Source organism: Odocoileus virginianus, chromosome 6 (genome assembly GCF_023699985.2).
Source record: "Odocoileus virginianus isolate 20LAN1187 ecotype Illinois chromosome 6, Ovbor_1.2, whole genome shotgun sequence".
Taxonomy (NCBI): Eukaryota; Metazoa; Chordata; class Mammalia; order Artiodactyla; family Cervidae; genus Odocoileus; species Odocoileus virginianus.
The window spans coordinates 53,677,210-53,821,388 of NC_069679.1; the positions used below are offsets into that span (position 1 = coordinate 53,677,210).

Sequence of the window (144,179 nt, forward strand, 5' to 3'; positions counted from 1 at the left end):
CAGGCCAGCAATTTAATACGATAGAAAGCCTCTTCTCAGTCTTGTTTGGGGTATGTGCCTAACTCTGGGATAGTCAGTGTGGCTTATGAGTTGGGAAGTACGGTCTGACCCGAGAGATACACCCATCACCTGGCATGGTTATGGTGAGTGCTTTGATCAAGCTGTTTTAATAATAGGGATTCAGGCGAAACAGAAAATAATTTTACCAAGGATGGGAAAGGTTGCAACACTTTACTAGGATTAGCCACTTAGAACCACACAGAGTGGGCCGGCCTAGGGCAGTAATTCATAGAAAGATGGGGAAGGGAGGATCTTGTCGACTTAAAAAAATGTATAATGTGAGAGTTGCAAGTTGTTTTATTTGAGGTAAAATGAGGACTGCAGCCCAGGAGATAGCTCTAAGAAACTGCTTCAAAGAGGGAGGGGGGAAGGCCAGTATACATGTGATTTTGGTGAAGGGAGAATATATGCACTCAAACACATATTTTTCCAGGTTTCTGCTAGTTTTGTGAAGCATTTGCTAGTCACGAGGAATAGTTACCACCGTGAAGGATTTTAGTGCTTTTCTACATCTAAGAAGATATGAGAATTGGGCTCATAAAATCAGCTCCTGAAAATATCTATCTTAAGATCTGTCCTGCCAGTTTTTCCTGGAGCACAAAATGCTTCGTTTCTGCTCTCCACCTTGAGCTCTTTCAGGGGGTGCTGAAAACCAGCAGCTGTAGCAGCACGTGATTTAATCCTTGTAGAGATAGATGGCAAGTGCCCACCCCGAAGGAGGAGAAATAGGATGTTGGGTAGATCAGAACACCAAGTAACCACTACAGTAACTAAAACACATGCTTCTTAGGTAAACGCTAGTCTGCTGTGACAGAAATGCTGCTGAAGATAGAGCTCAGGAAGGAGTTGCAGCTTGGGCTAGGTCACAGGGAGCCTCCGAAGATAAATGGAGCAAGCAAAGGGCTTCAGTTCGAGAAATGTTGTCATCAGATCCATGCCACCATATCATCCACCTTCCTCAGAAAATGAAGTGTCTAGGCTGTCAAGACTATTTTGACCGGGCATCAAGTAGCTTTCTTTCCCACATTTGCTTTTTCTTCAGTTGAACACTGTCCCATCTCAGTTCTATTAATGTATGTAGTCCATTCATCTTGGCCCTTTTATTTCCCAATCTAAAGTTAATACCACTCGAGGGAGTTACTTCTGTCTAGCATGGAAATTCCTGGATTCTTATACCTCAAACCCTATTTTTCAATCAGTCTGGCATGAAATAAAGTGTGAGGAAATGGGAAGTTGACTGGAAATGTTGTAGTGGTTGATCCCAATCTGCATGGCTTCATGGCATTAATCTTCTATCAGTTATCACATATTCAAGTTAGCCCTAAAGCTTGAGAACAATGGTCATCTTTTGATCCTGGATTGAGAAGCTGTGAACAGATTTTACAGGATCAAAACAAACCAACTTTTCCCTCTCATGTTTGAGAGCTGGTGTGCCACAGTGGCTATTAACCTTCCTAGTAGGAGGTGGGGTGGTGGCCATTGTTCACCAACAGATATATACATATTTTTTCCACTAGATATTCCCTGACATTGTTTGTCATAAATCATTTCATGAGTAGGTAGATTTTAACATTTGCACTCTTCATGAACTTTCTGGATTACCATAAACAAAGATGAGGAGGACCATGTTCCTAAAAATGCTTAGAACAGCCTACTCTTTGAGATTGTCTAATAGAGGTCACAATGACTTGTGCTTGGTGAATGAGATAATGAACGCATCAATTCACCTAGAGAAAAAGTGTAATCCAGGAGAGAGTTCTACTACTTACCTCTCACTTCCTTGAACTTATCAAAGGTGAATGCACAAGTTCCAAATGAGAAAAATCAAAACTGGAAAAATTCTAAAATGAAAGTTATGTATTTTTTGCCATCTGAACTGGCCACTGCTCAGATCAAACAAGAAAAATGCTTCAGCAAAACTGAATACAGAAAACCAACCTGCCTTGACTACTGAAAATGAGAGGCAATGAAGAAAAGAAAATGAAAAGGCCCACCTTCTGTGAGTTGTTACTGCAGTCACTGGCAGCACTTAGGGAGGGTGAACACAAGAAGTCACAGAAGCTGAAAGGCAACAACCTCAGAGTTCCAAGAGTCATAAAGTGTTACCTCCCTCTGAGAAATGTGAGAGTTGCTCAGTCGCGTGCAACTCTTTGTAACCCCATGGACCATACAGTCCACTGAATTCTCCAGGCCAGGATACTGGAGTGGGTAGCCATTCCCTTCTCCAGGGGATCTTCCCAACCCAGGGATCAAACCCAGGTCTCCCACATTGCAGGCAGATTCTTTACCAGCTGAGCCACCAGGGAATGCCTAGTGGCAAAAGTAAAAAACAAAACCAAAAAAACCCAGATTCTTGTTGGCAGAGTTTGGATTTATTATGACAGCCTTAGACCCCCAAAATGGTTATACTTTTATCACAAAGCTCACAGGGAATCAAGTATTTTCAGAGATCAAGCAGAGACAGTATTGAGTGTGGGTGTTGTTAAGGGAAGATATGAATGATGCACAAAGGTAATTGATGTCTTCTAGGAGAAAGGATTAAAGGTCAGGTATTAACACATACTTGTTTTCTATCTTACTCCAGCAGAAGACCAGATGTAATCTCCCTAAAGAATAGCTTCCCAACATAGCCTGACAACGGTAGGATGGGAAGGAAGCAAGTTGCTCCCTGTGACACATAAATGAAAAACCATAAGGCAATGGACAATACTAAGTGCACTTCCACTTGTAATCCAACACAAAGGCCAAGGAAAAGTACATGCTAACTACCTGCCAAAAAGACTATTTTGGGGGAAAAGACACACAGACCAGAAACTCATCTCCTATAGTCTCCCAAAAATATAACACTTGAATTTTAAAATTTCTATTAGTTAACCTATGATGGGACAGTTTTAGAAGGGCCCTATGTGACATGAATTGATAAAAGGTCAATATATGCACAGTTTGAAAAGGACACAAAAACAATATTATTTAACAGTCTGCAACTTGTTTTCCTGTTTGCATTTATCACCAGAATGAAAAACTATGTTTCCTGGGCATTTTGTTTTTTTCCTTAATTTTTTCATTCTTTTGCTTTTTTTTTTTTTTTCCTGGGTATTTTGAATCTGACACATGAAAGGACAGGTAAGACACTCTTTCACAAGAGCCCGGGAACAAAGGAGACCAACTGGGGAACCTCCGTGGAGAGCTTGCAGCTCCTAGAGCATCAGCATCAGGTTACAGCTGGAACTGGGGGAGGGGATGAGGAAGAGGCACCCCTCCTACCAGGAGGGTGGGAGGATTCTGCCCTTTAGGAGCTCCCAATGTATTATGGGAAGGAAAAAGGCACTGACTCTTATCACTGGCTGGCCATCTGATCTTAAGAGTGTCATTTGTCAAACAAAAGGATACATCTCTTTAGGACTTAAGTGTGACAGCATTTTCCTAAGTATGTTCATATAAATGCTGTGCTGAATATTAAGTCGCTTCAGTCATGTCTGACTCTGTGACCCTATGGACTGTAGCCCGCCAGGCTCCTCTGTCCATGGGATTCTCCAGGCAAGAATACTGGAATGGGTTGCCATTAACAATGGTTAAGTAAGTTTGGAAAAACTTCCCTTCTCCACCTTTCAGCACCAGATTCACATTGCATTTAATACACTGAGGGCTCCTGAAGTCCTGCTGTAAAAGTCTTCTAAATCTGGCATTTCCCAAACTTATTTTCTGAACCAACATCTATTAAAGTCTGTATAACATGTTTTGGAAAATGATGGTCAATTCCACTATGGTCTACAGAAAATTGTCTGTAGAGAGACCATAACCTCCCTCCTCTACTGCCAAGTACTCAGTCTTTCAATGTCTTTGGGCTCAACCTAATACGCTGTCCCTTCATTTTTCAAGACCTTTATGCTATTTAAATGCTTACATCAAACTAAAACACGGTTGGATGAGATGACCTCTAAAATCAGAAATTTTAAGATCCTCTGAAAATTACTGCAAATATCCAATGAAGACTGAAACAGGATGCATATAATCCATGCTGTTATCATGACAGCACTAACATTTACTAAATGAGAGCTTCGAGATGAAATTTTATATCCTGCCATTCTGTACACTGTTTCAAGCTCAATACTACAAGTATTTCCTTGGCAACTTCCTTTCCCCTTGACTAAAGCAAATGGAGACAGTGTGGGTTGCAAGGTTCTTAGACCCATCCTAGAATTAAGAGAGTTAAGAGTTCAGTAGGGGTGCTTCATGCCAAATCTGCTATAGATACAGCAAAAGCTTTTCTATGTAGGTAAGTTATTATAAAATGCCAGGAAACAGTATGTATTGCCCATACCTAGCCATAAAAATACTTAACGCACTTTTTTTTTGGTGGCAATCTTAATCAAACCCACACCCCTGCATTGGAAGCATGGAGCCTTAACCACTGGACCGCCACGGAGGTCCCTGCATGTGTTTCAAATTCAGTCAGAGGACCAGCAGATTGCTGGCAGAGGCCTGAGGCAGAAGTATTCAAGCAGAAGGATGACAAGCAGAATTCGGATAAGAGAAACCTGAGAATAACCACAGAAGTCAACTATCCAACACTCAGACTTGTCTGGTCAAGTTCTAGTTTTCTCCAGCGAAGGACTGCTACATCATCTTTTTAGCTCTGCCGTGATCCTTCTTTAATATCACATATCTTTTTAAGCCTCATTTCCAAGCTAACAAAATATTATTCAAACAGTTCTAAGACACGCACTCAAATTAAGTTTTCCCAGTTGTCTAAATGCCCTACTCATTGTGGCTGAGAAGACAGAAATATTAACCACCTAATTAATCAGAAAGCAACTCAATTATTTTTCCTCTACTGTAGGCCTTAGTGTGAACTCTCAAGGTTTGGTCTAGTTCTACCTTAAGGGGCTTAAAGTGTCATCACTGGAAGGAGTTGTGGAATGGGTTGTGACACTCCACTGATGGTGTTTTCCCCTGTTTACTCTTTAGGGGTAGGCAAAGCCAGAATAAGACCAGAATACTTCAGCTCCAATGAGGAAACAGAGAAAATGAGATGAATGTTTCCATGTCACCATCTGAGACCTTCTAAAGAACTTGTTCAGTGTGAGAATTCCTGAAGGCTGACAGATGCTATCTAACAGAAGTAAAATAAAAGGTTCTTAAGGCTTACTTCAATATAAATTAGTTACCAGGAAACCAAGAACATTTTTTAATAAGTGCTAATATACTGTAACACTGGATTATAACACAAGTATAATTACTGTCAAAAATAAAGTTATGATCTAACAAAACATTCTCCTTATTCTAAGTATAAATAATTCTTGGGGGCCTAACTGGATTAAAATTGTTTGAATGGTCTGACCAGTACTCAGAAGAATCATCATAGCAGGTACACAAAGTAGAGAATAGAATTTTAATGGTATCAAAAACAGAACTTTTTGGCCAATTTAGTACTTGCAGGAATAAAGTTGCAAAATGTTACTCAGTAACTGACTTAGCTTCTAAATCAAGCTAGAATTACACATACTCTGTATATTACTTGAGTATATACAAGTACATTCCATGATAACATGCAGAGACATGGAAACAAGAAGAGTACTGTGAAATAAAAATCACCATGTTTATGAAATTATGAGTTCAAAACAAAACACCTGTCCAATAATCCAGAATATCTCATTTTGAAAAGGTGGTTTTGAATATTGCTCTTTTCAAGAATTCAAATAACTTCCATGTGGCTAAATTGGATTTTTTCCCTAACATGAAAAAGTGGAAGCTGATGTACTCCTATAGCTATGGGAGTATAATTTTCCTTTTACTGAATATCAAATTAAAAGGTTTGATAGGTTTTCACTCCCCTCAGGTGAAAGGGGCTCTTAACATTCTAGTGGTTAAAAATGAATCCCTTTAAGCTCTGAGGCATTTGAATGTCTTAAGACCCAAAAACTCATGTACCTTTAATGAAACAGTCATATGAGATGGAAGTTTAATTCTCCTGAAAACTAAACAGAGCTATGAAATAAACAGGGTATGAGAATGACCTTTGTTCACAGGAATCTCTAAATTTGAAAGACATTGCTTCAGCTTTGCTAAGATAGCATCAAAAGCCTTTTATAGCAAGAGTTTCTTAGTGAGTCACATATTTGGGCATGGAGACTAGGATCTTTTTAAGCACTAAGAAGTGCTTTATGTTGTGCAAATTCAATGAAAGGCCAACCAAGTAAAGTCTACGAGTAAGCCAAAGATTCTATATCTCATAAAGAAGGTGAGATGTATAACTGACCAACTTTGCTTCTAGTTTGACAATGATTTCTGTGAAGCTAAGATAAGTAATGGCAGCACCTTAAGTAGAACCCCAGTGGAAGCCCCTCAGAAGTGAGGGTTGACTGTGGCAGAAATGGTTACTGATCCCTTGTAAGTAACTCCTCCTTTGCCTGTGAGAACCCAAGAATGTATATGACCAGTAGGGTGAAGGACCAGTTTCAGTCATTTCTCCAAGTTATGAATTGCAACTTCTGTTATTATTATTATTTGCAAAATAAGAGGTCATGTGTGTTAGCCAACAAACAGCACATAAAAGAACATGGCCTGTCTTCAGTCTGAGTTCTCCTGGTTTGCTTTGTCATCTAATTCAAGGCACTTTATAGATTTTGGTGCCTTAGTGTGTTAACATGTAACATGAGAATAACACTCATTCACTTACTTCAAGGAGCTACTACATAGATTATTAAATCGCAAAGCACTTTGAGCTCCTCAGATGAAAAGCACTGTGGAAAAAATGACTGCTGAGGAAACTCTTTCAATGCCTCAGAATCCTGAACTATTGTGTCTATGATGCAACTACAATTCCTCCAAACACTTAAAAAATTTGTTAGGGCACTCTATCCCCTTTGTATGTGTTATTTGTTTGGCACATGGATGCTTATATATTTAATTAAAATAGTTATACTCCCTACTCCAAAGAAGTTGACTAGTTTTTCAACAAAGTTTACTAAATGTACCTATTCTGGAGTATTCTGTGTCAAGTAGAAAACTTTAGTTTTCTATGAGGTGCATGTGACATAATAAAAAGTTCACTTTCTTTTTCAAAATAATTGAACTAGTGTTATTTGTGTGAAACTACAAGTTTTTAATGGAAAAAATACTGAAATTATGCCACAGTGTCTATATATTCATCTGAAGAGTACAAAGATGGAGTTCTGAGAAAAAAGGGTCTTAACACTATGGAAAATAAATGTGGTTCTTAAATTGTTCAAAGAAATTTTTAAAAAATGTAATGTTTCATACATTGACATAAAGCAATTAGTCAGAGGTAATAAACTATACAGTAGTTCAAATGTTTCTCTCAGCATTAGGTTTTCTAAACAAGTTAAATTCAAAACATTTTAAACTCATGTTTCAAAGAAATTGTGGAAATGGAAGTTTTCATAGAAATCTAAAACAATGATATCACCTTGCGATCTTTACATAGACTATCCTGGACCTTGATCATTTTAGATTTATAACATACTTTGGTTAATACATTAGGCTCAACCCATTAATAAGCCTTTATATTTGGGAGAAATTAGATTGTGATTTATAATCTTGCAGGTCACCCAAATCTTCCTCATTTCCAGGTCTTCCTTGATTCTCTGCAGGGGGTTCTGTCAGACTCATAATTAAAATGATGAAAATTATAAATAACTTCTTTCAAACTGAACATTTGTTCTGCTTTTTTAAATAAAATAAAGTGCTTTCAAATTCTAATATTTCTTGCCCTAAACAAAACTGAAACATACTTAAACATGAAACTTTCATATTTTGACACACATATTTAACAAGAAAAAAATCAGTTTTGGGCCATTAATGTCCTTCAAGGGTTCAGACTGGATCTAAACTGGGTTTCACATTATTATCGTGCTCGTGTTTGTACATGAAGGTTAACAGGAAGAGGGCAACATCCAAGGATGACCAATAGGCAGTATGCGACGTGACAGCTGACCAATAGCGGCTCTCCACAAGGCCTTCTCTGAGTTCAAAGTCAATTCTGTGATCCAGTTCCACTAAAAAGAAGTCAAACAAATGAGTAAGTATCACAGTAAGATTCTTTCTACACAGACTTACTATATTGGAGAATAAAAATTTACCAAACACAAGTGACTCTCCTAATTATTATTACTATCTTTTAAAAAGTGACTTTCCACTCTCACCTTATGGGAAGAAAATACTCAAGAGCCTCAGTAGCTCAGGATTCTGTCTGGTGAACCCTCTCCTTTGTATGTTCAGGTCAGTATGGAATAATAAAGTAAGAAAAAAATCTCACTTGCTACCATACAGTATATTTGGAATAAAGAAACTGGCTTTCCTATTTATAATTTGTGCCTAACCTGAAAGATACGGCAAATAGTCTTCTTGCAGAATGATAGGTCAGCCTTACATGCAGTAATGTCAGCAGGAGTGCAACAGGGCACTCAAAGGCTCCTTCACAGGGGAGCCTCTTTACATCAACTGGCTCAGGGGAACATGTTGGAAGACAACATCTACTATAGTCCTACAGTGTTTTCCTCCCCGTTATGCTGAATTCCTCAAAGGGCCAGAACATACTCTAGTCTCGATCCTGTCAGCAGGGCCAAACATGTACCTGGGACATACACGTGCTCAAGAATCCACTGGCTGGGAAAGTGAAATTGGGAGGAACAGTGGTAACCCTTGAGAGGAAGGACTTCATTTAAACAGGGCTGTCCTCAAACAGTTCAGTAAATTAAGTTTTTTTAAAAACACACACACAAAGTCCTTGTAACACATGAGAAAAATCACCTTACCAAATCCAAGGCTATAAGACTGCAATTGGTTCATCTAACAAATCCTTAAGAGATAAAACACTTAGAAAAACAATAATCTCATCTTCAGGAATTCTTCAAAAACTGTCAATAAGCCACACAGTATGAAGGGTCTGTCTTAAAAATAAAAGTACCCAAATCACTACCATTCAGAAATCTGCTCTTTTGTTCAGCGTACTAGCAGGTATAAAAAGTAAAAACTGGCAAAAATTAAGGAGGTTGGAGAAAAAGTTGGGTTTTGCTTTACTTGTGAAGTTTGGAAATCGCATAAAGCAAATCACATCATTTTAGAGCAAGATTTCATATAAACGTTTAGCTAATGTATATTTTAAACAATACCATTTGGTGATTTATAGTTATTTTTCTACTCAATTGTGCTTTTCTGACAAAGAATGTCCATGGGTCTTATCTAAAAATTTTTAGATAAGATTTATTTACACTTAAACAGTATAAATACCCAATCAGGTTATAAAGCACTATGAAATATATTGACATAGACCTTTTACAAAACTGCTATTTTTCTCATTTAAATTATAAGCTAGTCCATTAGAAGTCAGAAATAGTTGAAATCCACATGTTGAACTGTGGGGTAGGAATGTCTTAATCTTTTATCTTTCGTATTTCATGGGACATCTGTGTTAAAATTCGTAGGTACATTCTGGCACAACAGACAAGAAGATGAAAAGAAGAAATGAATTCTCAAACATGGTGAAGAGGAGTCCAGGTGAAGTCAGTTATGAAGAAAAAAAAGGAGAAATAAGAGGAAAAATGAAGAGATGGGAAATACACACTAAAATTGGTGAAGCCCATACCATGTTATTTCTAAGAATTCCTTTTAAAGGCCACTGTAGAATGCTTTCCTAGTCCAACAGTCTCAAACAACTGTCATTCTAAAGTTAAAGGGAGATTTCTCCTGTTATAACCAGTGTTACTTGGCTCCACTTTGATTTTATGCCCCCGAAATGTATTCTTAATGTGCTATCACTGTGCAACACTGCCTTTCATATACTACAAACTCAAATGACAAATTTAATGCCCCATTATGTGTCCCTGTCCTTATCAACTAGAGGATCTTTAATAACTGTCATTAACTAGATTGGCCTACCCTATTCCCTCCCTATTTATCTGTAGGTAGTCCCCATCAAAGTGGAAATTAGGTAACCAGCTTGTACTTGATGAACCTGTTTTACAGTCTCTCATCTTCCTTAAAAGGTTTACCCCAGGCAGTCTGGTTTGCAGCTGACACCATATTTGTGTTGGTTTTACAGGTGGGTGGATGGATGGATGTAGGTGGGCCAATGTCTCATCTTTTTTATGTAGATCACAGAATTCCCAATGGTGTGAGGTCACTACATGGTAGCACTATTCTACGTGTGCTGTGAGATGTGCTCTTGGCCGAAGTCGGCCCAAATCTACATGGAGTTGCCTTGGACCTGCCTTCTCATTATTATTGTATCAAGAAGGGGTGGCACTAGACAGGTTAGTAGTTTTTTCCTAGTTTCTTTCACTGAATTAGGTCAAGAAAGAGGAGAACATAGAATCACTTAATCCTTTTCTCTGGAGTGCCTACGAGTTAATATGCCTGTACCTACAAAAAGAGAATTTAAGATAACTCCAATACTTTGGCCACCTGATGCAAAGAGCTGACTCATCTGAAAAGACCCTGATGCTGGGAAAGATTGAGGGCAGGAAGAAAAGGGATGACAGAGGATAAGATGGTTGGATGGCATCACCGACTCAATGGACATGGGTTTGGGTAGACTCTGGGAGCTGGTGATGGACAGGGAGGCCTGGTGTGCTGCGGTTCATGCGGTCACAAAGAATCAGATACAATTGAGCAACTGAACTGAACTGAAAGTTGAGGAGAGGTAAAAATGAAAAAAAAAATTTTTTTTGCTGGCTTTAACAATCATCAATAATTTGCTTTCACTGTTTTAAAACATGGGTTGAAGGAAATGGCAACCCACTCCAGTATTCTTGCCTGGAAGATCCCATGGACAGAGGAACCTGGTAGGCTACAGTCCATGGGGTCACAAAGAGTTGGAGACGACTGAGCAACTTCGCTTTCACTTTTTCTTTTTGGGGGAGTCATGCATATGGGCACATTTCCCTCCTTATTCCCCAAGCAAATGTCTGCCATCTACCCAGGGTGAAGGCAGAGATTCCTCAGCACTCTGCTTTCAGTAGAGTGTTCTTTTGTGCACAGGGCTTGTCAACCTGGATATGGTGTTAAAAAGCAAAATACATGAATAGAAAGTAACCATTTTAGTATTATAATGTGTACCAATTGGACAGGTTTCTTCTATTTAAAGGGAGTGTCTTAACACGCTAGAGAGAAATTTTCAAAAACTTAATGAATCTTAAAAAATTACCTATTTATAAATAGCAATTATGATCATAATTGCATGATTCTAGGCTCTAGGTACATACTAAGAAAACCACTTAAAGTACTAGTAAAGGAAACTGGATTTCCAAATGACTGATGAAAGAGTCATTTGCAATATATGTTCAGAGTTCTTGATAAATTATATCTTATTTTTCCTCTGTCTCAGAGCAACCATATATTTTATGTAGTTAGATGTTTGATATCCAAGGAGTATTTACATTTTGTGACTTATCATAGCTCCAAATATATTTAAAAACATTCTTCAAACATCCTTTATTTAAAAAAAGTAGCAAAAACTCCATAATGAACTTTATAATTAGTTGCCATTTTCTGACCCCCAAACTTCCCAACACTACTCTGAAAGACATTCAGACACCTATAGCATTTGACAACAGATGGGCTATCTGGGGAAACACAGGCTCATAAGAATACAAAGGAACTCCTGGGGATGGCCAGATCTGCTGGATCCTCTACCATCTGGATGGAGAAACGCTCCTCAGCATATTCAGAACTCGTCCCTTCTACTCACCTTGGTTCTTCTCAGAACTAACTTCTAGATCTCTACATAACCTGTGCTTCCCATCTCTGTGTTTTTGCTTGTGCTGTGCTGTTTCTTCTCTCTGAAATGTCTCTTCATCTCTGCTTATTTAAGTTGTACTTCCACAAAACCTTTTTTTTATTTCTCCAGGTGAAAACAGTTTTCTCTCTCCTTAGAATCTGTCATAAGGTTCATCAAATTCTACCATATATTATATTATTTCTGTAGCTATCCACCTTCCCTACAAGAATATATGCCCTCTAAAATATACTTAAGTTTCCACATCAGCATTTAACTTCTTTATGGGCAGCATTGAAATGGGTTCATCTTGGTGTCTCTTCTAGTGACTATCTACTTGCCTCATGGGAGAAGAGAAAATAGAAGCCATATACATATTACCATCTGAATCAATGTGGTGCAGTTATGACGAGTGGTCTAACTGCTTAGGTAGTTGGGATGGCTTTAAGGCAGTGGATAAAAGGACTACTTGAATGTAGGACAAACAGATGAATGGATTAATTTTCCTTTCTCTAAATATTCAAAAAGCACACATCAGTTATTTCTTTATGGAAGTGACTATTATATGAGTAGGGACTAGAGACAGCACTTATAAAAATCATTTCTTGAGAGGAGTTCACTGAATTAGATCAACACAAACTGCTGTCACAGAGTCAAAAGCCCAAATCAGCTTGTTATGCTGACACACTGTTTTGGAATCTATATCTAGTGAAGATTTTTTTTTTTGAAAGAAAAAATGCATGAAAATTAGCAATTATAAACATAGAAATTGCAAAATTAGATACAGTTTGAAAATCCAAGGAGAAACCTGTAACTTACTTTTTTTGTTAAAGACAAATCCATTATTTTTAAAAAAAGGAAAGAGAAAGATATAGAAAAAAGGAATGAGAAGTTAATGATAAAAATAATTTTAAACTGCTAAGATTAATCTTTACTAATACATTTTGAATCTGCTGAAAATCAGGAAACTGAAAATATCTCTTGTAGCCAATAATAAGTTTTTTTCAAAGCAAGCCTATACCTCTAAAGACTATTAAATATTTGTGTTGAAACCAGGTATCATCTGTGGCATACTAACAGCCCTAGGGGTAGTGTTATTAATATCTGAAATAACTAGGAATGATTAAACTCTTTATACTTTGAAATCCTTTTATATTTAAATATATTACATGAAAAGAACAGTGAAGCTCTCTGAAGGCTGGAGGGCAATAGAGAAGAAAGAAAATGGCCTAATGCTTTTTTTCTATCTCTAAACAGTTCCTTCTTTGGAGAAGCATATAGGAGTATGATATATTTTAGCACACTAAGTAACTAATGAATAGTCAGGTTTCAGGACCACTACCATTTAAGATTAGGAAATACAGGAAGAGAATACATTTAAAATAGTCTGTTAATGGCAACATTAAAGCTGCTCTCATAGAAAAACTGATCAAGTTTTCAGTGAGCAGAAGAAATCTAAGTAGACAGTTTTCATAGCGTTCTGAATGCTATTCCTGACATATACCATACCGAGGGTATTATCTTTATTCTGTATTACATTTTCCGGAAAAAGAAGTTGTGGGAGGTTAAAGAACGATTCTTGAAGTCTGAAATCTGTGAAAAAAAAAAAAAACACAAAACACAAGATGCTGTAAAGTGTTGGCTGATGGTGACAAATGGCCTTCAGTGATGCAGTGGCCAAAAGTTAGAACAATACTCCCAAATAAGCTGATTAAACCTAGCAAACAAAAAGAAGTACACAATTAGGTTTCTGTGAAGAGCTCTATCATGGAAAATGTAAGCATAATTAACTTCAAAATACAATGTCATAATCTGTTAACACTCAAACATCCCCCAAATTTATAGTTCACTTAAGTTCTAACCTAGAGGCAAAACAGTGCTAAAAGGAACAAATTCTTTTCATGATATGATACAAACACAAGGCAGTACAGGAAAAGAAAGAGTAAAACCACCAGAAAAAAGAAATGAACAGCAGCTATATAAGTTGCTTCAACTTGATGTCAACGAAGTAGTTTCAATTGACAACACTAACTCTTCAGAGAGAGAAACACTGATTGATCACGAATTCAGTCTGTGTCCATCTTACCCTCAAAAAGCAGGAGAATCAAAGTCAGTAGCCTTAGAATGAAGGTTATCGAGAAGAACTGAGGCAATCAATGTGAGCAAGAAGGAAGGAAGCCAGAATCACCTAACCACAGTGATCAAATTTCAGAAAGAAGATTTAAGGAAGAAAGGTTTTATGATTTGCAAGATACAGCCAAAATAGCAATTATGATTTAAGAAATTTATCTAAATCAGGATTACAGAGAAGAGTATATTACTGGAGCAAGTCAAAGGTACATATAGAGGATTTGATTTAAAAGGCATAATTCTACTACAGCAGTTGTCCAATGTTAAAAGTTTTGGACTTTAAAAATCTATATCTAAAGATGAAAACACGAAACTAAGAAATCATGTTAGCTCAGTTAGCTGAGTCTATAGTTGGTAAGTAATTTGCCATTAGAACCAACAAAGAATTTATATGCAAGAATGACAGAAAACGTATTTTGTTAAAATATTATAATGCAATAAAACTAAGCATTTCTACCTTCACATGTCCTGGAAGAAGAAATGTTTCTTCTTTATTATCATTATCACTTTGAAATTTCTAAGTTAAATAGCAAAAACACTAAAAGACAGTTTTTTCCCTCAGATCCTATAGAATTCTGTAGGGGCTCAAATTCTACCCTGCTCTTCTTGTTCGTTTATTCACCCTAACGTTTACTAGCATCATTGCTGTGCATTAACATTACAAGGAATTGTGGCTTTTTACCGGCCATCTTACCAAATTTTTTGAAGTTATTTTTCTTCAGACGTTTATAGTTTTCTTTTGACATCTGCATGTTGCAACAAAATTTTACATTTTCACAATCTCATTTCTGTTATTAAGCAATAAATGTAGAGTAACTCATAAAAAATATGAATTTTGTACAAATATCAAAATCTAAAATGAATTTTCTAGGCAGTGTTCAAAAGGCTTGAAATTATAAAATTTCTAGTACTCAGTCAGGCATAGGATTAAGTTTAAAAAATGGAATTGGTCCAAATAGGAATGTCCAACTCAGCAATGGCTAGGATAATTCATCGTGGAGTGGGGCTGACTATGGAGAAAGACCCTGCCTCTAGGACTGTCACATCTCAACTTCCTTTTTAATTTTTTATGAACGGCAATGAATGCTGGTCATTTTAAAATTTAGAGCAGCAGACACAGTAAGAAAACAGAGCTAAGCATCTGAATAAACATTTTTAGAGAAAAAAAATAAAACTTTCTTCTGCTATAGTTACAGAAAGGAAATAACTAGTTTCAGAATCTATATTTCCTTAAGTAAGTCAATGGAAACTAGGACCTGACTTACTAGTTTTATTGCACTGGATATTTATAAATAAACTTTTAAGTTTAGACCCTCAGAAGTAAATATACACTAAGAGTTTTAGTGTTTCACAACTATTAAGATTTTAGACCTTATAAATTCACTGGAAAAAATTAATAAAGCATCATTCTATTGCCAAGTCCAGAATAATTATCCATTCTTTCACTCATTTCTTGAGTTTTACACAAGGCAGCAGGGACAGGATGGGAAGCCATAGAGTGGATCCAATACAATTAAAGTTCTGAAGGTTTTATAATTAGGTTGATGAAGGGAGCTATGGGATTAGCACCAGGATGGCTTTGGCAGAGCATTTTTAAAACGGTATCAAGAGTAGATACAGCATAGATCTGCAGTAACTAAATGAATTTTTAAGGCTGAGAAGACCATGTTTAAAAACAAAAACAAAAAAACTACTTTAAAAAAATCAGGGGTGCTTACCACAAAGAGATTTGTTTTATGCTTGATGTATAAGATCTCTGTGCGACAAGGCACTTATTAATGTTCTTAACTTACTTCACCCATGCAGAGAGTAAAACTGCATTTACCTGGGAATTATTCCTGAAAATGTAAGTAGAGGAAAAGCATTTTTTTTCTTTAAAAGCTAGGGCATACTTTAGATTACAGAGTGGACTGCTAGTGTTAATATCTTAATGTTCTTTGTCTTCCTCCAGTTTTAAAAAGGACACAGTATAAACCTGGAAAGAAGAGTATGAACTAACATGCAGAGTCAAGAAAGCCAGAACTGCTGTGTGGAAGGGTCTGCGTTGCCACGGTGGTCATGAGCGGTGAGGCAACTGGCTTCTTCTCGTCTTCTATGGAGTCCCTTGATGTCTCAGATGGCTGTGATGCAGATGAACGTCCAAATCTTGAGAACAACATTCCTCCAAGTCCCTTTCCAATGCTTGCAGCCCCTGCATTTCACAAAACAGGCCAGTCATTCTGCTGAATTACACCACATACTAGGCTAAAGAGCACCACCCGTAATTACAGTCAGTTGGCAGAAAGACTAAGCCCTAGTCATGTTTTTCCAGGGTGGAAACAAAAAAAAAAATTGCAATTTATATTGTAGGTTTCTAAATAAAAATGGTGTTGAACAGAATGAGAGTTGTACAAACTTCAGGAATACAGCCTACAAAGAAAAAAAGATTCTATTTTATTCAAGTGATTTTTATTTTTTAAAGTATTCTGTAAGATTAAAAATGTTAATAAAAAGAACCATGCCATTCACATGGGCATATATTTACTATTGATATGCCTACTCCTGAAGTAAAGTGGATCTGTTATAAAAAGCTGTGAATAAACAATCTCTATGATGAATCTCTATGATGAATATCAATGAATCCAGCAGATAGCGCCTGTTTACAGTGCCATCTTGTGGCATTTTATATTAAGGCAACTTGTAACCAAAAGCAAAGGACAAATTAAGAGGCGCACAATTGAGCCGCAGCGCCACACCAAACATTGTGGCTGGAACTAGAGACCACGCAAAGGGAAATTCAATATCCCTGCTGCTCTCAAGGACACGATTTGACTTTGTGGACACGGATCAGAGAATGGGTTGGCCAGGGCACCCTTAGTACTCAAGCACCCCCTCATTTCACAGATGAGGGAGATGAGCATTAAAAACTACATGACTTCTCCAGATTTCACAGCAAGTGATGGGGCCAAGGTTTTTAAAATGAGGGACTTGAGGCCTCCAGCTTTTTTTTGTGTGTGTGCATCCAGGTATCTTATATTCTCTAACTACAGGATCTGATCTAACTAGAGAATTTAGAGCTTTTGTCTTCAAATATAAGTGAGAGTAGTTAACTTAAACATTAACTCTCAGATGTTTTGTAATATATATTTTCAGGTACCTAAAATTTAATGACTATATAAAAGTGCTTAAGTTCATTGATGAAGAATACTGAAGAGAAATTACCTAATATGCTTGCTTTGCCTATATTTGTTATAGATTCCCCATAGTGTCGGCGAGACAAGACTGGCGAAGTCACAGGGCTTGGTATTGTTGAGATGCCTTCATTCTCTGAAACTGAGGTAGGATCTTTTGCTGGGTGAAGAAAGCTTGGCTTCATATACTCGTAAGGTAGAGGATTGGATGTATTATACCAGTGGATCTGCACAGGTGAGATGTTGCTGTAGTGTTTCAGTATTAACGGTTCTAATCTATAAGCCTTGATGTAAAAAAATTCAAAGAAACAAAACATTAAGGCACAATGCTTAGGTTTTAGTAAACTGTTCATTCTTATTCGACTGTGTGCTCAGAGGACCTTAGGAAATGATTCAAAACCTGACATTCCTAACATGTATTCCTATTTCTTCACTGTTAATAATATGCAGTTTGTCTAATTATATATCCTTAATGATGAGACTATAAAAAAATTAGTTAATCTAGGCTAATAATGCCCTTTAATTAGTTTTTCAGTAATGTCAGTTGCTCAGTTGTGTCCTACTCTTTGCGACCCCATGGGCTGTAGCCTGCAAGTCTCCTCTGTCCATGGGATTCTCCAGGCAAGAATATTGGGAGTGGGTTGCCATTCCCTTCTCCAGGGGATCTTCCCAACCCAGGGATCAAACCCTGGTCTCCTGCCTACGGGCAGGAGCTACAAGGGAAGACCTTGTAGCTACAGGGAAGTTTGAACTACAGGGAAGACCTTGTTTTTCAGAGGAATATTCATTTTTATTATGTTCTGATAACATCTAGCAATTAGATTAATATTAGTCTCATGAACAAAACTGAAGCAGTAAACAGTAACTTGGAACACAGTAAATAAGGTCAATTTTTAACATCTAAGCTCTCAGGTAACCCTATTTTCAAGCAGATTAATATAGTGCATGAGATGATGATATAAGACCGTTTGTCTAAGGTGAAATAGGGATGATATAGCAGAAAAGGCAATGGACTTGGCATACAATTCCCTGCATTCATATTCTGGCCTCTGTCACTTATTAACTATACGACACTCACCAAGTCACAAAGTTTCAGAGCCTCAGTTTCCTAAGCTGTAGAAAAGAAATAATACTTCCTAATTTCTACTACCTCAGAAGGATGTTGGGAAGAATAGATAAGTTTAGAAAAACTGCCTAGCACAGTTCTGATCTATTAAAAAAAAAATCACAGAAAAACTGTAAAATGAATAATAAAAAATAATTTGTAATGATGAGTTTGTAATCCTCCATAATACAGCTGACCCTTAAACAACACAGGAGTGAACTGCATGGGTCCACCTATATGTGTGTGTTTTTTTTCCAGAAATAGATATTAAAGCACTACATGGTCTGTAATTGGTTGGATCTGTGGATATGGAACTGTAGATATGGAGAGGTGACTATAAAATTACACCCCAATTCTTGACTGAGCACAAGGTTGGTACCCCAACCCCAGAGCTGTTCAAGGGTCAACTGTATAACAAAGTTTAAGATTATACAAAATATAGCTCACAGTTCACCTACAATCTTAAGCTCACTTTTAAGTTACAGGAAAATCAGTAAAATGAATGGATATAACAATATACTTAAGGTCTAACTAGCTGCTTTGCACATGTTTTACTTAATCCTGACAACTCTGAGGTAAAATATTATCATCTGCATCATATAGACAAAAAATAGATAGTCTTAGAAGTGACCTGGCCAAGACTGTATAGTCATGTATTTGAATTTAATACTAGATTCCATTTCAGTGAAATTTATTTGTTAAATATAGTAGTTTTGATTTTTTTTAAATACGGGAAATTTTCTAAAATTCTAGTGTTTAGTCAATGTTATATTTATTTGGTACTAGCCAAAGATCTTTTAAAAGACTTTACAGAGTCATATAAAGCTGTTTTTCAGAAAATAAATGCTATTTAAAATAGTTTGCCTTAAATTTAGTTATATTTAATACTTGTCCCCAATATGATTTAATGAAGAATTTATCTCATCCAAAAATCTTATTTCACATTAAACTGTTCACCTGGATGCAAAATCCTTATTTACATTAGAAAAGTTTATTTTTATTTACAAAAATTTTAATTTATTTACAGTATAAAAATTTATTTACAAACATAACAGAGAACGCAAAAATCCAAAATGTTGTAATTCTACCAGGCTAAAATAAATTCTTCCACTTTTCCATGTTTAATACACAGTATTTAAATATTCTCACTTTTAAGAGGATCTACCAAACACATTTCAATGTTGCAACATGCTTTAGAGAACAAAGTATTTAAAGTGGGATTTTTAAATTTTATGGCTACTACATTATTGGAATCACAACTGGTTAAGGTTTGAAAGTTCAGACGACTCCTGTCCTTTGGATAAACTGGATCCATTAATTGGATGGTATTTTTACATTATGCTTTCATTCTACAAATACAACATAAACAGAACATCTTTAAGGTATTTTACTTCCTAATCCCTAAACTAACCAAAGAAAAATATTTAAAAAATACGAACTTATCAAGTGTAATAGATAAAGCATACCTTGGAGATACTGCACACGTTTGCTTCCAGATCACTGCAATTAAGTGAATCACACAATTTTTTTGGTTTCCCAATGCATATAAAAGTTAAGTTTCCACTATACTTAAAAGTCTATGCTACAGCATTATGTCTAAATAGCAAAATATACACCTTAATTAAAAAATAATGCTGTTGGAAAAATGGCATCAGTAGACTTACTCAATGCAGGGTTGCCACAAAATTTGTTTGTAAAAAATAAAAAAACAAACTGCATTATCTGTGAAGTAAAATAAAATAAGACATGTCTGTAAATGAATACTTTCTCATCAATTCAGCAGTACCTTGCAAGATTACTTACAGATTCTCTTAGGAAAAATTTAATATTGAGACACAGATATCCATATTTACAACTCACCACTGGATCTGTTGGATGAAAAATGTTTAGTAATCGGTTACAAATCTCTCTGGGCAAAATATGGTCTTGACTTCCAGTGTTTCCTGGGCGGATGCCACGCAATGCCAAAAAAACTGCTAGTGGGGATCCCATACAGAAGAAATTTTCAACCTACAATGATAAAGTCACCCTAAATTTAAAAATGGTGAACTGTTTTTCAAAGAATTTGGACACAATGTAATATATGGTAAAATACAAATAGTAAAATTATCTCCAGATATATATCATTTTAAATGAGTTCTGTCTAGATTGTATTTGCATTGCTTGTTAAATATATAACAACCACTAATTATTTTAAACTATCCAGGAGCAGCTTCAGAATCTTTAAATCTAACAGAAAATGAAGAATGAGAATAAGGAGAAGGAAAACTTACTAAGCTACTGTTTTGTGTAAAGTAATATTAGGTATTCTGAAACATATATAGACCAATAAGGCTGAGCTTCTGCACCCAAGAGTTTACAATCCTGTGGAGGAGACTAAAATAGTGCACAATAGAGGGAAAGCGTGCTGCAGGTGAGTAGATTAAGGATGTACACTGGCCGTAAGAGATGAAGAGGATTTCCAAAGTTGGGGTTGGGATACACTGGGGGCTGGAAAGATATTCTATACTGATAGAACCACATGAACTAAAGCAGAGGCAGGAAAGAACCTGGCTTAATTTAGAGAAGGGCAACAATCTGATAAGGTTGAAGACTGGCTATGGGGAAAACATAACTGGAATGAGAAATGTACAGAATCTTGACTGTTTGACTAAGAAAACAGAGCATAATTTATTTTATAGTGAAAGAGAACAGGATTTGACCCACGTTTTAGGAGGTTAGTAAATCTGGTAGTAGCTTGTGAATGAACTGAAAAATTAAGAGGCGAGTAGACTTTGGAGACAAGTTAGGAAACTACTGAAAGAGGTTAGGCAGAAGATAATCTGTACCTAGGAGGACAAGTTGTTCCATTCAAAATGGAAATTTGAGAGATTAAGATAGAATCAACATGAATATTTGAATGGAGACAGGGATAAAGAAGGAGTCAGAGGAGATTTGTAAGATTTGGGTCTGATTGACCGGGAAGATATTAATTAACCTACGAACTGTAACAGGAAACTCTAAGTAAACCATGTTTTTGTTCATAATTAGTTTGAGGTATCTGTAACATACCTAACAGGTAACCGAGAATTTCGGATAGGAGATACAGAATTGAATATGTCATCATCCAAGTCTATGTGTCACCATCATAGAAGTGATGAACACTGAGAGAATGGATAAAACTGCTTAGGAATCACATAGAATAAAGTGGCTTTAGATAGAACTTAAGGAACATCCGTACCTCATGAGTAGGTGGAGATAAAACTACAGAAGAGAGGGTTAAAGGAGAAAGAGAACCAGGATAATGCAGCAGCATGGAAGTCAAGGGAGGACAGCGCTTCAAGAAAAACAGGGCCGTCATTAGTACTGGATTACATACAGAACATGATAGCTTTCCCTCCTAAACCCACTTTACCTCTTGCATATGTTCCATATCTTGATTCAAGATCTCACAAATTAATTCCTCCCTCTTATCTCCAACATTTAAGAAGTCACTCCAACAGATTCTAACATTTCACTTCATCTCTTCTCCTCTGGACTATACTGTAACAGTGTCCCTGCCTCCAATCTTACACACCTTTAATCTCTTCCCATGCCCCTGGAGATTTTTTTCCCAAGTGAAAAAATATATATGAATGAATACATAGTTTGAAATGGTAGCTTTAAGCTAAATAAACTTTAAGAAAGTTTTTGTTTTTAAATAATGGAGTAACTTAAAGATGTTTGAAGGCTGAAGAACTGTATTAAGAAAAATTAAAAATATAAGAAAAAGCATCTAGAATAATAGTGACAGGGATGAAAGCACCAATTCTGAAAAGATTCCTCTCATTTCTTCTTCTATAAAGTGAGAAAAGAATAAAAGATAAAGATACAAAAATAGTTAAGATAGAAGAGAAAGCTCTGTAAATCCTTTCTGCTTGATATACACATGCATGTGTGTACACACACGTACACCCCAGAAAAATGGTTTATACATTGGTCAGGCACTTCATAAATGTTTGTTAAATCATTAAACCCATGGATTAAACGACTTTTCTTCGTTTATGATTGATTTGCAGCTTGGTTGACAAACACAAAGGAATTACTTATCTCTCCAGTAAGAGTAATGATTGCTTTAGTGTTATCTACAGCTGTCAAAGAATTTTATGGGTGAAGAAATGCTTTAGATATTTAGTCTAAGTACTCTGGAATTCAGAGATGTTAAGTAATTTGGCTAATATTACATAACTAGTTAGTGGCAAAGCCTCATGATCACAATCAAAGTTTTCTACTCTTCAGACCAATGTTTGTTAATATTTTTTTGCTCTTTTTAAAGTTCAGTGGTCACATGTGACAAATCTAATACTTTATTCTGAAAGTAAAGTCATCTGCCAGGTAACAGGCATATAAGACTTCTGTTTCTTTTAGAACTCTGGAGTTCTAAATAAATTTGCCAATGCATTGTATATTCCTTTTTGTGTGTGTATGCTAAGTCATTTGTGTCTGACTCTTTGCAACCCCATGGACTATAGCCTGCCAGGCTGTCCTGTCCATGGGATTCTTCAGGCATGAATAATGGAGTGGATGACCACTTCGTTCTCCAGGGGATTTTCCTGACCCAGATATCAAACCAGCATCTCTTACATCTCCTGCATTGGCAGGTGGGTTCTTTACCACTTTTCCACCTAGGAATTTTAAATTTCAGTTATCTATATATTTTTCTCTGTAAGTAATTATATAATTAAAAATTCACATTATTAGACCACATGACCATGTATTAGAAAGATATACCAACTATAGGGTGCCAACTTGAAAAAACATGCAACAGTAAAGTTGTGAGTTAAGTTTTATTTGGGGCAATATGAGGACTGCATCCTGGGAGACAGCACCTCAGGCAGCTTTGAGAAACTGTTGCAAAGATGCAGGGGGGAAGGTCAGTATGTATGTGATTTTGGTGAAGAAGGAATACATGCAGTCAAGCACATATTTTTTCAGAAGGTTTCTGCTAGTCACGAGGAATAGTCATCACTATGAAGGATCTTAGTGCTTTTAAAGACATGAGGAGATACAAGAATTGTGCTCATAAAACTGGCTCTGGAAATTACCTAGCCATCTGAAGACCTGTCCTGCTAGTCTTTCCAACCAGCCGCCCCCCTGCCCCGAGGACAGAATGCCTCATTTCTGCTCTTCACCCTGAGCTCCTTTCAGGGGGCTGCTGAAGGTTAGCAGCTGCAGCAGCACATGACTTAATCCTTATGGAGGTAGATGGCAAGTGCCAATTTGTGGCTGACAAGGGCATAAATTCTAGTAAGGTGATACTTGAATTTTGAGATTCTAACATACTTAGTGGATCACAACCAACAAAACCCAGGACATGAAATAGAAGAGTTTATTTTTCCTATCAGAGCAATTCTACATATTTAACATTGATTATATATAATAATTGTGGTAGATATGGAACTCAAATTCCAGGTGGGGGTGACTCCAAAGACCATGCTCTTATGGGTTTTGAATGTATCTTATAACTTTATCATATGGCTTTTAAATGTTTAAGTTAAAAAAAAAAACTTTAGATGTCAGAGAAATAGATTCAATAAGTATGTCTGCATCATTCCATCATGTAACCCATATGTTAAGTTCCTATGATAAAAGAAACAGGTATCAGGAAGAGATAACACAGTACACTAGACATGGGCATATATTCAACTGGAAATGAGTATTAGGAGACTTATGTCATGCTCCATTTAACACTGCAAATAAGCAGCTGTTATTCAGCTATAAGCTGTGTTCTTTCCAATAGGCCAATGTCAATGTCTCTTTGCTACTTTTTATTCTTTAAACCACTGCTAAGACAGATCTATTCTGATGCTCAAAAACCCTGAAAAGCTTTCCACTGTCCCATCAAATCTAAGTTCTCTTCCTACTTTCCCACAGCCCCTATGCCCTGCATCTTGTATATTCTAGCTGAATTGGTTTGCTCACCTTGCTCCAAACTAACTGCATTACATGCACATCTTGTGCTTCTGTCATACACTTAAGCTGACATGCCAGCTTTCCATCTGTGGAATCATCACTGATATACTTCCAGCTATTTTTCTTACCATATAAAACTAGTTGGTCACAAACATTTAATTTTAAATATTAGCTATTTCCCAGATCTGTCTCTGTTTTTGGATGTACTATGAGTTATATCCCTCCATGCCTTTGTTTATGCTGTTTCTTTTAAGAACAGAGCATTTCTTCTTTCCTCTACTTGGCAATACCCAATTTACAGAGATTAAATACAAATGTCATTCATTTATAAACCTTTAGGCAAAATTAAACCTCCTTCTTGTGCCTACATATTATTCTATATAATAGCCCCAGTAACGCTGTGTTATGTATTTTGAGTCTTGTCCATTCTTTTCTTAGTAGAATCTAGAAAACCAGCAGGGTCCAACACACTGTAAGGGTTCAAAAAAAGACTCACTTCAAAGAATTAGGATTTCATTTGATCCCTGACGTCATGCTTTAAATGATGCTTGAAAAAAAAATTGAGATAAACAATGAAAATCTCATCTGTCTTTCCTTACCTTAAATTTTAAGGCAGGTGTTTGTGTCATAGATGATGCTTTCAAACCACGTAGCCGTTCTTCAATTTCTCGCAGCCTAGGGAGGAGTATGAGATTATGTACACATTCATATTCATAATTTCATTTAAGTATTAGATGCTCACTAGTTCACTAAGCATAAAGAAATCATCCAATCCCTCAAATTAATTCTTGACAGTATTTAATAAATGAACTTGCTGTAGTACAGAAAGTTTATAAAAGTTTATGACATAATTAGTAAAGTACCCTATTCTTCCAATACATGCTGTTAATAGGTTTTGGTGGGGGGAATCTTTAGTAAAATGTGAGGCACATACAAGCATATATACACTTTAAAAAAACCATACCAAATGTTCACACCACATACCCTTTTCTATGTCTTTCCTTTTTCTACAGTTAATAATGAATCTTAGCAATCTTTTCACTTCATTGCCTCCTAACCTACTTCACTCTTTATAACAACTGTTTAATTGCCCGTAATGTAGATAAACCCAGTTTAGCCTTTCTCTGTTGATGAACACTTGAGTTATTTCCACTTTTTTCCTAATACAATGTTCTGTATGTACTTACATTTAATAAACAATGGAACAAATTTAAAAAGGTTCAGTTCATTTTCTAAATCTGTTAAAAACATTTTAACTTGAATTTGTCTAAAATACAGTGTTACAAAAGCAAAACACAAAAAACACAGTGCTAAAGTTTGCAACATGACACTTTCTCTCAAAACTATTAGCTATTTTGATACTATAAAATTTATGCATTTTCCCTATGGTACTTATTAATAAAATTCTAATGAAATCCTTAGACAATTTCTGTAGGACTAAAATAAATTCAATGCTTCCTGAATAAAAGTTTAAGTTAACTAAATTGGCTGTTTTATATAATGCTATCAAAATGAGTGACATTTCACAGATTATATTAGAGTCAGTTGAATGACCATCAAGAGAACAAGAGCATGTAATTAGAGATGAAGATAGAAATGTAGCAAAGAATTAAAACACAGTATCAGGCATATTCTAGGATTAACAGAATCAGGGGCTTATTAACTTAATGGATACTTATAATCTCTGAAGTGCCTCTGATAAAATAGTATATATATTTACTATTTTTTAAAGAAAATATTCTAACACATTAACAGTTCTCACGTGAGACTATGTGTGATTTTTATACTCTTCTTTCTACTTGATTTTCGTTTTATATTTTGTTTAATTAACCTATCTACCAGTTGTATCAGAAGAAAAAAATAGATAATGAATCCAACTAAAAAAGATAGATCAGAAAGGTTGTGAATGATTAAGTAATTATAAAATCTGTCTAAAATATATCTGATAAGAAAAAAGGGCTTTAAAATTATTTTCAGAATAATAATAAAGATGGAGGCTCATCAGCTTCTATACAGTGACTCAGCATGGAATAAGTTTTAGATTTCATTTCTAATAAACTGTGAAGAAAAAGAAAAGCAAAAAGAGGAAGATGGTAATTGTATGCTATAGGAAAACACACGTAATTAGTATCAAAATTAATAGTCTTTTGCTTGATTAGGCATATTATTTAACAATCTTTGAATATCCTATTCTGTACCCTAAACAGTGTATTTTTTCTTTATTATGAAAAATCTGAAGTTTTCTACTAAGAAGTCCAGTGATTCCATGAAGACATTTTAATTTCTTTTAAGAGATTAGGCTATTTTACCGTCGTTTTGTTAAATAGAGTTCATCAAGAAGATGACGTTCTTCGTAGCTCATCCATCGTTCATCAGGCAACTCTTCTTCCTTCTGCAGCAACTGTTCATAGAGTCGAACTGGATTCCAGCCAGTCATTATGTCATAAGTGATCACACATCCCAAGGAATGTGACACTATTGAGACTTTACCCCCTTTTTCCTCAAAGTTTGGATTCCGGGAACAGAAAAGGGAATATAATCGATTGAGCTCTTGCTGAAGGCCTTTAACTAGCTGTTTCAAATAAGAAAACATTAAATTAGAATAACCACTTCTATAAATGTTATTTCTAAGCTCAAATATGCTAAGAAAGAAAAATATATCACTAGACAGATATATCTAGATTATTAAAATTAACTCAGCTGCTTCAGAACCCATACAGGAAATGATGTAAAGTAAAAGTGAAAGTTGCTCAGTCATGTCCAACTCTCTGCGACCCCATGGACTATACAGTCCATGGAATTCTCCAGGCCAGAATACTGGAGTGGGTAGCCTTACCCTTCTCCAGGGGATCTTCCCAATGTAAAGGTATACATAATATTATAATCCATAGCAACACTAAAGAATAAAGACAGATGCTACCCACACAGATCCTTTCATAGTCCTTAAACCAACTACTGCAGCCAACAGTTTCATGTGTTAAAAAAAAAGTTCCATGTGGATTCTAGTAAGATTTCCAAAAAGCCTCTGGATATTTTTTCTTCATTGTAATGGACTCACATACTATTCTAAAGTCTTGTATCCTGTACTTTTTAAGCCACAGTAAGCTTAGGAAAAGAATATCTGAATTTATGATAATAGGGTTACTAACATATTGTATATGCAATATATTATATGCATTATTACTTGCTGCATTTAGATAAGAGTAATGTAATGAAAGGTCACTGTATGACTAAGGAAAATGGTTATGTTGATGTACTTCATATTCCAAAATTCCCATTATGTTGGTAATATGAAGTATTTTTAAATACTTTCAAAAAGTAGGAATTTTTTAAGGTTTAGAAGTTAATAATGTGGAAAATATCTTAGCCATTTTTCTTTATAAAACTGCTTTCTTTGAAATTTAGCTTTAATAAATATTACTGAAGTATTCTATGAAGTGAGAAGAACAAGGTTCTTTTGTAACTCAAATTCATTCATATAGGGCCCTGACCTGATTTTTCAGGTAGTCCTCTCCTCTTCCTATCACTGCTTACTACTATTTGGTTATAAACTTCCTGATACTCAATTTCTCATTTCAGTTCTTTTTAATACATCAGCTGTTATTCAGACATACAAACATTATTAATTGCTTCCATATCTTGTTATTTTGTTTCTAGAGACAAGTCACCTCCGTTTGGTTCACTGAACATTCTTTAGCAGAATCAAACTGGAAATTATTTGAGCAGTCATGCTTGGCTGGGCTGGCAGTGAGTTGAATGAAGGTGCCATGTTCAGGCTGCTAACCTCACAGAGGTTACAGACCTCTACTGTACAATACTGAGGTCCTTGTTAAAGCTACTGAAACCAGGTACATGGTCTGGAGGGCTTGTTAAATACAGACTGCTAGGCTCCATCCTATAGTTTCAGATTCAGCAATTCTGGGGACCACACTTTAGTGGTAAATGCATATAAAAATATCCGAAGACATGGGTTGTAGGTAATTCTAGTCAATAGAATTTAAAAAGTAGGCAGTATGATGTGAAATTACATGCTTTGTTCAAAGGGAGCTATAATGTAATGCTTTGGACTTGGCTTTGATAAGAATATGAACCAACCCTTAAAACTTTGTAATTTTCCTAATTTATAATCTACATGAAAGGAGGTATTGAAAAAGCTAATTTTTCAATAAAATACATCTCTTTAAAAGCAACATTTGTTGATAGTGTTTACTTCTGAAGGACTTGATTTTAAAACTCCTACCATGAAGTCCAAAAACACTAACAGATGAATACCTAGGTACTTTGGCAAAAGATAACCCATTTTTTTTTTTTTTTAAATACCACCCCCATTAAAATTAGATAGTAAAAAATGGAAAAGATCTACCAGTGCCTCTACCAGTGATTAAGCTATTTCATATTTAAAAAATTTAAAGCATCACTCATTATACCAATAACTTCCTTAATCTAGCAATCATAAAAAGTAAACATCCAACAAAGAGAAAGTCTTATTCAACAATGAAGTATTTTACCATGGACTGAAGCAGAGAATGTATAGTTTCTGAAGAGCTGATGTTTTCATCTGTTTTAATAATCTTCTATGTGACTAGAGCTAGTCTTTGTGTTCCCTTATTAGAACATATCCATATATAATAGAACTTAAAACCTTTAACTAAAGGTCTTTATAAATCATCCACTCAGCAGCAAAAGAAGAAATTCACCTTAATGTTATATCCAAAAAGTCTACTCTAATTAGGGTTTGTTTTTCCCCTTTCCTTTCTGATCCATTTATATTCCTCCAGCTAGGATTCCCTTGTGACCAACTATATTCATTTGGGATATCTGATCCAAGATTAATGATATACCCTATTATCTTAATTTTATTAACTCTATAATATTATCTAATCAATTTAGCTAACCTCTCACACAGAGAAAGCATTAGATGGATCTTCAAAAGTTTAAAAGTTTTATCTGTGCCGCCCTTCTTGCTTCTACTTGAGCTTAGTCTCCGGCATTGCCGTGCAGACTAACTCATGTAGAAGCAAGAAAGGAAACCTTACACCACCAGACAATTTTTGGAGGTCTTGTGAGATTAAGCAAGACCAAAAAAAAAAAAAAAAAGTTTAAAAGTTTCTAATTTTCATAACCATTGCTCAAAAATTAAAATTTATCAAGAAAGTCAACCAAAATGGAAAAAAATCCAGCAGTTTCAAGAGAGATTCTAAACACCTAAAGTATGGCTGAAGAACATAAGTAGTCATTTGTCCTTCTCTCTCCTTCAGGAAATTTTAATGAGAAAAAGTAATTTATTGAGTTTTAGTCATATACATCAATTAAATAATTTTCAAATAGCAATGGCAAGATAGGACCATGACAATTCTCTTTTTAGTTCTTCATTTTTAAAAAGCCATTGAAAAGAGAGTTCCTGTTGCACAAAAGAGGTCACAGTTCCCTCTGGAGTTTCCATGTTACTTTATTTAGGGTTGAAGAAAAGGGCCAAAGGTTCTCTAATCATGTCTTGATAGACTGGAGTTAGTTCCTTTAAAAAAAAACAAAACCAAAACCTGGTCCTCAGAAAGTATGACCTGAGAAGTACTGTTCAGTATACAAAAATTTTCCCCGAAGCACAACTTTTCAGTGCACAATCACTAATTAGGGTCCTCCCATGAGCACTGAAGAAATCTGAGAGAAAAGTGGCCTCAGAGATGATTTAATTCAAACTCCTGTGAAGCTAAAGTCCCTTCAGTAACACCCGTGTAAAGGGAGAAAGAGCTCAGCATCCACCTCAGTGAGTAGTACCTTTATCCAGAAGTGGTTCCTTCTATTAAAAAAAAATTTCCCCTCAGTCTTATCAAGATATAATTGAGATATACATTGTGTAAGTTTCAAGTGTACAATGTAATGATTTGATATCAATATTATACTGTGGATTACACAGTAAGTTTAGTTAAAATCCATCAGCTTACATTATTTACAATTTTTTTTTCCTTGTAACACTTCTGTGTTTTTAAGGCAGCTTTAGTTATTACACAGTTCTTCATTGAGTAATCAAACATGTTCCTTTCTATATTTTCAATTCACAGATCCTTATTTTACTTTCTAGAATTAACAGAATAAATCTATTCCTTTTTTTAAATGGTAGTCCTTGAAATACATAAAGACAGATATACACTTAATTACAACTTGAAAACCTAAGCACAAAGAATTGTACTGGAAACTATACCATAATATCTTTGATCCTCATGACAATCTTTGTGTACTAAGTTGCTTCAGTTGTGTCCAATTCTTTGTGACCCCACGGACTGCAGCCCAGCAGGCTCCTCTGTCCACGGGATGCTCCAGGCAAGAATACTGGAGCGGGTTGCCGTTCCCTCCTCCGGGGGATCTTCCTGACCCGGGATCTAACTCGTGTCCCCTGCTGAGCCACCGGGAAGCCCCAGGACAACCTTTATCAGCTGTGTAGTTTATGTCCGTTTTAAGTGAGGAAGCTGAGAAACTGAGAAACTTTATTTAAGCTAGTTAAGTGGCAGATTTTAAAACTGCATCTATTTGACTACAAAGGCTGAGAAGAAGAGGAAAAAGGCTCTTATTTATGCCTATCAAATAAACCTAACAAGGTTCATTCACCAGACAGGCCTTAATCCTACAGAATTGCTGCTGGCTGTTATTTGTCATTACTTCCTTTAGGAAACATATACTACTGAAAAATAATTTAGTCTAGATATTGCCTGGCACCAAGGAGTGAAAGTCACTCAGTCGTGTCTGACTTTTTGTGACCCCATGGACCAAACAGTTCATGGAATTCTCCAAGCCAGAATATTGGAGTGTGTAGCCTTTCCCTTCTCCAGGGGATTTTCCCAAACCAGGGATTGAATCCAGGTCTCCTGCATTGGAGGTGGATTCTTTACCAACTGAGCTATCAGGGAAGCCCTGCCTAACATCAACCTTGTGCTAAATGAACTTCGATTTGCAGAATTAGCTTTCCTTTTTAAAGAATAAGAACAATTTTTGCCTACTTCTAAGTCTTTTTTATTTTCTTTCATTCTTCACAATGACTTAAGCAATGTTTGCCAAACTTTTCTGATGGTATCACCTGCTAACTGTCAACAACACAAATTCCCAGGCTCTATCTCAGACCCACTGAGTCAGGATCTCCAGAGAAGGAACCTGCGAGAGTAGTTTTTTAGCTTCTTTTTCATAACTTTTCATTTGGGAGTAATTTCAAATTTATAAAATGTTGCAAAATAAAAAACTGTACAAAGATCTTTCACAGGCTTTATCCAAGATTCACCTAATGTGAACATTTTTCTATTTGCCCTATCATTTGTTCTGTTTCTATTAACACACACAGAACTTTTTTGTGACCCATTAAGGACATGTTACATATTTCAGGGTCTTTTACCCCTAAATACTCCAGTGTATATTTCCTAAGACTTCCACAACCACAGTGCTGTTATTAACTTCATAATTCACATTCATATATTTCATCTAATCTAGTCCCATACAGATTTTGTCAGCTGATCTAATAATACCCTTTGTAGTGTTTCCTCTGATCTAGTATAGTATATAGTTTAGTATGAGAAGTTAAAATTAACTATGTCTCTCTAATCTTCTATATCTGAAACGTTTTCCACAGCCATTCTTTTCCTTATTATATCAACATTTTAAAATAATACAGTCTTAATTCCTACTTTTAAATGACAACATCCTCATTTTACACTCGTCTGACGCTTCCTCTTAATTGGAATGCTGCGTAAATTATGCTGTGTCCTCCTCTGGATGTGCCTTAGAAACAACTCATAAAGGTGTTGCTTGATTTTTCCACTGTATACCTTTATTTTTTAAAAAGCCATTCCATTTTTTTCTTTAATTATGGTTTTATTCTAATGAGAGTCAACAAAGATTTTAACCCAGGGAGTGACATGATTTAGTTAGTGTTGCTTAAAGATCTTTTTTTTTCCCCTTGGTTGTGCAGCATGTGAGATCTTAAGTTCCCTAACCAGGGATTAACCATGTCCCTTGCAGTGTAACATGGGAGTCTTAACCACAAAACTGCCAGGGAAGTCCTTCATTATTTTTAAACTAAAAGCAGTCTGAGAGGATACACTTTAAGACTATGCAAAGACTCTGTTCCGCATCAAACAACTCCCCTCATTCTAGCATTCACGAATGACTCTTGCCCAGTCCTCTCCTGCCTGATCCTACCATGACGACGGCTGCAAAATGAGCCCTTTCCTCCAGCTGTCCTTCCACACTCACCAGTAAGCCCTGGGCATTCTACTGTAAGCAAAGGACCTCTCTCTTCTTCCCAATTTGCTTATCTATTTATAAGCGATAAGGACTTACAAATTTTTCAATGATTTAAAATTCTTAACTACATTAACCTTATTATAATTCTATAAAATATACTAGTAATTCCTTACAATAAGTAATAGTTGTTTAGTTGCTAAGTCGTGTATGACTCTTTGTGACCCCATGGACTGTACAGACCAGGTTCCACTGTCCATGGGGTTCTCCAGGCAAGAAGACTGGAGGGGTTGCCACTTCCTTCTTCAGGGAATATTCCCGATCCAGGGATTGAACCCAAGTCTCCTGCATTGCGGGTGGATTCTTTACCACTGAACCATCTGGGACGCTTACAATAAATAATAATATTTACTTAATTATTTTGGTGCTCAAATTCTTCCAGATTTGGTCAGTGGGATCTGCTTCTTTAAGTCATTCTGTGTCCATGCATCTTGCCTCATCATTCTTTTGAGCAGTTTTCCACCTTCTGTCAAAACAAGTTCTTTCAGCTTTGACTTGAACCTCTCCTGCCCTAGTCCTGGAAGCCATCTTCCCAAGAAACTCTACTTTTTCTTAGTGGGGAGTAACCGTACTAGGCAAAGATCTGGGTGCTAGGTGTGTTCATTAAGTTGGGGTGTCTGCTTCTTAGTCCTTTCAGTGGACAGAGGTAGGAAATACATGCACATATATATATATATGCATAACATGCATAATACATGCATAAACATATATATGTTTAAACATGTATGCTTAAATATATAGATGTTATCCACATACATCCACTTATTTTCAAAGTCATAAATTCACATTAATATCCTCAACTCCAATGCCCCCCATGGGGGTATTTTTAATGGGCACCACAAGTGACTGTTCTAACTAGGCATGTTTTGGAAACACTGCTGAAGATTGCGGATGAATCTCAGAAACAAGTTCTCAGTTCTCTTCCATTAAATTCAACTGGATCAAAAAACCAACAAATTTAAAGACCTGGGTGTTCTCCTTCCATTTCACTTACATTAGCTATCAATTCCCTTCTCCTACCGAATATCTGTTTTACTCAATTCCATTCTGAGGAGAATATCTTTGAAGATACAAGAGCAAAATAAAAAGTGATCATTTTCTCAGTCATCATTCACCAATGGCCAGAGGTTTGAATGTGACAGTTTTCCCTTTCTAGTTTTTCTGGATATTAATGTCAACTTTTAAAAAAGCACATACTACTTTTGGAGGACATGACTCAGAGCATGTTAGTCTTGAAGACTCAGGATACCTTCTTAGGGATACTACCAACTCTGTGTGTGTGTGTGTGTGTGTGTGTGTGTGTGTGTGTGTGTGTGTGTGTGTGTAGAGTAATATGCTTTCAGCCTTTTTCTTTCTCTTTTCCTTTCCTCACTGGTTTACTTGCAATACTATAGTTCAATACTCACTGTACACTATAAAGGCCTATAAACGTGGAAGGTATTAGAATTCTACTTCACCGACTAGGCCTTCTTTTTGATCAGAATTAAGTCCAGAGGATGAGACGGTTGGATGGCATTGTCGACTCAAAGGACTTGAGTTTGAGCAAGGTCAGGGAGACAGTGAAGGACAGAGCAGCCTGGAGTGTTGCAGTCCGTGAGGTTGCCAAGAGGCAGACATGACTGAGTGACTGAACAACAAAGTCCAGAAGAGCTGTTCTGCTTGCAGCTCTTGTGTGTGTGTGCTCAGTAACGTTCAATTCTTTGCAATCCCATGGACTGTAGCCTGCCAGGCTCCTCTGACCATGGGATTTTCCAGGCAAGAATACTGGAGCGGGTTGCCATTTCCTATTCCAGGGGATTTTTCTGATCCAGGGATCAAATCTGCATCTCCTGCATTGGCAGGCGGATTCTTTATCACTGCACCACCTGAGAAGCCTGTAGCTGCTTTTACTGTTTTCAAATAGATCAAGGCAAACCTTGCCCAATACTGGTATACGGCAATGGGGAATATAGAAAGAGAAATAAAGAAAAATCCTAAGGGAATGGTAGTTGGAAGAGAAGGAAGCTCCTACGGCAACTAAGCAAACATGTTTCTATAGATATATAAAAGATGTCTTGGATAAAGTTAGGGAATGAATGTGAATGAACAAAATCCGCGAAGGACTGGCTTGGAGCAGCACAGTTGCCCTACTGGTAATTACTCCTTATACTAGTTTCTTCATCCTTCAGATGAAGATACTAGTCATACTGACTTCATAGGTAAGAATTAAACAAGTTAATACATGCTCGGTACTTAATACTGCTATTTCCATGAAACAGAATTCTTTTTTTCTTACCAGTGAAGTGACAAATTGCATTCACAAAAATTCTCTCATCCCTCTGATTAAACTTTCACTCCCTCACCCCCTTTGGGGTTACTTTTGTGATGTATGAGCACCATTACCATTTGAGAACTATACAAATCCACCACAGAAATGACACAATAGAAGTAGGCCTATTATATACAAAACTCTTACATGTCCAAAACTTTTGTGAGGACAATACTCAAAGATATTAATCAGATTTATGAAAACTGACATATTTTCACAGAGCTATTTTATAACCAAACTCTCACTTCCAAGATTATCATGTTAAAATATTGTTACCATGTTACAACATTAAGGGTCCCAATGGACAGTTTAAGACTATCAAAAGCACTATGAAATAGAGGCTATAATTCTCATTTGCTTGTAAAACAAAAGAGAACATAAAATGTTAAAATTCAGGACACACATGCTATCACTCTAAAAAATACCCAATAGCAACAAGATAATCATGATACTTACTTCATCTCTATACAGTGGGCTAGTATAATACATTATGTCCATTGCACTGCTGTTTAACATATCCCTTAAACCTCGCACTTTGTCTGGAGTAATGGAATCAACAGTGTCTACAAGTTAAAAAAAAAAAAAGAACTAAGAGAAGATAATTTTAGGGAAAAAACAGTGAAAAAAATACATTCCCTAAGTGTTTTTATATTAAAATTTAAATATTCAAGACTACCTTTGAATATGATGAAACTTACCTTCTTGAAATTTTACTATTTGTTAACTGAAAAATGATGAAGGGTATTTAACTACCACAAACATTAATGCACTTATTGGTGCTGAAAGATTGAAAACATTTCCTTTAAATCACGAACAACCTAAGGATCTTTCTTTTTAAATTAAAAAAATTTTATTGATGTTCAGTTGATGTACAATAAGCTTCAGATGAACACAGTAACTCAACATTTTTAAATGGTTATACTCCATTTAGAGTTATTGTAAAATATTGGCTAACGTCCTCATTTTATACAATATACCCTTGCAGCTTATTTATTTTATATGCAGTAGTTTGTACTTCTCAATCCCCTCCACCTTTCTTGTCTCTCTCTTCCTGGTAACCACCTATTTGTTCTGTTTCTTTTTGTTATATTCACAAGTTCGCTTTTTTTTAAAGATTCCATATATATCATACAGTTATTTGTCTTTGTCTTATTTAGCATAATATCCTACAAGTCCATTCATGTCACTGCAAATGGCAAAATTTCATTGTTTTTTATGATGTATATATACATCTTTATCCATTTATCTGTTGATGGACAGTGAGGTTATTTCTATACCTTTGCTATTATAAATAATGCTGCTATCAACACTGGGGTGCACATAACTTTTTGAATTAGTATTTTCATTTTTTTTTTCCAATATATACTCAGGAGTGGAACTGCTGGATCATATGGTAGCTCTATTTTTAGTACTTTGAGAAGCCTCCATTGTTGTGTTCTTATTGACGATAGTCACTCTGACAGGTATGGATTTCTCTAATGATTAACAATGTTAACATCTTTGCAAATGCCTTTTGGCCATTTGTATATATTCTTCAGGTCTTCTGCTCATTTTTTAACTGGGTTGTTTGTTTTTCTTGATGTCAAGTTATATAAACTGTGGGATATTAACCCTTTATTGGTCATATCATTTGCAAATATCTTCTCTTATTCCGTTTTGTCGTTGTTCAGTTGCTCAGTCATGTCCCACTATTTTCAACCCCTTGGACTGCAGCATGCCAGGCTTCCTTGTCCTTCACTATCTCCCAGAGTTTATGCAAACTCACGTCATGCCATCCAACCATCTCATCCTCAGTCATCCCCTTCTCCTTTGGCCCTCAATCTTTCCCAGCATCAGGGCCTTTTCCAATGAGTCGGCTCCTCGCATCAGGTGGGCAAAGTATTGGAGCTTCAGTTCAGCATCAGTCCTTTCAGTGAATATTCATGACTGATTTCCTTTAGGATTGGTTTGATCTCCTTGCTGTCCAAGGGACTCTCAAGAGTCTTCTCCAGCATCACAGTTCAAAAGTATCTACCTAAACATTTTATTTTAATGATTTTAATACTCAAAGGACAAAACTTATTGTAAAGAAAGATGCACATTTTATGTAATTTCTCTGTGTTAGAGTAAAATTCATCAGTCCAAGGAATGCAGGAACGACAATAAAACAGAAAACGTAAGATTTTATCTTCCAAATACAAAGGAGGAAAATTATCAGGAAGAAACTGTAAGCTCATATGAAATTGTAGAGAACAACAACAACAAAAAAGAAATTGGAGACAACAAATGCTTTAAAAGCATTGACAAGTCATTTTTCTGTCAAAAACGTTAGGGCATTCATGAAAACTGTACTATTAGAGAAATCTATATGGTGGTCCAAAATGATGTTAAGTCAATATAATTATTTATTTTTTTTAAAAAATGGATTTTATTTTCCTAAATAATCTGAACAAAGAGTGAGTATACCTCAAGACAAATAAATTACAAACACTTCATTCCCATTGACTAAATAATTTAATTTTTAAACAAAATGTACCTCCATCCAGAGTAAGTTTTGACCGCCACTCAACAGGCAGAAACTCAACATGTGTTGCATGGTTGGAAAAATGCCTTTCTTCTATTTTTCTTGCAGCCTCTCTCATCCTTAAAAAAATCAAAACAAAACTCTATCAGAGTAACTTCATATATGCATTTACATGGTATAAAATACCTTCAATCATAACACTTTCAACTTGCTTATAACTCTGTCCAATTACGTTTAAATTACTGCTACATTATGCAATAGTCTGTAACACCTTCATTTCAGAACTGTTTTCTTAAATCTGTCATCTCTGATTGCAAATATTTCAAGATTTGAAACTATATTCTAAATAATTATAAGTCTTTAGTGGAGACAATATATAATAAAATACCCTGTGTGTGTGTGTTAAGTCGCTTCAGTCATGTCTGATTCTGTGACCCTATGGACTGTAGCTGGCCAGGCTCCTCTGTCCACGGTATTCTCCTGGCAAGAATACTGGAGTGGACTGCTATGTCTTCCTAATAAAATACCCTACCTCTAAATAATTAGCACATTGTGGCCTGTCTTATATTTCATCTATTTCTATACTTGTTCTCCACACAATATAGGTTTTTAAATTCTACTCTGAAAATTAAGGTACAGCAAAATATTTTTTTTTAACTTTTGAACTGAGCTCCAAATACAGCCCATGCATTGCAACTGTTTGATGTTTCTTAAGTGTCTTTTAATCTATAGATCCCTCTCTCTCTCTTTTTTGGCTTTGTAATTCTTTTTATGTCCTGTAGTTTCTCAGTCTAATTTTTAATGATGGTATCCCCACAGAGTTCCTTAATGTGCTTCTTGTTCCCTATTTGGTGGTGTGATACAGGGGCCCGATCAGATTCAAGTTATACTGTTTTGGCTAGACTACTACTCCATAGATATATATATACCTGGTTTTCTCTTTTTCTGGTGATACTAGAAAATGCTGTGATCACTGCTTAGCTCCACTAATTTACTATGGTTGCAAAAAAGTGCTTTTTAAATCTCACCACTCCTTAAACTTCAGGAAAGAGAAATTTCCCCACATCAAACACTTGCTGCCTTGTGATACAATCAAATAGTTACTGTATGAACTAAGAAAACGCAGGATAAATGGTTAATTCTTTCTTTTATTAACAATTAAATACTGAGTTGTTAAGAAGCTTTGTATTTTTTGACATTATTACTAACTCATAGATTTAAAACATATTTGAACTGTTCTAACTCATTGTAGTTATTATCCTTACTGATGCTCACATATGCATTTACATGGTATAAATGTTTCCTTTCCGGCCGGTGAGTCTCTACAAATTTACTTCTGTGTCTTTTAGACATGACATTGGTAGCTTTTTCTTACTTATTTTTTTTAACAATTCAGTGGCTTCTAGTATTATTGAGTTGTACAACCAATACCACTATCTAAGTTCAGAACACTTTCATTATTCCCATAAGAAACACTCTGCCCAGGGTAGTCAGATCCCATAATTCTTCCCTCTAGGCCCTGACACCATAAATCTACTTTGTCTCCATGAACTTGCCTATTCTGGATTTTTCAGATAAATAATATCTATAATATATGGTCTTTTGTGTCTGGCTTCTTTCACTTAGCATAGTGTTTCAAGGTTCATCCATGTTGTATCATGAATCAGTTTTCTTTGCTTTTTAAGACTGAATGACATTCTACTGTATAAATATATCACTTCTGTTTATCCATTCACCAGATGATGGGCATTTAGTTTTTTTTTGGGGGGGGGCTATTATAAATAATGCTGCAGTGAATGTTAAGATGTGAGAGCTGGACTGTGAAGAAAGCTGAGCACCGAAAAATTGATGCTTTTGAACTGTGGTGTTGGAGAAGACTCTTGAGAGTCCCTTGGACTGCAAGGAGATCCAACCAGTCCATCCTAAAGGAGATCAGTCCTGGGTGTTCATTGGATGGACTGATGCTGAAGCTGAAACTCCAATACTTTGGCCACCTCATGCGAAGAGTTGCCTCACTGGAAAAGACCCTGATGCTAGGAGGGATTGGGGGCAGGAGGAGAAGGGGATGACAGAGGATGAGATGGCTGGATGGCATCACCGACTCGATGGACATGAGTTTGAGTAAACTCCGGGAGTTGGTGATGGACAGGGAGGCCTGGCGTGCTGCGATTCATGGGGTTGCAAAGAGTCGGACATGACTGAATGACTGAACTGAACTGAATATTAAGAAGTTTTTCTGCAGATATATGTTTTCAGTTCTCTTGGGTATACACCTAGAAGTAGAATTGCTAGCTCACATGTTAACTCCACATTTAACTTTTTTGAGTAAAGTGCCAAACTGTTTTCCAAAGCAGCTGTACTATTTTACAACCCTGCTGTACTATTTTACAATTCCATCAACAACACATGAGGGTTCTTGTTTTTTTTTACATCCTTGCTAATATTTGCTATTTTCTGTATTTTTGATGAGTCATTGTAGTCAACAGAAAGTGATATCTCCCTGTGGTTTTGAATTGCAATTCCTTAATGACTAATAATACTGAGCATCTTTTCATGTGTTTATGGGTCATCTGTATATTTTATTTGGACAAATGTTCATTCAAATTATTCACCCACTTAAAAAATTGGGGTATTTATTTTTTTAATGATTGAATTGTAGATATTCTTTATATATGCTAAATACTAGACCCTTATCAGATATGACTTGCAAATGTTTCTACCATTTTGTGGGTTGTCGTTAACTTCCCTGATAGTGCTATTTGAAAAACTAGAGTTTTAAATTTTGAAAAAGCCCAATTTATCTTTTTGTTCCTTAGTGGCTTTTAATTTTTTTTTACTTACTTATTAATATTCATTTGGCTGCATTGGGTCTTAGTTGCAGCATGTGGGATCTTTGTTGCGACATGTTGGGTCTTTTGTTGAAGGGCAAGATTCTCTACTCGAGACACATGGGCTTAGTTGCCTTGCAGCATGTGGCATCTTGGATCACCAACCAGGGACTGAACCCGTGTTCCCTGCATTGCAAGGTAGATTTTAACCACTGGACCACCAGGGAAGTCCCTTCAGTGGCCTTTACCTTTAACGTTGTATCTCAGACCCCACTGCCCAATCCAAGATCACAAAGATCTACTACTATAGAGTTTTAACCTCCATATTTAGGTATTTGCTTCCCTTTGAATTAATTTTTGTATGTGGTATAAGGCAGGGTTTTAACTTCATTCTTTTGCAGGCAGATATCCAGGTGTCCTAGCACCACTTGTTAAAAGGCTAGTCTTTACTCATTGAGTTATTTTGGCACTCTTGTTGAAAATCAATCAAACTCTTAATTCTATTCCATTGATCTAGGTCTATCTTCACACCAATGAGTACCACAGTGTCTTGACTACAGTAGCTTTGTAGCAAATCATTGCAAAGTCTTTCATCTTTATTCTTTTTCCAGACTGTTTTGGCTATCCTGGGTCACTTGCGTTTCCATGTAAATTTTAGAATCAGCCTGCCAACTTCTGCAAAAAATGACAGGTGAAATTTTAATAGGGATTGTGGTGAATCTTTAGATCTATTTAGGAAGTATTGCCATCTTAATAACATTAATCTTCTAATCCACAAATGTGGGTTGTCTTTTCCATTTATTAAAGTCTTCTTTAATTTCTTCCATTGGTGTATTATAGTTTTCAGTGTACAAATCTTACACTTCTTTGTTAAACTTATTCCTAAATATTTTATTCTTTTGAATATGGCTCTACCTCTTCCGATGGTTATCTAATTCTAATGTGTCAGTTCAGTCAGTCAGTTCAGTCCACTCAGTCGTGTCCGACTCTTTGTGACCCCATGAACTGCAGCATGCCAGGCCTCCCTGTCCATCACTAACTCCCAGAGTCCACCCAAACCCATGTCCATTGAGTTGATGATGCCATCCAACCATCTCATCCTCTGTCGTCCCCTTCTCCTCCTGCCCCCAACCTCTCCCAGCATCAGGGTCTTTTCAAATGAGTCACTTCTTCGCATGAGGTGGCCAAAGTATTGGAGTTTCAGCTTCAACATCAGTCATTCCAATATTCAGGACTCATTTCCTTTAGGATGGACTGGTTGGATCTCCTTGCAGTCTAAGGGACTCTCAAGAGTCTTCTCCAACACCACAGTTCAAAAGCACCAATTTTTCGTTACTCAGCTTTCTTTATAGTCCAACTCTCACATCCATACATGACCACTGGAAAAACCATAGCCTTGACTAGACGGACCTTTGTTGACAAAGTAATGTCTCTGCTTTTCAATATGCTGTTTAGGTTGGTCATAACTTTCCTTCCAAGGAGTAAGCGTCTTTTAATTTCATAGCTGCAGTCACCATCTGCAGTGATTTTGGAGCCCAGAAAAATAAAGTCAGCCACTATTTCTCCATCTATTTGCCATGAAGTGATGGGACCAGATGCCATGATCTCAGTTTTCTGAATGTTGAGCTTTAAGCCAACTTTTTCATTTTCCTCTTTCACTTTCATCAACAAGCTCTGTAGTTCTTCTTCCCTTTCTGCCATGAAGGTGGTGTCATGGAAAGCTGACAAGTCCGGCAGATCAGATCATGGCCGTGTAGATTCAGACAGTTGCAGGTGATACTACCAGTCATTAAAATGCATAGACTAGCAGGGACTTCTGGAAAAAAAGACTAATTTTTTTCTTCCTGAACTCGAATACAAGATGATATAAACCACATCTAGAACCACAGGAGATGTCTGAAAATAGCTAAAAAATGAAGGTGTGTAGAGTGGATAGAAACTGGATTCCGATGACTTGTTTGGCAAATCTTAGACTTCTCAGTTTTATGGACTACTGAATCCTCCTTCTGATTTAAGTTTTCCCTCACTTGCACCCAAAGAAATCAAGCTGGTACCTTTCCAAATATGAACAGCTCCAGAGAGAACATGTTATTAAACCTACTTCTCAGAGTCCTTAGGTAACCAAGGAGAAGATTAGCATCTTGCCACAAGAATGTAAACATTGTGGGAAGTACAAATCATCAGAAAAGAAAATCAGAATCAGAGGGAAGAGATCTCTTTAATACAAGCTACAGAGAATGACAAGGATCAGAATGACCTGGCAGTGTCTGACAAAGATTTTTTGTTTTTGTTTTTTTTTCAGATTGAACGTACTTTTATTTTAATCCATCAGCTGGCATTAAAAGGTGTTACAATAAAAAGTAAAATAGAACTCAACATTGTATTATTATAGAGATATTGCTGAGGACATAGTTCCTGTTATCATAGAGTATTTGCTTTATCAGGACTCAAGAAACACATTTACTTGAAATTTCAGAACCTGATAAACTGTGTTCTCAACAATTGATTTGTTCTCATCACATTATAAGTCTGATCAGATTTTTCTTTATATTGGCTGCAAGTTGAGAGCCAAGTTTGTGGAAGAGAGCCAAGTTGAGAGCCAAGTTATGGGTGGAAGCCATAACTCTAAAATTTCCTTTTCACACCGTCCTAAACATTTTTGAAATTCATATATGAACATTCCTTCTCCCAACATCTTAACAAGCTTTTAGAATAAAGCTGAATATAAATAACTGAGGTAAATAACCTAACATGTTGGCAAAACACCCACTATTTGTTCTCTGTAAAATTTAGGGTTCAGTTTCCTCTGGTTATAATTAATTGGACAAGTTAAGCTGCTAACTGGCAATTTACACAATTCTTAGCTTTTTCAGAATTATACAGTATTCTCAGTTTCTGCAATTCAGAGATTAACATAGAAACTTAAAGCCAAACTTGTTTCTTGCTTTCAACTTCACTTTAAACTAATAATACATTAAAGGCTTTCTTATCCCTTCACTTCTCCATGTTAAAAAGGAAAAAAAACAAATAAATATCATCATCATCACCTAGATATGATTATTCTCAAAATTTGGTCCAAAAGCTTCATCTACAACTAAAACAGAATAGCTGGCACCAGAGAAACATGTGGCATAACGATTAAACTATATTATACCCTGGACAAAAATTTGGACTCTGACTAGATGGAGACTGTAGTCATCAAAACACTCACATGGCTGTATTTTTGATAATTCTTCCTTGGTCCATTTTCTGCCCAATGCCATGCACAACAAATACGATATGGGTAGTCTGAGATGGCTTGTCTTCTAATGTCGCTTCTTCTACATAACCTCTATGAAGTCTGGTCCCACTACTTGATGCTGTGGGAAAATCATGGTTCTAAGCTTATTACTTATTACAGAGATAGCATTTTCACTATATTGAAAAAAATAGGGGGGATAAAATTTGTAAGATATAGAAGGATCAGCTCTAATAAAAAGTACTGAACTAGCCATGACAGTGAAGCCAGAAACAATAATGCAAAAAGGAAAAAAGATGAACTGGGCACATAAAAATTAAGAACATCTTTAAGAAAAATATTATGAAGAAAAGATAAAAGATGAATGACAAACAGGAAAATATCTTGCAAAACATGACACACAGTAGGTTAATTAAAGAACTTTTTAATCAAAAAGTGAAATGAATCATCCAAATAGCAAAATGGGCTAAAGGTGTGATAATCCACAAAACAAATACAACTAATGAAGAAATAAATGTGTAAGCACATCTATTATCAAAGAATTTTAAAAGACAGCAAAAAAATTATCAGACAGAAAAAATTTTTGAAAAAATATTTTTTGATAATGCACTCACATCTTTTCCAGATATCAGTCCCTCTTTTCTTCCTTTTAGTCAATTTTGCTTTGTTTAAAGGTTTGTCTATTCTCAATGCCTCCATTTCTTCAAGTTCTACTTAAACTTCAACTCATGCCCATCTGTCTCTGTCCCAGAAATTCATCTACGTCACCAATGATCTACATTTCAGTAGAAAAATTTCCAGTCTTTACTTTCCCTGACACTGTTTCAATTGCTTGTCAATTGTTGTTTCAACTGACACAATTTCAATTGCTATGTTTTATTTCACATCACTGCCTCAGGTCTGACTGCTTTTGTGCTTTGAGAAGTAAAAAAACATCCTTAATAATCTTGCCAGATCATTCCTAACATATAATTATTTATTAATGAATACATGTCAACTCAGTCACTTTAATAAAGGTTAGTTTAACAGGGTAGAAACTGTCATTAAACTTAATACATATTTAAAATATACTGAAAATAAAAATCTGAATTGTCTATTTTAAATATAAGAGAAAAAGTCAGATTCCCAACATTTGACAAACTCTAATAATATTTAGCAAATACCTTTAGAAAATCCCAGTTTTTGAGTAACTGTTCTTGCAATTTTAGATGTTGTTGCGTCACTATACAGATATACTTCATCCACACTGTGCCAGTCCACGTGGTTTCGACTCAATTTGAAACTATGAATAGCTGTTGCAAAAAGGAAAAATTTGAAGGTCTCCAAGACAAACTTCATTTAAATGAAAATTATAATACACAGATTTTTTTGAACGAATATCTTAACTCAGTTCAACAAAAAACTGTTTTATTGAAACACATATCGATGTGAAACAAGTCACGGACAGGGACTTAATTTTATAAATTAGTAAACATGCTATAGGAAAAGGCAACTTGTTAGAACAACATGGAATAAAGCTGGCTTAATGATCATAATTTTAACCTCTTTAGGAAATATGATTTGATTATTAAAGAACTGCTTTCTCAGGTTATGTGATCATTCCTTAGGTCTAAGGGATATACACCTTCATGAAAGTCCTCAGTACCTTTGACATAGAAACTTAGGTTCCATTTCTTCTGTTGACTTTACTTTTTGTTCTGTGGAAACTACTCAGCATAAGATAAAACAAGACTCAGGTTAAAAAAAAAATCTTTAAACTGGGAAGAGAATAACCTAATTTATTAGAATTTAAGGTATTTTGGGAATGGATATTAAAGCCAATTATCACTGGATACTGTTCACCATAACAGAACTCCAAAGCTGAAAGAGCTTTTAAAAAGAAATCAGTTTTTTTCCTACTATTATGTTCAAATTAGTATGGTTATTTCATTTCTGTAATGAGGTATGCTTGGTGAAAATGAGCTCTAAAGAAAAAAAAAAAAGTCAAACCTATATTCTCTGGGAATAACAAACAATGAGAGGCAGGGACTATACCTTAATCACTTTGTATCACTAACACCAAACACAGTTCTAGCATCCTGTTTGGCATGTATCACAAATTTAATAATGTTTGTGGAAGCAACAGATTAAGGTAGTTCTCAAAACACGTCCACCAATTCATCTTTTGATAATTCTTACAGTCTGAAGGACTTAAACTTTTCTCTTTATCTCTTATATAGAGGTAAGAAAAATTCACATACCTTTATAAAACCAGTCACCTTCAAATCATTATGCTTAATTTATTTCCTTAAAATACTCTTTAAGCAAAATACTATCTCCCATTATACATAAACACATAGAGGTATAAAGAAAGGGATTAAGCGACTTGCCACTTAATGCCACTCTGCCAGCTAGTGACAGAGTCTGACTCTTCTGTTCAAGGATAGAGTCCTGGTCAAGATCTAAGACCATAAGACACTTTTTGTGAAAAGGTATTTCCTACTAGAATACAATGAAAAGCAAATCCTTGCCAAGAAAATGTACTTTGGAGTTATGGTTAAAAATGCCATTTCAAAAATTTATGAAAAACCAATTTATATCTTCCTGACCTACCAGGACACATTACTGCTAACATTGAACACAAGACCAAGATGCAATTAACATAAGAAACCTGAATAATACCTTCTATTGCAAACAAAACAAAACACAAATCCAGTGTAAAAAGTTTTAACTAAAAGAACTTGCCATAAACTAAAAAATATTTTGCAAAGAGTTTAAGTTATTTACTTTCCTAAATCTATGTCTGATCCTTAAGTCAGTACTTTAAGCCTTTTAATCCAATGTTTCAAAACTGCATTTTTGTTAAAACAGTTCTGAGCAACATATTCTTAAAACATTAAAACTATAAGACCAAGATATTAACAGTGTTAAGCCAACAAAATTGTTTCTCTCTAAACCATTCACATTGTCTAAAAGCATGTTAATATTGGCAAATATCCCATTGCTAAACTATACACATGGCTGGCAAATGTTTATACCACTTTTAATTAATACTAACCAAAATAACACACTGGATACATTTCTATAAAACTAGTAATTTCTATGCTCTAAGTACAACTGAATGCTATAGACACAACTGAAAGCTACAAGCCAGGAATATATCTACAAGGAGAAATAAAACTACAATTACTGTACCTTGGGAACGCTTTCGTTTAAGACCTGCTGCATCTGTACTCTCCTTATATCCTCTCCATTTGAACAGAGAAGGGAGGGAGAAGGGAGGGAGGTGGTAGACAACTAAGAAAGCAAAAACACTGAGCTTCAAAGTAAATTTTAAATGAGGTTTACCATTTTGCCTTTTTGTTGTATTAACTTTAAAAAATTAGTTGTATTTGACAAACATTATTCTAAATGCTTTATATAAATTCCAATTAAAAATCAGTGCAGCAAAATATTAGTTTAATAATGTTTATCAAATATATGCTTCTACTTTTACTGAAAGTAAAAAGGCAAATGATATCTAAATATATCAGTTAAAGACACCTACATGATCACCATTTTTAACATCTTTGTATAGATAAAAAACAAAACACGGCATTTTTGTATGCATAAGAGATTAATAACACCCCATCTTTACAATACTAAAGTTATTTACTCTCACCAAATTTGTGATTATGACATAGCCAACATCTGATGTGCAAATTGGAAATGCAATAAACAATATTAAACATGTAATGCAGGTTTCCTGAGAAGATACCATAGTACACATTCTACTAGATGCTTTCCCTCACTGAAGCATAATAGAGCCCTCCTGTAGAAATATTCTTTTCACAACTCTATTCAACAAAGTTGTTAAAATATTTTCAAAAACGAAAAATGAAAACATGAAACTTTTCAAAAAATTAAATTGAAAGCTCTACTCTGAACTAATTTTTAGTGATAAAATAATGAAAGATTAGACAGAATGACAAGAAAAAGTTATTTAAAATGTATGCTGTGACATCTTGTAAGTATAAAACAGACAACAGAGTAAAGCCAGACACAGACTTGATATTTGGCAAATCAGTAGATAACGTTAAAGTCAACATTTTCTCTGTCAAATATTGCTAGTTATATATCAACAAATTTCTTCACATTTTTAAATAAGCAATTATTCTAAAAAAATCCACTAAGAATTAAGTCTTACAATCAGTTTCTCTATAGTCCATTTAATGAATCACAGAATCGTTATGATTTAGTTCAAATTTACATTCTAATACATTTGATTCCCTGGTAGCTCAGCTGGTAAAGAATCCACCTGTAACACAGGAAGATATGCTGGAGAAGGGACAGGCTACCCACTCCAATATTCTTGGGTTTCCCTGGTGGTTCAGCTGGTTAAGAATGCCTGCAATGCAGGAGACCTGGGTTCGATCCCTGGGTTGGGAAGATCCCCTGGAGAAGGGAACAGCTACTCACTCCAATATTCTGGCCTGGAGAATTCCATGGACTGTATAGTCCATGGGGTTGCAAACAGTCAGACACAACTGAGCGACTTATATACTTCACGCATTCGATTTCCATCCTCACTCTCTTCTACATTAATGTGATATTCAAAGATTAAATACTGCTCAAATACAAAAATACTTAACTCCAACTGTATAGTACTAGAAATTTTTAAAAATCTTATAAAGTAAATTTAAAGATATATGTGATAAAGGTTATTGAGAAATGCTTACAAGGCATTTCATAACTTTATATGTAATTAGGTGATTATAAAAAAAGTATAGACAAGAATTATATGCTGAGTTGTAACATCAAGATTATAAAAATATCTTGCTGTCACAGAGGGTTGGAAAATGACAACCAAAACAATTTTCTTCACTGAACGTATTTCTTCTTTCATGTGCTTTCTGGTCAGTTACTAAGGGGTAGATATATCACTTGCAGGAAAAGAAATCATTAGGAAAAAGCTAACATATCCAAGTAGATCAAATCTGACATACACTTGAGACTTCACTGCTCAAACAAAACCTAGACTTATAAGTCTACTAGCAAAACTAATGATGCCCCATTTACTAAGAAATAACTAGAGGGAAACATATGGACCACCTGATCACACTCTAAAATTATGTAAACACTTTCTAAAAGCTAGTCAATATATAAAAATGAAAGCTTTTACCTAAAGGAACATTAATGTAAGGATTAACAACAAGAGAAATATCCCAATATACTAAAATCAGAAAAACATATTCAAAACATTTAAAAAAAATTAAGGACATGCTTATTAACCTTCTTCTCAAACTTAATTCTTATTTTCACTTGAAAAGCATTTGCTTTGTTCCAACATCCTGAAGCATGGAGAGTTTAATTTTTTTCAACCCAAAGCAAAGAATTAAGTACCACAGCAAGTAGAGACAAAAAGGGTTTACTTTCATTCCAATAAGGATCACTAAAATAAAGTTTTAGTTACGAATTTTCACATTGTGTTAGCAAAAGTATGCACAAACTCAAAATACAACTGAAAATTCTAATTAAATGCTAACATTTAATAAAACTTTTCATTTATGTATTAAAGTCTTACACAGCAACAAAAAAGATATTAATTACTAAGATACAGTGTTTTCAATAAATTTCCTTACTATAATTCATGTATTACAGAAATGTCCTTCATTATATAATTCTGAAAGCAGAGTATCAAAAAGGAGGTTGCTGAAGATACACTACTCCCTAGAATAGAATAACTTTATAACTTTTCCCTTTGCAAAAGCTGGCAACCTGGATAATCTCAACTTGAGGGAAAGGAGGTTTGCACATCTCAAATCTGCCAACTAGAATGAGAAAACTCCCGTCAGTCTTCTTGGATCTCACAAAAACTAAATACATACATTTATAAAAATTGATTGATAATTAAAAGCTAGAAGATAGGAATCCTGTTAGCCACCAAAGAGGAAAAGAAAAGCTGGTGAGAAAGGGTTATTACTTCTTCCTTCCCTTTCCCCATTCTCCCCTCCCTTCCCCCCCTCCTGGCCTTAGACTTTTGAAGTGATATATTCAGTTTGGGATATCCTTATCCAGCAATAGGATAGGTATATAGACTACATGCCAAATTGTTAAATGCTATAAATCCTTGGAGATCCACCAACACTTGTGCTTTCATAGCATCCCAACTTAGCTTGAACAGTAAAAAGTCCATTTTTTTTTTTTTAACTTTTAGCCTATCTGTGATTTTATATTGAGTCCCTGATAGCTCAGTTGGTAAAGAATCTGCCTGCAATGCAGAAGACCCTGGTTCCATTTTCTATTCCTGAGTTGGGAAGATCTGCTGGAAAGAGAACAGGCTACCCACTCCAGTATTCTTGGGCTTCCCTTGTGGCTCAGCTGGTAAAGAATCTGCCTGCAAAGAGGACACCTGGGTTCAATCCCTGGGTTGGGAAGATCCCCTGGAAGAGGGAATGGCTACCCACTCCAGTATTCTGGCCTGGAGAATTCAATGGACTCTATAGTGCATGGGGTCCCAAAGAGTAGGACACAACTGAGCAACTTTCACTTTCACTTTCTTTCACTTCATGACTCTTGTAGACACAAATAGTTGGATTGTGCATTCCTAACAAATCTGTCAATCTGCCTTTTTTTAAAAGTTTCCCACCTGAGATTTATCTATTTTTTCCACTTATTTTTATTAGTTGGAGGCTAATTACTTTACAATATTGTAGTGGTTTTTACTATAGTTTTTTCTTTTCTTTTTTTTTTTTACTATAGTTTTTGATATGGGTGAATTTAGGTCTACCATTTCCCATTCATTTCCTTTGTTTTATCTCTATTTCTTATTTCTCCTTTTGTTGTTTCTTTTGGTTTTTTTTATATACCCATTTTACTATTTTAATTTCTCTACTGGCCTTAAGGAAAAAAAAAACAACATCTTTTTACTGTGGAATAATTTTCAACCTATAGAAAAGCTGCAAAAATAGTACAGAGAGTATCACTATCATATATATCCTTCATCCAGCTTCTCCTAATGTTAGCATAACTATATAGTACAATTATAAAAACTAAGTAATTAAGGTTGGTATAATACTATCAGCTAAAATACTAACTTTATTCAGAATTTTCCAGCTTTTTTACTTAAGTCCTTTTCTGTCTTTGGATCCAATCCAAGGTACCATGTTGCATTTTGATACTATGTTTCCTTAGTTTCCTCTAATTTGTGATAAATTCTTTAATCTTTCCTTGTCTTCCATGGCTTTGACACTTAAAAATTTTTTTTTCAGCTTTACTGAGGTACAACTGACAAAATTATAAGAAATTTAAAGTTTACATAAACACTAATAAAAGGATCCTGACTCCATCTGGTTAATTATGACCTTGGCATTTCCAAAGAATACTGGTGAGTTATTTTGTAAAATGTCCCTCAAATTGAGTTTGATGTTTTCTTGTAATTGGATTGAGATTATACAGTTTTTGACCAGAGCAGTTGTAGGACTAATTCATTTAGTTCAACCATTTTTTACTGATTACTGCTTGGATAGATAAATTATAAAATGAGTGAGATACTACTCTAGGACTTTTAAGTATTTACAAAGTAACTTATTTGAAGCCCTGCTTTTATTTTATGACTCAAGCGCTTCCCCAGTGGTTCAGATGGTAAAGAATCTGCCTGCAAAGTAGGAGACCAGGGTTGAATCCCTGGGTTGGGAAGATCCCCAGGAGAAGGAAATGGTAACCCACTCCAGTATTCTTGCCTGGAAAATTCCACAGACAGAGGAGCCTGGTGGGCTACAGTCCATGGGGTTGCAAAGAGTTGGATGTAACTGAGCGACTAACACTAACTCTACACTAACTTTAATCCCCAGTGAACGTCTAGCCTTCATTTGTTAGGCTGCCAGATAACTGTATCCTAGCCTAGGAGGTGGGTTTGGAAGACAGTCATTTTTTAACTCAGAAAAAGTGAAATTTAAATCACAAAATATACTTTGGGGGGTTTATCTTTCTTAAAAAGATAAGTTATGCTAAACTTCAATCAATTTAATTCAATGTTTACTCTGAGATTAGTAGGATAATTAATAAGAAAATAATAAATATATTTAGTGTATTTGTGTCAATAACTACACTAGCCAAGATACAGATAAGGTCAGAAGGAAAAGGAATTAGGATTTTATTTGAATGTCCTTCAAGGCAAGAGGGACTTCCCTTGTGGCTCAGCTGGTAAAGAATCTGCTTTATGCGGAGACACCTGGGTTTGATCCCTGGGTTGGAAAGATCCCCTGGAGAAGGGAAAAGCTACCCACTCCAGTATTCTGGCCTGGAGAATTCCATCGACTGTATAGTCCATGGGGTTGCAAAGAGCTGGACAAGACTGAGCAACTTTCACTTCAAGGCAAGAACTCTGTTAAGTTTCTTAGGAATTCCCCAGAGAACTTAAAAAGAGTTCCTGAATAAGTTTTTTTTTTTGAAAATTTTAAATTATTAAATATGACACTTTCTCAGAAAGCCTCATTTGAGTAACTCCATTGCACTGTGATTGCCAATTCTATTTTATATTTCTTTTTCAAGAATGTATAATATGCACTGTCTACTTTGTTATCTTGTATTTATTCTCTGTAACTTCTCATCTGCAGGCTTTGTCATCCCCAATGGTTTAAAACTCCTTGAAGGACAAAACCCTGTGTTTCTTTCACAAAAGTAACAAGCATAGTACTATTTACACAAAGAATATTCAAAATCTTCTAGCAGTATGAAGAGTCAAGGCTTTACTTAGGTACAATGAGAAAAACTATTTTCCCCCTAAAATTAATAAAATAGGAAACTTCAGAAGCTTGAAGGTAAGAAGCAAAATAATCAAAAGATAATACTTTTTTATCTTTGTATTGCAAATTTGAGTTATTTTCCAACAACCTAGCTTTTTGGACAGCAAATGTTCTTTCCTCAAGACCAGTGATAATTTTCAAATGTACTACAGAATTTCCCATAATCTTCAGAGTCAAAAGTCACATTTTAATACATAAAAGTATGTTCTGCATAGTACTGAATAACAAAATGGCTGGAAATTCATGACAATAGTACATACAATGAATTGAACTTTGTTGATAATAAAACATCCTGATGTTTTATGTCACAGTATATTTAAAAAATCAATTTTTCTAAAGAACCTCAAAAGATCATTAATTTGAAAGATTACAATACAAATGTGTTCTATACTTTCACAATTTTCTATTACTACCAATTAGAATTTTACCACCCAATCTGTATCTTTAAAGCTATCAAAAAATACAGTAATATCCTAGATTGACAAGCTCAAATACATGCTGAAAAATTTTCTCATACAAATAAACCATGTTCTTTTATCAGACTTATTTAAATGACTGGCTCATAAAATTAGAGCACTTTGAAGAAAATATGAGTATGCTGCTCCATTTAACATTTCAGATTCCAAGTAGATGGGATCTAGAGATGAAACAGAGCTAATAACTAACTTCCACAGGGCAAATTAGCAAGTGGAAAAGAAATGCTTTGAATATAGTATGAGAAAGGGGGACAATATACTCATTTTTATTTTTCATACTCATCCTTTTCCCCCTTGAAGCTCTTGGGTTTTTCCCATGCATTAATAGTAAAGAATCTGGGAGGATAAACTGGGTTTGTTAAGGTGAATTGCCATTTTTGAGAGAAGACTTAAGGAGAATTAATAGAAAGGAAAAAATCTAGAATTCAGTCTTTCCCAATAGATATGAAGTTATGAAAAAAGTTCAGCTTTTCAAATACTATGAAGTAGGCTTTTGTGATTATTTAGAGTGTGATGAGAAGTTCCAAAACATGTCAGTCACCAATAAAAGATCAGACATATACAAAATTTGTTATTTGTGCTTTAATCAAAGTATTGTCTTTGTGGCAGTCTTCAGGAATGTAGACACAGCTCTGCCTTACAGACACTGAGCTGTTCTTATATATTGATAGTTAAGAACCTTGAGCTTGAATTTTACAGTGGAATAAGAACATATTTGACTCTAGGTATTAGGAAAATGAAATGCTTAAAATTCCTAGAGTATGGATCTGGCATATAATAGACATTTCTTAGATTTAATTACCGATTTACTTAGAAGCCACCATTTTCCTCAGTTATGTAGAGTTTTAAAGATATAAAAACACCCAATTTTACATTTATTGTTAATGGACATGAGTTTGAGCAAACTCTGGGAGATGGTGAAAGACAGGGAAGCCTGGTGTGCTGCAATCCATGGGGTGACAAAGAGTTGGACATGACTGACTGAACTGAACTGATGTTATATAAACAATTACTTCCAACTATATAATTCATTTCTTCCAAGCTGCATTCTGTGAATTACTTGATCAAAAATTGAAGTTTTCTGCTTTATAGATATTTTACAAGGGGAGGGAGACAAACGACTAATTCATAGTCTAATTCACTCGCTTAAGTAGGGCTTGCCAAGAAACTTCCCAAACAAAGGCAAACATGGATGAAGAAACACTTTAAGGAAAAAAAAAGAGAAATCTATAAATTCTAATCTACCTATACTGTTATACTCACCAGAATAGTTGATCCCACTGCCTGCAGTAAATGAACAATAGAAGTATTTTTAACTTGACCACACATTTTGAATTTTACTCAAGATCAGGCACATAGTGAAACATGATAATCTTGGCTAGTATGTAAGTATTTTAAACTATTGCCAGAAAAAAAAAATCGAAATGCCAAATAAGGAAATATAAGGAGTAGATTGTTTCAAATTAAAAATTGATATGGTTATCAATATCAAGACAGTTAGACAGGACTTACACAAAGGAAATTAAAGCCTTTTTAAACTTCAGGAGAACCAACATTAAAATATTAGCAAAACTACTCTTTCAAGTAGAATAACAAAGGATTTTTTTTATAAGTTCAATTTTCTTTGATAACTAAAAAGCTACTCAAAAGGACTAATTCATAAAGCATATTACAACATATTGTACATTTATGGTAAATCATGTTAGTGTCATATCAGTGAAAGTATATGTTAAGTAAAATAAAAATGGAAATAGTTCAGAAATTTATAGCAATTTTTAAGTTCTAAAATAACAAATGTTTGAAATAATCAGAAATCATGTAAATTTTAACACTTATGAATTACTATTTCAAACTTAGCAGCCACTCTAAGCTTTATCAATAACTTATATGTTGTATAAAACATATTAAATGTATTAATTGATCTTACCATCTTTTCCATCTATGGGTTTAGACACTTCAATATCAAAACTTTCCTGCATCTGCTGACCTCTAAAACGGCTAAGGTGTTCTTGCTCAATTAAATTACTTTCTTCTTCTTCCAGTGGCTGCCAAGTACCATCAATAAACCACTGTCCACGCATTACTGGTATTTTATCAGACTCTGAAAAGAGAAACCACAGAATTATATGTTTTATGATCCAACGTCCCAAGAAGTGACATACTAACTACAAGTTTATATTCTGCTACTGCTATGGCAAAAACAGACTTTTGTGACCCAATAGAATAAAGTTTTACATTTCAGATTTCAAGCCATAGTATATAATTTTGTTACAACATATAATTTTATTTGTATTAAATATCACACGTAAAAGTTACCTGACATCAGAAAGGGAGAGGAGCAGTTATCTACATAACTGAGGCCCCAAGTAACCAAATCAGTAGGCTAAGCGGTTGACAAACTCCATGCAAGGACTCAAGTGATAATCTGAATGTCTTAGAAAACACTGAGATAAATTCCCACAAATAGTTTAGAAAGAGTGTATTGTAGTAGTGTGGTACATTCTTTAGGGCTGCATTGGAGATCAAGGGCTCCCAGTGAGTATACAGAAACAAGTAAAACTTTTAATTACAGTAAATTCCTCATCCATTTCAGGAAAAAATTGAGAAATTTTTTTTTGAAAAATTGAACGCTTTTTGACTAAACACTATCTCCAAAATTTAACACTTTTAGTTGCTATTTATAAACCACGACTGTCATCTAAGTTATCCTGAATTCTTTAAAATAAAAAAAAAAAACCCATAAAGCAAAGCAAAACAACAAAAGCCTAAAAATAAAAAGAGTTGGTGGTTTAACTACACATAGAGAAATTACTTCTGGTGGATTCAAAACACAGTAATTTGTATATATATACTAGGATATACCCTATGGACAAAAGGAACTGCGAATACATCTTAAACCTTTTGCAGTAGCTATACTAATTGCTAATGATTGTAATAATATTGGTATTGTTAATTTCTAAGTGCAGGTATTAAGATGAATAATTAATTTCATTAATATCATTAGAAACTAAGATTTTTTAGCACAAGTAAAAAGAGGTACAAATATAAAAGTGAAAGAAATAAACCTGTTATTTCAAATTTCAACTGAAAATGTCAGCATGAAATAACGATGTATCTTTTCTCTTAAAAAAAAAAAAAAGATAGCCTAAGCTTTGTGTACTGAAAAGACCTAGAAAGAAAGACCAACCCTGTGTAAGTGAGCAATCCTGATATAAAGATCGTGATCTCTAAATATCATTTCCCATTCCCATTAAAAGAAACCAATGGCCAATTCCTACTATGAAACAGAAAATTTACTAGATCCTGAATCACTTATACCAGATTTGTACTGATGAATTTAAAATCTATTATGTGTTTCTATTTTTTCTTGCATTATCCTTTATTCTGCTGTAGCAATTCTTCGATAGTCAGGTGTTTGCTATATTTGGTGGATATTCAAAAATATAAGTTCATTGAGAATTATGGGGTTTTGGTTTTTTTTTTTTTGAGAATTATGGGGTTTTAACATAAAGCACACTACTGTGTTTGATGTTTTTTTCCCCCCCAGATTCTACTTTGTCTATCAAGATTACAACTGCTTTCTTATTGTTTCCATATTCCTGTGATGTTTTTGCACGTCTCTTTATTTTTAACCTTTTTCACTCTTTTAGATGTGTTTTTCTTTTGACATGTGAGTTAAGGCCCTTATGCTTATTGAAGTAATTGGTATGTTTGAAATACTCTTCTATAATCACTGTTTTTATTATTCCCACTCTTTCTCCAGTTGATGATTTTGCTTTTCAAAAAAGTCTTCCTTTGGTATTTAGGAATATTTGCATTTTTGGTTCTAGTGGTGACTTTCACACGTTCTTGTATTTATGTATTTTAGAGGGTCCTAAATCTCTTTTTTGTTTACTTAAACTTTTACTATGCGGTCTGTCCATTTTAAATGGTATCCAAAATTCCCACTTACTATTTATAATAGGGAATGATCTTATTCTATTTTTCCTTTGTCTCCCGACTCACTTACATATAACAATTGTGCCCATATCCCCACCACTGTTTTAGTCTCGAATCTATAATCTATTAAATTCTCATTGTTTTTCTATAGCCTTGGTACTTGAAGGACAGGTTGGCAAGCTTGAACTGTGCTTCCTTGAGTTTTAAAAAATGCTGTTTTACTGAAGCCTTCTTTTGTGTATCATTTCTAGAGAAGTCAGATGCAAATCTAATTAATGTGATTTTTTTCCCCCCACCAAGGGTCCAAAAAAAAATTTACCTTCAAAATCTAAAATAGTTCTTCTAGTCTCTAAAATCTAACAGTCTATGTCTCAAGAGTTCATTGTTCTGGATCTATCTGCCAAGGCGGGTCCTTTTAATTTATAAATTTCAGTTTTCCTCTTATTTCTTAAAAGCTTCCTTGGACTATGGTTTAATAATTAGTTCTCTTCCACTGATTTCTTCTGCAGTCAATCCAGTTATAAATACAACAACGTTGGGGCTTCCTTTGCCTATACTGTATTTTAACCACTTTCTCTCTGAAGCTTTTCACTTCTCTCATCTCATTTTCATTCTTTTGGTTGTTTTCCTTTATCAGTGCCTCTTTACATCAACATTACTTTCATCAATGTCCCTATTAGTATGTCTGTAAATTTCAGAATATTTGGTTGGAGTGTTACAATACAGTTTCTCTTGTTCTGTGTTTGCATTTTGGGGAAGAACTATAATCAGTGGAAATGTACTAATTCACATTTTCTGCATTCCTCTTGCAGTAGCTTTGTACGGCATTTATTTCTGTTCATGAGTATTTTAGGGACAGACTTCTTAGTTTCAGAGTGTCTGCTGCTGCATATTATTAAGAGCAGCTCCTACAGTGGTGGTAGGGGTGGTAGTGGTGAGTGAAGACTGGACTGGTGTTTCTTGCTTTTCTTTCATTTCTCCAGGACCCTTCATTTTCTCCTTACTTCTTCCTCTCATTGTTACGGCTCCAAAGAGCAGTATCCTTTTCTCCTCTCCCACCAGCAATGTTTCTCTGATGCTGCTATTTCTGACCCTCTCTTTCACACACCCTCCCTACAGTTAGTGTTATTAATGACCAAGACTCAAGTCTGTGGCCATATTTTGCTTGTTGTATGGGGGACTTTTTCTTTCTGTGAGTGGTTTTCTGCTTCATTTTAACCTCTGATCTTCTCTCTTCTCTCCCTGTCTCTTAAAAAGCAGAGACTTTGCCAACAAAGGTCTGTATAGTCAAAATTATGGTTTTTCCAGTAGTCATGTATGGAAGTAAGAGTTGGACTGTAAAGAAAGCTGAATGCCGAAGAATTGATGCTTTTGAACTGTGGTGTTGGAGAAGACTCTTGAGAGTCCCTTGGACTGCAAGGAGATCAAACCAGTCCATCCTGAAGGAAATCAGTCCTGAATATTCATTGGAAGGACTGATGCTGAAGCTGAAACTCCAATACTTTCACTACCTGATAAAAAGAACTGACTCACTGGAAAAGACCCTGATGCTGGGAAAGATTGAAGACAGGAGAAGGGGATGACAGAGGATGAGATGGTTGGATGGCATCACTGACTCGATGGACGTGAGTTTGAGCAAGCTCCGGGAGTTGGTGATGGACAGGGAAACCTGGCGTGCTGCAGTCCATGGGGCCACAAAGAGTCAGACACGACTGAGCAACTGAAATGAACTGATAATGTTTGGTATGTCTATATATACATGGCTTTAATTTTATACTGGGGCTTCCCAGATGGCACTAGTGGTAAAGAATCTACTTGCCAATGCAGCAAATGCAAAAGATGGACATGACAGAGAGATTGAACTGAACTAAGCCTCTCCTTGCCCCACTCTCCAGATTCAGAGGTTTATAGCGGTAACAAGAGCTGTTGTAACTTGTTGTTTCTCTACTTAGAGCTAACTTAAAATTTACGGTATTGTCCATCCTGTAGTAATGTTGGATGTGTCACCTATGAACGGTTTAAATGTATGTGGCTTTTGGGGAAAATGTGTAGAGATTAACATTTGGATACCTTCTATTATTCTCCAGATCCAAAAGCTCATATCATTTAATCTTAAAGATAGCAATGACTTCCCCAGTTTTACAAATGAGTAAAATCATTGAAAGGACTGATGCTGAAGCTGAAACTCCAATACTTTGGCCACCTCATGCGAAGAGCTGACTCGTTGGAAAAGACCCTGATGCTGGGAGGGATTGGGGGCAGGAGGAGAAGGGGACGACAGAGGATGAGATGGCTGGATGGCATCACCGACTCGACGGGCATGAGTTTGAGTAAACTCCGGGAGTTTGTGATGGACAGGGAGGCCTGGCGTGCTGCGATTCATGGGGTCGCAAAGAGTCGGACACGACTGAGCGAATGAACAGAACTGAACTGAAAATGAATCTTAGTGAACCTAAATAATTTGCTTAGAGGCACACTGTTAAGTATTATGAGAACCAAGATTCCAACCAAAGTTTGACTCTAAAGTTCATTCAAATTCTCTACCACACAATGCAACCTATATTCTTAAACAGGAAAAGTCCCTTTTTAGCTCTCTCCCTAAGAAATACAGGCTATTCAGCTGTAATTTTAAAAGAAATAATTTGGGAAATTTTACACTGCCAGGCCATAATGAGACTTACAAACCAGAGCCAAGCATGCTTCTCCATAAAAACCATGGATCAAAAGTAAAACAAATTTTACAACACATCTACACTCCCAAATCTTTTTTCTTCTTAAGCCTAATAAATCTAAGCATTTCTTCTTTTGGATGGATATTTTGGGAGCTTTACACCTAAGCTTTAAATTTCACCAATATGTGGTCAAGTACTACATCTTTTTGGTTCAGGCCTCTGTCTCAAACTCTAAACCCAAACATTCAACTGCCAATTAAACGACTCCCAGTAGAACAATTAATAGCTACCAGAATCACAAAAAGCCATGGGACACACAACATTCCTGGAAGAAACAAAACAGAACACAAATCTGTTATTCCATCTGTATTCCGTATCATGACAAGTTTGTACTGACAGTATTGAGCAGGTCACCCAAGACAGAAATCTGAGATCATCCAAGATGTCTCCACTTTATATGTGTCTTACAACTGTGACTGGACACCCAGTGAGTACTATTTATTGTCAGCCCTCACTCATCAGGTTTTGGGGTGGTGGTACTACTGGTATCGAGGCCAAGGGATGTTGCTAAAGAGAACAGCTACCTTCACCCCAAGCTGCAACAATGAATTATCTGGCCCAAAATGTCAATAATGCTGAGACTGAGAAACTCTGGCCTAGCAGTACTTTTTAAAACCTAAAAACACATGTATCTTTTATAGATGAACTCTAGAAATACACCTTATAGAAACTCTTAAAAAAATGCCTAAAGATATACTACAAAAGTATTTTATCTCATTTTATAATAAAAAACAAATAAAATCAAACAAAATGACCTATAATTTCTACTAACAGATGACTGAATATATAAATGATGCTTGGCAGAGTAGGTATTAAAAGTATTCACTAAATACATCAAAATAATCCATTGTGAAATAATATTCAGAAGACATGGAATAATGTCTAAAATTAAAATAAAAAATTAAATCATAATACTACATGTATATATATTTGTGTATGTGCATATGTAGTTATAAATAGTATAATCCTGTTTTATAAAAGTATACATTGGTATATGTACTGAAAATAAGTGGAAAGAAATACCCTAAGTTATTATTAACAGGTATCTTGGGGAGGTGGGACTATAAGGAACTTTCTCCTTCTACATTATAAATGTCTATAATGTTTGGCATCAGATATACAGATGACACCATCCTTATGGCAGAACACGAAGAAGAACTAAAGAGCTTCTTGATGAAAGTGAAAGAGGAGAGTGAAAAAGTTGGCTTAGAACTCAACATTCAAAAAACGAAGATCATGGCATCCAGTCCCATCACTTCATGGCAAACATAAGAAAAAACAATGGAAACAGTGACAGATCTTTTTTGGGGGGGGCTCCAAAATCACTGCAGATGGTGACTGCAGCCATGAAATTAAAAGACGCTTGCTCCTTGGAAGAAAAGCTATGACCAATCTACACAGCACTTATAAAGCAGAGCCAATACTTTGCCAATAAAGGTCTGTGTAGTCAAAGCTATGGTTTTTTCCAGTAGTCATATATGGATGTGAGAGTTGGACTATAAAAAGAGCTGAGCGCCGAAGAATTGATGCTTTTGAACTGTGTTGTTGGAGAAGACGCTTGAGAGTCCCTTGGGCTGAAAGGAGTTCAAACCAGTCAATCCTGAAGGAAATCAGTCCCGAATATTCATTGGAAGGACTGATGCTGAAGATGAAACTCCAACACTTTGGCTACCTGATGAGAAGAACTGACTCATTGGAAAAGACCCTGATGCTGGGAAAGATTGAAGACAGGAGGAGAAGGGGACGATAGAGGATGAGATGGTTGGATGGCATCACCGACTCGATAGACATGAGTTTGAGCAAGCTCCGGGAGTTGGTGATGGACAAGGAAGCCTGGCGTGCTGCAGTCCATGGGGCTGCAAAAGAGTCAGACACAACTGAGCGACTGAAATGAACTGATAATGTTTGGCATGTCTATATATACATGGTTTTAGTTTTATATCGGGGCTTCCCAGATGGTGCTAGTGGTAAAGAATACACTTGCCAATGTAGCAGACACAAAGATGTGGGTTCGATCCCTGGGTTGGGAAGATCCCCTGGAGTAGGTATCCCACTTCAGTATTCTTGCCTGGGAGTTCCATGGACAGAGGAGCCTGGAGGGCTACAGTCCATGGGGCTGCAGAGTTGGACACAATTGAGCATGCAGTTTTATATTCAATGTGATTAATCTTTTAAAGTTTTTTTTTTTAATTTACTTATTTATATTTATTTTTGGCTGTGCTGGGTCTTTGTTGCCATGTGTGGGCTTTCTCTAGTTACAGCAAGTAGGGGCTACTCTAGTTGTGGTGTTCAGGCTTCTCATTGCAGTAGCTTTTCTTATTGCAGAACATGGGCTCTAGGGCACTTGGGCTCTACACAAGCTCTACAGTTTAGAGTTCAGTAGTTGTGGCATAAGGGCATAGTTGCCCCATGGCATGTCAAATCCTCCCGGACCAGGGACTGAACCTATGCCCCCACATTGACAAGAGGATTCTTAACCACTAGACCACTAGGGAAGTCCTGGTGTGGTTAATCTTATGTATCAACTTGACTGGGCCAAAAGGTACCCAGATATTTGGTCAAATGTTCTGGGTGTTTCTGTGAAGGTGTTTTAGTTTTTATTTATTTATATTTCATATTTGAGTACAGTTTGTTAGCAATGTTGTGATAGTTTCAGGTGTACAACAAAGTGATTCAGTTAGACATACACATCTATCTATTCTTTTATAAATTCCTTTCCCATTTAGGTTATTAAAGAATATTGAGCAGATTTCCCTGTGCTATACAGTAGGTTTTTGCTGGTTATCTATCTTAAATACAGCAGTGTGTACCTGTCAATGTGAGGATATTTTTGGGTGAGATTAACATTTAAATCCATAAACTTTAGGAAAGGAGACTGATCTTCATAATGTGGGTAGGCGGCCTCATCCAGTCAGCTGAAGGCCTGACTAGAACAAAAGGCTGACCTTCCCTCAAATAAGAAGGAATTCTATCTGATGGCCGCCAAGTTGGAATATTAAGTTCTTCTTTTTGGTGATCTTTGAACAGGAATACTGGCTCTTCCTGGTTTTAACAGTGGCCGGCTGGCCTATGGATTTGAATTGGGACATCTCTGCAGATTCTAGACTTGCCAACTTCCCTAATTATATGAGCTGATTTTATAATCTTTGATTCTCAGGAGAATCCTTATATATTCAGCAAAAAAAAAAAAAAAAAAAAAAGATCACATATTTTGGAAGAAACTGCTAGATGCCTACCCTATATCTGTTCTCTCTCTTTCTTATAGCAGAACACCAATTTATCTAGGGCAGTAGTATGCTCAATAAAAAGACCATTTCCAGTCATCTTGGGCAACTGGGTTTGGTCATGTGATTGAATCTGGGTGATAGGATACAGCAGAGTTTACTGGTGGTACAGCTCTTTGACCTTCCCCTCTTACCTTTTCTGCTTCCTATGTCTTGAGCTCCTGAAGCTTTCTTAGATCAAGTCACAAAGAATGAAAAGCTGAATAGCCGAAGGGACCTCCATTCCCAATTACAGTGGAGCTGCCACATAGCTCCGAACTCTAGGTATCTATATTTCTTTTAGGTATAGCCTCTGTTTTAGAGAAATGGATCTTTTTGTGTGCAAAAAATCATAAACAGTAGAATCTCATGTTGATAGGGACTTGCATAGATAGATACTTAAAATGTCACTTCACTTTGTAGTTAATGGAATAGAAAGACCTAGATACATAGCCAGGGACCAGAGACAAATTTTTCAAAGGGTTAATGGATTCATACGCTATAGCTAGATTAACAAAGTTATTATGTTTCATTTAAAACAACACTCATCAAGAGTCAATTTAAACTTAATATAAAAACTAGTACTTATCATGACCACTTGCCTGGAAGAAAACAACCAGGTAATTATAACTCTTAGGCAAATCATGATAAAAGGTGGGCCTTTACTGGAATCAAAAGAAAAAATGTGGGTCTTCCTTGACAAGAAAATAATTGCAAGGTGCATTTTCCAATGAACACTTCCTTCATTAAGCAAGCCTGAGTGGCTCTCTTATGTGTGGGTAGAGGAATTCTGGCAATAAACATTTTATGTATTAAAAAGCTACACTTATACCAGAAGGCAGAGGGAAGAATTATAAGATTCCTAAAGGACTATTTTCAAGAACTATTTCAACTCATATTGTACTCTGCAATGTATGATATGCACAGAGAGAAAGTCTTGGCACTTTTCCTCCAGCTTAGCTATGTCCTTACAGCTTTACCCACTTAGGGTCCAAAGCATGCCTATAATTCACAACTCTAGAAACTTTCAGGGAAAATCTGACCACGCAGAACTTAAAGAGGAAGGAGGTCACAGAGGAAGGGAAAACAAGAACGGCAGAGTGCTGCTATTCAGTCGAAGAAGAGATAAGCAAAGATGAGAGATACAAGTAGAAGACACAAGGTAAAGTGAAGGAGATATGAGAGACGAGGCTAGAAAATGAAGAGGTGGAAGGTTAAGAAAAATATGTTGTCATTTAGTACAGCTTGTTGTAAACCTACTATCCAGTACTATATACTCTGAATATACTTTTCATAGAATTAATGCTGTAAATGATGGCTAGGGTCCCAGATCAACCCCACAGAAGCCCACTTGAACCATTATGTGGCTAACATGTTGATGAACTACTTCTACCAAACTGTCCTTTATAACAGAAGAGGAAGGGGTTTCTCTCTGGTTCCAGAGTGCTCACCTTTTGAATTCTTGCAGTGTGTGAATTTTATTTTTTAGCAGTGCCCAGGTGCTAACAGCAGTGGAATCTTCCCATGGTCAGCTTCAGCCAGGACCACAACTGTCCAGACAGTTTCACAGTGGAGTATCACCTGCCAGGTACCTCCCCTTGAACTACTTCTCCTCCACCCCTTCAGGCAGCCTGTGGTGAGTTCCAAAGGAAGCCTTCCCCCAGCACTGGTGATTTTCAGCAGTCCCAGAGGGGCAGCACCTGAGACCGCTACCGCACTCTCTGCGTCAGAATCTCAGCACCGAGAGGCAACGACCTCTTCCTTGGGAGCTTTATCTCAGTCCTAGCGATGGTGGCTGCTACCTGCATCTGCTATTTCTGATGTTTCATAGAGAATAAATGACAAATCTGGGAGAGGGATTATTTTTGGACTGAAGAAAAGGGAATGGGAGATGTCACAGCAGAGATTTTGATTATATCTGTAATGTTTAATAAGCTAAGCAAGGGGGAATACTGATGGTTGGTTACGTAATCTAGATTTTATATCTATATGAGATAATTTACATTAAACTCAATATTGAAGCTAACAAACTTTCTCAAAACATGGGTGACCGAGTAAAAACATTATGTATGAAACTAATAATGGTTAATTGGTAAACAGAACGAAAGGTAGTAAATTAAGAACTAGATAACAAAATGCTGCCTTCCTTCCATTCTAATACCTGAACACTTGCTCATTCACTAGACAGGAACTATGTTCTAGAGGAATACTGTAGGACAAAGGTAACTAAACAGTTACTGTCTTAGTCATCATTTAGCTTGGCTACAAATGTTACAACTCCAAAATTTCATTAGTTGCTAGCAATTATAAAAAATTCTACATTACGAAAGAAATACCTATACCTCAAAACACACTGGGGATCCCATCTGAAAGTAACAAATACATTAAAACTACTAACTTAATTTAGGCAAAAGCTACTGTTAATATTTATGACTCACTGAGTTTAAATCCATTTCATAGGGGTAAGAAACTCTGGACCACATAATTATACCTTAAATACTATTTGTTTCTTTTAAGAAACAAGGCCACAGGGGTTTTAAAGAATATATTTCTTATGTCTTAATTAGTATAACTGTAAAGTTGAATAGTTCAGTTCAGTCACTCAGTCGTGTCTGACTCTTTGTGGCCCCATGGACTGCAGCATGCCAGGCCTCCCTGTCCATCACCAACTCCTGGAGTTCAGTTGAATAAATGGTTTGTGTGTGTTAGTTGCTCAGTCGCAACCGACTCTTTTCAACCCTACGGACTATAGCCCACCAGGCTCCTCTGTCCACGGGATTCTCCAGGCTAGAATACTGGAGTGGGTAGCCATTCCCTTCTCCACGGGGATCTTCCCAACACAGGGATCAAGCGAGGGATCTCCTGCATTGTATGCAGATTCTTTACCATCTGAGCCACCAGGGAGTACTTAACATTAAAAGGTGTTGGTTGTTAAAATGATGATCTATCCTAGGTGAATCAGGAAGAAATGAGATACATCCGGGGCCTGCCTATTAGCAATTCTATAGAATAAGAGGAAAATAATGTACTCGTGCCTAAAATATTAACTGAAAATTGATCATCTTTAGTAAGTAGTAAAATATAAGGTAAGACTGCATTTATCTACGTATATCAAGGCTCAGAAGTAATTTCAACTCTGTTCCTTGTATTTCACCTAAAGTTATTTTTGCAGATCCTTCTATGACCTGTGATTTAGAATCTTATGCTTTAGCACAGTTCTTCCAGTTCTTTGTCCTGTATCATGTTTCCCAAGGACTATCTGCATCGATGTTCAGAATGATGGTTCTCTAAGAAGCAGCCAAAGAGGGAAGAGTAATATTAGAGTTTTCCATTCATACAGTTAAAATTATACTTCCGCAAATAAAAGCTTAACTCTCAATAGATGGCTATTTGGAAAAGCCATCTATTCAGATGGAATTTATATTTCTTAAAGAGTCCACATATCTGAGGTCTTGGAGTACAGAAATACTAATAACATTATAATTTACAAAGGCTGGCCTTGCCTCCAATAGTCAAGAGAGTTTTACTATACAAGTGTAATGAATATAACGATTACCTAGATATAGCTAAATGTAACAAAAGCTTAGAACAAATATTAATGATCGTATAGTTTATTCTTATGTATGGTAATCTGGCAAAATTAGAAAGCAATACATAATATAGAATTTTATATGCCTATGTCAATATTTCTACCATTTTCTCTTAGTTCTCTGGTACAGGCAATTTCTACTTTTCACCACTTTGAATTTCACCTGTCCCCTAATTCAGGGATATCAAAAAGTATCTGCATTATGCTTTTCATCCCATTAATCCACTCTTCTGTCAGTGATTCAACATCTTTTTTAAAGCACAATCTCCCTTTACCAAAGCAAACTCAAAAAAGTAGAATTGTAGGTTCTATACAGTGGCTATAAAAATGTTTTTCCTTGTTTTTACTTTTTAACTGGGCTTTCAGGAACATATAGTGGCAAAAAAAAAAAAAAAAAAGAGAGGAGACTGTATCTCCACCCTTTATCAGTGTTGAAGTTTTTCTTGATAACGTGCACAGTTTAAATTTCATCAGACTCATGAAAAGATAAAGGTCTTGGATCAAATTCCCCAACAATCAGGGATTCTAGAACTGCCTACCCTCCACATCTCTTCTGCCAGTAATCTTCATCTTAGGCTTCCTGTGAACATATGTTACATTTCCCTCTCTCCTTTTAATCCCCCTACTCTTCTCACCCAGTGACCGTAATTCTCAGAGGATTTCATGATCACCATAGCATATCCAGCTTTTCCTTGTTCCCTACAGAAAAGAATCAGTCGTAGGGTTTCAGACATCAAAGATCTTACTAAAGCAGAAATTAGAGGATGTAATGTGAAGATAAAAGACCCAGGAAATACAATTTGGAAGAGATTTGTGACCCCCACGGATTGGAGCCCGCTAGGCTCTTCTGTCCATGGGATTCTCCAGGCAAGAATACTGGAGAGGGCCACCATGTCCTTCTCTAGGGGATCTTCCTGACCCAGGGATTGAACCTGCATCTCCTGCATCACAGGCAGAGTCTTTGCTGCTTGAGCCACTAGGGAAGATATAATTTGGGAGAACAAAGAGTACAAAAAGTCTTTTTAAAGGCAAAATAGTAAAAGAAGAAAGAAGAGAAGAGGGTGATGACAGATGGAAGAAAGAAAAACATACTAATCACTCTGAACATTTATATAAAGTAACCTGCACAACATGCAATATCACATTTGAGCTGTACACAAACAAGGTGGGTCAATAACTGATACAGTTTTTAAACTAAAGACACAATGCAAAGGGAAAGAAAAGTCCCGAATGCCTTCATCGGGTAATGCCAAGACCTGCCCTCCGTACAAGTCACCCACTATTCATTCATTATCTATGTGCTGTTTCAGTAGGTCACTGAAAAACAGTCTAAAGCAGGCTTAATCTGGAATGGAGCTCTCAGAAGACTTCTGCCAGGGTTCTAAAAACCTGAACAAATAGAATTCCAATGATACCCAAGGCTGCTTTCCAGGCTGAGAGAGTGGGAGATAATGCAATTCTCCGACAGTTTTTCAGAGTCAGGGATCTCTAGTCCCTACAGTTCTGCTTTACTGGAGGCTGAAACTGATCAAGAAAGGTTACCTTCTAACAGCTTGGACTCTATTACTTTCCCATGACGCCCCGTGCTTCATAAAGGATTATTACTTATCAAGGTTCAGTTCAGTTCAGTCACTCAGTCGTATCAAGGTTATTAACCCTTAAATAAAAAAGACCTAAGAGACGGTTACAGCTGCGCCAAATTAATAAACACCATATAATGTGGGTACTTGAAGAAAAAGCCCTAATTTTTCTACCTTTTTATTGGGATAATATTTTCTCTTCAATGTATCATAAAGACCGATTAATTTCTTAAGTGTTTGAAATTGCAAATGGTTTAGGATTATAATAATGCATGTAGGTCTTATAAGTACACAAAAAGAGGGGAGGGTGGGGTAAGGGAAGCTGTGGCTTATAATTAATAACTGCTTCTGGAAACTACACATTCATATAGACATTTGGTCAATTAAAATAACTTTGTTTAGTTAGTGAATGGAAATTATTAATATATATTCCCTAGTGCATGCTGCACACATCACTGCTACCAGAATTGCTTTAAAACTATTCTTAACTCATCAAAAATCTCTATGATGTTCTAAATGCCTTCCCATAACAACTACTAAATGCTTTGGCCACTTTCTTACTATTATTCCTGACGAATATTTATAGAATATACATATATGTATATGTATAGCTGACTCACTCTGCTGTGCAGTAGAAACTAACACAACACTCTAAAGCAATTATACTCCAATAAAAATTAAAAAATAATCAGAATTTAACTGGGATACCAGGTTCATAGCAACTTACATCTTTCTTTTTCCAGATAATCTGAAGATTAGCATTCAATAAATGATTTTTTTCCTGCTTTTTCTTTAAACTTTTTATTTTGTATTGCAGTAGCTGATTAACAATAAATGATTTTTAAACTAAAAAAAATTTTCACTCGTGATGAGGTAAAGACCAGTGAAAACAAACTTAACAATCTGAATACTCAGGTTTACTAACCTTCATGTGAGTTTCTACAAGTAACGTATATTGCTTTCTGAGATCCACACACATAATAGTTAACATCTAGTGCTTGCGCCACCATTGTTCTAAGCATGTTATAATGCTAATAATTCTCAAAACAAGCCTATAAAGAGGCTACAAAGAGCTTGGTTAAAACATGGGGAGTGAGGGAGTTTACTAAGCCATTACTCAGCAATGATCAATTTTTATCTAAAAGGTCCACATGCAGTCAGAAAAACATCTAAACAGTCAATAAAACTAAAGTAAACTTCCTATAACTAATATTTCTTTTCATATGTAATAATATTGGCTTATAAGCTATGGTAGACAAAAATTCTGTTCCCCTTCCAATTCATGTACTCCAAACTGGTTCAAATTTTATCTATTAGAAAGGAAGAGTAAAAATAAAATAACAGCTTTCTTTTAGACTAGGCATAGCTAACTTATTGGCTTCAATACCCAGATAAAGTGGACTCAATTAGGTCACAAAAGTCACTGGAATCCTACCACCATGGTATGTAGGAACTTACTGGACTTGTAAAAAACTTTTCATTATCAGTAGTCAGAAAATTTCCAGAAAGGTTTAAAAAGTAAAATAAGAGAAAGGTCAAAAGCTGCAAACTTTATAAATTTTTCCATTTGAAAAGGTTGAAGAAACCATACTAGGATTGAACTCTTCTGAGACAGTGTGAAAACTTATATAATGATACACGGAGACCTGAAAAACCAATTAGAAGGAAGTTACACGGGATTTTGTGAGAAGTAGTAAATTATGGACAAAAAGCACTATTGCATTTACATCATAACTAATGTGAAACCTTGGGACACATACTGGATTGTATCTTGCAGAAAGCTATCTAGAAAATGCAAAAATGGAGTCAAAATAGGTGCTGCTGTTATGCCAGTAAACAAAAATTAACTTATAACCTATAACTAGTCTACTGGTGATCTGATTTAGGAAAGATGATTTGAGAAGACTAAGATCACTTTTCCTTTCAGGTTAATTTTTGTAGGCCCTTACTGTTGCTCGATTTATGACACTAGCATTCTAATGATATTCTCTACCTGTCCAATTCAGCCTTTGTGTTGTCACTAGTCACTTAAGTAATAGACAGCCTTCAAGTGTTTGGTTCCCTGATACTCAACAGGCTAAAGTCCAAATTCCGTAGCACTGCATACCCACCCCTCCTCCTTTTCCAGCTACTCTCCTAAACGCAGCACTCACAAGGCAAGGGCTTCCTTCACAGTCTCTTGTCTCTGATCAAACACCTCTGTCTCTGTGGTGGTCAAACTCCAAAGCTAGGCTCTGTGTTTTGACCCTTGCAGGTATAGCCTAATTTCCTCAAAATGCCATGCAGTTTCATGCTTCTGTATCGTTGCATGTGTTATCCCATCTGGCTGGAATGCCTTTCTGCTTTACCACTTTCCAGCTGGGTGACCTTGAACAGGTTCATATACTTTGCTGAACCCTGCTTCTTCATATAAAGAACATTAGCACTCATTTGCTATCACTATGAAATAATGAATGTGAAAAGTTGCTTTGTAGACAGTCAAGCACTACTCAAGCATTAACAATCTTATCATAAATCAAAAGAGCACACAGTATTCTTGGTAAATATACTTCAGTTGACCTAAAAGGCTAAGATTCATCTCTTGGTTTCCAGCCCCCTCTCCAAGAATGCCCTGCATTTTATCCCACTTTCTGACTCCAGTAAGTCCTTGCTCTTCTGTCTTCAAACGATAAAAATCTATCATGATGGCTAGGTCATCTGAAGAAAAAGACTTAGTGGGAAGCTCCTCAAAGGTGAGGACTGTCCTTTCTTCCACCTCTCCTATTGCCTTCACAAGAGTACTGTGTGATGCACAAACACTGGTAAAAAGGAAAAAGATGAATGAATGAGTGAATGCAAGCATATCTTGTCCTTAGTGAGCTAATAATCAAAAGGAGTGAGTGATATGGTGGGTCCTAGATGAATCTGGCTTTATGAAAGTGGTAACAAATGTCTTCAATGCCATCTTAAAGAGAAGTAAAGAAACTGAATTGCCTGCTAAGCTTGTTTTATTTGGTGATTTGATATGTGTTGTAATTGCTGTCTTAGTGACTCATGCTTAACACGTAAATGTTTTAACATTATTAGAATCACATATGCAATTCAATACTTGTTTTTAAAAAATGTTCTGCACTAGGCCCAATGAGAATATGAAGATAAAGATGATGGATTTTTCCCATTAGATGCTAAACATACAGAAAGGAAACTAAGTCATCCATACATATAGTTAATACAAGGCAGAGTATTATAAGGTGTATGCAAGGCCTAAGGCTAGTGACAGTAAAGGAAGACATTTGAGCTAGGGTACTGGGCCCATAACAATTACAGCTATATATTACAAATTACTGGGCGCCAATAGCTTACGTTACCATCAGACATTATTTTACATATAAAACATCTGTTACATGCAATGGCGGATATTTCTGACCGCCTTCCTCCTTAATTAATCACAAACCTAACTGCATTGTTATCTTTACTATTCACATGTGTGCCAAACACAGTTCTCAGGCCCTTAGGCATATTACCTCATTTAATTTCCGTAACAACCCTACGACATGGATACAATTATCCCTATTTTACAGATGAGAAAACCAAGGCCCAAGCCTTGGAACTTTTCAAAGTTAGGAGGCAAAAATGAAAATATGTAAACAAGGACCTGAGAGAGAAATATGAGTATTCCACATAGCGTGAGCAGACCCACTTGTCACAACTGCCTCGAGCAGTGCTTTTTCCAAAACCTCTCCAGAACGCACCGGTGATAACAACCTCTATCCCTTCCCTTCCCACCAGGGATTAATGTTCTTTTCCCAAATCCATAACGGAACCGTTATTCAGATTCCCTCAAACATTTCCAGTCCAGAAGCCAAACCGGTATTTAAATCATAAGCAGTTCAGGGCAAACGAGACCGAATCAGATCCCTCGGTGGACAAAGCTCAGGTAGGATCACGAAATTAAACCTTTCGGGTTGGCCATCCATTCCTGGATCACCTCCAGGGGATGGCTGCAGCATCCGGCTTACCCAGGAGGCGCTACCTCGGCAGTATCCTCTCCTCCTGACCCCAAGCGGCTGGGCTTTTGCCATCTGCTCGCTTTACCCTCTACCTGCCGGCGCTTGCCTGCATCCTGTTCGGACCAATCTCGAGGCCTCACGCGCCTCGCTCTTCCCGCAGTTAAGTTCCAAACCCACCCGGGTGCGTGTCGGCTCCTGCAGAAGCAGCCCGTCCCGCTCCCTCCCCCGGCCGGCTACTCACGGTTCCAGTACACCGGGTAGCATTCTCCTTGGGTCACATCCACCTCGTAGAGGCCGCCCCGCACACACACCCGCTCGATGTTCACCAGCTCCTCCATCTCGCGCCCGTGCCCCGCAATGCGCGGGCAGAAGCCGCAGACGCGGTCCTCGTCTTCGTCCTCCATGGAGCTGGAGGCCGGACCCGCGGGGGAGGCCGGGCCGCACACATGGTCGCCGTCCGGGTCTTGGGCCCGGGCTCGGGTCCCCGTGGCCTGCAGCAGCGTCCGGAAGGCGAGCTCGATGCGGAGAGAGTCGTAACCGATGAAGGGCTTCCAGGTCTTCTTGTCCTCCTTGTAGAACCAGCGTACCTCCTCTGGGCCCAGCTCCGTCACCACCTCGTATCTGTGCCGGGCGGCCGCGCCGCCGGGCCGGGTGCGCTTCCTCTCCCCGGGGCCCCCTCCAGCCGCCCCGCCGCCCCCCGAGTTCGACGGGACCAGCGGCGGCTGCTGAGGCGGGTGGAGCGACGAGGAGCTGCCGCCGCCTCCACTCTCGCCCTCGCTGTAGTAGCGCAGCGAGGAGCCCGACTCTGCCGAGCTGAAGTCATAGTTATCGTCACTGAGACAGGGGTCCAGCGCCAGGTGATGGTTGTGGTCCTCCGCGCCCGGCGCCAAGTGCAGCCCGGGCTCCCCGCGCAGCAAGGCCAGGGGCACCTCGTCATCGCCAGGGTCCCCGGCGGGCAGGTGGTCGAAGCGGCAGACGCTGCCGCCGAACGCCGGTTCCGCCTCCGAGCCCAGCTCCCAGGCGGCGCCGTCGCCGCCCCGGCCGCCGTTACGCTCGGAGCTCCGCGGAGACCCGTGGCCCGGGTAATTCATGCTGTGGAGACGCCGCCGGCCGCCCGGCTCGGCGCCGAGCCGTTACCCCCAGCGCTTCCGCCACACATTCAACGCCGCCGCCCTCTCCACCCGGAGTTTTTAATCTTTCAAATCCCGAAGGGGGCTGCGGCGGTAGAGGAAGCGGCTCCGCCCCCCCAGAGGCCCCCGGCCGCCGCAGCCGCGTGCCGCCGCCCGCCCCATTGTCACGCAGCCCGACGTAGGCGGTGCTTGCCCCTGGGCCCCGCCCCGCCGGCCGCGCGCGCCGTCCCGGAAACCCCTTCTCAACCCGCGCAGCGCGGGCGCGGCGCCCGTTGCGCCTCCCGCCTCGGCGTCCCTGTCAGTTCAGGATTTTTCAATTCCCTTCGCCTCCGCTCCCATTTCCCTGCGGGTGCTGCTGCCTCGGCCCCCGCCCGTCTGAGGGTCAGAGCCCAGGTGTGGAGAAGCTTTACCGGACTCATCCTTGCAATCTGGGTCATGAGCCCAAAGGCTTAAGCTACCCTTCGAGAGGGCCCCGGGAAATTGGATTCTCTTGACCCTGCTTCTGTGACCTTAGGCCTGCCTGCAGCCCTGGGTGGACCTTATCAGCCACCTGGCTCTGGTCCCTTCAGAATTGTCGGCCCACGCGAGGACACTCCACCCCTTGCCCACTGATTCCTAAAGTGGCGTCTCCACTCCCACTCAAACCCAGGTCTAGATCTGCTTTCATATGCTGTCTGGTATTATTGTTTGTCTTTCAATACTTATTTCCTGTTTTCTCCAACCTGAGGCCCCTGTTGGAGACCGAGTCTGTATGTCTCAATCTCTTCCACAGTGGATGCACAGTCAATGTTGATTATAATGATGTCAAGTCCAGCCAGTTATGATAGATTACTAAATTGAAAACCAGAAAACCAGGTTCTAGAATTAGTTTTGATAACTAAGCTACGGCTAGTTACTTAACCTCCATCTTTCTGGTTTCCTCATCTGTAAGATTAAGTAATTATTGGACTAGTTGATCTTTTGAAAAAAGTCTCATAGCAATGTGATTCTGTAACCTTCAAGTTTTCTTCCTGTTCTCTATGTATTTCTGATTCTGTGGCTCATTTTCTGGAACAGGCTGAATGCTGAAGCTCCCCAATGTGATTCTTTGATACTACCAAAAAAAAAAAAATTGTTTATAAAGCCAATCACCCTATGTTGAGAATCCAGAGAAAAACAATCTCCAACATCCGTATTCTCAAGATCAGACAATATTCATCTTTTTAAGATTTTTTTTGATGTGCACCATTTATTGAATTTGTTACTCATTGCTCCTATTTTATGTTTTAGTTTTTTTGGCCTTGAGGCATGTGGGATCTTAGTTCCCTGACCAGGAATTGAACCTCCATCCCCTGCATTGGAAGGTGAAGTCCTAACCACTGGATTGCCAGGGAAGTCCCAATATTCACTTTCTCCCCCCCCCCCCCCCCCCGCCCGGCCCCCACCAACAATCTGTTGTGGAATCAGACTGATAGAGAATTTTTTCTTGCTCTTGGGATCTAACCTCTCATTATTTAAAGGACATTTTAATTATTTAAAAGATAATTTAAATTCTCTTTAAAAACGGCTTTGTTTCCCATGGGCAGATACAAACTACTGTTGGGGTTCATGGCTTGGTAAGTAGAACATAGGTATGGTATCTGCTCCAACTTGTGCTCTTGGCTGGGTAATCTTGCACAATGATAAGCAGTTGGATATTGCAGCGCTTACTCAGAGCATGTAAGATCAGAGCACTTGTTTCTGTTTATATTGCTTTCTGAGTACCCCTGTGTGTCAGTTTCTTCCCTAGTCTTTTCTATGGACAATTTTCAGAATCTGAAATAAGGTCTGAGCTTTGACCTATTTGTTATCCATTATAGCATTAATTCTACAGTGTTTTGATGTCACCTATGCATCAGAATCTAGATGTGCTAGATTCTAATTGAAAGAGAATGGGAGAGACTCAGTTCCTTCAAGGATCTTACTGCCTAGTGGGGGTTACATACAAGTAAACATATATGGTATAGTACAGGGTGCAAAGTACTATGTCTGTGTGTGCTAAGTCGCTTCACTTGTGTCTGACTTTATGCCACCCAATGGACTGCAGCCCTACCAAGCTCCTCTGTCCAAGGGATTCTCCAGGCAAGAATACTGGTGTGGGTTGCCATGCCCTCTTCCAGGAGATCTTCCTGATCCAGGGATTGAATCCAAGTCTGTTACATCTCCTGAATTGGCAGGTGGGTTCTTTACTGCTAGTGCCACCTGGGAAGCCTGTGCAAAATACTAAAAGTTCAGTTCAGTCACTCAGTTGTGTCCAACTCTTTGTGTCGGACTGCGTTGGACCATTGGACTACAGCACGCCAGGCTTCCCTGTCCATCACCAACTCCCAGAGCTTACTCAAACTCATGTCGATAGAGTCAGTGATGCCATCCAACCGTCTCATTGCCTGTTGTCCCAATTCTTCTCCCACCTTCAGTCTTTCCCAGCATCAGGGTCTTTTCCAGTGAGTCACTTCTTTGCATCAGGTGGCCAAACTATTGGAGTTTCAGCTTCAGCATCAGTCCTTCCAATGAATATTCAGGACTGATCTCCTTCAAGATGGACTGGTTTGATCTCCTTGTAGTCCAAGGGTCTCTCAAGAGTCTTCTCCAACAACACAGTTCAAATGTATCAGTTTTTCAGCACTCAGCTTTCTTTACAGTCCAACTCTCACATCCATATATGACTACTGGAAAAACCATAGTTTTGACTAGATGGACCTTTGTTGGCAAACTAATGTCTCTGCTTTTTAACATGCTGTCTAGGTTGGTCATAACTTTTCTTCCAAGGAGCAAGTGTCTTTTAATTTCATGGCTGCAGCCACCATCTGCAGTGATTTTGGAGCCCAAGAAAATAAAGCCTGTCACTGTTTCCATTGTTTTCTCATTTATTTGCCATGAAATGATGGGACCAGATGCCATGATCTTAGTTTTCTGGATGTTGAGCTTTAAGCCAACTTTTTCACTCTCTTTCACTTTCGTCAAGAGGCCCTTTAGTTCTCCTTTGCTTTCTGCCATAAGAGTGGTGTCATCTGCATACCTGAGGTTATTGATATTTCTCCCAGCAATCTTGATTCCAGCTTGTACTTCATCCAGACAATCATTTCTCATGATGTACTCTGCATATAAGTTAAATAAGCTAGGTGACAATATACACTCCTTTTCCTATCTGGAACCAGTCTGTTGTTCCATGTCCAGTTCTAACTGTTGCTTTCTGACCTGCGTACAGATTTCTCAGGAGGCAAGTCAGGTGGTCTGGTATTCCCATCTCTTTCAGAATTTTCCACAGTTTATCATGATCCACACAGTCAAAGGCTTTGGCATAGTCAATATAGCAGAAGCAGATGTTTTTCTGGAACTCTCTTGCTTTTTCGATGATCCAATGGATGTTGGCAATTTGATCTGTGGTTCCTCTGCGTTTTCTAAATCCAGCTTGAACATCTGGATGTTCATGGTTCACGTATTGTTGAAGCCTGACTTGGAGAATTTTGAGCATTACTTTGCTAGTGTGTGAGATGAGTGCAATTGTGCAGTAGTTTGAGCACTCTTTGGCATTGCTTTTCTTAGGGATTGGAATGAAAACTGACCTTTTCCAGTCCTGTGGTCACTGCCGAGTTTTCCAAAGTCTCTGGCATATTGAGTCCAGCACTTTCACAATGTCATCTTTTAGGATTTGAAATAGCTCAGCTGGAATTCCATTCCCTCCACTAACTTTGTTCCTAGTGATGCTTCCTAAGTCCCACTTGACTTCGAATTCCAGGAAGTCTGGTTCTAGGTGAGCGATCACATCATTGTGGTTTATCTGGGTCATGAAAATCTTTTTTGCACAGTTCTTCTGTGTATTCTTGCTACCTCTTCTTAATATCTTCTGCTTCTGTTAGGTCCATACCATTTATGTCCCCATCTTTACTTGAAATATTCCCTTGATATCTCTAATTTTCTTGGAGAGATCTCTAGTCTTTCCCATTCTATTGCTTTTCTCTATTTCTTTGCGTTGATCACTGAGGAAGGCTTTCTTATCTCTCCTTGCTATTCTTTGGAACTCTGCGTTCAAATGGGTATATCTTTTCTTTTCTCCTTTGCCTTTCACTTCTCTTCTTTTCTCAGCTATTTGTAAGGCCTCTTCGGACAACCATTTTGCCTTTTTGCATTTCTTTTTCTTGGGGATGGTCTTGATCCCTATCTCCTGTACAGTGTTATGAACCTCTGTCCATAGTTCTTCAGGCACTCTGTCTATCAGATCTAATTCCTTGAATCTATTTGTCACTCCTACTAATTGTAAAATTGTAAGGGATTTGATTTAGGTCATACCTGAATGGTCTAGTGGTTTTTCCCTACTTTCTTCAAGTCTGAATTTGGCAATAAGTAGTTCATGATCTGAGCCACAGTCAGCTCCCAGTCTTGTTTTTGCTGACTGTATAGAGCTTCTCCATCTTTGGCTGCAAAGAATATAATCAATCTGATTTCGGTATTGACCATCTGGTGATGTCCATGTGTAGAGTCTTCTCTTGTGTTATTGAAAGAGAGTTTTGCTATGACCAGTGCCTTCTCTTGGCAAAACTCTATTAGCCTTTGAGCTGCTTCATTCTGTACTCCAAAGCCAAATTTGTCTGTTACTCTAGGTATTTCTTGATTTCCTACTCTTGCATTCCAGTCCCCTATGATGAAAAGGACTTCTTTCTTGTGTGTTAGTTCTAGAAGGTCTTGGAGGTCTTCATAGAACCATTCAACTTCAGCTTCTTCAGCATCACTGGTTGGGGCATAGACTTGGATTACTGTGATATTGGATGGTTTTCCTTGGAAATTAACAGAGATCATTCTGTGGTTTTTGAGATTGCATCCAAGTACTGCATTTTTGACTCTTGTTGACTATAATGGCTACTCCGTTTCTTCTAAGAGATTCATGTCCACCATAGTAGATATAATGGTCATCTGAGTTAAATTCACCCATTCCAGTCCATTTTAGTTCGCAGATTCCTAAAATGTTGATGTTCACTCTTTTCATCTCCTGTTTGACCACTTCCAATTTGCCTTGGTTCATAGACCTAACATTCCAGGTTCATATGCAATATTGCTCTTTACAGCATCAGAGTTTCCTTCCGTCACCAGTCACATCCACACCTGTGTGTGGTTTCTGCTTTGGCTCTGTCTCTTCATTCTTTCTGGAGTTATTTCTGCAGTGATCTCCAGTAGCATATTGGGCACCTACTGACCTGAGGAGTTCATCTTTCAGTGTCATATCATTTTGTCTTTCATACTGTTCATGGGGCTCTCAAGGCAAGGATACTGAAGTAGTTTGCCATTCCCTTCTCCAGTGGACCACATTTTGTTAGAACTTTCCACCTTGACCTGTCCATTTTGGGTGGCCCAACATGGCATGGCTTCATGGCTTTAATGGTTTTATTGGGTTAGACAAGGCTGTGGTCCATGTGATCCGATTGGTTAGTTTTCTGTGATTGTGGTTTTCATTCTGTCTGCCCTCTGATGGAGAAGGATAAGAGGCTTATGGAAGCTTCCTGATTGGAGAGACTGAGGGGGAAACTGGGTCTTGTTCTGATGGGCGGGGCCATGCTCAGTAAATCTTTAGTCCAGTTTTCTGTTGTTGGGCAGGGCTGTGTTCTCAGTGCCCCCAACCCTGCAGCAGGCCTCTGCTGAAGACTCCTGGACACTCTTGAGCAAGTCTGGGTCAGTCTCTTGTGGGGTCACTGCTCCTTTCTCCTGGGTCCTGGTGCACACAAGGTTTTGTTTGTGCCCTTCAAGAGTCTGTTTCCCCAGTCCTGTGTAAGTTCTGGTGGTTCTGTGGTGGGGTTAATGGTGACCTCCTCTATGAGGGCTTATGCCATACCCAGGTCTACTGCACCCAGAACCCCTGCCCCTGCAGCAGTCCACTGCTGACCTGTACCTCCACAGGAGACATTCAAACACAGTTCTGTCTCAGTCTCTGTGGGGTCTCTGAGTCCTGATATGGAAAAGGTTTGTTTGAGCAAAGTACTGTAAAGGTCGTTTAATATAGGGTATAGCACAACATTTAAAATATCCCTATCCCCTTAGGTTTCTTTTATTCTTTAAAAAAGGACTTATTTAGGTTTTTATTTATTTAATGTTGGTCGCTCTGATTCTTTGTTGCTGTGCATGGGCTTTCTCTAGTTGTGGTGAGTGAGATCTACTGTGCACAGATTTCTCTTGGATTCTTTTGTGGAGCATGGACTCTAGGCATTTGGGTTTCAGTAGCTGTGGCACACAGGCTTAGTTGACATGCAGCATTGGGATCTTCCCAGAGCAGGGATCAAACCTATGTTCCCTGCATTGGCAGATGGATTCTTAACCAATGGACCACCAGAAGACTACCCCCCATTTTTAGGTTTCTTGATGGACTACCTGTACAGCACTCTCATGAGAGTATCAAAGTCTAACTCTTGAGGACAGCACAGTTCCCACTAGTGAGTATTATCCTCTGGGGGGAGGGGGGGAGAAAGAAAATTGTTCCGTCCTTTGTATTGAATGAATGTTTCTATTGTTTCAGTGTTGTGCTTTTAAGGTTATATTGAGAAGACTATCCTGTTGGGGATCATTGCATAAGGCCACACTCTTTTAAGTTGCATGATATTTCTTAAAGATGTTGATCCTCAGAGATGATGAAAAAACCACAATCCAGTTGGCAGGAGCAGGGAACCTCAGGTTATTTCCTGACCTCACTATTTTGATTTAGACTTTGGTGGAGGCACATGTCAACCAGTATTTGTGGGAGTTGAAATTGCCTCTGCCCTTTGGAAATGAGCTGGTTCTAGGACAGAACCATGTAGTCCACTTCAGGCTGACAGTGAGTAAAAGACATTAGAAAGTGTGATATCTGATTTCACATAACTGTATGTGTTTATTTCACTGTTATTCCTTAGCCATATTGAGGCCAAAGCCACAAAGCTGCTCTATTCAACGTTTTCTGCCTTAAGAAGTCATCTTTTATCTGATTCTACCTGCTGCCACTATCCTACCTTTGCTTTCTAGAGCATCTTTTCAGATAATATAATCTTGAGGGGGAAGTGTTCCTCTATTCCAGTCCCCACCTGTTGAAACAGGTGTCAGGTGACTCCTTACCATTCTACCTTATTAGTGTATGTGATTCGCATAGCAGTATCTGAACTTCCGTGGTTGTATGTAAAGCATTGTATTTTATTTTAATAATTACCCAAGACTAAAACTTCTTCACATAAGCCAAATAAGTACGATCAATTCAGACTTTTGACATTTGTGAACCTATGGTGCCACACTAACTGGGCAGATGTGGAGCCAAGTCTGGAAAGTTCTTGTTGGTAGGGGAGAGAAAAAGAGGAAGAGCCAGCTGGTTTGTAGTATTAAGAGACTGAAGCATCTCCTTTGCACATCCTGCCATCCTCCCTTCACTGTTGGGCACAGGACAGGGGCTATCTTGCAACAATAGCCATCTGCCCCTCACCACCTCTCAAAAGTTACATGGTGCAATTTTGTGCCCATGTTCCCTTTTCTTCTCTCTTAAAAGTTGTCCCTATTGTCCATTTTAATTCATTTTCATTTGTGTAAAATTATTAGAGGTAGACTTATGCCATATAATTTATTGAGTCAACAACCTGTATTTCCACTTGAAATAACTTTGTCCAAAGTATATGACAGAATATTTAGAGTAAAGAAAGTCATATAACCATACCCTTCAACTTCTGTATTTCCTATTTGATAAGCCATCTGCTGCATTAAAATTTGTATTTTATTTTTTATTTTTAGGATTAGAATTTATTTAATTTCTTAAAATGCGAGTGTCTTGGTCCAGTCAGGGTGCTATGACAAAATATAATAAACTGCTGCTGCTGCTGCTGCTAAGTCGCTTCAGTCGTGTCTGACTCTGTGCGACCCCATAGACGGCAGCCCACCAGGCTCCGCCGTCCCTGGGATTCTTCAGGCAAGAACACTGGAGTGGGCTGCCATTTCCTTCTCCAATATAATAAACTAGTGGCTTATAAATAACATTTATTTCTTATAGATCAGGAGGCTGATAAGTTCAAGATCGTGATGCTGACAGATACTGTGTCTGGTGAGAGTTTCCTGTTTCATAGGTGGTTATCTTTTCACTGGGTCTTCACTTTTGGAAGAGGCTGAGGAGCTCTGTGAGGCTTCTTTATAAGGGTTTTCATGACCTAGTCACCTTTCAAAGATCCCACGTCCTAACATCATCACCTTGGGGATTAGGATTTTAGCACATGAATTTTGGAGAGACACAAGCATTCAGACCATAGCAGAGAGTGTCTTTGTTCACAGACTAAATGCAACGATAACTGGCCTGAAGCAGGAAATATTCATTGAACCTATATAAGATATCTATAGAGTTTCAGGCACTATGCTACACCCTATAGTGAAGAAGTCAACATCTAGAAAGTGTTAGTTGCTCAGTCGTGTCTGACTCTTTACGACCCCATGGACTTCAGCCTGCCAGGTTTCTCTGTCCATGGGATTCTCAGGCAAGGATACTGGAGTGGGTTGCCATTCCCTTCTCCAGGGGATCTTCCCAACCTAGGGATTGAACCTGGGTCTCCTACATTGCAGGCAGATTCAGATTGCAGCCACATTGCAACATCTAGAGGTATCTTTAGATAAACCCAGAATGCCAACTCTTTAGTTCCTGTGAGGAAAATAACTGTAATTCCAGAATGACCACAAGAGTCACTGATTCGTTAAAGGCAAATCAATACAGGAAGCTGAGTTATAATCAAAAGGCAGCTAGGCAAGCAGAAATAACAAAAATACATAATGAATAAAGTCATTCACCTTTTGTTTATTCATTCAACAAATATTTATTATCTAGAGCTATTTTACTGATGGTTTGTTATTTTTATGTTTAATTGAAGTCATACTTAAGATGTAGAATACTAAATCCATTTACTTAAATATTTGTAAGAGGTCTGCCCGTAAAACCATACTTATCAAAACCTCATAAATTTTTAAAACATTTCTTCTGGACATAAAGGTCAATGGTATTGAAGGTATATATTAAAATGAAAAAGTTTATATTGAAGGTATGTATCCAAATGAAAGAAAAGGTAAATTAGTACAGTATTGCATACTTAATGGTGGCAGCCACAAAATCATCAACTTATTTATATCAGAAAGAGGAGATTGGCTGTCTCCCTGATCTTTCATTGTATAAAAGTGAGTTGGACTATAACCATAGGCTGCTATGAGGGCCACATTATGTATCCATTATAGATGCATTTGATGACTTCGGTGCTTTAGGATTCTGTCCTAGCTCACCCTGAGGCTAAACTGAAAGTACTTATTTATTTATTCACAAAGTATATAACTCAAATAGGTCTTCAATGCAAAATAATTAATAGGCATAATATTAGGCTGAGAAAGAATCAGCCTAATCTTAAAGCAGAATCTTGTATGTGTGTAGTTTATTCTGGTTTTCATAGGACAAGAGAAAAAGGAGAGAAGAAAGAAGCTATGCTTCAATAGAGATTTCCATTAGAGTAACTCTGGGTGATTTGCTGAGTTTTTAAAGGACTGAATGGCAGAATCAATCCACTGTTTTTGCAACTGCTGCTTAAGAAAGTATGTTTATCCTTATATGACAAATCAGCATTTAACATAGAGGTTTCAGTTTGAACAATATATAATTCTAGACTCACAAGCCTACAAAGCTCTTTCCTATTGGCTTTTTGAAACACACTAAACAGTTGCTAGTGTGAGGTCATTAATAAATTAAAATAGGATGGTAGGAAAACAAATTTCAGAAATATAAACTTCAAGATTTAACAACCTCTATTTTAAATACAAGAAATGAGTATAGGACTTCTCTCATGGTGCAGTGGATAAGAATCTGTCTGCAAATGCAGGGAACATGGGTTCCATCCCTGGTCCAGGAAGATTCCCATATGCTGTGGAGCAACTAAGCTCCTGTGTCGTGGCGTCTGAGCCCTGTCCTGTAGAGCCTGCAAGCCACCACGACAGAGCCTGTCTGCTGCAGTTACCGAAGCCTGTGGCTTCTAGAGCCCAGGACCTGCTGAGCCTGTGTGCTGCAACTACAGAAGCCTGCAGCCTAGAGCCCGTGCTCCAGAGCAAGAGAAGGCCACACGCCACAAGGGAGAGGAGCCCTGCTTGAGGCAGCTAGAGAAAGCCCATGCATGGCGACAAGACCTAGTGCCACCAAAATTAAAAAAAAAAGAAATGCATGACAATGGCCTTGTCGTTATAGTCTTTCTTTCTTCACTTCTTACGTTTGGCACTTCAGAGTCAACCTATTACTTAATTAGCAGTGATGGTGAACAAAGAGTTCTTCATCAAGTTCTTCATATCACCATACTTCGCAAATTGGAAATTATAAACCTTGGCACTCATAGTACTGTATTTCCAGGTTAGAAACTATAATCCACAGGTGCTCTTGAGATAATTATAATGAAGGTGTAGAAGGATTGTGTATTCATTTCCTAAAGTGTTGTGTTAGTCGCTCAGTCATGTCCAATTCTTTGCGACCCCATGGACTGTAGCCTGCCAGGCTCCTCTGTCCATGGGCTTCTCCAGGCAAGAATGCTGGAGTGGGTTGCCATAACCTTCTCCAATTCATTTGCTAGGGCTGCTATAATTAATTTCACAAACTGTGTGGCTTAAAACAATAGAAACTTATTCTCTCCTAGTTTTGAATGCTAGAAGTTCAAAGTCAAGGTCTTGTCAGGGCAGCTTCCTTCTGGAATCTCTAAGGGAGAAACCTAGAGTTCTGTGCCTCTCCTGGCTCCCACTGGGTGCTGGCAGTCTTTGGGTTTATAGCTGCGTCAATCCAATCACTCCATCTTCATTTGGGCTCATCCCTTGTGTGTCTCTGTTGCTATGTGTCCTCTCCTCTTCTTATAAGGACACTAGTCTTTGGATTTAGGTCCCACTCTAATCCAGTATGACCTCATCTTAAATCATTATATCTGCAAAGACTCTATTTCCAAAAAAGGTCACATTCTAATGTTCCAGGGGGACAAGAATTTTAAGGGAGACACTATTCAACCCACTACAGACAGTGAGTATGCGATCAAGTGTTTAAACAACTTTGTTGAACATATATATATATATATATATATATATATATATACACAATGCCTAGATTAATTTTTACTTGGAGAACTCTTGTATTTGCAAATGAGAGTGGTAAATGTAAAATCATAAATACAGATTCAGGAGGTCAACATTCCAAATACTGAAAAGCACAAATGAGACTTTGCCAAATGTTTACTGCAGTAAGGGCAGTTATTTGTTAGAAAACAAAAATGATATCTGCAGAGGCAGCTCAAAAAAGTGGCTTTTGACTCATTCAACTGTTTCCATTCTCCACCCTTCCAATTATCTGTCCATCTTCTCACCTATTCAAAAAGAATTTAAAGTGATTTCTAAATGCATTCAAAACAATGAGTATAAGTGAAAAAGATTGGATAAAGGGGAAAAGTGAGTTTAGAAAAATAAGAAGTCAGGAACTAAAACTAGATTAAGTCTGATATATTTGTGAAACAGAGATGGACCACAATTTGGCTCTGAACTTTCCAGTAGATTAGTTACATGATCCATGGCCTTGGTAAAATGAAACAGTTATTGATATGTTTCTTTATATGTAAACAAGGAAATAAAACATTATTTAGCAAAGGGAATTACTTATTTTCATCTTTAGAATTATAGATGATAAATATATTTTTGTAATACTTTACTTTGATAGTCTTTTCTGAAATTTCTCAGAGAAGTCACAGGTTTTCTACAGAACTTTTGTGGGGGGTGTGGGGTGGGAGAGATGGGAGAGAGATTATCTTTTCTAAACCCTTACAAACAGAGACATAGTATATTATCTCTGTTTTGAAAACAACACAATAAGAACAAACAAAAAAAAAGCAACCCAGAATAGGAAGTATTTTGGTATTGAAATAAAAGTAGAAGAATGGTTAAATAATCTATTGTACACCTGTGAAACTATAGAATATTATGCAAAGAGCAATTAAAAAGAAGGTACTGGCACAGAAAGATCTCTAAGTCATATCACTAAGTGAAAATAACGAGTTACAGAAGAATGACCTGTGGTTTGATTGCATTTTTACATTAAAAACACAAATAAACCCATACTCTATATATGTGTATATAGATACATGTTTGTATATATTCACCTTTGTTGTTGTTTTATTGCTAACTTGTGTCCGACACTTCTGCGACCCCATGCACTGTAGCCCACCAGGCTTCTCTGTCCATAGGATTTCCCAGGCAAGAATATCGGAGTGGGTTGCCATTTCCTCCTCCAGGGGATCTTCCCAACCCAGGGATCAAACTCTTGTCTCCTGCATTGGCAGGCAGATTCTTTACCACTGGGCCACCTGGGAAACCATATATTCACCTACATATGTGTAAATAACTGATAAAGTTTAAAAGGATAAGCTGTAAATTATCCATATCATTACTTCTGTGTGGTGGAGAGAAAATGAAGTTGGACCTTAAGTTCTATATTAATTGAACTTTATATAAGCATACATTTGTATGTTATCTGCATAATTTAAAAGTACTCTACAGATATTATCATCTTTCTCATAATGTCCCACCAGGGGCTTATCCTCTTTGTTCAATTTTGATGGGAAGGACATTGCAAAGCTCAACCTGATTCAAAATATTTCTATTCAAAATATTCAAAATAGCCTGCCGTGGTGGGTTCTCCTTTCCTATTTGTCTGATATATGCCCATAATTTGAAGCACTTTCTTGAGTTATATAATAAAGTTAGGAGTATTATTCTTGTATATGTATCCTTAAAATGTATACAACTGGTGTGGCCAAGCTTTTGACTGAGCATAAATGAGGTCATATTAAGTTTTTAATGCCCAAATTATAACTTGAGCTCCTACTGATTTAATTGCTAGTCAGTCATTTCTCCAGTGTTTCCTACTACCCCCAGAAGGATGGCTTACATCTGCTTACAGTCTGTTCTGTCCACTGCAATAATCGTCCTTGCCCACCACGTTCCATTTCTACTGCTCTGGTAACACTGTGTCTACCCACATGCCCTTACTGACCTCCAAGAATCTTGCAGGGACCTTATTGTCGCCTTGCTAGTGTTCTGTCCCTTCCTGATTATTGGTGGTAGCTTTACCAAGTCACTGTCTTTGACTCTTCCAGAGCCTCCACCATTCAGGTACAAGAACAGCACCAGGCTGAATTGGGGGGTGGGGGGGGCCCTTCCGGGCTCTGAGCCACACCTTCCACCTGCAACTTTAAAGACTCTGCCTAGAGTAACAAAGCTTCCCCTTCATCCTCTCCCTTCAATTTCCAGTCCCCAAGGACAACTGTCAGCTCCCCTCTTCTCCCTGTTTTTCCCCTTCCCAACATAAAAGAGGAAGATAAAGCTTGGAATCCACTAGCATAGAACAGTATGTGATCAGATCAGAACATCTAGCATCTGTGCTCAAGTTAATATACTAAAAGGGTCAAGTACCTTAATGGTTTCTCCCAAGAACAAAGGAATAGTCTCCTCTAAAGGCAAAGAAAGAAGTCTCATTTCTGGGTACAAAAGAAACTGCAACTCTTAAGTGACAACTTTCTCACCACATAGGAAAGCCCTCAACTTGCCCCTTCCTCTTATGAAGGGAAAAACCCAGTTCTTCCCTACTGCATTTCTCCGTGCTGTGTTCCCTTTATCTTCACACACAAACTTCACTTCAAGCACTTCTGACCCCTGTATGTATGGAGGTTTTCCCACACACCAAGAAATTCTCCATGACACCAGTTAGGTGACACTTTAACTCAGTTCTGACACTCTCTACCTGGAGATAGTGTCAGATCATGCAAGTTAAGAGCTCCATCCCACAAGCTGTCCCACCCCCCACACTTCAGATGAGGACTACAAGAAGCAGGTCTCCAGGGCATTCACCACTTCTGTCTAATTTGGCTTCAAATCTGAGATTCTAACAATTGTTCCTTCTTTTTTTTTTTGGTGTGTGTGTTTTTAAAGATTTATTTATTTATTTTATTTTGGACTTGTTGGGTCTCAGTTGCAGGACACAGGGTCTTCCTTGCATTTTGCAGGACTTTTCCTTGTGGTGCACACTCTCTAGTTGTGGCATGGGATCTGGAGCTTGCAGACTCAGTAGGCATGGTGCATGGGCTTAGTTGCTCTGCAGCATGTTAGAGCTTAGTTCCCTGATCAAGGAATGAACCTGAGTCTTCTGCACTGCAAGATGAATTCTTAACTACTGGACCACCAGGGAAGTTCCCCTTGGTTTTGATTGATTTGCTCAAATGGCTCATAGAACTCAAGGAAACGTTTATTTTATTAAAGGATATGACAAAGGATACAAGCGAACAGTCAGATGAAGAGATACAAAGGGCAAGGGATGTGGCAAGGGGCCCGGAGCTCCCACACCCTCTCCTGACAACTCCATGTGTTCACCAACTGGGAAGCTCTATTAATCCTGTACATTTGGGATTTTATGGAGATATTATCACAGAGGCAAGATCAGTCACTAACTCCGTTTTCATTCCTTCTCCCTTCTCAAGAGAATGAAGGGGTAGGGGCAGGTCTGAAAACACTAAGCTTCTAATAAGGCTCGGTTTTTAGGGTAGCCAGCCCTCATCCAGAAGACACCCCAGGAGCTGAATCAGAATCTCTTTATTAAAGCAAAAGGCACCCCTATCACCCAGGAAATTACAAGGGTGTCAGGCGCTCAGTGCCAGGAACTGAGGTGGGGAGCAAGGGGGAGGGTGGGCAGAGTAGAAAACATATTTTCTACTATATTATACTAATCCAGGATTGAAAAATCGTAGGACCCAGGCCCAGCTAGGGCATTGTGGGCACAGAGGAAGCGCTACCATCCAGAAGGAAAAAAGATAACTTTCCCCCCATTAACTCTGTAAATTTACAATAGTTTATCAAATTGGTAAGGCACAAAGAGTTGAAACTCATAAGACCAATCAGTGTCAATGTATGAAAGGTCTGGAGCCAGAAAATGCTCCATAGTAGTTCCACATGAATCTGGTAGAAAACAGGAAGGACAGAAGGTGAGAGGAAGCTTCCAAAAAGAGATTCTAGACATGAGTTGTGTGGAAGACAAACTCTGGCCCTACCAATTAAGCAGTAAATTCTTTGACTCTCTAAATTCACCCATAAGTTAGTATCATCAACAAACTGGAAAAGTTGTCATAAAGATGACTGACATGAGATTATAAATCATGTAGATAAAGAGTTCCTATTTGTAGATTGGAAAAATTAATAAGCCCCCATCAAAAAAACTGGGCAAAATCTATAAACAGAAAATTAACTGAAGGGGGAATGAAAGCTTAAAGATGGTTAAAATAATTTGATAAAAGTTTCATTTGGCACATTAACAAAACTGAATATAAGGTAAAACAATAACTACATTCCACTTTGTGCCAAGCAAAGTTTGTTTGTTCTAGATCATAGAGGCTCTCAAGTCCTGTCTTCGTGTGGCTTGAATTTATTCTGCAATACTAGGAACACACTGATAGAATTTTTTTTTCAGCAGAAGAGTGACATCATCTCAGCCCTCTCCCTCTTTTTATTTTTTTATTTTTTTGTTTTTTTTTCTCTCCCTCTTTTTAAAAGGGAGGTTAATTAGTCAATGGGGAAAAGGATGGATTAAAGAAGATGAGATTGTCTACAATAATTGTAAAGATGAGGGAATGGTTCCAAAAATGGTCTGTGCGGGCATGTTGTTGGAAATCTAACTTTGGAAAAACCCATGAGGAAGGACTGAATTATGTACTGACTTCTTCCCTCCATTATACTGTCTCTCAGTAGACCTCACTGCTTGATAAGTGATGCTAATGTATCATGAGGCTCAGTGTAAGTGGGTATCACACAAGACCAGACCCGAACACATTTCTCAAATTGAGCAGAGGTGTCTTTCTAAAGAAATGTCTTTCCACAAAAGCTAGGAGGCACCAGCATCAAGAATTAGGGCATTTCCATTTTCAGAAAGTGCTTTGCATTTTTTTTCTCAATGTTTACGACTCATGTGGAACAATTTTTCTCAGTCTCCTTAAAATGTCAATGCCATCCATTTTTAATGGTCCTGCTTCATTGCAAAGATAGCCTCCCCTAATGAGAGTTCCTGAAGTTTGGCTTTACTCCAAGAACAAAGAGTTTTCAGATACATATTTTAAAAGATATTGCAACCTCTGAGATGACTTTCCCCAAATGAACATAAATATTCCGTCTTTCACAGAAATAACTGAAAAGCAATTCGATTTGATTGGCAATAATATTGAGCAAAGCCCCATTTTCCTGCTCAGATATCTTCTGTTTACTTCCTATGCTTTAACCATGCTCTCCACAGCTTACCAAGGACGTGGTTATGCAGTGATGGCTTACCCTTTACCCTGCTGTCATCTGGCCCGTCAGCTGTGCTCAAATGACTAGAGCGCTAATTGACTGTTTTATTATTATTGTTTATTACTATTGCATGGAAGTATTTTTCACAACTTTTCCAGGCAGAGCACTAGGTGTGCAGAAGTAGTATTTGGGCTATAGCAACTTCCTCTTTCTTTTTGTAGGTGGGTGCAGTCTGCCTTGTGGATCCCAGCAGTCCTTAGCAGGGTCCTTCACAGAAATGGAAGGATAAAAGTTGGTACTACTGACAGAGATCAGGGAAAGCACGTGTATTCCAAGATGTGGAGTGAATAGTAGCATGTGGGAATGAAAGAGTGGATTAAGTATGGGACAAGAAATTAGAAAACTGGGATTTTAGACTCAGATCTGCCACTAACTAGACCCATGACCTCTGGTAACCCTTTCCGCCTCACAGGGTCTGACTTTTCTCATCTGCAATAGGAGGAAAGTGAGCTAAGGTTGTGTCTAGCTATGATCCTCTGTGATTAATTTACCTACTCCCAAATTTGATATCTGTGACTATGTAAGATTTTTTACTCTTTTGCCAAATGGAGGGCATCTGGCATGCCATTGTTAGCACAAACCACAATGTAAGCAATTAAACTGATCTGTTATGTTAACCCAGAGGGTACTAAAGCTATTGAAAGAGTGTCCTGAGGGTTAGGGAGACATTGGATATGGCTTAGTGACTGCTTACATGATCTTAATTATTATCTCTATGCTTCTCTAATTTTTTCATTCTTCTCTTATCTTACTATGTTTTATATTCCCCTTCCAGCTGCTCTGACTCTTTTCTTTCCTTTCCAGTGTTCAGGCTTTAGTGTTCTTGAAAAGGAATTTTCAGAATTTAAGAGTCTGAAAGAAATGTCATATTGTAGCTCTTGCTAAATGAAATATAATCCTGGCCAACTTCTTGCATCAGTTCACATTGGAAAAGCCTCTGGAGGATAAAGGTAGGGGGCCCTGCCCCAGCAGGAGTTCCTGGTACTGGAGTCCCAAAAGACGGTTCTTCTACATGACATCCAAGCCCATGTGACTTATGCGTCATGAGGCAGAGGTTCTTAATTTTTGCTTCTATCCTTCTGAAACTTGTGCCCTATTTTCTTGTTTCTTTTTTAAAAAAGTAATTAATTAATTAATTTGACTGTGTCACGTCTTAGTTGAGACATGAGGGAACTCTGTGGCATCATGTGGGATCTTTCATTGTGGCTCACAGCCTCTCTAGTTGCAGCTCATTTGCTTAGTTGCTCTGAGGCCTGTGGAGTCTTAGTTCCCTGATCAAGGACTGAACCTGCATCTTGTGCATTGCATTGGACCACCAGGGAAGTCCCTCTTGGGCCTCTTTTATAAGGGCACTAATCCCATTCACGAGGGCTCTACCTTCATGACCTAATCACTCACCACCATCTCCTAATATGATCACATTAGGGGTCAGGATCTCAACGTATGAATTTTAGGGGGACATAAACATTCAGTCCAGAACACAGTCTTACCTCTAAGACCTTCCATCATAGTTGGATCCTTCCATTCCACCTTTGGCCCAGTTTCTTGGGTCAGTGTCAGTACACAGGGAATGTTCTCAGTACACACCTAGAATGTTCTCAGGCTCCCACTGTCTTGCCTGATCTGCCTACACCTGATTAGTGTCTCCTTATGAGACTTAGCTTGTCCCAATGCCTCTGCACTGGCTTAGTCAACCCTCAGCTGATTGGCTGTCTATTATTCTGAACTTTGGCACCAATCTCTAGCTTGCCTGATCTCAGGTCTTTGCCCTTGGTCAGATTCTGGATGCATGTGCTGAGCCCTAGGACCTCCCTTTGATATATTGTTGTCCAGACACAAGGACCTTGATTGAGTTTGTTAGAGTGATGGAGGTCGGGATTGAGAGTAGAAACCAAATAAAGACATTTAAGCTAATTGAATTTCCTCTACTTGCCTTTATTTATTGAAAAAGCTGCTATATTTGGGGTACTAATTGTAATTCTATAAAACCTCTTTTCAATAGTTTATTTGTAGTCCTGTCATCACTGATGGTTGGGCTTCCCAGGTGGTGCTGTGGTAAAGAATCTGCCTAAAAACGCAGGAAATGCAGGAGATGCACATTCAATCCCTGGGCCAGGAAGATCCCTTGGAGTAGAAAATGGCAACCCACTCCAGTATTCTTGCCTGGGAAATCTCATGGACAGAGGAGCCTGGCAAGCTCCAGTCCATGGGGTCACAAAGATTAGGACATGACCGAGCACACACCCATCACCAATGGTTAGTTCATTGAAATAAAACAATTTTTTCCCCTTCATTTATTTTTATTAGTTGGAGGCTAATTAATTTACAATATTGTAGTGGTTTTTGTCATACATTGACATGAATCAGCCATGGATTTACATGTATTCCCCATCCCGATCCCCCCTCCCACCTCCCTCTCCACCCGATTCCTCTGGGTCTTCCCAGTGCACCAGGCCCGAGCACTTATCTCATGCATCCAGCCTGGGCTGGTGATCTGATAAAACAATTTTTTTCACCTCCAGTTTTCTAGGTGACTGTCAGAAGAACACACACATTTAGAATCAGGTGCTTCTTAAGAATTATTAGCAAAAATGATTATGACTGAAAACTGACAAAACTTGCTTGGAAGGCTCTCCCTAGTAAGTCACTCTCTCACTCACTTTAGTGAGAGTTAAGATGAAATCAACTTCAGACCAAAGAGGAAGTGGAAATAAAAACACATCATTCGAGCTTTAGATTTTGGAAAAAATGACAGCAAGAAACAAGCCAGCCAAATGCTTAAGAATGGTGTCGTCCTTTCTGAGAAACATTTCAGAGCAGAGGTTAATTAGAAAGGTTCACAAACATGGTCCAGGTCCAGTCTTACAGAGAGCAACCTTACTTTACCCAGGCTTGCTAAGAGAGCAAGCAGTCCATTAGCTCAGCAGCCAGAGCCTGAGCCTTGGAGCCAGACACCCCCCGAGTTGAAGTTTTGAGCCCTCTGTTTACTAGCTATGTGCTCTTATGCAAGATGACCAAATCCTCCTCAGCTTTGGTTTCCTTCAGACAGAAAACAGGGGCAGCAATACTCATCTGAGAGGTAATTGTAACAATTAAAGACAATGCAATGATCTTTTGGTTAATAAATGATAGCTTTTATTTCAGTGATGTGTTATCCACTCAGTCATGTCCAGCTCTTTGCGACCCCGTGGACTGTAGCCTACCAGGCTCTTCTGTCCATGGGATTCTCCAGTCCAGAATATTGGTGTGGGTAGCCTTTCCCTTCTCCAGGTTATCTTCCCCACCCAGGGATCAAACCTGGGTCTCCCACATTGCAGGCATATTCTTTACTGACTGAGCCAGCAGGGAAACCGTTATTTCAGGGAAGGAAGGTTCAAATTCCAGTAGCTCATAAGGATTGTTATCTGGCTATGAGAGATGAAATGCTTACATTCCTGGATTCAAAGGCACAGCTCAGGATGGTCTGATTGCCAGCATGTTTCACAGAAGCCTGCATTTAGACTTCCCTTATTTTGCCAAGTAGAAATAAATACTGATATAAACTGTCCCTTGTCACATTCTCAGAAGTCAGGCATCTCCCTTATCTCTCTGTTCCTCTCCAAGAAGTCTGTCCGGGGAGGCAGATCAAAAGTTCTGATAAGAGGCTGCTGCTTTGGCATCATCCTCTGCCCACTGGTGAAGATGTGCCAGGTGCCCAGAGTTCACTGGAGGAAACCAGATTATTTTCATACAAATGGAAACTTTCACACATTGGTTTTGAGGAGAGGCTTCTATGTTTGTAATAAACATTCCCCCTTAAGTGTGGTTATAGCTAGGATCATCACAGTTTTACACTTGATCTTAGCCAAAAGGCCGAGAAGCAATTCATCACAGTTTTAATCCGCAGTGCTGCAGTGTAAGCAAATAGGGGGTCTTGGGAAAGTGTCCTGAACTTTGCAAATTTATCTCAAGAGAATTTATAGAACTTCTGGGTGTTATTGCTGACATGGATTCTCACTTTCATACTAAATAGGTTCTCATTCCCTTATTTAATTACCAACTTATTTCAACGCAGGAGACGTAAAAGACACGGGTTCGATCCTTGGGTTGGGAAGATCCCCTGGAGGAGGACATGGCAACCCACTCCAGTATTCTTGCCCAGAGAATCCCATGGACAGATGAGCCTGGCAGGTTACAGTCCATAGGGTCACAAAGAGTTGGGCACAACCGAAGCAACTTAACATGCATGCACGCACATTGTGGAATCATACATTTGTCTTTTTGTGTGAGAAGATCTAAATTTTTGATGGGGTTTTCCCTAAAGCTATGGTTTTTATGGTAGTCATGTATGATGTGAGAGTTGGACCATAAAGAAGGCTGAGTCCCAAAGAATTGATGCTTTTGAATTGTGGTCCTGGAGAAGACTCTTGAGAGTCACTTGGACAGCAAGGAGATCATGCCAACCAAGCCTAAAGGAAATCAACAGTGAACATTCATTGAATGCACTGATGCTGAAGCTCTAATACTTTGGCCACCTAATGTGAAGAGCCAACTCACTGGAAAAGACCCTGATGCTGGGAAGGATTGAGGGCAGGAGGAGAAGGGGGACAAAGGTTGAGATGGTTGGATGGCATCACCAGCTCAATGGACATGAGTTTGAGCAAACTGCAAGAGATAGTGAAGGACAGAGAAGCCTGGCATGCTATAGTCTATGGGGTTGCAAGTAATCAGACACAACTTAGTGACTGAACAACAACAATCCCTTATAAGAGAAAAAGAATGTATCAGAGGCAAAATTTAAGAGACAATGGCTAAGATATTTCAGAATTATTGAGAGATACTAATTTATAGACTCAATAATTTCACTGACTCTCAATAAGATAAGAAATTCTGTAATATCCATGATAAATATAAACACAACTGTGTGTTACATATGACCATTGTGAAGAGTGTGAACCCTAAGAGTTCTTATCCAAAGAGAAAAAACCTTTTTTATATTTCTTTAATTTTATACCTATATGAGATGATAGATGTTCATTAACCTTACTGGGATAATCACTTCATGATGTATGTAAATCAAATCATTATGCTGTACCTCTTAAACTTATACAGTGTTGTATGTCAATTATATCTCAATAATACTGGAGGAAAAACAAACAAACAAAAATGGGTTTACCTCCCACTAGTGAGCATTATGATGAGGGCAACTTCATAAAGTCAGGCCCGGAGAGAAATGAGGTTTGTTTTCACTTGGTATCTTCCACTGTCTTTCAGTCAATTTGTGTATGAGCAGTTTGTTCATTCAGTGCCTCCACTGCCTCAAATTGGGTGACAGAAAACTTGAGAATCACTGTTTCCATAGACATCATCAACGCTGAGTAGTATTATCATAAATTCACCTCTGTGTGTTGCCAAGCAAGGCAGATAGGCAAAATAATTGTCCATGAGTTAAGCCTGTTAAACACACAGACAATTTCACAAACCTTTGGGTAATATCCCAGTGGGCCTTTGGTAATTTGCAACAAAGATAAGTTATGTAGATAAAGGGGCAGGAGAGTTGGTAATATTCTGTTATTTAATTTAAAAATATATTTCTCTATCCTTTTACCTTAAAGGTCTTCAAAAAAGGAAAGTGGAGTCAGGGTACTACAGTTTAGTGATTTCTAGATTTTTTTTCATGAGTCAGTTAAATTTAAAAACAAGATTGGAAGGACTGATATAAGATTGCCAACTCTTTTGCAAATTTGTCAAGTAAGGAAATTGAAAAAGAGATTGACTACAAACTACTGCTATCATTTCATGAATAAAGACATTTGAATACCAAAATAAAAGGGTGGATATTATTTCAGAATAAAGACTGATCTTTCAAAGTGAATAACAGTCAATGAAACTGTTGAACACATTATATGCAAGGTACTGTTTTAAGCCGTTTGAAAGTACTATTTTGTTCATACAACCTTGTGAGATGGATACTATCATTATTCCCACTTTGTGGATTAGGATATTGAGGTACAAAGAGGTAATGTATCCAAAGTAACACAGTAAGGGTAGAGTTTGAATTCATTTCTTCAGAGTCCATGATTTTCAAAACTATGTGATAAGTCTTGACAAGGTCTCACAAGCATTTAATTTTAGTGGAAAAAAAAAACACAGTTATATAACTTATTTTTCTTATTTTGATATTAACAGGTGAAAACCTGGTCACAGACCTGCATTCATCTGAAAATCAGGTTCTCTCTCAAAGAAGGGGCAAGAGTAAGGGCTCAGCATATGCTTGGGCCTGAACTTCAAGAAAGGCATCAAGTTTAGACTTTTGATGCTGTCTTCAAACATTGTTATATCTATAGATACAAAGAAACACCAACTTAGTTAAAAGACAACCAAAACCAGTTATTCACCAAACTTCTTTTTACATGCCTCCTGTAGTGTACTAGGAACTGACTTTTTTCAAAGTAAAGTTGCCAATTATTTTGTGGAAAATGTCATTCAACTAGCACTGAGGACCTCCCTGGTGGTTCAGTGGTTTAAGTCTTTGTGCTGCTAATGCAGGAGGCTTAGGTTTGATCCCTGGTCAAGGAACTATAGCCTCCATGCTGCAACTAAGAGTTTTCACACCACAAGTGAAAAAAAAAATTCCTCGGAAGGGGTTTGGGTGAATGTATACATGTATGTGTATGGCTGAGTCCCTTCACTGTTCACCTAAAACTACCATGACATTGTTTATTGGCTATAACCCAATACAAAATAAAACATTTAAAGTTACCAAAAAAAAAAAAAAAAAAAAAAGATTCTGCATACCACAACTAAGACCTAGAAGTGCCAAATAAAAAAGTAAATAAAAATAAATATTTATTAAAAAAAACGAACTTTAAAAAATTCTATGTTGTGAAAGAGACAGTACTTATTTCCCATTCCTCATGTTTCCACATAAGAATGGTTGGTCCATTTCCTTGTCAGGAGGAATAGGCATGTCAGGACTCCTTTTATCTTTGTCCCCCATTCTCCCCTCTCCCAGGGAGATGGGATAACTTAACCTGATTGGTGTCTGGGCTTGGCTCTGGTCCTTTGGGGTTTTATCTTTCTGGGCCAGTCTGTCTCTGGGACACCCATATCTTCTGCTCTTCTCTGTGGTCTGCTCACTAAGGCAGCTCTGCACCTAAGATGAGGTCTGCTATTTCAGAGTTGGCATGAATGCCATTTTGCGAGGGGTCTTATAAACCCCTTTGGCTCCACAGCTAAAATCACCTTGTCCCATCTGCTTTGCCTGTTATAAAGTTAACAGGTGTTTATTTTTCTATCTCATGTTTTCTTTCTTATTTGGTTGCAGATTTTGGAAAGGAGGAAAAGAGCTCTTGTTTATTTAGTCCCTAAATGCCAACGGGCTTCCCAGGTGGCGCTAGTGGTAAAGAACTCGTCTGCCACTGCAGGAGACTTAAGAGACGTGCATTCTATCCCTGGGTCAGGAAGATCCCCTGGAATAGGGAATGCAACCCACTCCAGTATTCTTACCTGGAGAATCCCATAGATAGAGGACTCTGGTGGGCTACAGTCCAAAGAGTCGCACAGAGTTGGACATGACTGAATCAACTTAGCACATTGCAGCACAAACTCCAAAACTGTGTGGTATCACACAATTGTAAGAGAAGATTTGGAAGGAACCCTAAGAGGTCATGTGGAACCATGTCTAAGCTAAAAAGTGTGAAAGTCGCTCAGTTGTGTCCAACTGTTTGCGACCCCATGGACTGTAGCCTGCCAGGCTCCTCTCTCCATGGAATTCTCCAGGCAAGAATACTGAAGTGGGTAGCCATTCCCTTTCCAGGGGATCTTCCCCACCCAGGGATCAAACCTGGGTCTCCCTCACTGCAGGCAGATTCTTTACCATCTGAGCCACCAAGGAAGCCCCACATCTTCCCCACAAAATAAACATACTTAATATTTTTCTTATCATTTATTACGTGATTGGCATCAGATCACTAGCCTCTCCATGAATGACCTCTTTTAATTCCCACACAGTCCTATGACATGGGTGCTATTGATGTGAACACTTCACTAATTAGAAACTTGAAGCTTGGTGAGGTTAAATAATATGCCAAGGGTTACAGAATGGTTTGACCGCAGAGCCCCCTGAAGGGTGAGCCAGCCAGATTCCATCCCAGCCCTGCAGAGAGAAGACAGAAATTGAACAATTAACCAAATAAATAATTGATGATAGCCTTAAGAGTGTCATCCCATGTGCTGAGAACATAACCCCTAGTCTGAAGGTCAAAGAAAACATTCTCCCCTGACCGAGGGACATTTAATCATGAGCCTCAACACTGCATATGAGTTATTGAGGCAAATGGATGAGTGAATGGTTGGCTGGGAGTCAGGATGAGGAGTGGGCAGTGTTCCAGGAAGAGGGTACGACAGTTGGGACGGTCTGAAGTGAGGAGAGGCATGGCAGCTGAGAGCTAAAGAAGGCTGCTCTAGGGAAGGTGAGGGAGAACCAGATGAGGTGAGGAATCCAGGGTGGGGTCCTGGTAGGGGATTTGCAAGACAGTATAAGAATTTTAAATCTTACTTCAGGATCAACGTGAGCTACTGAGAGGTGTGCATAAAGGGGTGAGAGTGGTGCCCATTTCTCTGTGTGTTAGTCACTCAGTCGCGTCTGACACTTTGTGACCCCACAGACTGTAGCCCACCAGGCTCCTCTGTCCATGGAATTCTCCAGGCAAGAATACTGGAGTGGGTTGCCATTCCCTTCTCCAGGGGATCTTCCTGACCCAAGGATCAAACCCAGGTCTCCCGCGTTGCCAGCAGATTCTTTACCATCTGGGCCACAAGAAAAGCCCATTTCTCTCTGTAGCAACCTCTATTTCTACACTTTGAATTCTGACTCCATCAAAGGGAAAGATCCTAGTAGGAAGCTAGGAAAAATCCTAGCCACCTCATGGCTTCTGATGAACAACTCATCTCCCTCTTAATAAGGCGCAGTGAATAAGTGTGTGAAGTCTGTCCCATAGGTGCTTGGCTGCACCTTCTGATCAACTGTCAAAATTTTAGACATTCTGATGTGAGGTTGCTCTCAAGACCAATTAAATCAGAACCTGATTTAGTTGGGACCCAAGCATGTGTACTTTTTAGATACAGCAGCCTCTGCGATGAACCCTACTGATCCTCAATCCGGGTGCTCTGTGAGAAGCCAGGTATAAAAAACCGAGTAAGTGTGAACAGCAGTTAGCAGCAGTGAACTGTTTGGAAGCTGTCACCACTGCAGTCGCTATAAAACTAAGCACGTTTACCACAGAGCACCAGGTTGAGCTCCCTGTGCTATATAGCAAGTTCCCACTAGCTGTCTATTTTACACATGGTAATGTATATATGTCAATCCCAATCTCCCCATTCATTCCCCTTTCCCCGCCCCTGTGTCCACACTCTGGTCTCTACGTCCATGTTTCAATTCCTGCCTTGCAAATAGGTTCATCAATACCATTTTTCTAGATTTCGTATTTATAGCACATATGCGTTAATATATGATTAATTGTTTTTCTGACTTACTTTACTCTGTATGACGGATTCTAGGTCTGTCCATGTCTCTGCAAATGATGCGGTTTTCATTCTTTTTTATGGCTGAGTGTAGCAGAAACAAACACAACATTGTAAAGTAACTCCGATAATTATTTTTTTTTAATTCTCATAATAATAAATAAACATCAATATTTAAAAAAAACAAAACAAGCAAGGTTGAGGCACCCTCAGAAGTCAGGAGGAAATTAATTAAAGAATTAAAAGACAAAGTCAACCAAAATAATCAGTCATGTTGTTGTGTAGCCACAGCGTCTCACAGGGTCTTCTCACCACATCACTCCTAGGAAGGAAACTTCAGAAATGAGACTTAGATCCAGGAAGGATGGCTGCTCACTCTCCCGGTGCCCTGCGTGAAGATTCAGAGTAGTCGAGGCAACCTGCCACCTCAGTTGCCTTTTCTACCCTTGTCTTGGAGAATTGGCCAGAGGAAGGAGGTAACACATCCATTTATTCCTGTAGTCCAGCATTTATTGGGCAGCTACTCTGTGCTTGGCAGGGTGCTAGGCATTGAAGCTACAAGGATAATCCACATTTCCTGAACTCAAGGTGCTTCAGAAGACAAGGGATCCAGTCTGTTTTTTAGTTTATTTATTGAATCAGAATGAAAATGTATTCTGACTATGTGGGAAAAAAGACGCAAGTGTTTTAGAAAATAAGGAGTACATGATGGATCAAGAGAATATTCTATACCTCAAGTCATGAAACCATAAATCTTAACAGTTTGCTTTTAATGCTACTGATTTTGGAATGTATTTTCAGAGAGCAGCAATGATTTCTTTTTAACTTGCTTTATGTATCTTCTAGCATTGTATCAGACACAAAAGGTACTTAAAAGTTTTGATTATAATTAAATGACTCTAAGCTAGAAAGGATACCTTTTCCCCTTTTTTCCTAAAAAGTTAGGGAAAAAAGAGGGAGAGAGGATATTTCAGTATGAAAATAAGCCAAATGTTGAGGTCAATAAAGTTTGGGCAGTTTTAAAACAATATAGAATCCAGTCTCATTTTTAAAGCTTTGGGGGTAGCTACATTTATAATGGCTTCTGGGAGCTTGAAATTCTAAGGTTTCAATAAAAATAAGACAGGAAGTCATTTAAAAATATTAATAAATATCCAAATTTTTATTGAGGGGCTTTAAGTGTTTCTCTTACCTGGCTTCACTTAGAGATAAAGTGATGAAAAGTAAAGATATATTTCATAGCCTTGGAGAATCTTAGAAGAGGGAGGATCCAGAAGACTATCCCGAATGACCTTGAAAGCTTTTTCAGAACATACCTACTGGGCTTTGGCTGGGGTGGTCTGGAGTATAAGAGCTTAGGCGTGGGGGTTGGGCATGGATGCTTTTGAGAAGATCCCAGATGATCTCATGATGTACTCTGCATTAAGTTAAATAAGCAGGGTGGCAATATACAGCCTTGACGTACTCCTTTTCCTATTTGGAACAAGTCTGTTGTTCCATGTCCAGTTCTAACTGTTGCTTCCTGACCTGCATACAGGTTTCTCAAGCGGCAGGTCAGGTGGTCTGGTATTCCCATCTCTTTCAGAATTTTCCAGTTTATTGTGATTCACATATGTCAGCAAATTTGGAAAACCCAGCAGTGGCCACAGGACTGGAAAAGGTCAGTTTTCATTCCAATCCCAAAGAAAGGCAATGCCAAAGAATACTCAAACTACCGTACAATTGCACTCATCTCACACGCTAGTAAAGTAATGCTCAAAATTCTCCAAGCCAGGCTTCAGCAATACGTGAACCGTGAACTTCCAGATGTTCAAGCTGGTTTTAGAAAAGGCAGAGGAACCAGAGATCAAATTGCCAACATCTGTTGGATCATAGAAAAAGCAAAAGAATTCTAGAAAAACATCTACTTCTGCTTTATTGACTATGCCAAAGCCTTTGACTGTGTGGATCATAATCAACTGTGGAAAATTCTGAAAGAGATGGGAATACCAGACCACCTGATTCTAAGACTAAAAATAAATGCAGATTCCAGTGGAATTGCAAGGATGTTTGTTCCAACAGCTGCAAATGATAAGGTGAGCAACCTATTTTCATGCTCTTTTTCTCTGTCCTTTCTAAAACTGCAAATGGCCCAGTTTGGTTAGCCCATGGGTAGGCTGGAAAGGGACAGTGTGGTTGGAGGTGTGTGAGAGAGAGATGGAAGAAGAGGAGACAAGTTAGGGAAAGGAGTTCCACTGAATCACTAAGGGCGGCCAGTCACCTTACTATCACTTCCTGGTTCTTATTCCATGAGTGGCCCTCTGTTTTCTTTGGTCCTATGCTACTATCTCTCTTTATATGTTTTAGAGAGATGATGTCATACCACTAATGTTAGAGTAATCATTCATAGTACCATGCACTCAGTTGCTTTGGTCGGGTCCAACTCTTTGTGACCTTATGGACTATAGACCCCCAGGATCCCCTGTCCATGGGATTCTCCAGGCAAGAGTACTGGAGTGGGTTGCCATGCCCTCCTCCAGAGAATTTTCCCAACCCAGGGATTGAACCCATGTCTCCTACATTGCAGGTGGATTCATCACCCACTGAGCCACCTGGGAAGCCCTCATAGTACCACAAAAGCACTAGACATAAAAGCACTAAAGCAACAGAGTGCTAAATTTCCAGAAGCTCATAACCTTAAGAAAAACAAAACCAAAACCAGTTGAGATCACTTCTAGACCTTGACAGAATTTTGCCCAGGCCTTCCTAATGCCACAGGCCATCTTCTACTTTGTACCCCGAGTTCTACAGAGCCATGATAAGTACATTGTGGCCCATACATTTAGGCATGCATTCATAGCCCTTAATCTGGTACCTTGTACATATTAGGCACTCATCAAGGAGTATCAGAAAATTGCATGTCTAAGATTAACTTGAAGGGAGGGGAGTCACCCTTGATAAAGGATACAGCATAAAATATTCATGTAAGGCTTGAATGTACCAGTTTCATTAAGGAATTATTCTCACATTACATATCAATCAGGCAGATGCTTCAGGAATGTCATGTCACGGGACTTTGAAAGGAGATACACCTAGTGCTTTAGAAAGGTCTTAAGAGAAGCTCCCTGTCTCTCTAGGAAAGTTAAAAATAGGAAAGATGAAGTGAAATGAAATTTTCTCAGTCGTGTCTGACTCTTTGCAACTCCGTGGACTATACAGTCCATGGAATTCTGTAGGCTAGAATACCGGAGTGGTTAGTCTTTCCCTTCTCCAGGGGATCTTCCCAACCCAGGGATTGAACCCAGGTCTCCCACACTGGGGGCAGATTCTTTACCAGCTGAGCCACAAGGAAAACTAAAAACAGGAAAGATGAAGGCCAAGTGAAAACCAACATGGAGGCTCTGAGGTGTCTGTTACAACAATTCCCCAAATTGACAACCTCTCAGGGGCAAAAACACCTGACTCCAAACATTGACTCTGAGAATTTCTTCCTCCATGGTTCTCAAAGTTTGTTTTTGAACTAACAACCTAGAGTCCATGTTGCTTGGGAACCAGCTAGAAATGTAAAATTTCTGACCCTTCTGGGACCTGCTGAATCAGAGACTCTGGGGTGGAGCCTAGCAATCTTTTTTTAACAAGCTCTCCAGGGTATTCTGCTACAGGCTAAACTCTGAGAGCTGCGAGAAAGGCAATGCCAAAGAATGCTCAAACTACCGCACAACTGCACTCATCTCACACACTAGCAAAGTAATGCTCAAAATTCTCCAAGTCAGGCTTCAGTAATACGTGAACTGTGAACTTCCAGATGTTCAAGCTGGTTTTAGAAAAGGCAGAGGAACCAGAGATCAAATTGCCAACATCTGCTGGATCATTGAAAAAGCAAGAGAGTTCCAGAAAAACATCTATTTCTGCTTTATTGACTATGCCAAAACTTTTGACTGTGTGGATCACAATAAACGGTGGAAAATTCTGAAAGAGATGGGAATACCAGACCACCTGACTTGCCTCTTGAGAAATCTGTATACAGGTCAGGAAGCAACAGTTAGAACTGGACATGGAACAACAGACTGGTTCTAAATAGGAAAAGGAGTACGTCAAGGCTGTATATTGTCACCCTGCTTATTTAACTTACATGCATCATGAGAAACCCTAGGTTGGAGGAAGCACAAGCTGGAATCAAGATTGCCAGGAGAAATATCAGTAGCCTCAGATATGCAGATGACACCCCTCTTATGGCAGAAAGTGAAGAAGAACTAAAGGGCCTCTTGATGAAAGTGAAAGAGGAGAGTGAAAAAGTTGGTTTAGAGCTCAACACCCAGAAAACTAAGATCATGGCATCTGGTCCCATCACTTCATGGCAAATAGATGGGGAAACAGTGAAAACAGCAACAGACTTAATTTTGGGGGGCTCCAAAATCACTGCAGATGGTGACTGCAGCCATGAAATTAAAAGATGCTTGCTCCTTGGCAGGAAAGCTATGACCAACCTAGACAGCATATTAACAAGCAGAGATGTTATTTTGCCAACAAAGATCCATCTAGTCAAGGCTATGGTTTTTCCAGTGGTCACATATGAATGTGAGTGTTGGATTATAAAGAAAGCTGAGCACCAAAGAGTTGATGCTTTGAACAGTGGTGTTGAAGAAGACTCTTGTGAGTCCTTTAGACTGCAAGGAGATCCAACCAGTCCATCCTAAAGATCAGTCCGGGGTGTTCACTGGAAGGACTGATGCTGAAGCTGAAACTCCAATACTTTGGCCGCCTGATGCGAAGAGCTGACTCATTTGAAAAGATCCTGATGCTGTGAAAGATTGAAGGCGGGAGAAGAAGAGGATGACAGAGGATCAGATGGCTGGATGGGATCATCGACTCAATGGACATGAGCTTGGGTAAACTCTGGGAGTTGGTGATGGACAGGGAGGCCTGACATGCTGCAGTCCATGGGGTCTCACAGAGTCGGACATGACTGAGTGACTGAACTGAACTGAAACTCTGAGAACCACTGCTCCACCCAGACCCTACCAGGTTGCTGTATACCAATGGCTCAAATCACCTGGGAAATCTCATTTGGGCTTTGGGACAGTGAAGACGTTGAATATTTGTGAGGAGAGAGGGAGAAAGAGGTTTACAATCCCTTCCTTGTCTTATTAAGTTTAACATGCCCCAAGGTCTCTCTGCAAAAATAACACTTAAATTATCAATTCTAATCTTTTATAGGGATTTGCTAACTCAGCTGAGAGCTGGAATAGAGCTTGTTTGGACACTGTAACTTGATCTGGACGCACTGGGCTGAGTCAGCCTGAGTTGACATTTATCTTCTGTGATGGCCATAAAGGAGGGTTTAGTAAGAGAATCTATAATGTATGAACTATTTTAAGAAGTATGTTTAATTTATATAACAAAAAATGTCAGAGCTGCAAGAGGCCTTAAGGACTGATTGTTTTTCTGATCTCCTTTTACAGAGGTCTCACTGTGATAGAGTTAGGACCACAAACCAAGTTGTTACTTCTCCTGAAGAGAGCTTGTTCTAGGGATCCTAATACACTTCAGTGCCAAGAATACCTTTCAGCACTCAACATTTCACATACAGGGAATGGATGGTAGGTCTAGATTCTGAATAGACCAAACCAAGATGCCAGGTTGCTCTCAAGAAATTCAGTCTTATGGTTCACAGCCATCTCAATATTCATTCAAGTTCTAGTTGACCTAATCAAACTCAGTCATCATTTCATCAAAAGATTCCAGAAAAATTATTATATATAAATAATATAATATCATATGTATATAAACTATAATAAACCTTATATATATACTATATAGACTCTTGAGAGTCCCTTGAACAGAAAGGAGATCAAATCAGTCAGTCCTAAAGGAAATCAACCCTGAATATTCATTGGAAGGACTGATGCTGAAGCTGAAACTCTAATAATTTGGCCACCTGATGTGAAGAGTTGAATGATTGGAAAAGACCCTGCTGCTGGGAAAGATTGAGGGCAAGAGGAGAAGGGGGCAACAGAGGATAAGATGGTTTGATGGCATCACCAACTCAAAGGACATGAGCTTGAGCAGACTCCGGGAGATAGTGAAGGACAGAAGCCTGGTATGCTGCAGTTCATGGGGTTGCAGAGTTGAACACAACTTAGCGATTGAACAAGATCAATAAACTATACATATAAACTCTAAAAAAGCTATTATATTAATATGAATTATTTTGGTTGCAAGAAATGGAATCTACCTGAGCCAGCTTAAGCAAGAAGGGAGTATTGCTTACAGTGGGATCAAAGAAAGAACTGGACAAGCCGGCCTCCAAAGGATAGAAATCAGGGTCTGGAGCACTGTAAAGAGTCCAGAAAGTCCTCTTTCTGGGTTTCTTTTTCATCTACTTCTCTCCTAGTCAATCTCATTCTTTTTTCATGGAATAGAATGGTATTTTTCTGTTTCAAAGGATACATGGGAGAAAAAAAGCTATATATCATGAGTTCTATATGTTTTGTGTAGAATTGCCCACTGACACACTTGATATTTTTTTAAGTAAAAAAAAGAAAGACAAAACAGCTTTAATGAGACATAATTTTAAAATTCTCATACTATTGAAGCTGAGCAGGACCCTGTGGGGCCTTCCCAGGTACAGTAAGTCCCCTACACATGAAACTTCAAGTTGCAAACTTTCAAAGATGTGAACATGCGTTCCATCAGCATCAGGTATGAGTGAAATTGCAGCTTGTCTTCCATCTTCTATTGCTGACAATCCTTGAACTCTACCATCTCCCAACTCCTCTCCCTCATTCAGTCAGTAACTCTTCTTTCCTGTTCACTAGATGCTAGCTCCTGTATACCAACTGTTGTACTGTACTACTGTACTTTTCAAGGTATTGTGCTGTGAGGTTAAAAATGTTTATTTTTTGTATTTATTTGTTTTTTGTGTATTATATGTGTGGAAATATTATAAACCTTTTACAGTACAGTACTATATAGCCGATTGTGTTAGCTGAGTACCTAGACTAACTTTGAAGGATTTACAAACAAATTGAACCTATGAATTTGCTCTTGGAATGGAACTTATTTGTATGTAGGGGACTTACTGTACAAAAGCCTTTTCATATTCCCTGTTCTATGTTTGTAGGAAAAGGCTTCAACCTTCCTGAGTTCCAAAAGGCAGATTCAAGAAGTTAATAATTAGAGGAGTGAGGAAATACAGAAACAAAGGAGAGTGAGGAAATGCAGAAACAAAGGAAAGGTAGTCAAGAAACAATTTCTTGTTGTTCAGTTGCTAAGTCATGTCTGACTCTTTGCAACCCCATGGACTGCAGCACGCTGGCTTCCCTGTCCTTCACTATCTCCTTGAGTTTGCTCAAACTCATGTCCATTGAGTTGGTGATGCCATCCAACCATCTGATCCTCTGTCGTCCCCTTCTTTTTCCACCTTCAATCTTTCCCAGCATCAGGGTCTTTTCAAATGAGTCAGCTCTTCACATCAGGTGGCCAAAGTATTGGCATTTCAGCTTCAACATCAGTCCTTCCAATGAACACCCAGGACTGATCTCCTTTAGGATGGACTGGTTGGATCTCCTTGCAGTCCAAGGGACTCTCAAGAGCCTTTTCCAACACCACAGTTCAAAAGCATCAATTCTTTGATGCTGAGCCTTCTTCATGGTCCAACTCTCACGTCCATACATGACACAATAGTACAGTGATGAGGCAGGGTCCTGATTCTTCCTCAAGAAATACATCTAACAATCTGATATGTATCTGTGAGTTCTTCTACAGGAACTAAGGCCCCCACCCAGATTGAGGATTGTAACTTCAGGCTGAACACAAGCAAGCTCTGGACCTGACTGCTAGGAACCAGAAGGCTGATGATAGAGATTCCTGGAATATGGCCCTGTTACCTCCTCACCAGCCAACCAATCAGAGGAAGATAACACATCCTGCAGACCTCCCCACAAGTTTTCCCTTTTAAAAACTTCCCTGAAAACCACTGGGGAGTTTGGGCTTTTTGAGCCTGAGCTAGCCAGTCTTCTTTCTTGGCCCTGCAGTAAACCTTTCTCTGCTCCAAACTATGATGCTTTGGTTTATTTGGCTTTACCATGCTTCAGGCATGTAAACTTGGGTTCAACAACACTATCAAGTTCACTTTTAATGTGTAAAACTCAGTGGTTTTTGATCTAGTTGCTCATTCATGGACCTGAGCAGAATGATGAAAAATCTGAATTGCTGAACACATACTCTCATACTAGAAGTCAAGTACCCTTCCTGTAGTCTATTGAGGGCACATTTTTAACACTTTTGTGCTTTTTGTTGGTGATATTGCTGTTTAGAATGGCCTTCAACTATAGAGTACTTGAAGTGCTGAAGTGCTGTCTACTATTTCTAAACACAGGAAGGCTGGGAGGGACATGACAAAGAAAACACATGTTAGATAATTGTTTTTCAGGCACAAGTTATAGTGCTCTTGGTTATGAGGTCAATGTTAATTAAACAACAATGCTGTACCTCCAGACAAAGGAAGAGGAAATCTGCCAAGTACTGATGTAACACCTATAGTGTCTGATGAGGTGATGGAAAAGATGGAAAAGTGGCTAAATTTGTAGATTCACAAGATGATAACCAACTTTAAAAAAAGCACGAACTATATTAGGTAGCATAGTTGTGACATGGAAAGCCAAAGAAATGGACTGTCACATTATCCAGGGTGAAGAAAATGTTAAACTCTCCCTGGCCAGTGTTTTAGTATACAGTAATGTTAAATGATATTAATTACAAGAAATCTGCATTAAGTAAGGTGTCTTTAAACAGAAATGCACACAAAACAAGCTTTTGTAAGACTGATAGATGAAAATATTATGACCAGAAACTTAGGGAACTCAATCCTATATTTCCCTTAGGAGCAATACTCAGTAGTCACTAATTCAGTGTTTGTGGCAACTTTACAGAATAGAACTACCACAAAAAAGGAGAATCTATTGTATATTCACAAAATTATATCTCAATCACCAATATAAAATTCCAGAACATTCTCATAACTTTCCAAAAAGGAACCCTACACCCATTAGTAGTCATTCCTCTCTACTCCCAGCTCCTTGCAACCACTGATCTGTTTCTGTCTCTATGAATCTGCCTATTCTGGATGTTTCATATAATTAGAATCATATGTTATATGGCCTTTTGTGTCTTGGTTCTTTCAGTTAGTATCATGTTTTCGAGGTTCATCCATGTTTTCGTGAGTGGCTGCACCATTTTTCAATCCCACCAGCAATTTACGAGGATTCTAATTTTTCCACATCCTTGCCAACTCTTGTTATTTGTTGTCTTTTTGATTACAGTCATACTAGTGGGTGTGAAATGGCATTTCTTTGTGGGTTTGACTTGCATTTCCCTGATGGCTAATGATGTTTGATATTTATTCATGTGCTTATTGGCTATTTGAATAACTTCTTTGAAGAAATTTCTATTCAAATCTATTTCCCATGGGACAGTTGTTGAGTATAAGAGCTCCTTATATATTTTGGATACAAGCCCCTTACGTCAGATATATGATTTGCAAATATTTTCTCCCATCCTAGAGTTGTCTTTTTGTTTCTTGACACCTGAATAGACTTTGATCTGGATGCCAGATCACTAGGTCAATTTGCACAGGTGTCTATTTCTCAGATGATGGAGCAACATTGGCAATTGCTCCCTATGTAACCATATGAAGTGGGGAAAAGGACAATTCCCAGAGAGGGGACTGGATACAGACAGATCAAATAGGGATTTATTACCATCGTATAGTTATTATGTCATTTCCTTTTATCGTTGGAAGATATACACAATTACTCTAGAGATTACAGACCTTTAATGGTTAGAAAACTAAATATATGCTACTTACTAATAATGACTTTAGAAAAGACAACCACACTTCTTGAATCAAAAAATACCTTAAAAATGTCTGATTTCTTATGAAAGTCTATAAATTCTGGAAACAGTGATATTTTAAAATCATCTATTTTCTTTATTTTTTTGATAGAGAAAAAACTATATGGTGTTTACAAAAAGCACCCTCTTCCTCAAATAACAGTCCTTTCTTTAAAATTTCAGAAGCTGCTCAAATAATGCTCCTAAAAATTAGCATTTTCTAGGTACAGTGTACAGTTATAGGCAAAAAACACTGAAGAAATTTTCAATTGGTTCCAAATATGTACTTTGAAGTTGACTACCTTGAAGAAATTTCAAGAGACCTGCATGGTACCTTATATTCTTTGTCCAATTAAGCTTAGCTAAGGAAAGATCTTGCTTAATTTTATCCTTTGTCAATACAAATATTTTTCTTTTCAAATTTTTACTAGTGTTATGAGCTTGGCTTTCCCAAATTTATATGTTGAAACCCTAACCTGCAGTACCTCAGAATAGGACTGTACCTGGAGATAGTCTTTAAGTGGGTAATTAAGTTAAAATGAGAGCGGATCCTAATCCAGTATGACTGGTATCCTTATAAGAGGAAGCCTGAAACCACACATGAAGAAAGATCATGTGAAGACAGGGAGAAGACAGCCACCTACAAGCCAAGAGGAAAAGCCTCAAAAGAAACTAATCTGGATGACACCTTGATCTTAGACTTTTGACTTGCAGAATTATGAGAAAAGACATTCCTGTTGTTTAAGCCACTCAATCTGTGGTGCATTGTTATGGCAGTCCTAGCAAACTAACACAATTTGTGTCTCTATAGAGATTATTTTTTAAGGTATCGGCTTTCCCTCTGTATCTGAAAAGGAATGTGATGAAGGGCTTTGACTCTGTTCTTGTTTATATGCCAGTATCTACTAATTAAAATATGTCATTAAGGCAGATCCAGAGGAACTGCTGTCTAGACATTCTGTTAAATGAATTGCTGTTTACGTTGTAAGAAACAAAACTCTTTTCGATTGTGTGAAAATGTAACTTTACCAACTGGATTCTCCTAAATTAAAGTGAATTAGGATTAGGTTTGCTAATATAACAATAAGAATTTTATATTTATGTTCAAAATTTCTTTTTTCTTCTTTCTTTTCCTCTAGAACTTTCTTTCCCTTGAGAACTAACACTTATATAGCACTGACAACCCTGATGCCAGGAAAGATGGAAGGCAAAAGGAGAATGGGGTGGCAGAGGAGGAGATGGTTAGATAGCATTACCAACTCAATGGACATGAGCTTGAGCAAAGGGAGATAGTGGCGGACAGAGGAGCCTGGCATGCTGCAGTCCACGGGGTTGCAAAGAGTCGGACACGACTGGGACTGAAAAATAAACATGAACCATGCTATAGTCTGAAGGTTTGTGTTCCTTGCCGCCCCCTCAATTCATATGTTGAAACGCCAAACCCCCAAAGTGATGGTATTAGGAGTTGGGGCACTTGGGAGGTGTGTAGGTCATGAAGGCAGAGCCCTTGAATGAAATTAATACCCATATAAAAAAGGCCTGAGAGAGCTCCCTTGTCCCTGAGGCGGTGTGAGGATACACCGACAATTCTGCCATCAGAAGAAGGCCCTTACTGAAACATACTGGCACTCTGATCTCAGGCTTCTAGCCTCCAAAGCTGGGAACAATAAATTTCTGTTGTTTATAACCAACTTAGTCTGTGAAATTTTGTTATAGCAGCCTGAATGGACTTGGATAAGTCAAGTATTTTTTTGTTAAGTTCTTTACTTGTTCAACAGTTATTTTTAAAGCATCTACGATGTACCAGGTGTTTTGGATACATCATTGAAAAAAAAGTTTCCTGCTCTAGGGGAGTGAGCAGATGGACTGTTAACCATATTCCCCATAAAGAAGTAGATGACACAGTATGTTAGAAGGTGAAAAGTGCCACGGAAAAGCAGGAGCAGGCCGAAGCACATCAGGGGTCCAGGGGATGGGAGGACCTTGATTTTAAACAAGATGATCAGGGTGGCCAAGAAGGGCTTCCCTGGTGGCTCAGAAGTGAAGAATCTGCCTGCAGTGCAGGAGACAAAAGAGATGAGTGTTCAGTCCCTGGGTTGGGAAGATCCCCTGGAGGAGGGCATGGCAACCCACTCCAGTATTATTGCCTGGAGAATCCCATGGACAGAGGAGCCTGGTGGGCTATATTCCATAGGATTGCGAAGAGTCTGATATTACTGAAGTGACTGAGCACACACACATGCACTGCTTGTATACTTGTCTGTGTCTTCAACCTTGACAATGCAGCAAGCCTATTTCAGGGGAGGCTGTCAGCCTTCCTCAGCTAACTCGGCAGCCCCGGCCGTCCTCATACTTCAGCCTGGTCCTGGCTGCCCTTTGCAGCCTCAGCTATAGGGTCTCCTAACCATGCAACACATGACTCAAGGCAGGCTCACCCACTCTCACTTCCAGCTCCCGGCTTGGAAGTAGTAACGTTCACAATTTTTTTCACAGCCCTCTTGGGTATAGGATGGGGGCTGCCAGGAAGTGTTCTGTCAGGTTCTACTTTCTGCCTACCAATTTCTACTGCAGTGACCCTGTTGGTGGTGAGAACTTTCTGAGGTGACCTTCCAACAGATTTCCAGAGAGAAGAGGAGAGCAAGCATTCTCTGCTCACTTTGTCCAGGCCAGGGCTACAGTGCCAACCAGATCTTGGTTAATAGCACCTAAATGGCTACATCTATTGCTTGAGATCCCTATAACTTCCAGACAACAACAGAGGGATCTTAGCAAAGATCTTCCAACTCACTGGCTTCCCCAAGTCCATCATCTCAGGCCGGGATCTCTAATATTGTAGCCATGTTCTGGAGATCAGTTTCCAGGTTTCCCAAAATACATGTCTACTCTTTTACCATAATTCCTCCAGTCCAGTTGCTGTAGAAAAATGGATTTAACCACATACTAGAGGAATGCCTCTGTGCTCCTCTTTACTTCCTGGCCAATTGAATTCACCCACTATTCATCTGTGATTCTCTCTACATGTTTACCTTAGAATAAATCCCTTTACTAAAACTATAGATTGCATTCCTATGCTTCTAGTCTCTTCTCTCAAGTATCCAGCCACTGGCCAATACAATGATGAGTTGCATATCTACAAATACCTAAAGGCAGACTCAGAGAGCTATTCATCCTGAGTATATTAACACAGTCTGCAGGAGGACAGCCAGGTCAGGGGGCAAAGTTTCAACATATTCATTGTGCTTGGCCTTGCTACAAGGCAGAAGAAAGAGTCTTGGGCTCATTACTAGTTGTTTCCTTTTAAAAAAATTACTTGTTTATTTGGCTAAATCAGGTCTTATTTGTAGCATATGGGCTTGCTTAATTGCTCAGAGGCATGTGGGATCTTGCACCCCCGACCAGGGATTGGACCTGCATCCCCTGCATAGCAAAGTGGATTCTTAACCACTGGACCCGCAGGGCAGTGTCCTTGACCATTACTAGTTGGCCAACTTTGTGAACCTGTGCCTCCAGCTCTGTCTATGCACACCTGGACTTCCTAAATATAACCTGTTGTGATGTTATCCCAGACTTGCCATAATAAGGTCAGACTGCTTAGCACACAACCTCATGCCAGCAAGGTCAGCAGCAGCATTCTACATGGAAAGAGCACAGGCCATAGAGGTCCACCTGCAACCTACAGCTCACCTTCAACCCCAGCGTGTCGTTGATCATGTGGCTAAATTCTAGGACAAATTTTACACAGCCTTTTCTAATTCAATGATATCCCTTATAGGGATAACACCTGCAAGGATGCACATAAATAATGAGTCCGTTGACTCCCTGGGGGACCCCTCCCAGTAATCCAGGGCAGCCTCTTTTTGGACCGATCTTCATAATCATCTCAAGGTTACATAATCACCTGGTGATATTTCCTTAAAAACCTGAAGGTGTCTTATGACCACCCCTCAGGAGCAAAGTCCTCCTGATTTTGAGAGAGGCAGGTTAATGCCTGGCCCCCGCACAAGGATTACAGTCCTGGAGGCTCACATGGTGAGCCAGGAAGGAAAATGTTGTTTATCGTTGTCAGGTTTCTTCAAGTGAGACATCAATCCAGGGCACGGGGTGACTGCACCTCTATGTAGAGTCCCTGTCATCTGGCAAGCCTTAATCTTCCAGTTTAGTTTCAGTGATGGAATCTAATCCTTAATTTTTGAGGAACTATCTGAAGGTAGTCAGTCCAACCTGTTCTGCTTGTTCAGCCATCAGCTAGGGGACATCTGTCTACCACACAAAATGACTGAGAATGGAAGTGGGGAAGACACCAGAGGAAGGACTTTGTGATTTGAATGGGAGATGCAGGATCTGGGGTCATCCTCTGCTTTTTCTCACAAACTTTTTGATAAGGTTAAGGGGAATGGCAATCAGATCATGGTCAGAGCCATCAGTTGGGGAGGACAAAGCCACCAGCAAGTTAAATTGAAGGCACTTGTAACCATTTCTAACATGGTATTTTTTCCTGCTTATAAATGGGGTATTTTTCTTTGTGAAGAAGACCCCCTAGGGTGATTCTATTAATAAAACACAAAGATCATTAATGCTCCTCCTCCTCCTCCATAACTCCCAAGTCTGAGGTGGTCCCTCCTAAGGGCCAAGATGCTATTCTCCCTCCACCAGCACAAAACCAGTGTGACCTATTCCAATATCTATAACATCACTCCCCTCTTCCCCAGTCAGCCTCCACTGCACACATTTTGTCTGAAAGCGTCAGTCACAAGACAGGCAAAGGATTTTTATAAAAATCACAGAAGGGCTTCCCTGGTAGCCCAGTGGTTAAGAATCTGCTTGCCAAAGCAGGTGACAAAGGTTAGCTCCCTGGTCCTGGAAGATCCCATATGCCGCAGAGCAGCTAAGCCCCAGCGCCACAACGACTGAGGCAGGACGCTACAGCCCATGATCCACAACAGGAGAAGTCACTGCAAAGAGGAGCCCCCACTCTCCATAACTAGAGAAAGCCTGAACATAGCAACAAAGACCAAGCAGAACTAAAAATTAAAACAAAACAAAACAAAACAAAAATCACAGATATTTGTTATATCCCCTACTTTGACCCATCTGTCCTGCTATGGAAGAATCTGGATGAGCAGTGTATTCAACAAAGTGATTATTATCCTAATAATGTATGATGATATTGATCAAACAAGAGAATCCAGGTGACTGAACCAGAAGTAGCTTGAATGCCCCAGACTCTCTCCTGGCTGGGCATTTTTACTGGAAGATGTATACATCAGGCCAACCTGAGGTTGCCATGAGAGAAAGAAAGAAGCAAGCCCTGGGGTCAGTGTTGAATCCTGGATTATCAAAATGGGTTTGTATAAACTCACACCCCTTTCATCCTGGCCATTACCCTGGAAGCAGCTGAGAGATGAAGATCCCTTTCTGGAGATAGCTGAATTCAGAGACCAAGAGGAGGTGAGGAAGATACAGCCTCTCTGAGCTGACTTTTAGGAAGGTTGTTCCAAGCTCATCAATACCAGATTCTTGTGCATGGTACAAAGTGTGGAAAGTCCAGCAAATACCTTTGTTGTGTGGCTTTGGTGGTAAAAGGCACGCTGTGGTCCAAAAAGCCAAAAACATCATGTAGTTACCTGTTCTAAGGGTCACAATGGTGTGGCCAGAGTCAGCTGACCTAATTGCAACAACAGCTGACCATTTCCAGGCTCTCCTGGGTTTGTCTTAGTCTAAACTGAGGACCTGCCAACTTTTTCTGTAAAAGGTCAAGTTTCAGATATTACAGACTTGTGGGCCATGCACTCTCTCTTCTGATTACTCAACTCTGTCGCTGTCCTTATTTATACAGCCATAAATGGACAAGTTCCAATAAAACTTTATTTTTATAAATAACCAATGAGCTGCCCACTCTGGTCTAAATTAGAGTTCATGCATTCTTTGAGCCAGATTCCTACTTTTTTACATATGTTTGTGCTGTAACATAATCTTGTATACTTATTTTTCTAAATAAACAATTTAACCGGTGATAATTTAGCATTATAGTAGCTACTTTGGGGACCCTTTGATGTGGACAAAATTGTTCATTTGAGAGGTACTTTAGAATAAAAGAGGACAAAATCTAAAACTCCAATGTTCAATTCATCCAATGTTCAGTTTTGGGGTTGGTATAAAGAAGTACCCAAAGAAATTCAGATCCCAAAATTGCTTCCTGAAGGGTTTGCCTGGCCACAGCATAAAACAAAATTGTGAAAAACAGAAATGGACAGAGGAGCCTAGCAGGTTACAGTCCATGGTGTTGCAAAGAGCCAGATACGACTTAGCGACTAACCATACATAATCTTCACAAATCACAATATAACCTAATGGCCTTCATCCTACTCTTATTGCTCCTCCATTTCTCTCTGTCCTGTATCTCTTGATAGTTTCCCCTTCCCTCCTGGGAAACCCCCACACACCATTTATCTCTCAACTGATAATAGGAAAAATCATTTGTGGTTGATTTTATTCCCTAGCCTCATTTTGATCTCAGATCCATTTTAAGACTTTTGAAAGTCTAGGTGAAACTGACAGCTATCTGCAAAGAAATTTACATTATTGTTAAAATGCATCATAGGGCAATTTTGGAGGAAACCTCAGATATAAAATAATTGGATGGAAAAGGCAGAATAAGATGACACTGAGGTGACTTAAAAGATGCTAATTGTGCAAGAAATTAGAGGACTTTATAAAAGCTATATAGAAGGTATGCCTGTTCTTTTGGAGACTATTCTGAAGGGTTCCCTGTCAAAACATGTTGGACATGTTTTGTCAGTCCTGTAAGCAGAGAAAGTGAAGTCGCTTAGTCGTGTCCAACTCTTCGAGACCCCTTGGACTATAATCTACCAGGCTCCTCCATCCATGGGATTTTCCAGGCAATAGTACTGGAGTGGGTTGCCATTTCCTTCTCCAGGGGATCTTCCCAACCCAGGGATCGAACCCCGGTCTCCTGCACTGTAGGCAGACACTTTAACCATCTGAGCCATCAGGGAAGACCAAGCAGAGAAAGAATGAGTCCAATTCGAGATGTCAAGGATCAGCTTTTTAATATCTTGTGTGCTAGTCGCTCAGTTGTCTCTGATTCTTTGTGATCCCATAGACTGTAGCCTGCTAGGCTTCTCTGTTCATGGAATTCTCCAGGCAAGAATACTGGAGTGGATAGCCATTCCCTTTTCCAGGGGATCTGTCCCACCTAGGGATTGAACTCAGGTCTCCAGCATTGCAGGTGGATTCTTTACCATCTGAGCCACAAGAGAAGCCCATCTTAGTAGATCCTAAAGTGGATATGATCCAGTTCTCTCCTGCCTTTTCGTGCATGGCCTTAAGCCAATGACATGGGATTTAATTTAATATGACACGGGATTTAATTTAAAACACTTTGCTGAGCATATTGAAAAGAATCTTACAATAAAAACAGAGTAAAAATCAGAACAAATTGATAGGCTTAAAAAAAAAAAAAAGCTAGGTGCACTCACCCCAGTCATTAACCATTGGAAGAGGGAGAGACTTGTTAAAGAAAACTGTAGTTTCTGTAAACAGAAAAGACATTTGAAAAACAATTGTCTGTGTTAACTAAGAAAGTAGAGAGGAAAATAATGAAGTGAATGATCAGTGAAAGTGCTCCAAGGCAGAATCAATTGTTCAATTTTTAATTTTACACTTAAGCCCTCGGGGAGAAATTTCTCCAATATGCGCAGTATAATATCAACCATAAATCCTACCATTGTCACACAACTGCTTCCCCAGGGGCAACAAACTACGTTGTTAGTACTGTGCTGTGCTCAGTCACTTCAGTCATGTCAGACTCTTTGTTGCCTATGGACTGTAGCCCGCCAGGCTCCTCTGTCCTTTGGATTTTCCAGGCAAGAATACTATAGTGGGTTGCCATGCCCTCCTCCAGGGGATCTTCCCAACCCAGGCATTGAACCCATATCTCTGGTGTCTCCAGCATTGCAGGCAGGTTCTTTATACCGAGTCACCTGGGAAGCCCATTAGCACACTAAGACCCCCTAAACCTTGTTCCCCTTAGCTTGTGGTATCAGAATGTGGAGAAGAAAACCTACAGATCTGTCTCCTGACAACCTTCATAAGGCATGTGACTGGTTTCTTATCAACTGCACACAGGCCTCCTGAATGCATGGTTTCCCCAGCCCTGCAGAACCCCTTAAACTGCTGCTGTAAGCAACATATACAGTAAGCAAGGGCACCAATGTAAAGACAAACACTAATGGAATAGTGTTGGAGCAGCATGTCACATACTCCTATCAAGCACAGGATATGAAGTAAGTGAAGAACAGAATCAGGAGAAATCATGTCCTAGAGCAGGGCTGGTAGGCACTGCAAGTGGGCTGTGCATTAGCAGAAAGCCAAGCACTCTATACCAGGTTTCTACCAAGAAGCAGGAAGAAAGGGGTCTGACAGGAAAACATCCTACCCCTAAATAAAAGCAGACTCTGAAGGCGTATTGATGGCATAAAAGAATTTTAGTTCTCTGTTTTCATAAAGCAAAAATCTCAAGTCTTTGTGATTGAGTTTCACATTAGCTGGCATTTTATTTGCTTAAAACATAAACATTGTCAGTTTGAGAAGAAATCCACTGTGAGATATACACACACACACACACACACACACACACACACAGAGATCTCCCCTTTTAAATTCTAGGGTTTCTTCTTTTGATCCGTGATAAAATTTTTTATCCAAGAAACAGAATAGATACATATATATATATATATATATATATATATATATATATTTAAAAACATGAACCATTAAAGAATGAGATAGGAAATCAAGAAAGATTTAAGTTTTGGTGGGTATCCCTAATAATTTTCAGATATTCTCCATGACCCAGACCTTGATCGTCACCCTGGGACCTTTAACTGAGGAACAATCTTTCCTTGTTTGTAACACTTTACCCACCAACTTAAAAGAGAGAGATTCATTATACAGATGAAATTGCCAGCTTAAATGCTTTCCCAATGGTCTCTTCCTTGAAATCTCTAGAGACTTCTCTAATTATAAGGCAGTTGTAACTACTTTGAGAATTGACTTACAGGTATCTTTGAGCCTAAATCAAGCTGAAATTGAACGTATTAAAGAGTAACAGCAAAAAATTATATTGCTATAAGCAGGATTATTGGGATTAAATCTATCAAAGTTCAGATTGATTTATCTAAACCTCTATCCAAACTTGCACAATATCCTTGTAGGGAAGAAATCTTTTCCTTTCTTCACTTCTCAGTTCTTTGGCTGGTCTAATTAAATTGACACCACAAGATTTACAGGAGGAAAATAAATTTAATTACATATGTATGGGGACCCCATAAGAATAGGAGACCCCCAGGCAGTCAGGAAATTGAAGCTTATATGCCATTTGGAGCTAAGAAGAAGGCGGTAGGAGTGGGGGACTTCAAAAGGGAAGATGATTTATAGGAAGATGGGAAGAGTAAATGTTCGGTAAATAAATGTTTGCCATGCCACACAGAGACAAAGGACACAGAGAGGAATTTGATCTCTAGGCCTTGTCGAGCTTCCCCTGCAGCTTACCACATCTTGCCTGTATTCTTTGTAGTTATCTTTGATGATAATTCTGGGGCTAGCTCCTCTATCTAAATTTTTTTAGGCAGTTAAGGAGGAGGAAAAAGCTCTTGTCAGATCTGTGTGTGTGCTCAGTCACTCAGTTGGGTCCAACTTTTTGCGACCGCAGACAGTAGTCCACCAGTCTCCTCTGTCCATGGAATTTTCCAGGCAAGAATACTGGAGTAGGTTGCCATTTCCAACTGCAGGAGTTCCTGACCCATGGATCGAATTTGCACCTCTTGCATCTCCTGATTGGTAGGTGGATTCTTTGCTACTGGCACCACCTGGGAAGCCCCCCTTGTTGAGTCTGTTGGGTCTTAACTGTCGTTAGCTTGAAATAATCCACATGCCAAAGTGGTACGTTCTGGAGTGGCCAACCCTAAACCCCTGAACCTAGAGTTCTCAGGGGTCTCAACCTAAAGTTGAAAGCCTAACAAGGAAAAGACTCAGTATGCTTTGTTCTTGTCTTTGTACCACTGTTATCTTCTCAGAAGTAAAAAATCCAGTTTGGGGACTTTCTTGGTGGTCCAATGGCTAAGATTCCATGCTCTCAGTGCAGGGGGCCTAGGTTGGATCACTGGTCAGGGAACTAGATCCTGCGTGCAGCAATTAAGATCCTGACGCAGCCTAAATAAAGAAAGAAAAGAAAGCCCAAAGGGCAGGGTTGTAAATTCATTCCAGTCATGGGGACCACAAACAAGATAGTCATTCCCAAGACCCCTTTCAGGTTTGATAATTTGCAGGCATGGCTCACAGATCTCAGGAAAGTATGTTGACTGAAAAAATACACGCAACCTAAAAGTTGAGTTATGTTTTATTTGGCAGAAATTTTTAGGACTTAAGCCTGGGAGGCAACATCTCAAGTAACCCTGAGAGAACTGGCGGGATGGGGTGGGAGGAGCCAGGTTATATAGAAGCTTGCAACAGGGGACAGGTAGTCTGACTGTCAAAAGTGTTTTTGTGAATTAAAGAAAACCAGATATCCCAAGTTAAGGGATTTAGTGCTTTCCTAGGTATGGGAGGATGCTAATCTGGGGCTGGTATGACTGACAGCGCAGAAGCTGGCCGTGAGGAGATACCCCTAGCCCAAGGTGGGGGCGGCAACCGAGAGCACCAGGCTGCGATGGCGCAGGAGGGGCCCAGAGGAGCTACCCCACGCCCGAGGTCAGGGGTGGCGACGGAGAGGAGCTACCCCATGCCCGAGGTCAGGGGCGGCGGCCGAGAGGAGCAACCCCACGTCCAAGGAGCAGCGGCTGCCTGGGCTCAGGAGGGCCGAGAGGAGCTACTCCACGTTCAAGGTTAGGAGGGGCCCTGAGGAGATGCCGCTCGTCCAAGGTCAGGAGCAGCAGCTGCGCTTTGCTGGAGCAGCCATAAAGAGATACCCCTCGTCCAAGGTAAGAGAAACCCAAGTAAGACAGTAGGTGTTGCGAGAGGGCATCAGAGGACAGACACACTAAAACCGTGATCACAGAAAACAAGCCAATCTGATCACAGGACCACAGGCTTGTCTAACTCAGTGAAACTAAGCCATGCCGTGTGGGGCCACCCAAGATGGACGGGTCATGGTGGAGAGGTCTGACAGAATGTGGTCCACTGGAGAAGGGAATGGCAAACCACTTCAATGTTCTTGCCATGAGAACCCCATGAGCAGTATGAAAAGGCAAAATTAAAAAAAAAAAAAAAAGAAAAGGCAAAATGATAGGATACTGAAAGAGGAACTCCCCAGGTCGATAGGTGCCCACTATGCTACTGGAGATCAGTGGAGAAATAACTCCAGAAAGAATGAAGGGATGGAGCCAAAGCAAAAACAACACCCAGTTGTGGATGGGACTGGTGATAGAAGCAAGGTCTGATGCTGTAAAGAGCAATATTGCATAGGAACCTGGAATGTTAGGTCCATGAATCAAGGCAAATTAGAAGTGGTCAAACAGAAGATGACAAGAGTAAATGTCGACATTCTAGGAATCAGCGAACTAAAATGGATTGGAATGGGTGAATTTAACTCAGATTACCATTATATCTACTACTGTGGGCAGGAATCCCTTAGAAGAAGTGGAGTAGCCATAATGGTCAGCAAAAGAGTCTGAAATGCAGTACTTGGATGCAATCTCAAAAATGACAGAATGATCTCTGTTCGTTTCCAAGGCAAACCATTCAATATCACGGTAATCCAAGCCTATGCCCCAACCAGTAACGCTGAAGAAGCTGAAGTTGAATGCGTCTATGAAGACCTACAAGACCTTTTAGAATTAACACCCCAAAGAGATACCTTTTTCATTATAGGGGACTGGAATGCAAAAGTAGGAAGTCAAGAAACACTTGGAGTAACAGGCAAATTTGGCCTTGGAGTACAGAATGAAGCAGGGCAAAGGCTAATAGAGTTTTGCCAAGAGAATGCACTGGTCATAGCAAACATCCTTTTCCAACAACACAAGAGAAGACTCTACACATGGACATCACCAGATGGTCAACACCGAAATCAGATTGATTATATTCTTTGCGGCCAAAGATGGAGAAGCTCTATACAGTCAGCAAAAACAAGACTGGGAGCTGACTGTGGCTCAGATCATGAACTCCTTATTGCCAAATTCAGACTTAAATTGAAGAAAGTAGGGAAAACCACTAGACCATTCAGGTATGACCTAAATCAAATCCCTTATGACTATATGGTGGAAGTGAGAAATAGATTTAAGGGACTAGATCTGATAGACAGATTGCCTGATGAACTATGGACGGAGGTTCGTGACATTGTACAGGAGATAGGGATCAAGACCATCCGCATGGAAAAGAAATGCAAAAAGGCAAAATGGTTGTCTGAGGAGGCCTTACAAATAGCTGTGAAAAGAAGAGAAGGGAAAAGCAAAGGAGAAAAGGAAAGATATATCCATTTGAATGCAGAGTTAAAAGAATAGCAAGGAGAGATAAGAAAGCCTTCCTCAGTGATCAATGCAAAGAAATAGAGGAAAAGAACAGAATGGGGAAGACTAGAGATCTCTTCAAGAAAATTAGAGATACCAAGGGAACATTTCATGCAAAGATGGGTTCAATAAAGGACAGAAATGGTATGGACCTAACACAAGCAGAAGATATTAAGAAGAAGTGGCAAGAATACACAGAGGAACTGTACAAAAAAGATCTTCATGACCCAGATAATCACAATGGTGTGATCACTAATCTAGAGCCAGACATCCTGGAATGTGAAGTCAAGTGGCCCTTAGAAAGCATCACTAGTGGAGGTGATGGAATTCCAGTTGAGCTATTTCAAATCCTGAAAGATGATGCTGTGAAAGTGCTGCACTCAGTATGCCAGCAAATTTGGAAAACTCAGCAATGGCCACAGGACTGGAAAAGGTCAGTTTTCATTCCAATCCCAAAGAAAGGCGATCCCAAAGAATGCTTTGACTACCGCACAATTGCACTCATCTCACACACTAGTAAGTAATGCTCAAAATCCTTCAAGCCAGGCTTCAGCAATACATGAACTGAGAACTTCCAGATGTTCAAGCTGGTTTTAGAAAAGGCAGAGGAACCAGAGGTCAAATTGCCAACATCTGCTGGATCATCAAAGAAGCAAGAGAGTTCCAGAAAAACATCTACTTCTGCTTTATTGACTATGCCAAAGCCTTTGACTGTGTGGATCACAATAAACTGTGGAAAATTATGATAGAGATGGGAATACCAGACCACCTGACCTGCCTCTTGAGAAACCTATATGCAAGTCAGGAAGCAACAGTTAGAACTGGACATGGAACAACAGACTGGTTCCAAATAGGAAAAGGAGTACGTCAAGGCTGTGTATTGTCACCCTGATTATTTAACTTATATGCAGAGTACATCATGAGAAACACTGGGCTGGATGAAGCACAAGCTGGAATCAAGATTGCTGGGAGAAATATCAATAGCCTCAGATATGCAGATGACACCACCCTTCTGGCAGAAAGTGAAGAGGAACTAAAAAGCCTCTTGATGAAAGTGAAAGAGGAGAGTGAAAAAGTTGGCTTAAAGCTCAACATTCAGAAAACTAAGATCATGGCATCTGGTCCCATCACTTCATGGCAAATAGATGGGGAAACAGTGGAAACAGTGTCAGGCTTTGTTTTTTTGGGCTCCAAAATCACTGTAGATGGTGACTGCAGCCATGAAATTAAAAGATGCTTACTCCTTGGAAGGGAAGTTATGACCAACCTAGATAGCATTTTAAAAAGCAGAGACATTACTTTGCCAACAAAGGTCTGTCTAGTCAAGGCTATGGTTTTTCCAGTGGTCATGTATGGATGTGAGAGGTGGACTGTGAAGAAAGCTGAGTGCCGAAAAATAGATGCTTTTGAACTGTGGTGTTGGAGAAAACTCTTGAGAGTTCCTTGAACTGCCAGTAGATCCAACCAGTGCATCCTAAAGGCGATCAGTCCTGGGCGTTCATTGGATGGACTGATGCTGAAGCTGAAACTCAAGTACTTTGGCCACCTCATGTAAAGAGTTGACTCGTTGGAAAAGACCCTGATGCTGGGAGGGATTGGGGGCAGGAGGAGAAGGGGATGACAGAAGATGAGATGGCTGGATCGCATCACCGACTCGACAGACATCAGTTTGAGTAAGCTCCAGGAGTTGGTGATGGGCAGGGAGACCTGGCGTGCTGCGATTCATGGGGTCGCAGAGTCGGATAAGACTGAGTGACTGAACTAAACTTAGCTGATGCTGTTTTCACATCCTGAGTTCCTCAGGGCTCACTATTGGGAGTGGCGTAATCTAATAGCTGCTAGATAGAAGGTCATCTTCTCCTTTCTGAGTTCCCTCAGGCTCATGGGCTCACGCTGGAGGGCTGCAGTTGCTGATGACTGATATGGCAGGGAATATTCCATTTCTGAAATGTTATACTTACAAATGAGGTTTCCCAGGTGGCGCAGTGGTAAAGACCTGCCTGCCAATGTGAGAGGAGATGCAGGTTCGATCCCTGGATTGGGAGGATTTCTGGAGTAGGAAATGGCAACTCACTCCATTATTCTTGCCTGGAAAATTCCATGGACAGAGGAACCTAGGGGGCTGCAGTCTATGGGGTCGCAAAGAGCTGGCCATGACTGAACCCCCGCACCACACCACCTACTTACAATTACAGTTTTACTATAAAAGATACATGTCAGGACCAGCCAAGTAAAGAGACTTACTGGGTGAGGTCTGGGAAGTTCTGCAGAACTTCCGCGTCCTCTCCCTATGGAGTCAGGGTGCCTTATCCTTCCAGTGCATTGATGAACTCACCAACCAGGAATCTAGAGTTTTTACTGGGGTTTCATTGCAGAGGCATGATTGACTGAATCATTGGCCACATGACTGAACTCAATCTCCAATCCTCCTTCCTCCCCCGAGGTCAGGCTGGCTCAAGTTGCCAATCATTGAATCACATGGCTGGTCTTTCTGGTGACCAACCCCCATCCTGAAACATCTTATCTCTTAGCATAAACTCAGGTGTGATCCAAGGGGATTATAAATTACAAAAAACCCCTATCACTCAGGAAATTGCAAGGATTTACCATCTCTTTTCAAGGAACTAGTGGCAAAGGCCAAAGAAATTCTTTATTATACTGTAGGCTACTGCTTGGCCTTTGGCTATCATTCTATTTATATGCTGAACATTTGGAGCAGCCAGTGAGGGGTGGGGATTGTTGCTGTTGTTTGTTGTTGTTCAGTTGCTAAGTGTGTCCGACCCATCGTGATCCAAGGACTGCAGAATTTCAGGCTTACCTGTCCTTCACTATCTTCCAGAGTTTGCTCAAGCTCATGCCCATTGAGTCAGTGATGCCATCCAACCATCTCATCCTCTGTCGCCCCCTTCTTCTCTGGCCCTCAATCTTTTCCAGCACCAGTGTCTTTTCCAGTGAGTCAGCTCTTCATATCAGGAGGCCAAAGTATTAGAACTTCAGTTTCAGCATCAGTCCTTCCAGTGAGTATTCAGGGTTTATTTTCCAGGATTGACTGGTGTGATCTCCTTGCTGTCTAAGGGACTCTCAAGAGTTTTCTCTAGCATTGAAAGCATCAATTCTTTGGTGTTCAGCCTTCTTCCTTCTTTATGGTCCAACTCTCACATCTGTACATGACTACTGGAAAAAACATAGCTTTGACTATACAGACCTTTATTGGCAGAGTGATGTCTCTGCTTTTTAATATGTTAGGTTTATCATAGGCTCACCTTTCACAGTGATTTTGGATCCCAAGAAAATAAAATCTGTCACTGTTTCCACTTTTCCCCATCTACTTGCCATGGAGTGGTGGGACTGGATGCTATGATCTTAGTTTTTTTAAATGTTGAGTTTTAAGCCGGCTTTTTCACTCTCCTCTTTTACCCTCATCAAGAGGCTCTTTAGTTCCTCTTCATTTTCTGCCATTAGAGTGGTTATCATCTCCATATCTGAGGTTATTGATATTTCTCCTGGCAATCTTGATTCCAGCTTGTGGGTCATCCAGCCCAGCAGGATTTTAACTCCATTTCTTAATATATTTGACTATCAATACCAATACTATATTCAATATCATAATCTTACTAACAATGCCAGTGCAGATGTAACCTAAAATACAAAGACAAAAGATACTGTTACATTCCTACAGTCCCATTTAGTCATTAATAATTAGTTCAATGCATCATCATATCACATGACAAAAGTATCTTCCAGGGTGAGGTCATTCAGGTTTACAGGCTTCCATTTGATCTTGCCAGGTTCCAAAAGCAGGAATGATCTCAACAATATATAGCTTCACCTATTAGGGAATGTAGTGTGATTGAGCTAAGCAACAATATAATTTCTTGCTCTGAGTGTCTTTTGAAGTTGTATTTCTGCCCCCCCCCCCAAAAAATGAAGTTGTATTTCCCTCATTGCATAACCTCATCTTTGTACTTCTTATCCATAAATACCGCCCACCCCAATCCCTCAACAGAGTTGCTTGTAGCTAGCTACAGTATACATTTCTCAAATGGCAATTCTTCTGCTATTCTTGAATAAATTCAATTTTTGGAAATTTGAACACACCCTGGTTTACTCTTTATGTTGATCGTTATACAGTTAGAGAACTGTAATAGGGAAGAACAAATCTGATTCTGTGTTAGATTTGTTTCTTTTACTTTAAACTTTATATTCTATTGCTTTTGCTACAAGTTAATTAGTTACTAAAAGGATTCTGCCTATGAAAGTCAGTGTAAAGTGTTAGATGCTCAGTCATGTCCAACTCTTTGTGACCCACCGGGCTCCTCTGTCCATGGAATTCTCTATAGCTTAAAGTATACATAATGGCCTATCTCTGGGAGCCCTGCCTCCCATGTCTGAATGTTAAGCTAAAATTCTTTTGTTCAGCTTACAGGAAACATCCTGACCCAGCCCACCTATGAATGGCTGAAGGAAGAAAAAATTAACACATCCCCTCTGGAGTTAGGTCAAAACCAGGAAACAATTGCAACAACTTACAGCCTTTAATTTTTAGGAATTTTAAAAATCAATTTTAGGAATCAGCGAACTAAAATGGACCAGAATGGGTGAATTTAATTCAGATGACCATTGTATCTACTACTGTGGGCAGGAATCCCTTAGAAGAAATGGAGTAGCCCTCATAGTCAACAAGAGTCCTAAATGCAGTACTTGGGTGCAATCTCAAAAGCGACAGAATGATCTCGGTTCGTTTCCAAGGCAAACTGTTCAATATCACAGTAATCCAAGTCTATACCCTGACCACTAACGCCAAAGAAGCTGAAGTTGATGGTTCTATGATGACCTACAACACCTTCTAGAACTAATGCCAAAAAGCAAAGTCCTTTTCATCAATGGGGACTGGAATGCACAAGTAGGAAATCAAGAAATACCTGGAATAACAGGCAAGTTTGGCCTTGGAGTACAAAATGAAGCAGGGCAAAGGTTGACAGGGTTTTGCCAAGAAAATGCACTGGTCATAGCAAACACAGGTCTATATAGTCAAAGCTATGTTTTTTCCAGTAGTCATGAATGGATGTGAGAGCTGGACCATAAAGAAAGCTAAGCAATGAAGAATTGATGCTTTTGAACTGTGGTGTTGGAGAAGACTCTTGAGAGTCCCTTGGACTGCAAGGAGATCCAACCAGTCCATCCTAAAGGAAATCAGTCCTGAATATTCTTTGGAGGGACTGATGCTAAAGGTGAAGCTCTAATACTTTGGTTAACTGATGCGAAGAACTACGTTTTTAGAAAAGACCCTGATGCTGGGAAAGACTGAAGGCAGGAGGAGAAGGGGACGACACAGGATGAGATGGTTGGATGGCACCACTGACTCAATGAACATGAGTTTGAGCAAGCTCTGGGAGTTGGTGATGGACAGGAAAGCCTGGTGTACTACAGTCCATGGGGTTGCAGAGTTGGACACAACTGAGTGACTGAACTGAACTGAACTGAACAGCTTTTTCTTTACCTTTGACTCCCAGCCCCCAACCCCCAACCCTGTATTATAGAAGAAAATAGCATCCAGACCTCAACAAGATGGTTCTTTGAGACAATAGTCCTCTTTTCTTAGTCTGCTGGCTTTCTGAATAAAGTCACTATTCCTTGCCCCAATAACTCATCTCTTGATTTATTGGCCTGTTGTGTGGTGAGCAGTACAAATTTGGACTAGATAACAGAACTAGTGGGCTATTTCTACCACCGGGGAGTTCTATCACTGGGCCATACAGCTGCCCACTAGTTTTGTTACCTAGTCCAAGGGCCTGTTGAATTTTTTATTATACAACACTGTAGCAAACCCAAAGACTATTTCATCTCAGGTGACTCAGAGACTATATATTTTATAGCTGTAGATCTGTGTTCTGCTTTATTTAGTGTCCCTTTAAATAAAAATCACGAGTACTTGTTTGCCTTCTCCTGGGAAAATCATTAATATACCTGAATTGTTAGGCCACAGGAGTTTACTGAGGTATCCTCTTTGGTTTTACAAGTCCTTAACCATGATTTGTAGTTCGAATCTCATGTAATATGTGGATGACTTTTTAACTGGGTTCCAAAGATGAGGTACACACTAAGACTAATTCTACTATATTTTTACTGTTTTAGCTCAGAAAGACATAAGATTTCAAAAAAAGTTTATGATTTTGTTATTAGCTTAGACACAGTTTATCCAGCAGTAAATCCCTTACTGTTGACAGACTACAAACTGTTAAAAAATTTCCCCAACTAGTGGTAGTGGTAGTGTTAGGCACTCAGTTGCATCTGACTGTTTGTGATCCCATGGACTATAGACCACCAGGCTCTTCTGTCCATGGGATTCTCCATTCAAGAGTACTGGAGTGGGTTACCATTCTCTTCTCCAGGGGATCTTCCTGACTGGGGATCAAACCCGGCTCTCTGACATTGCAGGCAGATTCCTTACCATCTGAGCCACCAGGGAAGCCCATCTGGTCTACTACAATGAAATATTTAGGAAGATCCCTGGATCTCCCTGGTTACTGAAATTGCCTTGCTATCATATGATTTAACTAAATCATGGTTAACCAAAGCTCTTCCCTGTAAATCTAAACCTTAACAGATCTGGATCTACCTAATTATAAACCTTTCTACCTTAAAATTTTTTTTAAAAAAATTTATCTTTTTATCTGTTCCACAAGGCTTGAGGGATCTTAGTTCTCTGACCAGGGGTCAAATGCATGCCCCTGCAGTGAAAGTATGGAGTCTTAACCACTAGACCATCAAGGAAGTCCCTTTATCTTTCTTGAGTGATCTGAGCAAACCCTGTTGTTCTCTTTTACCTTCTTGGCATTCATCAAACACCAGTAGCTACTATAGTCTCTTGACTCAGTGGCAAAACCTGCTGGCCTTGTCTAGGTGCAACAGCTCCAGCAGCTAAACAAGTGGAGGTTTCTGTTGACTCAGTTCTAGGGTCTCCTTCAAACCTAATAATCCCTCATGGTGTATAGTCTTTTTTTTTTATTAGTTGGAGGCTAATTACTTTACAATATTGTAGTGGTTTTTGTCAACATTGACATGAATCAGCCATGGATTTACATGTATTCCCCATTCCGATCCCCCCTCCTACCTCCCTCTCCATCTCATCCCTCTGGGTCTTCCCAGTGCACCAGGCCCGAGCACTTGTCTCATGCATCCAACCTGGGCTGGTGATCTGTTTCACCCTTGATAGTATACTTGTTTCAATGCTGTTCTCTCTGAACATCCCACCCTTGCCTTCTTCCACAGAGTCTAAAAGTCTGTTCTGTACATCTGTGTCTTTTTTTCTGTTTTGCATAAAGGGTTATCGTTACCATCTTTCTAAATCCCATATATATGTGTTAGTATACTGTATTGGCCTTTATCTTTCTGGCTTACTTCACTCTGTATGATGGGCTCCAGTTTCATCTATCTCATTAGAACTGATTCAAATGAACTCTTTTTAATGGCTGAGTAATATTCCATGGTGTATATGTACCACAGCTTCCTTATCCATTCGTCTGCTGATGGGCATCTAGGTTGCTTCCATGTCCTGGCTATTATAAACAGTGCTGTGATGAACACTGGGGTGCACGTGTCTCTTTCAGATCTGGTTTCCTCGGTGTGGGGGTATAGTCTTTGTTGCACACTGTAAATATACATACTTCAGCAAGTAGGGTGACTTCTTATGAAATCCCATTACGTTCTCCCAGTCATGATTGTGGTTTTCAAAATTCTGTTATTTTTCTATAATCTGAAGATGGAGGAACTCATAAATATTCAACCTCTTGTGAACTATCTGTGCCCCAAACTGATTTATTAAAATTCAGAGTTAATCTTGTTTTTTTGACAAGTCATACCTTAAAAACTGAAACAGGTGGGGTGCACTGTAACAGGTGTCACTTCATGTCCAAAATATGACCTCTTGCCAGAGGGAGATGTTTGTGCAGGTGGCAGGACTCCTTGCACTCATCAGAACTTGCCAATTAGCTAGGGCTAAGAGATTCAACTCATGCAATGAGAGTAGATATGATTTTGGATAAGTCTATGGTTTTGGAATATTTTGGATACAACAAAAATTTTTAACTTTAGTAGGAAACCCTTTAAAAACGGTCATGTAGTACATACAGCTTTATCAGCAACTATGAGCAGCAACCTGACCTGCCTCTTGAGAAATCTGTATGCAGGTCAGGAAGCAACAGTTAGAACTGGACATGGAACAACAGACTGGTTCCAAATAGGGAAAGGAGTACATCAAGGCTGTATGTTGCCACCCTGCTTATTTAACTTAATGCAGAGTACATCATGAGAAATGCTGGACTGGATGAAGCACAAGATGGAATCAAGATTGCTGGGAGAAATATCAATAACCTCAGATATGCAGATGACACCACCTTTATGGCAGTAAGTGAAGAAGAACTAAAGAGCCTCTTGATGAAAGTGAAAGAGGAGAGTGAAAAAGTCGGCTTAACACTCAACATTCAGAAAACTAAGATCATGGCATCTGGTCCCATCACTTCATGGCAAATAGATGGGGAAACAGTGGAAACAGTGACAGACTTTATTTTGGGGGGCTCTAAAATCACTGCAAATGGTGACTGCAGTCATGAAATTAAAAGATACTTGCTCCTTGGAAGAAAACTTTTGACCAATCTAGACAGCATGTTAAAAAGCAGAGACATTAGTTTGCCAACAAAGGTCCATCTAGTCAAAGCTATGGTTTTTCCAGTAGTCATGCATAGATATGAAATTTGGACCATAAAGAAAGCTGAGCAATGAAGAATTGATACTTTTAAACTGTGGTGTTGGAGAAAACTCTTGAGAGTCCCTTGGACTGCAAGGAGATCCAACTAGTCCATCCTAAAGGAAATCAGTCCTGAATATTCTTTGGAAGGACTGATGCTGAAGCTGAAGCTCCAATACTTCGGCCACCTGATGTGACGAACTGACTTACTGGAAAAGACCCTGATGCTGGGAAAGATTGAAGGCAAGAGGAGAAGCAGACGACAGAGGATGAGATGGTTGGATGGCATCACCGACTCAATGGACATGAGTTTGTGAGCAAATTCCGGGAATTGGCGATGGACAGGGAGGCCTGGTGTGCTGTAGTCTATGGGGTCGCAAAGAGTCAGACACAACTGAGCGACTGAACTGAACTGAACTGAGCAGTCTTTCCTAAACACTTAAATATTCTTTTATGACCTAAAACCTGAAGACTTGGCTTTTGGAAGAAATATAAAGGAAAGACAGCTCTTGAACCCTGTTGGAAAGACCCTATTAGCTAACCAGCATGGTAGTGATATCCCAAAGGGTCGCCCCTTGGATTTATGCCTCTTAATTAAAGAGGCATCAGCCATGTTTGAGGGCTTCCCTGGTGACTCAGACAGTGAGGAACCTGCCTGCAGTGCAAGAGACCTGGCTTAGATCCCTGGGTTGGGAAGATCACCTGGAGGAGAGCATGGCAACCCACTCCAGTATTTTTGCCTGGAGAAGTCCCTAGGACAGAGGAGCCTGGCAGGCTACAGTCCATGGGGTCGTAAAGAGCTGGACATGACTGAGTGACTAAGCACAGCACACAAACCATCCTTGAATCACTGCAATAAAGTCACTGCAGGAGACCTCAAACTGAAGATTCTTTTTCGTTTTTTAAAATGATGGCTGCTTACTGTTTATAATGGCCAGGATATGGAAGCAACCTAGATGTCCATCAGCAGACAAATGGATAAGAAAGCTGTGGTACATATACACAATGGAATATTACTCAGCCATTAAAAAGAATACATTTGAATCAGTTCTAATGAGGTGGATGAAGCTGGAGCCCATTATACAGAGTGAAGTAAGCCAGAAAGATAAACACCAATACAGTATACTAACGTATATATATGGAATTTAGGAAGATGGTAATGACAACCCTATGTGCAAGACAGCAGAAGAGACGCAGATGTATAGAACAGTCTTTGGACTCTGTGGGAGAAGGCAAGGGTGGGATGTTTTAAGAGAAGAGCATTGAAACATGTACATTATTATATGTGAAACAGATCACCAGTCCAGGTTCGATGCATGAGACAGGGTGTTCAGGGCTGGTGCACTGGGACGACCCTGAGGAATGGGATGGGGAGGGAGGTGGGAAGGGGGTTCAGGATGGGGGACACATGTACACCCATGGCTGATTCATGTCTGTGTATGGCAAAAACCACTACAGTATTGTAGAGTAACTAGCCTCCAATTAAAATAAATAAATTAATTAAAAAAAGAAAATAAAAAAAATTTCTGTTCATTTTGATGATATTGTTTGTCTTCTGAAGAATTTATTCTTAAATTTGGTTTTTGTGTTACAATGTTTTCTCACTTTTTTTGGATGTGATTTGTGGTAGTTTTGCTATGTGGAAGTTTAACATTTATATTTAGTCAGAGTGCTAACTTTTTCTCTTTACTTTTCAATATCATACTTAGAAGGTTTTTTCTACTTCAAGAATATTAATTTTAAAACCTCAATCATGTTCTATTATTTTTGTGGTCCTTTTCTTTTAAAGTCATTTATTAATTTCAACTTTTTTTTTTTTCTTCTGTCCACAGATCAAACCCCGTGCCCTTAGCAGTAGAAGCATAGGAATCTTAACTACTGGACCATCAGGGAGATCCCTGTGTTCCCCTTTTCATGTTTGAATCTCTGATATATTTGAAAGTCATTTTGATATTCTACTTGAGGTAGTGATCCAACTTGATTTTTTGGAAAGGCTCTCAGTTTCTACTTGTTCATTATTGAGTATACAAGGATTGATTGCTCATTTGTTTGGAATCTTTAACTACATTTTCCCAAAGCTTTGTTAATATGAGTGATTAAAATTCCACTTTTGGGGTAGTCTTTAGCAATTCACTCTGCGTACTGTTTTCCCACAACTGCTGGCTGATGGCAATGAGTAAAAAAAAATTCTGTTGAAGCTAGAACAGACGGCAGCTCACATGGTAGAGGACTGGTAAAATTCACAACAGGAAAGACGGTTGTTTGTTTTTTAAAAAAAATATCTTGGCTGACTTTTTGGATGGGAAAGGTGAAGCCCCCTCTCTCCATCAACCTCAGTCAGGGCATAGTCCTGAAGCCTTGGGTGAACTGCTTTGCATGAGAAAAGTAAAAGGAAAGTGAAGGTCAGAGGCTGGCAGCTAGGAGAATCAGGGGCTGGCAAAAAGATCTGGAGAGAGAGATGGGAGAAGATGGCAACAAGCCAGAGCCTGAGGGAGAATATGGCCAGCAAGAAACAGCCCACCAGGGAGAATAGGTAGTAGCTTTTTAGATCAGCAATATTTAATATTACATTTTAAGTTGTTGCTTGTATTTCATGATGCTATGATATGCTCCTTCTGCTACCTTCACCTATAAAAACCTATTACACACCAACTTGTATTAGTGGCTCTCTGTGGGGAGTGAAGAAAGTGAGGGTGGTATTTCCCACCAGGGCAGAGAGAGAAGGCAGCAGCTACCAGGATACAGGGGACTACAGGCTTCAGAATAGATTCATTCTGAAAGAAACAGCCCCTCCCCACCCCAACTTTCCTGCTTTCAGCACACACAAACAACATAAGCTCCATGAGGGTAGGGGTTTTCTTTCTTTCTTTTGTAACATATAGCTGGGTTTTTTTTTTTGTTGAACATACTGCTCTCTCTTTTTAAATTTGGTTGTTGGGTTTTAGTTGCTGCACATGAGACCTAGTTCCCTGACCAGGGGTCAAACTCAGGGCCCCTGCATTGGGAGTGTAGAATCTTAACCACTGGACCACCAGGGAAGCCCCAGGACTTTTATTTTTAACCTGGATATTTCTTGCTTTGTTTCTACTGCCTAGAATAGAGCTTGACACACAGTAGTCACTCAGAAAGAGATTGTTGGAATGAATGAATGAAAATCCCACCAGATATCTGGTTTGACCACAGTATTTAGAATGCGGGTTTCAGGCTGTGCATTTAAGTGTTAAAGAAAAGGTGAATCCAGAATGCCAGAGACTTGGGATTCTGGCTTTGATTTGTCAGCCTGGAATCCTGCCTGCTTTAGTTCTGATCTCTCGTGTGAGATGTCCCTGCATATGTTTGAATTTACTCTAGATGGATAAGCAATTGTGACACTGGTGACGGAGACGTCTTTAACGTCTTCTTTAATTGCTTCCTAAATGGAATCACCCTGAAAATGAATCTTCCACTGCATATTTTCATGACACTTACTATATAACTCGATTAAATCAACCCCTCACCTCATACAGTGAGGTAACTTGGGAACTCAAAGGCAGTTTTTAACCAGAAGTGTATTCTCCCTTATGAGATCATTTAAGTTTTGGAAGAGAAAAGCCACAGGAGGGGATGACCTTAGTTCTAAAGTCCTAGTGTGACCATAGTGAAGATGGTCACTGCCAATAAGGAATGACCTTTGTGTGTCCAGACAGATGAGAATTGGGACTTCAGTGAAGAATTCTTTCAGAATTAAGGATGCCTTCCCACAACTGTGATTGGTTGATTCTCAGTGACCAGGATCTATGACTGCTCTGTCCTGAGTGTGAAATGCACATGTGGAAGTTTTTTTACTAAAGTAAGGGATGGCCTTGGAATTTAGTGGTTTGGGGCTTGGATTGTGGGCTACCATTCCAGGATGGAGGCTTCTCAGCTGGTGCAGTGGTAAAGAATCTGCCTACAATGCAAAAAACACAAGAGACGTGGATTCAATCCCTGGGTCAGGAAGATCCCTTGGAGTAGGAAATGGCAACCCACTCCAGTATTCCTGCCTGGAAAATCTCATGGACAGAGGAGCCTGGGGAGTTATAGTCCATGGGGTTGCAAAGAGTCAGACATGACTGAGCGACTGAGAATACGGCACATACCAGGATGGCTAAAGTATTTGAGGACAGTTATCTGACTTCAAGAGGAGAGAGAAGGTAACCAAGGGACTTTGCCACTGATTCCTTTGAACATACAAGTCTCTGTGATCCTCTGAGTTGCAGTTTTTTCACGCATAAAGTGGAAGGAATAATATCTACCTCATCGGGTTTTGGTGAAGTATAGAGATACTCTACCTATGGATACCTTTCTGAGTGCTAGGTACACAGGAAAGACTGAATAAAACACTATTCTCTTTAAAGGGCTTCCCTGGTGGCTGAGATGGTAAAGAAACTGCCTGCAATATGGGAGACCTGGGTTCGATCCCTGGGTTGGGAAGATCGCCTGGAGGATGGCATGGCAACCCATTCTAGTATTCTTGCCTGGAGAATCTCCATGGAAGAGGAGCCTGGCAGGCTACTGTCCATAGGGTTGCAAAGAGTCAGACATGACTGAGCGACTAGGCATAGGAGAGCACATTCTGTTTAAAAATGTTTTTCAGATTTGCTTGGAAATAACTATATAGCAGGAAGCTCAGGAAAGTTCAAATAAAGAGCACGTAGGAGGTCAGATTATTAATCAAGTACAAGATTGGCATCTCTCTTCTCCCCCAATTCAGGAAGTGAGGCATGATGACATCCACTCATACATTCACCAGAGTAGACGCATGGCACAAAATGAAGGGCATGACTCTAGTCTTCAATTGTCTGAAACTTGTTTTAAAAGATTTGTTTTTCTGGCAGAGCCTCATGAACTAAAGAAAATAAAAATTAATAGTAAGATGATAATAATAATAAAATTTGAGACATATATCTATGTGCCAGACTGTCCTGTGCAACCTCCTGGTGTTCCTCCCATTCATTAGCTCTGAGAAGTAGATGAGCAGGATCAGGGGACTTGATGTTCATCCTGTTAAATTCAGTCAAATTAGGTCTGGCCAGTTGGTGCCGGCAGTTGTAATCTTTTTGTAATCTATTCAGTCCTTGACCAGGGCTTCCCAGGTGGCGCTAGTGATAAAGAACCCATCCAACAATGCAGGAGACACAAGAGATGAGAGTTCGATCCCTGGGTTGGGATGATCCCTTGGAGGAGGGAAGGGCAATCCACTCCGGTGTTCTTGCCTGGAAAATCCCATGGACAGAGGGGCCGGGCCAGGTAGAGTCCATGGGGTCACAAAGACTTGGACATGACTGAAATGATTTAGCATGCAGTCCTTTACTGTTATTGCTCTTTTCCATCTTCAAGTTGTCTGAAAATTTGATCACTGGGCCACAAATACCCCCATTCAAGTCGCCAGTAAAAGCATGAACTAGTTTAAGAACAAGAATAAAACTTTGCAGAATGCTTTTGGAAAGTCTCTCTGCAGAGATTTTGATTCATAACTCAGCATTCTTTGGGTTTGGCTCTACCCAAGCTTTAAAGTGATTGTTTATCCATCTTGTCCACAAGGATATCATGATTGCTGAAATGCAGATTTATAATATCTACAGCAGGTCTGTGATTCCTACCACACCACTAATCTTAGGGGGAAAAAACCTGTCATGAGTGTTCTTGAAATCAGGGGAGTTCCTAATATCACAACTTCCTGTTTAAGTGCTTGATATTTTGAAAATAATTGATTCTAGGTTTTTTCCTACAATCAATGGTGGGCTTACCTATCACTCACTTTGGTTTTATAAAATTTACATTCTGTCCTTTGCTGAAAATCAGAATTTTTTTTTAAAAAAGATATCCTTCAGATTTCTGGCACCTCTTTTTTGTAGGATGCCATTGATGATCTTAGGAAAGTTTCAGAAAAAAGATAAATCTGGACACTGAATTTTAAGGTGTTGAATTAATGAGGAGAGAATAAAAGTCAGATCTTAGATTTCACACTGCTTTTCCTTAATGCATTCTAAGCACCTTTGTGTTTTGAGTTCAGCCATAAGAAAAAGGATTTTAGTTCATTAGGAAATTTATATGCAGACAGCTCTGGGGCTTATTTCTGGAACATCTCCTTTCTGTCAGGTGGTTTTTTGACAGCACAATTTATTGAATTTGGCACTGTTCTTACTCATTCTTACATGCAAGTCATGCTGTTTCAAATATGACTTTGATGATTACAACTGCCTGGATATTTAAGATTATCAGAAAACAAATAAGTACAACTCTTAAGAATTGTACTTAATAAAGAGTTTCAACTACTAGTTGTTCAAAGCTTTTCGTTCCAAACTTTTACTCTTAAAGAACAAGAGGCCTGAAAGAGGCCTAATTCCCTGAACTCAACTTTGGTTTGTGCATATAGATAACTGAGCTTCTCTTTCTTTTCCTCAGAATCAGGTACAGAACACTGGAGTCTGCAGCACTGGCCAAGTATCTCTACTGAGTACTGTGTATGACATATCAACACACTTCCAAAAAGGGTGACACTGAATCCTGCTGCTTGTAGCCTGGGTGGTAGGGACCTGGGATGGATTACACAGCCTATTTCTAGAGGAATATCAAAACAGATCACCCCACTTCTGGAAAGTTTAGTACTATTTGGGCTGCTTTTTTAAACACCAAGATCAAAGTCAACCATAGAGGCATTCCTGTACATCATGGCAAGGTTGAGTTTGTGAAAAGTTGTTATAAGCTGACTTACAGATTGGACTCTATTTTAAAAGCACTCGTGGCTTAATAGTTGAAAGTATTCATTAAGATCTTTCTTCTTTAGTATGAAAGAATACTCTATTATGTATATCCTGTGTAAATATGGATTTTTATTTGATAATTTTTCTTTAAACAGATTAAAAAAAATCCTGACTCTGCTTCTTTAAGACAGATTGTGAAAACCATGGTCCTTTCTGGAAGCCAGCGTTTTAGGGCCAGATGTCCTTAAATCCGGCATTTGATATCAATCTATGTTGAAGGCACTTTCTTTCGGGGTACATTGCCCTATTTCTAAGAAAAATATATATCATAATTATAGTTGTCTAAAATAATAACTGGTCTTTAAAAATATGTGGTTTGAGAAACATTAAGTAAACATTAAATAAAGCTTTATTTTAAAAGCTGTCAGAAATTTCTTTTCTGGCTGGGTTTAAATAATGATATCTGCCAGATAATAATAAGATGATTTTATGTTAAAAAGTGATTTAAAGAGGATAAATTATATACTTAATATTATCAATATCGATGTAATCATAAATAATACAAAAAAATTGCCATGATTTGAATCACATAAATTTAGATTTTAATGTAAGGTGACTATATCATATGTGATTACTGTAGATATCAACTGCTCACAGCTCTGGATGTATATTAAAATAACTGAGGAGGTTTGAAAAGACCCTGATGCTTGAGACCCATATCCAGAGACTCTGACTTAATCAACCTGGGAAGCAGACTAGAAACTCTGTTGTCAAAGGTCCACAGGTGTCCTAATGTACAGTCAAGGCTGGGAACTACTGTTACAGTAGTTGCAACCTGAAATGTGCTTGTGAAAGTTCTTGACTTGGAACTTTTACAATTCAGACTCTCAGGTCCCACCCCAAACTTTCTGAATCAGAATCTGCATTTTAACTGGATCTTGAGAAGATTCATTTGCACTATGTTTTTCATAGCACTTCAATTGTAAAAGTGCTTTCATAGCCATTCTTTTATACATATACTTATTAATTGATTATTATTATTATTTGGTTCATTGATTAAGTATCTGGTGGGGAGAAACACTGCTCTGCATGCTGGGAAACATAAAAGTATGAATAAGACTTGAGCCTTCCTTTCCAGAAACTTTCAAAGAAGCAGGATGGGGGTAGGGTAGAGACAGGAAAGCAGATTCAGGACAAGAGTTGTAATCTAGCTCTAATACAGGATTGTCTATAGCCTTCTGGGAAGAAAACTGGAAAGTGAAAGCCTTTTCCACTCTACCCCACTTTCACCCAGAGAGTGCTATTTGAGCTGGGTTTTTGACATACAAGTAAGTGTAGGGTCAACGTTTTTTATCTTATTTTTATTTATTTATTTGTATTATTATTGGCTGTGCTTGGTCTTCGTTGCTACATGAATGGCTTTTGCTAGTTAGTTTTGCTAGAGAGCAGGGCTTGGGTTACTCTCTTGTGGAGTATCGGCTCTAGAGTGCAGTGGCATAAGGGCTTAGCTGCTCCATAGCATGTGGAATCTTCCTGGACCAGGGATTGAACCTGCATCCTCTGCGTTGGCAGGCAGATTCTCAACCACTGGACCACCACAGAAGTCCAGGGCCAGTGGTTCTTTCATAGGTCTTAATTTTTTTTAAATTGGAGGATGATTGCTTTATGGTGTCATGCTGGTTTCTACCGTGCTTGTCTGCATGTTAAGTTGCTTCAGTCTTGTCCAACTCTGTGCGACCCTATGGACTGTAGCCTGCAAGGCTCCTCTGTCCATGGAATTCTCCAGGTAAGAATACTGAAGTGAAAAAAAAAAAAAAAAGAATACTGAAGTGGGTTGCCATGCCTTCCTCCAGGGGATCTTCCCAACCCAGGGATTGAACCTGCATTTCTAGTCTTCTGAATTGGCAGGCAGGTTCTTTACCACTTCGTTACCTGGGAAGCCCAGGGCCAGGAGTTTTTAAAGTGTGATTCCTGGACTAGCAGCATAAAGTATCACCTGGGAATTTGTTAGAAATGTCAGTTCCTGTGACTTTCCCAGATGTAATGAATGACAAGCTCTGAGGGAAGGACCAGCAATTTGCATTTTCATAAGGCTTCCATTGGATTTGATACACACAAGTTTGAAAACAGTGGCTTTAAGCACTTTCCAGACAGAAGAGATGGGAAGGAACATTGCAAAACCAGAATAAAGCTGATTCACAGTGTACCATGAAGTTTTTCATGGCTTGAACATAGTGTGTTGACTGTACTTGGAACTTTGCAACAGTTTTGCTCAACATTTTGTTTCACATAGCTTTACTGTAATTCCTTTTTTAGGTCATTTGGTCATAAGTCATTTAGATTTTATGATTGTGATTATCCATCACATTTAAAGAGAAAACTCTGTGTTTGGATGTGTGATTCATTGTTTTCTTTTTTGAAAGCCAAACTGAAGTTGGCTGAATACTCTTTTTATTATACCCAAACATTATGATTTCTATAGAAACACATAGAAAAGCCACAATATAAGGCCATTCTCATTTATATTTAAATGAACCTTAAATAGTCTTTCTTGTTGCAGAACTGCCTATGACCTCATTGGATGGGGAAAGTCTGTATAAACCCAAACCTCATCAATTTTAGTGATGTCAATTTTTCTATTTTTAAGATTTTTTTCTTATCATAATATCCAAGCAAGAGAACATACTTCCCCCCCCCCTCAACCTTTCTTTCTCCCCTTCTCAAATTGAAGTGCTAATTAGTGCCTTGGAGGCCAAGTGAAAGTCACTGGAGAGGAAAAGGGCCTGGATAATAAACCATGAAATACAGCTCAAAGAAAATTCCCACTTGAGAGCTGGAAGGGATCACAGAGGTCAAATAATTCAGCTGTCTTACACTAGAGGCCTCTGAGGGCTTAAGCAAGTTGCTCAGAGTCAATTGCTAATGGGAAAGCTGGAACCAGAAACCACATTTCAAACTCTTGTTTAGTGTTCTTTCTTTTACATCACGGATGCACAGGAGCTTGTATCCCCAGAGGGAAAACACAAACTGTATATGAGTGGCTGTAGAACAGCTGTTGATTTTTCCTTTTGCAGTTTGTATGGGACTAGCAAAGAGTCGGACACGACTGAGCGACTGAACTGAACTGAACTGAGCGATACACCAGGGGACTTCCTTGATGGCTCAGCTGGTAAAGCATCCAACTGCCAACGCAGGAGATGTAAGAGAGACGAGTTCGATCCCTGGGTTAGGAAGATCCCCTGGAGAAGGAAATAGCAACCCGCTCAGGTAAACTTGCCTGGAAAATTCCATGAACAGAGGAGCCGTGGAATGGAGCCATGGACAGTGGGCTACAGTCCATGGGGTCGCAAAGAGTTGGACATGACTGAGTTTGCGTGTGTGCATGCACACACACACACCCACACCCACACACAGTCATATACCAGATTACATCCAATTTAATGGTTTTAAAGTATGTATTGGTTGTTATGTCCAAAATTCTCTTTGGAATGAATTAGAGGTTCAGTTCAGTTCAGTTCAGTCACTCAGTCGTGACCGACTCTTTGCGACCCCATGAACCGCAGCACGCCAGGCCTCCCTGTCCATCACCAACTCCCAGAGTCCACCCAAACCCACTTCCATTGAGTCAGTGATGCCATCCAACCATTTCACCCTCTGTCATCCCCTTCTCCTCCTGCCTTCAATCTTTCCCATCATCCAATTTGATGGTTTTAAAGTGTGTATTGGTTGTTATCTCCAAAATTTTCTTTGGAATGAGTTAGAGGTAAGTAGATGATGAAAAGGAAATAAGAAAATCAATCAATCTAATGTTTATTTCCTTACTGAGGCCCAGGCTTTATGTTCAATAACCTCCTGAATAGGTCCATCTGGACATTCCAAATAGGCATTAGAGAATAAGCATTTCCCCATTATATGCATATTCTCTCCTAAAACTTGCTCCTTCCACCCTTTATACTTTATCATTTACTCCTGACCTTTAGGATCATTCTCAACTCTTCTTTCTCTCATTCCACACATCAACTCAATCACAAACTCTCTCCATTTAATCTCCTGTCACTCTTACATCATAAACAGTTTCCAAATCCTGTATTTACTTACCACCTGAACTTTTGTTGTCTTAAATCAGGCTACTCTTACCCTTTATTAAAGCTATTGCAACATGCTTTGTCCTCATTTTCCTGCCTTCAGCCTCATAGTTGGACATTTCTCTTTTACATTATTTTCAGAGTGATCTTTTTAAGGTGTAAGTTGTATCACCCCATAAACTATGCTTAAAACCTACAATAATTCCCCATCAATAATAGGATAAACCTTAGCATAGTACACTCAACTTTCTATGATATGGCCTCTGCTTATTACGTTATCCCCACCTCTGATCCCTCTTTAGGATGTGCTTACCCATGCTCCAGCATAATCAGGTTGTTAGGAGCCAACCAAACTTGCTTCTCCTGCCTGGTGAAGAAAGCCTATTCATTCAGCACATCTCAGACATCACCTTCTCATTCATGTCATCTTTGACATTACTTTATTCTTCTCCATAGCTGGGGTGAAATATCTTTTTCTAGGCATCTCTGTACCTTACCTATCTTCTATGCTCTCATGTAATTTCCCCCAACATTTTATCATGAAAATTTTCAAGCAGACAGAAAAGCTGAAAGAATTTTGCATGATTTTTCAAATAACATTTTACTCTGCTTACTTTGTTACAGCACTACCAAACCACCAATGCATCTTTTTAAAAAATACATTTCAAAGTAATTTGCAGATATCAATATACTTCCTTCCAAATAATTCAGAATACATATCATTCAGAGTTTTGTTGTATGTATTAGAAGTTCATTTACAAAATATTACTGAGTAGTATTCCATTGTTTTGCTATATCACAGCTTTAAAAAAAAATCCATTATCCAACTGATGCACACTTGGGCTGTTTCTAGTTTCTGGCTATAATAAATAAAGCTACTATGAATATTCTTGTACAAGTTTTTTGGGATATGTCTTCAGTTCTTTTGGGTAAATGCTAGAATATTTTGTTGTTCTTCAGTCGCTCAGTCATGTCCCACTCTTTGCAGTCCCATGGACTGCAGCATGCCAGGCTCCCCTGTCCTTCACCATCTTCTGGAACTTGCTCAAACTCGTGTCTATTGTCGGCGATGCCTTCCAACCATCTCATCCTCTGTTCTCCCCTTCTCTTCTTGCCTTCAATCTTTCCCAGAATCAGGGTCTTTTCTAATGAGTCAGCTCTTCACATCAGGTGACCAAAGTATTGGAGCTTCAGCTTTAGCATCAGTCCTCCAATGAATATTCAGGATTGATTTCCTTACTTAGTTTTAAAAGAAGCTGCCAACTTTTGCCTAAAGTGGTTTTACCATTTTATAATCCTACAAAAAATATGTTGCTTCACATCTTCACCAGCATTTGGTGTTGTGAGACCTTTAAAATTTAGCCATTCTGGTAGATGTGTAAAGGTATCTTATATTGGTCTCTCATATAATTTTTAGTTAATTGATCTGTCTTCCTAGACTTCCTAGACTTCTTGTGAGACCTTTAAAATTTAGCCATTCTGGTAGATGTGTAAAGGTATCTTATATTGGTCTCTCATATAATTTTTAGTTAATTGATCTGTCTTCCTAGACTTCCTAGACTTCTTGAAGATAGGCACTTTAGTCACTTCCCATGTTTCCTGAGCCCAATAACACCTGACACAGAATAGTGTCTGGACTGGGAGAATGCATTCATTCTGGTAGGCATTCACCTGGCTGCCATATGTAGGAGCATGCACAATTCAGAATTGGATTTATCTCTGGGTGAAGAAAAGTGTGTTTGAGAAGTCTGTCAACAGCATAGTAGAATGTAGGAACCATTGGGTCTGTCTAGGCTGTTTATGGGTGTGGAAACCTGATACATTAGATCCAGAGATATATTAATCCAGAGATTAGATGAGATCCAGGGTTGGAGCTCTCCCTGGGAGGTAGGAAGTAGTGACATTGGATTGGAGGAGTAAAGAGCTGGAAGAATAGTGGTCAGAGAGAGAGAAAGTTAAAGGGATTTTATCAGATCTGGCTAAGAATTATGAAATAATGAAAATTTCAAAGTAATAATTGTAAATATCAATGCTCCATTTGACTTTATAGAACTACTATCTTTTGTCATTTCTGCTTCTATAGAAAAATGTTAGCTTACTTGTTTCTCTTCAGAGATTTTGGTATTTTGAATAAACAAAATTAAGTAGCTATTTATTTTCTAACTCTGATAATGAAAATTAGAAGAGTATTGCATTACTGAATTGAAATATGAAGTAGATCTTCACATTACATTGTGACCCTGATTATGACAAATATTCTACTTGACATTTTGTTGTTAATACTTTATTCCTTTTATCCTTAGAGCATTCTGATATTTAGAATGACTTATAACATCAACTGTCAGAAACAGAATTAAAATTGGCTAATACACATGTAGAGGAAAATGCAGGCAAATATTTGACTGTCATTAAGTTATCTGAATTTGGTTGTCTCTCTTCATTAAATTTCTATGATTGTGCTGTCCTTTCTTTCACCCTGAGAACCAGAGATCAAATTGCCAACATCTGTTGGATCACAGAAAAAGCAAGAGAATTCCAGAAAAACATCTATTTCTCCTTCATTGATTACGTTAAAGCCTTTGACTGTGTGGATCACAGCAAACTGTGGAAAATTTTGGAAAAGATAGGAGTACCAGACCCCCTTACCTGCATCCTGTGAAACCTGCATGCAGGTCAAGGAGTGACATCTAGAACTGGACATGAAACAATGGACTAGTTCAGAATTGGGAAATGAGTACATCAAGGCTGTATATTGTCGCCCTCATTATTTAACTTATGCAGAGTACATCATGAGAGATGCTGGACTGGATGAAGCTCAAGCTGGAATCAAGAGTGCCAGGAGAAATATCAGTAAACTCAGATATGCAGATGACACCACTCTTATGGCAGAAAGTGAAGATGAACTAAAGAGCCTCTTGATGAAGGTGAAAGAGGAGAGTGAAAAAGCTGGCTTAAAGCTCAACATTCAAAAAATGAAGTTCATGGCATCCAGTCCCATCAGTTCAGTTCAGTCACTCAGTCATGTCCGACTCTGCAACCCCGTTGACTGCAACACGCCAGGCTTCCCTGTCCATCACCAACTTCCGGAGCTTGCTTAAATTCACGTTCATTGAGTTGGTAAGGCCATCCAATCATCTCATCCTCTATCATCCCCTTCTCCTCCTGCCTTCAATCTTTCCCAGCATCAGGGTCTTTTTCAATGAATCAGCTCTTTGCATCAGATGGCCAAAGTAATGGAGCTTCAGCTTTAGCATCAGTCTTTCCAATGAATATTTAGGACTGATTTCCTTTAGGATCGACCCATTTGGTCTCCTTACTGTCCAAGGGACTCTCAAGAGTCTTCTCCAACACCACATTTCAAAAGCATCAATTTTTTGGCACTCAGCCTTCTTCATGGTCCAACTCTCACATCCGTAGATGACTACTGGAAAAACCATAGCTTTGATTACATGGACCTTTGTCGGCAAAGTACTGTTTCTGCTTTTTAATGTGTTGTTTAGGTTTGTCATAGTTTTTCTTCCAAGGAGCAAGCATCTTTTAATTTCATGGCTGTAGTCACCATCTGCAGTGATTTTGTAGTCCC

At 38.8% G+C, this 144,179-nt stretch overlaps 1 protein-coding gene across 7 annotated transcripts; it reads right to left on the bottom strand.

Moving 5' to 3' along the window:
• Window positions 1-2,410: 2,410 nt before the first annotated feature.
• On the bottom strand, window positions 2,411-72,914 carry DDHD1 (DDHD domain containing 1). Of its 7 annotated transcripts, XM_070469370.1 has the most exons (15): window positions 71,868-72,914; window positions 54,462-54,635; window positions 53,798-53,818; window positions 46,468-46,569; window positions 44,457-44,585; window positions 43,267-43,414; window positions 37,240-37,346; window positions 35,181-35,287; window positions 26,443-26,705; window positions 24,733-24,808; window positions 20,063-20,212; window positions 17,129-17,381; window positions 15,927-16,118; window positions 13,307-13,390; window positions 2,411-8,078 (listed from the first exon to the last, which is right to left on the bottom strand). In XM_070469370.1, exons 1-15 carry the CDS (start codon window positions 72,715-72,717, stop codon window positions 7,897-7,899), a joined length of 2,838 nt encoding a protein of 945 aa, XP_070325471.1. In that variant the 5' UTR covers window positions 72,718-72,914; the 3' UTR covers window positions 2,411-7,896. The 7 variants fall into 7 exon arrangements, with proteins under 7 accessions (XP_070325471.1, XP_020768513.2, XP_070325473.1 ...); XM_020912854.2 differs by lacking the exon at window positions 53,798-53,818; XM_070469372.1 differs by lacking the exon at window positions 46,468-46,569.
• Window positions 72,915-144,179: the final 71,265 nt, after the last annotated feature.

Bases quoted from the DNA above. Each gene is read 5' to 3' on its own strand.
- DDHD1 (XM_070469370.1), bottom strand. From the start codon at position 72,717: ATGAATTACCCGGGCCACGGGTCTCCGCGGAGCTCCGAGCGTAACGGC. The intron at 46,570-53,797 runs GTGAGTATAACA...TTGCTTTCTTAG, and splicing joins CAGTGGGATCAACTATTCTG to TTGTCTACCACCTCCCTCCC. The intron at 8,079-13,306 runs GTATGGTATATG...ACTTCTTTTTAG, and splicing joins GAATAAAGATAATACCCTCG to TGGAACTGGATCACAGAATT.